This window comes from Phacochoerus africanus, chromosome 2 (genome assembly GCF_016906955.1).
Source record: "Phacochoerus africanus isolate WHEZ1 chromosome 2, ROS_Pafr_v1, whole genome shotgun sequence".
In the NCBI taxonomy this organism is placed as follows: Eukaryota; Metazoa; Chordata; class Mammalia; order Artiodactyla; family Suidae; genus Phacochoerus; species Phacochoerus africanus.
In genome coordinates this window covers 58397853-58542031 of record NC_062545.1, presented here as the reverse complement: position 1 = coordinate 58542031, position 144179 = coordinate 58397853, and the positions used below count along the sequence as shown (strand labels likewise).

Genomic DNA, 144179 nt, shown 5'->3' with positions numbered 1-144179 from the left:
CATTCACTCCCACAATCCTCGCACAGTCAGGAGTATCCAGAATGGAAACTATTATTCCTATTTACAGATTTTTTTAAAAACTGAGGTTCTTAAACATCAAGGCATTTTTCCAAAGTCATTAAGCTTATGATTAGAAAATCCAGGATTCAAACCAGAGTTTTCTAATTGTGAGGGCAGTGTGTTTCCACTGCACCAGGTAAACAAAGAGCTTGAGGACACAATAGTGTTTCTAAGCTTTTTTACAATAATGGCCACTTGTTCTTCCAAAAACTAGCATTTTGGTAGAGGGAAGGAAAATAATAGAATACTTTGCTTGGTGGCAAGGGGGTAGGGACTTTATACCTGGGCCCTGGCATTGGATTCCAGGATGACACAACCTTGGCTATTGAGATGTACTTTCTCAAGGAAAGGGAAGAATATGTTTTCCAGACACTGAAAGATTAAGACTAAAAATTTAAAAGAGAAAAAGAAAAGATCCAGATACAAGAAGTAATTATATTGAAGGATAATTATCTTTGAAAAAGAGGAAAAATAAAAAGGTAGCACTGGAATTGACCAGTAATTCACATGGAAAAATAATATGTAATTGGGCTAAAAGTAAGATTTGTATTTTCTTTGTCTAAATACCAAGGTCCAGGGTATTAAATAAGAAAGTGTTTATCAATGAGCAGTTTAAAGGCTTAGACATTTGTGGAAGACACAAAATTCAAAAGGATGGTTGCTTGACAGAACAAGATCTAAGAAGTTCTTAAAATGCTGGGACAGGATTAGCTACATATAAGAAGGAAACCTAACAGGGAAGAACATAGTATATTGGACTTATGCTCCCCCAAACTCAGCAAGTTCATGACAGGGGTATGTATCGAAGAAGTAGATTGTGTTAAAAAGAACAATGGATTTAAACTTATAACATGCTCTATGTGTATCAGCAGCACAATATGGCCACAAAAGAAGCTATCGCAGATTATATTTGCCACAGTAATTAACACTGTATGCTGCCAAAAGTCCTTGTGTTCAAAATAATAAAACTGAATTTCCACGGTCACTTCAAGCCTGGTTTTGGGTAGAATGGCCCTTCTGCACAGATCTCTACCAGGTGCTGAGTCAGGACCCAGAGTTGCTTTCACCCTGTAGCTGTGTGATCTGGAGCACATGACTCCCAGTGTGGTCATGGCACCTTCTCCAGAGTGTTCTTATGGATCAAACCTGCTGGTGCTTTACACCATTTCCATCCGTATCTGATTGGAAAGAACTAGTCACAATACCCCCTTAGATGCATGAGCTAAGGAAATGTTAATAAATATATATTTATTGAATGAACACCAACAATCTCTGCTACATAAACTAAAAATATATAGCAACATAAAGCATTTAGAATAAGAGAGGTAATTGTTACTTTTCTTTGGGACCCTGATCAGACCTCACCTGGCACTCAGGTACTCAGTTTTAGCCATGGGTCTCACACTCCAAAAAAGATATTAAAACACTGAAATATGTTCCAAGAAGGGCAACAGGAACAGTGAGGGCAATCAAAGAATTATCATATGGATCAGAGCCACAGGAATTGAATGTGCTTAACCTATGATGGGTCCAAGGAAATACAGAAGCTGTCTTCCAGTATATGAGTAACCATCATGTGAAAGAAATGTTCTTCTTCAAGTTCTTCTTCAAAGTCTTCTTCAAAGTCCCATGGGGTAGAATTTGAAAGATTTTGTAAAAGTGAGATGTGACCAGGGACAGTATAAACCGCCTCAGTTGTCATTATTCCTTCACTGAAGGTACCCAAATAGACTTTGGATCACCAGTTGCTGGTCACTGAGATAACAATTGATTCTCACTCTTCACAGATTCCGTATTTGTGACTTTTCTCACTCATTAATTTGTAACCCCACAAACCAATACTCTAGTGCTTTCATGGTCATTCACATATATGAGCAGAACAGCACAAATTTTAACTTGCCAATTGTGCATGTTTCCAGCTGAAGCCAAAGTGACCCTTGCTTTCTGTTTCAGTTCTCATGCTATAAATGTGTTCCCTTATAGTCTATTTAGTGTCATTTTTCACATTTTTGTGCTTTTTGTTGGTGATTTTGCTGTTTAAAATTGCCCCTTAGTGCTGAAATGCTGTCTGGAGTTCCTACGTACATGAATGTGCCTTAGAAAGAAAACAGGTGTGTTAATCTTCATTCAGGCATGAGTTCCAGTGCTGTTATCCAGGAGTTCATTGTTAACAAATCAGCAATATATATTAAATAGGCTATTTTTAAACAGAAACACATATAAAACAAAGTTACGTGTTGACCACTTGATGAAAGCACAGCGACCTGAGGCTCACAGGAACATAACCCTTTATTTCACCCAGGAGCATTGACTCAGGATATGCTAATTCAGTGTTTGTGGTGACTTTACAGAACTTACTACCTAGAATGGTGGGAATCAACTTACAGATTAAAAAAACAATGATAATCTTTGCTGACAATTACTGCTTATTTATTGGGAACCAAGAACTAGAGCAAGTATTCTATGGGGATAATCTTCTTTAATTTTGATAATCATCCCACGGGACCAGTAGCTTACTCCTTTTACACATGAGGAAACAGAGGTTTAGACTTATCTGAGGTTCTAGGAGTCAAACTCCTAAACCTACATTCTTAATTCCTGCACCATATGGGGTCTCACAAGTTTTCCCACCCTGAACTGGTAAATACTGTGATTTTCCCTGATCAAAACAACCCATGTCTGAATCCTTCAGTGCTTATTACCTTGTTTCCTTACCTCCTTATGCAAAACAATACAATCTCAATAATATAGTGAGAATATTATTACCTTTGCATTAGACATACATAAAAGCTGGGAGGATATATACATTGCATCGCATTCCAAGCCTCAGATGCACAATGCCCATCAGCCCTTTATTAATTCATTAGTGAGAAGACTAACTGATACTGACAAACAGCCCTCCTTGCAGGCCAAAAGAAATAGCACTCACTGCCTACTCCACAACAGTGTCTCTGTCTGCCCCCAGTTCCATTACTGTAGCCAGTAGGAAAGGGAAAGGCGAATTGGCCTTTCCTCTAAGTCCCTAGATGATCAAGGACAGTGCTCTCCCTATGTCCTATTCCCTCTTTGTTCTCAGGGCCCCGAGTTAAGGGATGGCTCTGCGGCTATGATGTTTAATAGGTAGAACTCAAAAGATATAATCAGGAAGGATCTTTATTTATTTATTTTTTCGGCTGGGCCCGTAGCACTTGGAAGTTCCCCGGCCAGGGATCAAACCTATGCCACAAGCAGTGACCCAAGCCACTACAATGACAACACCAGATCCTTAGCCCACAGCGCCAAAAGAGAACCCCTGGTATCTTTACTTTTGCCTCCAACTATACTACTAAAACATTATTATTATTATTATTATTATTATTATTATTATTATTAGTGGAGGAAATACCATACTTTTGGGCAATACCATACTTTTCAGTTCACTGTCAGAATACAACATGCCTCCAGGCACACTGGGTCACAAACACAGGCTCACTTTGGTAATCAGATCATCTTCCCTTAGCTTTCCTTTCTTGTCTCTGTTGTATACTTCCAAAACTTCATCCCCATCTTATTGTCCTGCCATGGATATAGTGGGGAAAGGTCAGAGAAGGAAGGGAAGAAGAAAAGCTTTATATTCTCTGGGCCTGTCAAGTGCTTAAAGCTCTTCTTTTTGAGGCACATTTGAGAGCTCCTTGGAGATTCTCAAGCATCCCCATCCTCTGTCGCTAATTCTTTGACTCAATCTGGCTGGTCATCTGATTTCTCCTGCAACTGCTGGGACTCCATCAGTGACCTAAGGGTTGCTCTGTCTGCTGGGGTGCCACTATCTCTCCAATCAGCACTATCCAACAGGACCAAAGACAACCACCGCATCAGCTCTCTCTCTCATGTATGATTGATATCTCTCATGGAAAATACCCACAAATTCTTTACCTGAACAAAAGCAGGAGATATAGGCTAAACCCAGCACATCAGAAGCAATTCATTCTTCCAGTGCCAATTCAGCTAGGCAGCCCATCCCTCATGGTCTACATTTCCCATGCAGAAGGCCTGTCCATGGTACTTACAGGTGCAAATTTCAAAATCTCCAAGTAGTCTTGTTAAGGGCCAGAAGCAGGCGGCAAGTACCTGACCCTTGCCCTGGACCATAGAGAGGGCAAAATTCGCACAACTCAATAAGCACCTACCTCCAAAGAAATCTTTTACAGAAATTCCCTGTCCATAAATATGAAAATTCTCAACTCTTTTCTATACACAAAGTGAGTAAAGAATTTAAGAGTCAGAAAACCAGGTTTTAAGCGCCTACTTTGAAATTCCAAACAGATGCTCTGTCTCACAACTCATTCTGGTGTCTGATATCGATCATATCTTGGTACCTTGGGTAAGATTCCAATTTAACATTTTGTATATCTAAATATTCCTTCTCCTAAGACATGAAATGTATTTTCCAACCACTCAAGGATTTGGAAAGCATAGTTCTATGTGGATGCCATGCTGTAAGCCATTTGCAGTTACACAGAGTAGTTTTTAAATTTTTTAATTTATTTTGTCTTCTAAGTTCACACAATTACAGTAATTGGAAAAATTATGAAATGAAGCAATAGACTTTTTACATAATTGTTTCCTAAAGAGATAATGAAAATTCTTCTCTCAAAAGTAAACCTACAGGCTTAACAAGGGATGAAGTCCCTCATGAACTGGGTACATGGTCTGCAAAATAAACCAGCACAGCGCTTTTATCCAAAATGGCTATTAAATTTTGCCTAGGTAGGTATTGTTTTGACAACTTCTATTTCTCAGGGACCAAGTTCATTTTTTTCTCTCCTTGTTTCAAGGTCAGTGGTTGGTTCTTTATCTTCATATGCTTATATTAAAGAAAAAACACAAGAATTTTTCATTAAAGCTTAAAAAGGGCATAACTCCTCAAGCAACTCTTAACCTAGAGTCATTTCTCATTTTTTTAATTCTCCTTCCTCCTCTTTTAATATGGAGTCAGAGCTAATAATTCTTCCTCTTAAATCTTCAGTTTTAATAGGGTCACAAAAAGCATTTGCCCTGACTCTTGCAGAACACAACTATTCTTCTTTTCACACTGAGGTGCTTAAGTCACCTCAGTCATCTCCTTGTACCCAAAGCATGTTATTCTCCAATCTAGAGGGCAAACCCCCTGTACGTATCAAGAAAATTCAAGTGGCAGCGAGATACTAATGAGGCTAGACAAGCCTTCAAGAGACTCGGAATGGCCACCTATTCTGAAAGATGTTTGGATAATATTATTTAAAGCCAGCTAAAATATTTATTTGAATATGTACACAGGAAAAACCTTAGGGAACTATTTAAAGTGTCTAGACACAAAGCCACAAAATATAATCCCAAAGACAAATTGATCCCAATCACATCACCCACCTCCCATTTAATAACTTGTGGTTTGCTTTCAGAGCAGCAGTCTCTGAAACAAGGTGTGGGCACCCAGAGGATCAACAAGGTGAGCCACTAGGGTGCAGAGGCTAAATGTTAAAACTTACATTTTCAGATACCCAAAACATAAGAAAGTAGTTAAGGATTTCTAATATTTAAGGTATACATTGACCTCAAGAATATGACAATGGAGCCCTCGGTCATTCAGTTATTTGAGCACAACATAGGTCAGTTTCCATGTTCCAGGCCAGTCAGAACTATAGGATAATACATAGAATACTTTCAACTAGACTGTCATAAAAGGACAAGTGGCTTACAGAGATCTTTCAAAGAAGCTATAGATTAAATAAAATGCTAATGAAACTAATGAATAATAAGAAAACGGCCAAATATTTCTCCCATTCCCAGCTTGAATTCTCAGTCAGCCGCAAGAGGAGGTAAATGCAACAGTGAGATAATCAGACCTATCCCTGAGATATATTTATGTAAAAAAAAAAAAATCTATTCCTTCTATGTAAACATGACAGCGTAAGGAAAGAGGAAATAACCTCTTTCCTGGAGAGACCCATGAGAGGGCATTTCAAAATAAAATGTTTAGAAATATTTTTTTATTATATGATTTTTTCCATTTTTTAAAATTATAGTTGATTTACAATGTTGTGCCGCTGTTATATGATTTTTTTGTTGCTGGAAATGGTATGAATTATCTCTAAGAACTTCCAAATCTAGAGACTAAAACTTCCAATTTCCTAACCTGTTTAAAAATTTCCAGGTGAACAGTTTCAGTGGATTGAACATATTGTAAACACATCGTATAAAATATGAAAACAAAGCACTTTCAAATTCATTTGCATATTGACAAGGAATTGACAGCAGGGAAGGTGTAAACAGAGCCGATGAATTAAAACAAAAACTCTTGCAAAATTGGTGCACAGTTTTGAAAAATAATTATCATAATTTATAAGTTAAAACCAACAATGTATTTATTTCACTTGAACCCAAGTATATTTGTGAGTTATCATTTTTGGCTGTGGTACCATTAAAACCACATATTAAAGAAAAATAATCTTGAAATAATAGCTTCAAAAAGCTGTATCAGAATTAAGCCAAGATTTTTCAAATATAATTTAGCATATTCATGAACATCACTCTCATAAAGCATTGTCAACATTATAAGGCAGCCAAAAAGTATTATAAGCCATTAATAACCAAAATAAAAATTATTTTAAATATTCATTTTACCTTTAGTTTATCTTTTAAAATTTCTATATTTGAACATTTTATAATGTGTACAGTATAGGACTATTACAATGTTCGATGTAGATAATTTATGGAAAATATATTTAGAACAAATGCTCAAGTTATTTTACAGAGAAAAGATGTACAAGAAGAAACACCATTCAGAAGCTAAAGTTCAGGTTCCCTGGCCTAGTACAGTTTTCTCTCATTCTCCTAAACATACCAAGCTCTCTTACTTCTGTTTCTCAGCCTAGACTGTCATGCCCTCTGTTGTCTGTTGCAGAATTCCAACGTTTCCTTTAAGATCTAGATCAAATATCATGTCCCCTTTGGAAATTTGTTGTCCTCCCCTAAACATATGTCAGTAAGGAGATCTGGTTTGTGGGAAAAGACTATAAAAGGGGGCATGGTGACTCTGAGTCTCAGTTACGCCACTTGAAATCTACATAGATTGTAGTTGCTCTCCAGTTTCCTCACCTATGAAACAGAGATTCTGTATTACCGTATACACAGCAAGGGTCAGCAGACTTTTTCTGTAAAAGGCCAGAGACTAATTATTTTCAGCTTTGCAGGCAAGGGTCCCTCTGTAATCACTCAATTTTGCCTTCATAGCACAAAAAGTTGCCACAGACAACACTGTCATGCCTATGTAAAAGGAACAGATTTTGTGCTTATTTTTTTAAATAACTGTATCTCATGACAGGTCTGATATATTATTGACGCTTTTGCCTCCTCTTGTGTTCTAATAACACCTTATTGACAAAAGTGATTGATGTGCAAGATTTGGCCCATGGACCATAGTTTGCAAACTTCTGCCTATAGAATTGTGATGAAGATTGAAGTAACCGCATAACCTAAGTAAGGCATCTGGCATAGAGTTGGCATTTTATGCCGTGCTAGGAGCATACATGATCCCTGCAGTAATGTAGTAGGGGAAACAGATATTAAACAATCACAAATTGTATAAATAAACACTCCCACCCAACATCACACACTCAAGAGTTAAACAATCACTGTCATGAACGGTCTGTGAAGGTCTCTTCTCATGCCTTCTTTGGTTTGCTATGCTTCTATGAAGAAAATATAGATGGTGTTATGAGAGAGCATTTCCCATGCTCTGTGGAAATGACACCTCAACCTGAGGAATGAGTTAACAGTGGGAGGGAAGGGAAGAGAGAGGAAGTGTGGTCCAGGCAGGGACCAACACATGCAAAGGCCTTGAGGAAGGAAACGGTTTGGCCCACTTGTGAAATAAAAGGAAGCAGAGTTTGGGGTTGAGGAAGAGTCTAAATATCAGGCTGTATAAGTAGGGAGGAGTTGGGGCCCTCATAAGACACATAAAGTATTTGGGATTTGATTCTAAATCTCAAAAGAAAACCTTCTTTCTCTCAAAAGAAAATATTCTTTAATGATCTCATTTGTATACTCAACATACAGAAGAAGTTAGTGTTAATATCATTAATACATATTACTGATAAGGTAGAAAAAATATGTTGTGAACAATTAATAACTAATAACACCAAAAAAAATAATCCCTCCTTCGAACTGTTCCCAGAAGCCCTTCAATTGTGCCCTCTGTTTCCTTATGGGACTGTCTGATGCAGGCCACTAGGAAAGTTGCCCCCGCCCTGGGATGAAAGGTGGGGCTGAGACATTCTCCCCACTTGTGAGGAGGACGTGACACAGCTGCAGCCATTGGGAGTCACCCAGGCACATGAGGCCGTGGCCTCCAGGGCACAAGAAGCCTGACCCCTGCACAGGGGTCATTGCGGCCATCGGTGGGTCGGGCAGCATTGGTGGCGGTGTCTTGCTCCAGGTGACTTCACAAGCAAAGAGTGGATCTCGGCGGGGGTGGGGGGGAGCACCATCATCTAGTAACCTAGTAGGTAAGATGTTCTCTGGTTCCTAGGAGTCACTCTAACAAATTAATCAAACCTGAGGAGGAGGTGACTGGGACCTCCAACTTTCTATGTGTGGGTCAGAAGCACGAGTGACAACCTGGGCTTGGATTGGCATCCGAAGTGGAGGGAGCAGTCTTGTGGGACTGAGCCCTTAACTTATGGAACCAGAAGCTCTCTCTCCAAGTGGATGATGTCAGGATGGAGTCAAATGGTGGGACCCCCAGCTGGTGTCAGACAGTTGGTGGTAGGGTGGCAAAACCCCCACATGGTGGAATTAGATGCAGAACCCCCTCAACCAGACAGCAACGCAGAATACCCAGAAACAAAATCCAAGATGGGGCAGAAGCAGAAACTGAAAGGGGCAGATGAAGATGGACAGACAGAGCCCGAGGGAGACAGAATAAGCTCAGTAGATTTCTATAGTGCATTTATCAAGGTAAATTGCTTTTGTCACATCCTGCTGTTTGTGAACATGAATAAGTTGTTGCCTGTTATCACTGACCTTTACGATTCTGATTAGCTACTCAACAATTAACTAGCATTCCCCAGACAGTCTTAACTCTGCACTAGAGGAGAGAGCCACAACAGGTCCCTGGGGTGGAGGAGGAGGGGAGAGAGCCTGCTGAGGAGGAAATTACTGCACCACCTGCCGAAGAGTGAGCCTCATAGGTTTCTTGGCTGTGGTTCTAAAAAAGAATAATCATACCATGCATTTATTAAATTTAAAAATACTTTCTATCACTGACAACACAGCAAAGCTTTCCTCCACTTGCTGTACCACAAACTGGCCTAAGGTCAAGCTGGGTTAGTTACACATCAAATATGGCACAGACTATGGGGCCACACAGGTGGGGGTTGCACACAGACTGGCCCTGAGCCCCAGGTGCGTTCTCATCTGCCTCATCTCCTCAGTAACCCAGTAGAAAGCCAGACTCCTTGCTGGACATCAGCCTGGAAATGTTTGTTCTTCTTCTGAACCTTCATTTCAGAGCACCTTCTTTGACTCTGGTTTCAGGCAATAAGATTAGCGGATGGTTTCTCCAACACAAAGCTAAGATCTTGGCAACCCTTTCAAGCACTATTTTTAGGTTCTCCCCACACACAAGAGCAAGAGGAATCTAAGGCAGGGAGTGTAGACTTACACAAAAAGCTTCAACCCAGGGGCTAACACAGAGATCTTCAGTCACTCAGCACACCTCCTCTGGCTCTACCATATGTAAAATATCCAACATTGAGCCCACAGTCCATCCTGCTCCTCAACCTTCAGAGAGGAAAGTTTCACTACAATGAGGAAGATGTAATTCCAGGGTAAAAACATATGTGTCCTAAGTATGGAGTCATCACATAATTATCCTAATTATAACCTGAGACAAAGTATATATTTACCTATCAGTACAAGGGACACTTGCATTTTTGTCTTTATCCATGTAAAATGCACCACAGTGCCATTTTTATAAGTTTCCTTAAGGAAGAACAGAAATTAAGGCCATAGGCAATATTTGTTCCTGTCAAGCAATGATGATAATGCAATAGCTCTGAAACTGGGATGTCTCCAGGATGAAATTCATGGAACTGCAGTAGAAAATGTGAATGGACTGAGGGCCCAAGTGAGAGGCATGTGGATGTAAGATGATACCAGAGCATCAGATTGGGTTTCTGCCCCTCTTTACAGACAACATTCTGAAACAGCTGGGCCAACTGTGGTTTTATTACTAAGTCCTCTGGAATGCAGCTCTGATCAGCATTAATCTAGAAGAGAAGACTCAAAAAAAAAAAAAAAAAACCCAGAAACAAAACAAAACAAGTTATTGGTTACTATGTAACATTCCTGAAAAGTGATTGAAATCTTGTTCCTGCCTTTGTTTCCATGGGAGTGGGAATGCAAATGAATTCATGTGAATGAAAACTGTAGTCAGCAAAGCCAGACAGCCAGGAGGCTGAATCATTGACCTTCAACGCCAGGTGCCAAAGCCACCACCCAGCAAACACAGGGAGCAGAGACACCCAACAGATATTTTCCTAGCTGCCTCAACCAGTTCCCCAGGTGGGGATGAGACTGGTGTTGAAAGGTAAGAGATGAAAACTGATGGAAAACATAATAAGATCCTTGATACACAACAAGGAAGGGGTATACAAATATCTGGAAGAGGTGGATATATATATATATATATATGGAAGAGGTGGAGGCAACTTAGTTCTTACATGTCTGTTAACTTCAACACAATATGAGGAGACTATGCCCAGCTTTCTGGAGCAAAACCTGGCCAGGTAAATTGTTCTCTCCTGGGCCTGGTCATGAGCAGAAGAGAGATTACAGAAATGAGCGATGGAACCTCTCGCCTCTCCTGCTTCAGAGCCTTGAGATTTTACACAGTAGCTCAGTTATTCCTCACGACAACCATAGGAGGTTAAGCACTAATAATGGCCCCACTGTACAGAATGGCAAACTTGTGCATTCAGAGACATCCTTTACCCAAGTTGTTCAGCTAGTATGTGGCAGGTAGTGGGCCAAAATGCAAATTGTCTGATTCCAGAACCATGTTTCTCAGCTTCTGGCTCTACTGCCACACAGAAGCTCTTCTCCAAGTGGGGAGCAGCAATGACAACACATTTGGTCACTGAGTTTGCTGAGTATGAAACCCAGTGTGTTCTCTGATTACAGAGACATGGTTAGATTCTCTTTTAACATTGGATTGTTTTTGTTTGCTTCTAAAAGGGAAAACTCTCCTATTTTCTTCTACTTACTTCACCACTTCTGACACCAAAATGTGTGAGTTTCCCATACCTAGCACTTGAACCCTAACTACCTGGAGAGAGCAGACCCCAGAGGTTAAGGGCTCAGTCCCACAAGACTGCTCTCTTCCACCTCAAACAGTAGTCACAGTCCAGATTATCACCTGTGCTTCTGATCCACCCACTATAAATCGGAGGTACACACAACCCCCTCTTCAGCTTTGATAATTTTCTAGAATAGCTCATAAAACTCAGGGAAGCACATTTCTTACTATTATCTGTTTATTATAAAATCAGAAACAGTCAGTGAAAAAGATGCACAGAGCAGAGTATTGGGGGTGGGGGTGCACAGACCTCCCACACCCTCTGAGTCTGCTCTGAGTCTAGCACTTCCATGTGCTCCCCAATCCAGAATCTCTTTGAATGCTTTCAGTTAGGATTTTTTTTTATTATTTTCTAGCCACATCTATGACCTAGGGAAGTTATCAGGCCAGGGATTCAATCTGAGCCACAGCTGTGACCTACACTACAGCTGTGGCAACAATGGCTCCTTAACCCACTACACCACAGCAAGAACTTCTTGGTTAGGATTTTTGTGGAGACTTCATTTATTAAATCACTGGACATTGATGATTGACTCAACCTTCAGGTCCCTTCCCTCCCCAGAGGTCAGGGGGTGAGGCTGGAAGTCCAACTTCTAATCCTAGGGTTGGCTTCCCTAGCAACTGGCCTCCATCAGAGGTTATCCAGGAGCTCCTCTCTCCCCTTTCCCCCCAACCAATCATCTCAAGGGTTTTAGAAGCTGCAGGCCAGGAAATAGGAGCAGAAATCAAATATATCTCTTACTGTGTGACATTTTCCTGTTTCTTCTATAGAAAATCCACAGTGTTCTGCTAAGTTAATGCATATTAAAGTATTTTTTTAAATCAGGTCCTTGATCTGGAAGAACCTCATGTTAATACACAGTTGATTTGGGCTAGGAGTTGTGCTCAAGATTAAGAATCCCTTTGCAAGACCCTAAGCCTGAACACAGAAGTTGCTGTTACTGAAAGTCACATTGTCAACAGTTTTACAAGGCCTCTGAAAATGATCAAGTTGACTTAGAAGGTAAAGATTTTCCAGACTGATGTCCTTGGCAATGCACAGCATCTTGTCTTAAATGAGACATAACAGAAAATATGAAATGCAAAGCTCATGAGGATATAATTTATCTAATGGACAATATCAACTTATTTGGGACAACAAAGTTAAAAGAATGTGTTTTCAGAGAGCAGCTCTCTGTTATATATTCTATTATTGGAGCCAATTGCTACAGTTACCAGACAAACCTAAAAGAGTCAGTATGTACCTCCAGAATCATTGACATAACCTTAGCTCTAACAGCCCAAGTATATTGCTTCAATTCACAATTACAGACTCTCAGAGACACCCATGTACTCCACATCTATGTCTCTGGAAGAAAAAAAAAACCTCTTCTTAAATTGATTTGCCCTTTGTCACTGTCACAGATATGTTTTCCCTGTTTTGACAGGTAGTTGTAATTCTATTAGCAGCCCATCGACTTCCCTGTGAAATCGATCTGTGTTGGGCTAGCTGGGTCTTCTTAAACTGGCTGATTTATTGCTTCTGCATGTTTTTAGAAAGAGAAGAGCACGTGCACGCTCACAAGTGAGCTAAAGAGTCAAAGGGTGGGAGAGGAAGAGGGCAAGGAAAAGAGACACTCTTCTGTCACCACCAAGGATAAAGTATCTAAACAATGTTTGAAAACAAGTCATTTCTAGTCTCACTGTTGGCTGTCTCTATGGCAGGTGAGTAGTGACCTTTTGTTGGCACCCTAGTTGAGATGCCTGCTGATGCCAGCCAGTAGAAATGACTGTCAATTTCCCTTATTAATTTATCTTACTGCTTCATGTATAAACTAGGAGAACTTGCTCACCTCAGGTGTCCTCTATGTCAATCTATCATGTTTGTCTAAATTTTCTCCCATCTCACAATAACCAGAACATGAGTAGCTGCCTCCACGTGCCCCTGTCTCTGCTTGCACTGTTGTCCATTGAAAGAAAAGCACCCAGGCCAATGTGCAGGAGATCACAGCTCGCCAGAGGTCAGGGACAGAAATCACCACAGTATTTTGTATATCCCCTATATGTTTAGGGGCTTCCGCCAAGACACTCAATTCATTCTTACCTTCTAGGACCATGTTGGAGATTTCTCAATCTTTTCTACTCAAACCTTCTCAGATGTTAGGCCAGCAAACTAATAAAGGCATGTTTATATAAATGATTAACAAGATTTACTGTACTAACTCTCCCAGGAAGATTTTGCATTTTAACTGGGAATTTTTAGAGATATAATACTTTAACCCAAAATAGAGATTAATGGGAATATCGGTGAGTGGAGCTACTGGTCAGCAGGTTTACCTTTCTACATCCTTCAAATGACACTCCTAGGATGGTGCTGGTTCTGAACCACAAACAATTATTCTTCTGTCCTACAGAGCCCTGTTGCAACTGATAGTTTTGTGCTGTGCTGTGCTTTGTCCACTTGGGAAAACTGCAAACCCTGAAGTTTCCAGATGAAAGTTGGCCAAAAGAGAAACTTGTGTAAGATTTGGAAGACAGAAACGAAGCAGCAGCCTTTACTTTTGGAAGGTGGTCACAGTCCCATGTGGTAGCAAACAGATGCTGAGGAGCCTGGCAAGTGCCAGCTTGTTCTCACTCTGCTCTGCTCTGCATCCAACTCTTTTTGCCAACTGATGGCCCTGCTGGCCAACAGTGGCCCCAGGCACACCACCAGATGCTCAACTGTAGAGCCTCAGAGGTAGTAGCCACACAAAGGCAACAGTTTTCCGAAGACTTTTCCATGATTCCATTTTGGCAGCTGGGTGAGCTTGGCTTCCCACCACAGGCAACTCACATGCCCTGCAAGCTCTGACTTGTCCATCCTGGCCAGCTCTTCAGGCAAATTGGTTAGGAACTTCTTGGATCCTCCAACTCCTCTTCAGGACCTTACTTCCAAGTTCCTTCCACATTTTTTTCAAGTCTAATTCCTATAAGAAATCTCCTACTCCCATAATACTCACAGTGGCCCTTCTGTGAACAAAACTCTGAATGATATGGTCCCCTCTAGCAGATCTTTACAGAGGCCATACCCTACACACACAAGGCCATGCGCATGTGTGTGACTCACAGCCACTAGCCTGTCACCAAGGACCATAATCAAATCTAAACCTACATTGTCTTTCTGAGCCTCTAGTTTGTGTTTTTGAGATATAATTTACAATTCATTTTTTGAATTGTTTATTTCATCATTTTTAAAATTTACTTTTTATTAAAGTATAGTTGATTTACAATGTTGTGCCAATTTCTTCTGTACAGCAAAATGACCCAGTTATACATACATACACATTCTTTTTCTTATATTATCTTCCATCATGGTCTATCCCAAGAGATTGGATATAGTTCCCTGTACTGTACAGTAGGACCCCATTGCTTATCCACTCTAAATGTAATGGTTTGCATCTACTAACCCCACACTCCAGTTCATCCCACTCCCTCTCCCCTCCCCTTGGCAACCACAAGTCTGTTCTCTATGTGAGTCTGTTTCTGTTTTGTAGATTGCCTCATTTGTGCCATATTTTAGATTCCATATAAGTGATATCATATGGTATTTGTCTTTCTCTGACTTACTTCACTTAGTATGAGAATCTCCAGTTGCATCCATGTTGCTGCAAATGGCTGAGTAGTATTCCATTGTGTATATGTACCACATCTTCTTAATCCATTCATCTGTTATGGATATTTAGGTTGTTTCCATGTCTTGGCTACTGTGAATAGTGCTGCAATAAACCAGGGGGGAATGTATCTTTTTGAATTACAGTTTTGTCCAGATATATGCCCAGGAGTGGGATTGCTGGATCATATGGTAGTTCTATATTTAGTTTTCTGAGGAAACTCCATACTGTTTACCATGGAGACTGCATCAATTTACATTCCCATCAACATGGAATGAGGGTTCCCTTTTCTCCACACCCCCTCTCGCATTTGTCATTTATAGTCTTATTAGTGATGGTCATTCTCTCTCTCTTTTTTTTTGTCTTTTTATGGCTGCACCCACAGCATAAGGAGGTTCCCAGGCTATGGGTCGAATCGGAGCTATAGCCGCTGGCCTACGCTACAGCCACAGCAACACGGGATCCCAGCCACGTCTGCAACCTACACCACATCTCAGGGCAATGCCAGATCCTTAACCCACTGAGCAAGGCCAGGGATTGAACCCACAACCTCATGTTTCCTAGTCGGATTCATTAACCACTGCACCATGACAGTAACACCAGTGATGGTCATTCTGGCCAATGTGAGTTGGCACCTCACTGTAGTCTTGATTTGCATTTTTCCAATAATTAGTGATGTTGAGCATTTTTCATGTGCCTCCAGGCCATCCATATCTCGTCTATGGAGAAATGTCTATTAAGATCTTCTGCCCATTTTTCAATTGGGGTGTTTCTTTTTTGTTGTTGAGCTGTATGAGTTGGTTGTATATTTTCGAGATTAAGTCCTTGTCAGCTGCATTGTTTACAACTATTTTTTCCCATTCCATAGGTTGTCTTTCCAGCTTGTTTGGTTTTTGTTTGTTTGTTTGTTTTTTATGGTTTCCTTTGCTGTGCAAAAGCTTGCGAGTTTGATTAGGTCCCATTTGTTTATTTTTATTTTTGTTTGTATTTCTATTACCTTGGGACACTGACCTAAGAAAACATTTGTACTGTTGATGTCAGCGAATGATTTGCGTATGTTCTCTCCTAGAAACCTTATGGTCTCATGTCTTATGTTTAAGTCTTTAAGCCATTTTGAGTTTATTTTTGTGCATGGGATGAGGGTGTGTTCTAGTTTCATTGATTTACATGCAGTTGTCCAGTTTCCCCAGCACAACTTGCTGAAGAAACTGTCTTTTTCCCATTTTATATACTTGCTTCCTTTGTCAAAGATTAATTGACCGGAGTTCCCGTCATGGCTCAGTGGTTAACGAATCCAAGTAGGAACCATGGGGTTGCGGGTTCGATCCCTGGCCTTGCTCAGTGGGTTAAGGATCTGGCATTGCCATGAGCTGTGGTATAGGTTGCAGATGCAGCTGGGATCCCGTGTTGCTGTGGCTGTGGTGTAGGCCGGCAGCTACGGCTCCAATTCGACCCCTAGCCTGGGAATCTCCATATGTTGCAGGATCAGCCCAAGAAATGGCGAAAATACAAAAACAAAACAAACAAACAAACAAAAAAAGATTAAAAGGTGTCTGGGTTTATTTCTGGGCTCTCATCGTGTTTTATTGATACATATGTCTGTTTTTGTGCCAGTACCACACTGTCTTGATTACTGTAGCTTTGTAATATTGTCTGAAGTCTGGTAGAGTTATGCCTCCTGCTTTTTTTCCTTGGGATTGCTTTGGTATTTCTGGGTCTTTATAGTTCCATACAAATTTTTGGATTATTTGTTCTAGTTCTATGAAAATGTCATGGGTAATTTGATAGGGATCAGATTAAATTTGTAGATTGCTTTGGTATGGCAATTTTAACAATATTAATTCTTCCAATCCAGGAGCATCTTCCCATTTCTTTGAATCCTCTTTAATTTCCTTGATTAATGTTTTATAGTTCTCAGTATATAAGTCTTTCACCTCCTTGGCCAGGTTTATTCCTAGGTATTTTATTATTTTTGGTATGATTTTAAAAGGCATTGTTTTTTTATATTACTTTTTAAATATTTCATTGTTGGTATACAGAAATGCAACCAATTTCTGAATGTTAATCTTGTATCCTGCACTTTGTTGAATTTGTTGATGAGATCAAATAGTTTCTGTTCATTTTTAAAATTGAACCTGATTTTTAATATATACTGCCTAGGCATCATCTACATTAAGAGGTTACAGACTCAAGTTTCAAAAACAAATTACGATGGAGTGATCAACAACCATCTTGAAACCCCAAGCTACACAGATTGTTTTTGCACACATGTGTACATACACTGATTGCAAAGCATAATGTCCAGGGGAATTGGGAGCTAAACATTGGAAGGGATAGACTGGTCAACCTATAATTGCTGCCCTTTGCTCTGATGTTCACAACTGGGCCAATCAGATTTGGTCAGGCCAGATCCATTGGTTGCAATGAAAAAGGTGGCCATTCACAAGAAAGCTGTGAAGGTGACAGGTGCTCTAGGACCTCTCTTAGAGCAACACATGTTCCTGGCACTTAACTTGCATGATAAAAAAATTGGGACTTCGGAAGGGAAAAAACACAAACTTCTTCCATGAATGTTACCCCATTTACTCTATAGACTGAAGGAAAAAAATAGCAAAGAAATGCATCAATATATATACTGCAGTCAGAAATCTCCCAGCTACAGCTTTTTCTTCAGAGTGGACTAATTTTTAAAATCCCATCTTTAAAATCTTTGAAGCTAGAAAAATAAGTATAATATACAGAGCTTTTCTTGTTTGCCATTAATATCAAGTGCTGTCAAAGTGCTCAAAATTGCACAAGCCATACAGACAAGCCCAATATCTGCCTTTGTAAACACAAAAGCATTTTTCAGAACAGAACTAAATAGCACAAATAAAAGAAGCCAACTTCTCTGAAGTTGCTCAGGTGTCAGATTATATCTGCAAAATCAAAATTATATCACAATATTCTTGTCTGATTTTTAATTTGCTTTAAGTCAAATAAACATGAATAATGAGAAAGAAATCTCAGCCTAGGAGCTGATAACATCATAAACCATATAAAGGACACTTGGTTAGTTTCTGTCATAAAATTCCATCATAAAATCACACCTGCATGAAGAAAGTTTTTGCCAGTTTCAGTCTTTTCCCCTCAAAATAGCCATCCCTGCCAAAGGACATTCAGTTCAATGCCTGGGACTATCAGTTATTAGGGCTTGTCAGCAGTCAGAAATCATTCAAATATATTTCCTGCACCCTTCCAAAGCGATAAATAAAAAGTGTACACTAGCACCTACTGAACAAAGGGATTTAGGCCTAAATGACAGCAGTCAGAATTTAGGTTAGATAGAAATAAATATTTTATGATGAGGGAAGTTAAGATATTGGGAAGGGTCATATTGAGAGAGACTAGAGCTCCCTCCACCCAAAACTATTTGCAAATGAGATGTATTTTTCTCCAGGATCCCATAAATCAAGAACTCAGATAACTGTAGGGCTTTGTATATAATAACAAAATTATTTTATCAATTCATTACTCTATTGATTATCAACTCCTACAATCTACAATTCAATCAGAAAATCAATTCAATCAGTCCTCATCCTCATTTTCCATGAAATATGAATCATTTCACATTTTTATCACCATTTTCCCCTTAATCAGTCACCCATGAATATGAAAATTAACAGGCTTGATAATGGAAATACAAGAATAATAGAAGGATTTAGGTCAAGAAACCTGGGTTCCAGTTCCAACACCATTCTTTCAGCTGTGTGATCTTGGAAAAAATCAATTAACTGCTCTGAGCTTCAAATTATTCATGAGCAGAATAACTTCTGCCCTACCTACCTCACACACTTGTCAAAGCATCCAATGCAATAATGTCTATGAAAGAGATTTGTGAAACTGTAAAACAAATAATGAGATGGTGTCATTATCATTATATAATGAGTGGCTATATGATCACATCCAAATTACAGAAAAACATATTTCTCTCAGTTAAAAAGAATATACAATGCAGATGCAGTGAATAATAAGTAAATATCCACCAGGATGGGGGCAGGGAATGGAAACCAACTGAAATATTTACCCAAGTGATCTTCGAACAGATGGAAACCATGAGGTCTATGCAATACTTCATATTCTCTGGGTCTCCTGAGTTTTGGGAGGCAGCTCTGTCCCCTTCAGCTTTTCAATCCTTGATGTGATTTTCCACAACTCCTGCTAAACTGAGAAACACTGTGGTAGAGCCTGCTGACACCTGCTCTCGGGAGTCTAGACACTTGTTTAACCTTAGAGAACATAGAATATGAATCATAACTCTCTTTAGAATCCTGCCTTCAGCCCATGAAGGTTTACATTTAAATTCTGAATGAAGGTTGGCCTGTCTGTTCTGTGGTACATAGTTAATCTGGGAGACTAAACTTTCAAAGCAGTAGCATGGCAAAATAAACTTTCTTATAAATAGGAGATAGCCAAAAACCTGGAGATAGAAGAGAAAGTCATACAGAAATTCATATTAAATCATACAGTATTTCTGCAACATGTTTGTCATAATAATTAAAATTTCTTCAAGGTGCCTTGAAAAATATTAAAAGTTCTAAATAATAATTTAAAAAGTGTTTGATGACAGATCTGGAAAAAAGATGAGGTATGACAGATAAGTTCTCTTCTCTTTTGAAATCTAATGTAATAGAAATAAATCCTTAAGTTCAAAGAGGCATTCAAATTTCAAAAATCAACTAAAATATTACTTTGGGGCATAATCAAGTACCTTATGGCATATTTTATGGCTGCTTCCTTCAAGAAATTCATGGAATCTACTTGAAACCTTGACCTGTTAAAACAATATATAACCTGAAATTGCACTAAATATTTCCAGTAGTTAAAAGCAGCATCCTTAAAACCAAAACATTTTTATCATAGCATCGACGACTCCTTTCATAAATGCACAACTTCTAATGACAATCCTTGGTCCACAAAGCCCAAATTAGCAACCGCATATAAATACGACCCAAAAAAATAACTCAAGAGGTAACTTTCTATTTAATGGACTATTTAGGCTCTTCAATTATCCTTGTCCATTCTAGTGTATGATTTTTTAATCATCTTACAGATGATTACCTCTCCAACAGAGCTCTGGCCTTGTTATCTTGTTCTGCTATTTCAAACATGAAAGTTATAGTCTGTTCTTTATTTTGAGAAATGTGTGCACTCCTCACAGCTAATAAACCAACACATATTTATGGTGAGTTAGGCTTTGTGCTCTAAGAAGCTGTGACAGATACAAAAGGTAGTCTCCACACAGGAATCAGCCAAAAATTAAGCCTATGGATTTTTAAGTGCCAAATTGAGCCACAAAATAGAACTGTTCTTGGAAATCAGAGAAAAGGAGAACATTATGTAACAAAATGGATCAGTATAACCTCCCTGGAGGAGGACTTGAGTTGATCTTTGAAAAATAATTTAGGATTCAGAGGGTACTAGATTTTCAAAGAGAGAAAAGCTTGTGATCACATTATTTGAAGAAATCAGTCAGAAATCTAGACTGACTAGAATAAGGGATGATGTTAAAAGATAATGAAGGATAAGCTAGATAGAAATCATTTTACAGAATCTTAATAACTTGACAAAGAAGTCAGACTTTATGCAATAGGTAAAGGGGAGCTATCTTTTCAAAAAAGGATATAACATGAAAGATCAGTATTTAAGGAAGCTTCTGGTGACAATTATATGCATGGGATTGGGTAGGAACGACACTGAAAGTTGAAACACCAGTTTTGAGGCAGTTTTATAAACCTAGATAGTAGTATCAATTTAGAAAGAAAAGATACAGAACTGAGTACTTGGAAGAGAATTCAATGACCATCTAGTCAGTCAAAGCTCTCCTTTTTTCAGATGTGAAAACTAGGAATTAGGAAGGTTGTGTGGCTTGTACAAGTTGACTATCTTCCCAGTTAGTAGCTGAGTCAGCACCAAAACCTAGGTTTCTGGGCATCTAGAAAATTCTATTAGAGAAATTTCAAAGAAATAAATTGTAGGACTTCATAAAAGAGAAGTTTGGCAATAATAATAAATTTGAAAAGCATAAGGCTTAGATCTGTGGCTTAGAGTCTAGAGGTGAGGGATTTAAGTTAGCCATGAGGGAGTTAAGAAGACTAGCTTGGGAGAAAAGCTGATGAGTTAAAATTTGATTATGTTGAATTTCAGGTGATAGTGGAATTTTAGGTAGACATGTCCTACAAAAATTGGAAATAAGGAACTGTTCAGGACAGACAGTACAGCCTAAAGCTCCTGCCCAGACCTTTCTCCAGACTCCCAGTGTCATCATATCCACCCTATTATCTGACACTAGCATTTCCAATTTAGATTGGCCAAAATTGAACTTGTTATCTTAACTCTCAAGCTTAGTTAATATTGTTATCCATGCTGTTCATCCATTAGACAAATATTTATTGTCATTGAAGTCAAGAACCTGGGGCTCCTCTTTATCTCCTTTTACCTCACTGACTGCAACCAATTAGTGACCAAATCCTGATTGGTTTACCCTCTTTCTTATTTGTCCATTCTTATTACTGCCGCCCTTATCATCTCACACCAAATTATGGCAATTGTCTCCTAACTGGTTCCATTGTCTCTACCCTGGATCCCATTTTAGCCTTTCTGCCTATAATTATCAGAATGAACTTCCAAAATGAAAATCAAATCATCATGTTACTCTTGTACTTATAATTCTTTACTTAGTAGTCTCACAGTCTGTATAGAGTTTAAGGCCCTAAAATCTTATCCTTTTTCCCTTCTTAAGAGCTACAAACAATGAAAATATATGGAACTGTCTATCTGGTTTGCATCTCAATATCTTTTATTGGGTAACTCTCTCTTCTTGGAATGTCATTCTCTCCATATCTCCCCTACTCATACTTTCCACCCCTTCCAGCTACTAAACAACTATTCCTATTTCAAAATTCCCTAATGAGCTGATTCAGAGATCTAGATGGCAGTCAAGGCTAAAGAGGCCATTTAAAAAAAAAAAAGACAGAGGAGTAATGACAAGTACTTTCTAAAATGCCTAGGAAGAAAAGAATTTTAATTAGGAATGGGAGGAAATCATTCAAAGGGAGTTAAAAAATATATTTAAAAGATATTTATAATGCCATTATTATAGCAGTGAAAACCTGAAGACAATCCAAATCTCCAAAATAGGTCACACTCTAACATACCAATTTGATAGACTACATCAAGCCAATAAGAGTTAATTATGAAACACATACAGATAAATTCTCATATAAAATAATGCTAAATTAAAAAGTAGAAGAAAATGTGGCATAACTCATTGACCTCAACCATATAAAGATACACGAGCTTAAATAAAAAATTGAAGATGAATAAACATAGTTACTATACTACAACAAAGGTATTAAATAAATTTCTTCTGAAATATTTGTATGCTTCATTTAAATGTTTAGTTTTTAAAACAGTGGATATTACCAGTATTAAATTCAGTTTTTTAAAAGGCCAAATGGTTATTTATAAATAAAATCATGACTTACCTAGGCTTGATAGTTACTACTTAAAGATATATATCACTGATTTCTTTTATAAAGGAACTAAACAATGCACAGCAAAGTTATTAGTCATAGTCTCTTTGCTTTATAAGTTCAAATTCTTATAATTTGTGTTGTTTTTTTTAAGTCATACCTGCACTAACATAGTATTATTTTATGCTTATGATGGCCCTCTCTTTAAAACACTGATAATTGAGATTTGCCTTTTTTCATTTCATTTCCTGGATTAAAGTTTCCTAAAGTTCTTTATAAGTCAGTTACATTCGGAGTCAACCAATAAGTGTAAATGGAAGACCTAATTGTTAGGAGTAAATGTGTTCGGGATACCAAATCCCTTTATTCCTAATAAGACACCTACTCAGACCATCATTCTTTCATTGGAATACCACGAGATAAGGTAAGGTTTGGGTGTAGATAACAGGTTGAAATAGGAGAGCAGTAGCTACTCAAATCCATCACAATTTGCTCTAAAGAAATGCTAACTCAATGCTGCCAAATGAAGGAAAAAAATCTAGACTTATCTATGGAATCTACCAATTTTAAATGTCCCTTGAGTAAATGATAAAACTAGAGAGTAATTGGGGCCCACAGCCCTAGTTGGGCCTGATTACAGTAGGTTGTACGTCGAAGGTCATAGTTTGGAGACAGGTTTTATTTCACTTGTGCAGTATTTTTGAAAATGCTGACCTTCTGCTGCACTCCAGGCACAGAGCTAGACAAACAATTAGTAGGAGTAATTAAGGCTACATCCCTCTAATCACTCCCCTGAATAAAGTCCAGAAGGAAAACCAGGGAGGCCCACTCAAAACCAAAAGGAGGACTAGTGTGTGCCACGGTATAGAAACCAAGGAACTAAGAATTCCAGTTACATAAATGTTAGAATCAAAAATTAAGAAGCTATCAGTAACATGAGGAAAGAATTTAAGAATTTTTAAGAATAATAGAAGATTGAGCAAGTTTTCAGTCTAAAGAACAGTAGTCATTACAGACAAGGGGTTGACATGACGTGGATGTTTAAGATTCCTGTGAAAGAATAGAAGACTGAAAAAGGAATATTCTGGGGTGGGGTGGGGGGTCAGGAAGGGCTGCATATGGATCCAGCCAGAAAGAATTGGCCTTGAGCAGATGAGGGAATACTTATCATATGAAAATAGAGGAAAGAGATGAAGATGGAGGTAAGTGACACAGAGGTGGGGGGAGGTGGGGAGCAAGAAAAGAGTCTCAATTTTCCTCAAAATAGACCTCTTCTCTAGAGAGAAGTGATGGACCACATAGGACCTCGGACATCTCTTTGCATTTATCCAAAAACCTGTGCATCCAGGTTCATGCTCGCTTTCCCCTGAGCTCACACCTTGAGGTCGACATCATAGATCTTACCATTTTGATGGCAGAAGAAGAAAGAAACAAAGAACAATTTTTCATTTCTTCTGAACTGAAAGTAGAATTGATCGACAACTAAGCTGGCTTCCTTTTCTAACTGGACATCCAAGAATACCAATATCTGTACAAGTCATTCTCAGACCCCATCTGTGGAGTTCAAAAAAGGAGAGTACCTCTCAAAGAAATTCCTCAAAGAGAACCAAGAGAAGAAGAAATACTGTCCACTTGAGGTACTTTCCACATCCTCTATATTGTTTCTACTAAATAAAGCTCAACCTTTTACTGGGAGAGTCTTGGTGAAATTTCATTTTGTTCCTAGTCCATCAGAATATCTTTTCCCTGGCAAAGGGGCAGGACATGATTTACCCTTTTGAAATAGTTCATTTCAAAATGTCTTCTGAGATAATGATTTCAAGTTCTGAGGGATAAGGAAAGTCACCTGAATCCAAGCCTATCCACAATGCTCTCTAAAAAAACAGCATAAAATCAAAAAACTTACATAACTCAACAGCAAAAAAGCCAACAACCCAATGGAAAAATGGGCAAAAGACCTGAATAGACATTTCTCCAAGGAAGATAAACAGATGGCCAGCAAGCACATGAAAAAATGCTCAACATCCCTGATTATTAGAGAAATGCAAATCAAAACTACCATGAGATACCACCTCCCACCAGTCGGAATGGCCACCATTAATAAGTCCACAAATAACTAGTGCTGGAGGGGTTGTGGAGAAAAGGGAACCCTCCTGAACTGTTGGTAGGAAGGTAAGCTGGTACAGCCACTATGGAGAACAGTTTGGAGGTACCTTAGAAAACTATACATAGAACTACCATGTGACCCAGCAATCCCACTCCTGGGCATATATCCCGACAAAACTTTCCTGAAAAAAGACACATGCACCCACATGTTCATTGCAGCACTATTCACAATAGCCAAGACATGGAAACAACCTAAATGCCATCGACAGATGATTGGATTCGGAAGATGTGGTGTATATACACAATGGAATACTACTCAGCCATAAAAAAGAATGAAATAATGCCATTTGCAGCAACATGGATGGAACTGGAGACTCTCATACTGAGTGAATTGAGTCAGAAAGAGAAAGATAAATACCATATGATATCATTTATATCTGGAATTTAATATATGGCACAAATGAACCTTTCCACAGAAAAGAAAATCATGGACTTGGAGAATAGACTTGTAGTTGTCAAGGGAGAGGGGGAGGGAGTGGGATGGATGGAGTGCTTGGGGTTAATAGATACAAACTATTATCTTTGGAATGGATTAGCAATGAGATCCTGCTGTGTAGCACTTGGAACTATGTCTAGTCACTTATGATGGCACATGATAATGTGCAAAAATAGAATGTGTACATGTATGTGTAACTGGGTCACTATGCTGTACAGTAGAAAAAAAAATGTATTGGGGAAATAGCTATTTTTAAAAAATAATAAAATAAAATAAAATAAAAATAATAATAAAGTAGAATTCAGGCCAAAAAGCAATATTCAAGAAAAATAAAAGCACTGTAATGATACAAGACAGAATTCACCAAGAGGATAGGATAATTATGAATACCTATGCCCTAAGTAACACAGAAAGTACATTTGCAAATCAAAATTATTGATAATACAAGGAGAGAGAGAAACTCATTCTCAGTGCAAAACCAAAGAAATAAATGAGGAAACAGAAGATTGAAACAATGTAATCATTAAATATATCTTTAAAATATATACAAAATACAGCACTAACTCTGAAAATGAAAAATATATTCTTTCAGAATGCACATGGAAAATTCACCAAAATTGTTAATATTTTAGGTAACAAAGAAAACATCATAAAGTTGTATAAAGTAGAAACATTACAAACAACACACACCTGATCAGAATGCAAAAAATTATAAATAAAAAATGCAGTTAAAAATCACAAAGGCCTTCCAACTTGGGAGTTTTTTAGATTTTATTAAACTATTATTTGAAAAAGTGAAAGAAAATATAAATAAAAATTACCAAACTTCTGATTAATATTAAAAATGAAAATGCTACCTGGAAGAGACTCTGCTGGTTTTATGTAAGGCAGTGGTCAAAAGAAAACACATGGCCTTGAACATTTATATTAATTAAAATTAAAAAATAAAAGTAAATAAAATTTCCAATTTAAAGAACTACAAAAAGCAACAAATAAGCCAGAAGTAAGCACTAAAAAGGAAGATAAAGGAGTTTTAACCATGGCGCAGTGGGTTAAGAATCCAACTGCAGCAACTCAGGTCGTTGTGGAGTCATGCAAGGACTTTGATCCTCTGGCCCAGTTCTGATCCCTTGGCAGGAACTTTCATATGCTGCAGGTGCAGGCCATAAAATAAAAATAAATAAAAATTTTAAAAATAAAAAAAATTAGGAGTTCCTTTTGTGGTTCAGCAGTAATGAATCTGACTAGTATCCATGAGGATATGGGTTTGATCCCTGGCCTCGCTCAGTGGGTTAACGATCTGGCATTGCCCTGAACTATAGTTTAGGATCCAGTGTTCCTGTGGCTGTTGTGTAGGCTGGCAGCAACAGTTCAGATTCAACCCCTAGCCTGGGAATTTTCATATGCCACAGGTGTGGCCTTAAGAAGCAAAAAAAAAATTAAAAAGGAAGCTAAAGATAAAAGTATAAATTAAGATACAGAGAATTGTTTAAAAAAATCAAAACTTAAAAATCCAAGTTCTAGATCTTTTATAAAAGTTGACAAATTAGACAAACTACTAATTAGGAAAATCAAGGGGCATTTTGCTATTGTATTATATAAGTTCTTTATATATTTTGGATATTTAATCAATCATTAGATATATGATTTGCAAATATTTCTTCCCATTATAGAGACTCTTTTCATTTTGTCGATGATTTATTTTGTTGTGCAGAAACCTTATAGTTTGATGTACTCCCACTTACTTATTTTTGTTTTTGTTGCTTTTGTTTTGGTGCTAAATGTAAAAAATCATTGCCAAAAAATATGTCAGCAGGCTTATCTTCTATGTTTTCTTCTAGGAGTTTAATTATTTCACGTCTTATGTTCAAGTCTTTGATCCATTTTGAGTTGATTTTTGTGTGTGATGTAATAATATAGGGATCCAGGTTCATTCTTTTGCATGTGGCCATCCAGTTTTCCAAGCATTCTTTATTGAAAAGTCTATCCTTTCTCTATTGTGTGTTCTTGGCACCTTTGTCAAAAATTAATTTACTGTGTATACATTGGTTTATGTCTGGGGTCTCTATTCTGTTCCATTGATCTATGTGTCTGTTTTTATGATACAGCCATTGGTTTTGATTTCTATAGCTTTGTAATAAAGTTCAAACCCCTTTATTGAATTTTTCAGGTGAATTATTTTATTCAGCTCTGTAATTTCTGTTTGGTATTTTCTTACATTTCCTATCTCTGCTGAAATTCTCACTTTGTTCATGCATTCTTCTCCTACTCCCAGTGAGCATTTTTATGACCATTATTTTGAATTTTTTATCAAGTAAATTACTTATCTTCATTTCATTAAGATCTGTCCCTGGAGTTTTATCTTGTTCTTTTGTTCCGAACATATTCCTGTGATTCTTCATTCTCAACTCTCTGTGTTGGTTTCTATGTATTAGATAAAATAACCACCTCTCCATCTTGACACAGTGATCTTGTCTAGGAGAGGAAACTTACATCCTGGCCCTAGCTCTTGATTGCCTCTCAAACCTTTGTGATCATCTAAGTTGCCTTCTTTGTTCTTAGGACTCCCAGAAGTTGAGGCACTGATAAGACCTGTCAGTGTCCCAAAGGGGACTTGCTTGACTTGGAATATCACAGGCAAGATCCAAAGACAAATGACAAATCGAGGGGGAAATGTATAACATATATCACGAATAAAGGGCTACTATCTCTAATATAAAAAGAAATGAGGAAAACAATGAACAAAAATCCTACAAAAAATAGGCAAGAGATGTGAGCAGTCAATTCACCCAAAAAATAAACATTGTAAAATAACTCTAAACATACGAAAAGATGTTCAACTTTACTCATAATAAATAAGTGAAAATTAAAATTACACTGAGCTACCATTTTACCATCAAATTGGCAAAAATTCTAAAGCTGGACAGTATACTATGCTCATGAAGTTATGGAAGAGAAGCACTCTCATACAATTCCCATAGGAATGCAAAATGATACAATCCTCATGGAGAGGAATTTAATAATATCTAACAAAACTGCAAACACATTTACCTTTCAAACCATTGACCCCATTTCTGGTTTTTTTTACCCAGAAGTTATACCTCAACAATATGAGGCTATTCATTGCCACATTGTTTGCAACTTAAAAATCCAAGAGCCCACACCTAAGAAAGTGAATGAATTAACTGATACAAACGTGCATTGAAATTTCAAGCAGCAGTGAAAAAGAATAAGGAGACTATCTATGAACTGATAAGCAGTGGTTTTCATATCAGTGTAAAAATGTATATACAGTATACTGCCTTTGTCTAAGAAAGAAAGTAGGAAACAAAAAAGAACATACTTGTTTTGGAGAAACTATAGAAAAGATAAAATAGAAAGCAATGAAATGAGTTACCTACAAAGGGGCTAGGAGAATAAAATGAAAGGAATAGAAGGTAGATTGAGTACACCTGATTATACCTTTTTGGATACATTTGGAAGCACGTTAATGTTCTGTATATTTTAAAAAGATTTTTTTAAAAAATGAGTCAATCAACAAATATGGGGAAAACCACAAAATTAAATGTAAACAGAAATAAGGGATCCAAACTGTATCTTAAATAATCTGTATTTTAAATATTATGGGAGAAATAATAAACTAACCAAAATTACTTCTGAACACCAGCTATAGAGTAAAAGAATTTCAAACAAATCTGGGTCTCACCTTAGCAGGTTTGTTTTTGTGGTAGCAAGGGTGTGTGAATTCTTCAATCATTTTATGTGCATTGAAGGGATAAGCTAACGAGTAAATGTGCTGATGTTCCCAGAAGCCAGAATTCTCACTGCAGAAGAGACAAGCAAATACGGAATGAAGAAAGGCAAGTAAAGAACTTCGTGAATTTGGATGAAAATGAGAGGAACCATCACGAGTTCAGGGTTTTTCTAACACACAAACACACGCACAAGGAGTTCTGCAAGACTTCCTTGCAGAAATACTAACTGCAGGTCTGTGGTAGGAAAAGTTTAACATCAGCCTTAAACATCTTCTTTATGCCAGAAAATAAGAAAGCACTCCAAAAAAATAATGGAAATCTGTCAAAAAGCACACAAGAGTCAGCCTGAAGGATCTCCCACTGACCAAATCTGGATCAATTTGAGCATGAAAATGACTACAGTAAGAATTATAATCTATTGAATAAAATACGAATCCCTGAGTCCATATTGATCCTAGATGACAATGATGATGATGATGGATAATACATACCTAGATATATACATAAACTTTTGCAATATATCTTGTTTAAATATAAATTTCTTTTATTAGTAGTAACTGGATTTTAGATCCCTCTACTTGTTTGAAATATCAGTCCATGTCACTTCCCCTTATTCTGATTAGAATTTATTTTTAAAAACTCCCCCTGACAGTAAATGCACATTAAGAAAAATACTTATCATGTTAGATTCCTTCAAACATATTCCTTAAGTCTTGCTTACAAAAATAAAACAAATGTTCCCCAAATCCCTAGAAGGCACCACTAATACTAAAATGGAAGAGGAAAGGAAAGAGACAGAAAAGGGAGCCAAACTGTGAGGGTTAATGAGAGAGGAGTCGTATTCCCTCTGTTGTGCCTTAAACCATTCAATTGCATTAAGGAAGGACATCAGAAGAGAAAAATGTGATCCTCTTCCACAGAGAAATTAATTACTTTCTTAGATTTGAAGCCTTTCCAATGAAAAATTTCCTGTTGCCCAGAAGCACCTTTCTAATTAATGATCTTTAGTTTCTCAGGTAAGCTCATGCTGTACAAATCCCTTCTCAGCTTATAAGGGAAGAGGCATTTAAGGCATGAACTGCAGGCTGAAAGAACAGGCAACTTACACAGAGAAAATGAATTGACAGCTGCAGTCCGGGTGTCCCCACTCTTATGCTTGGAGCTCATGAGGATCTTTGCCCCCCACCCCCAGCCCACCCCACCCCCGCTGCCCCAGACTCAGTGGCAAGGAGTGTGTGCTGACTTAAGGCTTCAGCGCGTTCTTGAAAAATCACTGCACAGTTAACTTCTAAATTACTGAAAACAATTGTAGAGATCAATAGAAAACACCAACCTCTAAAGACATTTCCTACAGCATAATTTGAAAAAGTAGAATACACGAAGCAGTGAGCCACAGAAAATCAGGTCCTGGCACTAATTAGAAAATTTTAGAAGCTTTCTCTCTCTAGAAAATCCGTTCATTGGTTAAAGGACCAATGTGAAGAACATGGTTTACAAATTTTCATTTGGGCTGAAAAAAATTACAGCCGGATATTTGAACCAACATTCTAAATAAAATTGTGAAACTGATTAATTACTTACTGTTAATAAAATTGTAACAGAAAATTGATTATTCGCTAGTAGTTAAAAGCTGTTTTCCACATGTCAGAATGAAGACAGCTTATGAAGCCAAAGAAAATAAAACCCCACTGGAGTATCTTGTTTAATCAGAAAGGGAAGAAAGGAGCTTAATACTGTGTCCCCAGAAACATAACTTCCTCCCTTAAAATTGGATTTTACAACATTTACTTCCAATGACTTAATAAATGCTCACCTCGTGATTAGCGATTAATCCCACCTAGCAAGACAATGTTTTATTTTACAGTTTGAAATTGTTTGACCTAGAGTAGAGATGCCACAAAGGAGCACTATAATCTCTCTCTCTCTCTCTCTCTCTCTCTCTCTCTCTCTCTCTCTCTCTCTCTCTCTCTCTCTCTCTCTCTCTGTGGTTTCTGGAAGTAAATAGTTTAGAGGTCAGTAGATATTCCTGCTTAACCTCCACTCAAATCTACTCATCTCATTTGATTTTTGCTTGTGTGGTTGAACCATTCACACTGCTGTGAACAGTGCCCCAAGAATACACCTTACCAAAGTTATTCTTCTTTTTAAAGGAAATAAGAAGATAAACTCTCCTTGAGCAGAACAATTGGACCATGTTTCCTCCTCACTCAAAGGGATACAGCCTCATGGAAGTAGGCAGCCACAGTATTAGTTGACCCATCATCTTTCTTTAAAGGAAAGTCACAATTTCTGTCCTGAATGATTGGTCTGACCAATCACTAACAGCATAGGTCTATAATCCTCCTCAGGTGCAGACTCAGAATAGGGTGTAATTTGGATCTATTTTCTCTCATTTCATTCTCTTGTACCCCCACATCATATCCTATAGCTAATTCCTTCATACTTTCTTAAATATTCACTTCTATATTTGCAAACTAAAATTCAGATCCTTTGTTCAACTGCCCTTTTTTTCTATTCCAAATCCACTGTATTTTCTCATTTGTATGAGACAAATTAGATATTGTCTGTTATATTTTGCTAACTTTTTAATACTTGTTATAATAAAATATGTAAACATAAAAGCACGACAAAATAATAAATAGGAATTGTAAATATATGTTAGGACCAACCACATATCTGACAGAGTACACAGGACTATTTTAAAGTCATATGAAGATTTTCCTGCTAATATTAGGCAGACTGGAATACTAAGACATCCTGTTTATTACCAAATTAAATATATTGCCTCAGAAAATTAAGAGAATAACTGTATGCCTAACAAAAGTGAAAATCTCCCATAATTCCACTGCCTGAGATAACCACTGTTAACATTTGGCATATAGCTTTTCTGATTTTTCCCATTCTTATATAGGTTGTTTCTTCTTACAGTGGAGGATCTCATATTGGATAGCCTGTTTTGTAATGTGTTTTCTATATTAATAAATATACATCTAAAATACCATTCTTTATGGATGAATTATATGAATTTTAAGAATGCTCTAATTTGGTTATCTAAACCGTAAAAGATTTTAAGATGCTATATCTGGATCTATATTTTGCATTTAATTTTGACTTGATGCTTTACAATACTTAATGCACACTGACCAGGCTCCACTTTAAAGCCTAGTATTATATCAAAACATCACTAATAATGTTTAACTTTTACAGGAAACTATGCATTATAATGTAAAATCCAGCTAAGTACATTTTTTTATTGAACTACATTTAGTTCCTCAGGCTCATCTGCTATCAATTAGGGTGATAGGCAGGCACTCAAAAGCTATTTTTTCAATTATGTTTTCTACCTTTCAACCAAAAAGTTTCTGTCATTGCATATCGTGTAGTATTTTTGAAAAGGCTTCATCTTAGCCACCAAGTGATAACTTTAAAATCAAGAATCTGAACCAATTAATTCTGAACATTAATTACTTCTTTTAAAACAAAAGGCACTTTAAAGTGATTGCAAATATACTTTTTATCCCACTAACAGTCCTTATCTCTTTTTCCCCCAGCTCACAATTCTGTTGACAACTCATGCTCAGACTCAAATCATCATTCAAATCATAATTGAAGCATAATTCTCAGCTCTCTTTGTACATGCTAATTCCACAACCACCAGATGTAAAAGCCACACAGAAATTCCTATAGAGTATTATTAGCTTGCAAGGAGCAGAATTAAGATGCATAAAAGTATCTTCTATAGCAAGTAAATATTTTGGTTTTAATTACATTATTACCTTGTTTTATGCTACTAATTACCACAATTTATTGTATAATTGACTCTCAGAAAAAATATTATCAGAGCAGTTCTGCAGTCTTAAACCAAAGGTAGCATATACTGATGATTTTGCCTAACACCTCTGTTCCCTTAAAAATATAACATAAAATCTTTTTGTGATAGGTTTGATAAATCTCTTTTCTGTTTTCGCACAAATATGTAAAGTTATCATATGCTAGTTATTTGTTGATTTATTTCTCATAAATCACAGGACAATTAAAAAAACTATATTCTCAAGCGAGGGACAATGTATTAAGCTCTCTTTATTCTCTAGCACCCAGGTCAGAACTTGAAACTTAGTAGGTGCTCGATTAATTTTATTAACTAAATTAATGAATTAATCATTTAAAGCATTCCTTTTACTTAATGTCATGAAAGTATTATTGTTAAATACTACCTAGCATCTATTGCATCCTTTACAGATTAAAAACCTGCAGCCTTGGAGCAAAAGACTGAACATTAGAAATAATAACAGTTTGCTGTAGACTGAAAACAAATGAACTCATTCTGAGACTCGGCAGTCATTCATAAGCCACTTGAGGGGCCTGCCCTCTTGCAGTTTATGACCCCAGTCAAGCCTTTCTAGTGAAATAAAGCCTTGTGTTCACTCTGGGGCCATCCATTGTTCTCTCTGTAATTTGTACCAAATTGTAAAGGTTATAAATACTTGCGGTGAAGCATAGTTGCTGAGCTACATTCACTCACGCTTAGGTGCTTTTTCTTCTTTAATAACTACGAGACCAGGGACTAGCATTTACTTACTTCATAATAACCTAATCGTACATACCTTTGAACTCAGGATGTTCTTCAAATGCCATGATTTATTATGTCCTTCTTGGTCACATAATAGTCAGTCTCGTCAAATTCAACTAGGCCAATCTCATTCTCCTAGGGGTAGTAGCTAGCAATAAAAAGTGAAGAGTTATTTCTTATGTGAAACTATATACACTTGAATTCTTTACAGATTTTTTTAAAAAACTAATAAATTATGTTACAAATGACAATGAAATGAGTGAAAATAAGCATAAATTTTCTCTGCCTACCACTTCTAAGCCTATTTTCGTCTTGTTGCTATACTTTTTAATTTTTCTTGAACTAATGTGCCCTCTAATGGTTAAAATAAAAATATAATCAGAACCATGAAAGAAGTGCCAACATATTAACAGCCAAAAATAGTTCTAATCCAAAAAATACGTCTTTGACTTGAACCTATGCCTTCAAGATTAAAATGGATATGTCTTCAAAAAATAACAAGAAGAATATGCATTTTATTTATTCTGCCTGATAGAAAATGCAAACAAGGTACCCCAAACAGACCTTGTCAAGTAGATTTAAATGTTTGTTTCTATAGAAAAGCATCAAATATTTTAATGATATCTATAATTAAGTCGTGTGTGCTGAAAATTAAATATAGGTTGGGATTATGCCTATTCTAATATTATAATTTAAGCATTTAATAAAAGGAAGATATTACTCCAAAACAGATTGCTTTAATTCTTCTTTCATTTTTATTTCTCTAGCCTGAAATGAAAATCTACCCCGATCACTCAAAAATATAAATATATGTACACACAAAAAAGTTAAATGGCTATGCTATTTGTTCACAATTTACCTTCAGTGTTCATGCTCTCTTACTTTTGGTTCAGCTGTAATATCAGAAAGTAATGGAAATTTAGTAATTGCCCAGTTAAAGTGACCAGTGGCAATAGTCCACTGACTATTAGAAACTGCTTGAATGATTCAGCTTCGCTTACTCAACTCAGGAAAGTTATTGTAGTTTCATAACACAATTTATTTCTAACAAGGATTTGATCAAGACAGAAAAACATATACACAGAAAATTTATTTAATTCTGTCTATCTAGAAGGATAGAATTGAAATCAAAGGCATAAACAGAGACTACCATGTTTAAAGATTTTCTGCCTTGCTTAACCATTATTGTCAGTACTTTAGACAATCTGCATCTTATCAAAATTGGTAGTATGCTCACAACATGGAATTTTCAAGTCCCTTCCAACTGTTAATACATTTTTTATATACAATGATTTTTATTTTTGCCATTAGAGCTGGTTTACAGTGTTCTTCAATTTTCTACTGTACAGCATGGTGACCCAGTTACACATACATGTACACATTCTTTTTTCTCCACATTATCATGCTCCATCATAAGTGACCATACATAGTTCCCAGTGTTAATACATTTTTTAAAAAGAGAAGCTTTTCCCTTCCTCAGGAAGTAAAGACATTATTTTTACTGTTATAAACATGGGGTAACAGTCATTGAGGCAAAATGACCTACCAAATACTGCACGAAGACAGTGGCAGAAGCAAGATTAGAATTTAGAATTATTTCTGCAGTTTGCTGACTTTGGCTGGTGCTTTGTATGCAAACAGTAATGTGTTATTTTGTTACAGAAAAAAAATTACATCTTCCTGAATTATATTTCTGCTGTCATCTTTCAGCACCAGTTTTATAGAGAACATTCTGTATTCTATATATGTAGTACTAATTTTTCTTATTTTAAGTGAATACAAAACTACTGAAAGGGCTGCAGTCTGAGGGACAGGAAACCTCAAGACCAGTTGTTTGTGCTCCCAAGCAAACAAACAAGACATGAAAGAGTCTGATCCTGGATTGTTCACCCTACAAAGAAGGATACTGAATTAAATAACCTCCGACCTCTCTTCTAATTTAAAACTGAAGGGTTCTTTTTTATAATAGTAACACGGAAAAATTATAGGGTTTTTTTTCTTTCTTAAAAATTATTAAAAGACTAAGTAATTTTAGATTATATTTACAAGATGCCTATTCAAGACCTGCTTCCACAACCATGGATGTCAGACTCATGAGAGGCAGAATAAAGATGATTAAGACATGGACTCTGGAGATAAAATACCTGGGTTTGAATCACAGCTCTCTTGGTTACTAGCTTTGTGACCTCAGACAAGTAATTTAACATCTCGAGACTTTAGTTTCCTCATCTATAAAATAGGGAAGAAAGTAGCAACCTCATAGAGTTATTGTGAGGATATATCACATTTTTATAAATAAAATGCTCAGAATAATGCTGGGCACATAATAAGTGATCAAAAAATTTTAGCTATTTTTAGAATGGCCAGTTTAACTTTCTCCCTCAGTCATAATGACAGAATACTAAAAAGGCAATTAAATTAATCTTAATGACTCAACCATCTGGCAATCTTAGTTTCTATTTTTTTATAATCGAGGTGCTCATAAATCCTAGTTTCCCAGTTATACTTGTTGTCCTGGGGTAATTATGAATAGCAAACTTTTTATTCTCAGTGTCCGGATTTGGATAGTAAAGTATGTAACCACCTGATTATAATGTAGAGTACTCAGTTCTTTTCCTATACAATTAAAAATAATGAATTAGATGGCTTCTGAAGTCACACAAAACATATGTTAAAATATATAGGTTACAAATGGAAATAAATATTTGGCTGTTTTGTAAAAAAAGTCAAATGTTATAAAGAGCTATTAGCTTTGGCTAAGATGACATAATTTGATGACTTTATTTTTTTGTTTCTTTATTTTTTCTTTTTTTAATTACTCAATGAATTTATTACATTTATAGTTGTACAATGATCATCACAATCCAGTTTTATAGTATTTCCATGATGACTTTTTATTTTTAAATCAAGAGTTTGAACTTACATGTGGAGGGCTACTTTTATTTCACTTATTCCAAATGCATGAGAATCTCTCTGGAACTGACCCTCACTCTCCTTCAGCTCTTCCTCTCTTCTTCCTACATGCTTTCACTCCCTCTTCTCTTCACTAAATGTGAGGTGGGTGGGAATGGGCAGGAAGAAAGAGCTTCTCCCCCTTTCCATAAACTCAGCCATTAGATTAAGCTTCCGCCCAAAAGCTGACCAGTCTCCAGTCTTAGCCTGGTGAGCAATCACTCCTAAACAAATATTAACTGAACTCCTTAAACATAGGGAAGAAAAAAATGGATTTGCAAGAGTCCTCTATCACTGCATGATATCTACAGACTGATAATATCAAACGTGAGACGTAATAACATCTTCATTTAGGGCATTACTAACATTTTAAAGTATTTATCCAACAGTATGCCCACTCTGTATCTCTGCCTTATTATAATTACATTTAACATGAAAAGTAATATCACCCTAAACCACAAGTAGAATTTACTAAGCCCTCAAGTAAAGCTAGCTTGGCCTATTTACCAGAAATAGTGTAAAGAAGGATGCATTCCTTGTTTAAAGTTTTATCTAAAAGAAGTCTTGTGTTAAGCAGGTTTTGGTTCTGGTGAAAGCCGATGTTCTCAAGGTATCTGCCCCAACAGCAATGCCAGTTAATGAGGATGGCAGCTTGAAAAAGGACAGTTTCATGACCTGGGTTTAACCAACGAAAAAGGGGCGGGTGGGGGCACTTAACAATATGGAGCTTAAAACAGTATTATAGTATTAATACTGAAAAGAGGCAAGAAAAGAAGGTGAAAATGTACACACCATGATTAAAAGGAGATATCAAGAATTATATGACCTAGGGTATTCCCCTTGTGGCTCAGCAGTAATGAACTTGACTAGTATCCATGAGAACATGAGTTCAATCCCTGGCCTCGTTCAGTGGGTTAAGGATCAGGCATTGCCATGAGCTGTGGGTAGGTTGCAGATATGGCTCAGCTCCCACGTTGCTATAGCTATGGTGTAGGTGGGCAGCCACAGCTCCCATTCGATCCCTAGACTAGGAACTTCTATATGCTGTGGATGTGGCCCTAAAAAGACAAAAATAAATAAATAAATAGATATCTTGGAATGCTAAATTTGGGGGAGGGAAGCATTTGTCTCAGGCTAATTTCAATGATCCATTCCATTTGCTTTTCCTATAAAGAAATCTCAGCTATAATATGACAACATTCTCTTCAATCCACATCATAGAAAATGTTTATTTGATGTCTATTAAGTGTCATTCAATCAGTAACACCAACACAGAAAGTGTAAGAGAGCATATTAGAGACAATGATATTTAAAGACCCATATACTGATTCACAAAGTGAACTTCCCCATTATGAAATTAATTACCTCAAGTAACTTGATGTTTTGATTGGTTTCACTAAGACTATTTCTGTTTTTCCTGGATGATCTGTGCTTATGTAAAACTATTTAGAAGGATATCAATGCAGTCCTGGGCAGTAAGCTGAGTCCTGGTTCCCACTTCATCAGTCCCTGCAGGGAAGGAGTCCTTCTGTGCCCCCAAACAGTTCCTCCTGCTGCTGGCCCTACACCCCACTGGCCATGAACAAAAATATGTCACAATTTTAGAGATATTAAAAGGCTCCCAAAATACCTCCCATGAAATTCAGTACTGATAAAGGCCCAGTCTTATGGGCTCTCCTGTACTTCAAAGGATTGATTCCAGAAAGCCTTCATTAAAATACAAATATGTTACTAAAAGAATTAACACTTTATCATCCACTATGATAGCAACACCAACTTTGTAATTTCAAAAGCTCTTTGTTAGAAAAGACATTGAAAAAATGAGGTTAGTTTTCATTTATTTAAATATACATGGTCAATCTACCACAGCTGGGCTAAAACAGTGTCCCTACCTTTGGGAAACTGACTGTCCAATGGGGAAAATGGACACATACACAGTCATTTTATATAGTACATGATGAGTCTTAAGGAATCATTTGATAACAAGGAATAGAAACTCAGTTCGGCAAGTTTAATAAAGATATTGGTGGAATTCCTGTTGTGGCTCAGTGGTTAACGAACCCAACTAGGATCCATGAGGATGCCGGTTCAATCGCTGGCCCTGCTCAGTGGGTTAAGGATCTGGTGTTGCCGTGAGCTGTGGTGTAAGGTCGCAGACACGGCTCAGATCCCACATTGCTGTAGCTGTGGCGTAGACTGGGCAGCTGTAGCTCCTATTCCACCCCTAGCCTGGGAACCTCCATATGCTATGGGTGCCATCCTAAAAAGACAAAGTGACAACAAAAAAGATATTAGCATAAAGAGTTAAGATTATCTAAAAAGCAACTGCAAGCCCCAAGAGGGACTCCAGTAAGAATTGACAAGCCAATGAATACTAACTCCTGACTCATTCTCTGTCCTAGCACATTGCTCATATGTACTTTTTCCTGCAATTTGCCCCATGTTACCTTTTCCTACAGAGCAGTTCTCTTGGCTTGTACATATGATCACATCAACCTTCGAGACCATAAGACCTTACTCATCCAACACCCACAGCTAACTAATTCCCTCTCTCTCTCTCTCCATCCCCATATCAATTCCTTAGAAAGAGAATGTGACCTAATCCTACTAATCCAAAGACAAATTCTCTTTTTAAAAAATATGGGGATGAGGAGGTAATAATCACCATTTCCAATACAACAAGGTAATTTCAAGGTGAGCCTTGAAGGAAAGGTAGGCATCTTCCAGAGAAACAAAGAGAAAAATGCAATCCAAGCAGACAGAACGTCATGTTCTAAGGTATGGATGGAGCAAAGCAGCCCATTTAAAGACCATGTATAAAGACCCATGGCCAGGAAGCTATTTATTGATGCTGCAAAGATAGCCAGGGACCAGATAACAAAGTACTTTTTATGCTCTGCCAAAGAGTATGATTTTTATCCAATAGCTGATGGAGATGGGGTGTCAAAAAAATTTTTTTTGGCCTTTTTCTAGGGCCGCTTCCCTCGGCATATGGAGGTTCCCAGGCTAGGGGTCTAATAGAATCTGCAGCCACCGGCCTATGCCAGAGCCACAGCAACGCGGGATCTGAGCGCATCTGCGACCTACACCACAGCTCACAGCAACACCAGATCCTTAACCCACTGAGCAAGGCCAGGGATCAAACCCGCAACCTCATGGTTCCTAGTCGGATTCATTAACTACTGCTCCACAACGGGAACTCCGGGGTGTCAAAATTTTTAACTGGAGAAGAGACTAAAGCAGACCTGTGTTTTAGGAAACAAGCAAAAAAAACCCTAACAGCAGGGTGAAGAATGGACTACAAGGAGATTAGGCTGCATGCACCACTCCAGAAGCTATTTCAGCGATTCACATGAGAGATGGTACAGTCTTGCAACTGGACCATGGCCAAGAGAATACAGAGGAGAAGAAGGATCAAGACTATTATGAAAGCAGAATATAAAATGGAATGGGATCAATCCAGAAAAGTGAAGAATCCTATGCTTTGATACGTGGAGAAGGAAAGGAAACCAAACCCAAGGCTGGTGCTAAGGAATGCACAGACATAGGAAAAAGGACACACTAGAAGACGGGATGGTGAGCACACAAGACATACATTGTACTCTTTCCAATCTTCCCTTAGGGTAGCCTTTCTTATGGTCTCTAAACATTTTAACCCACATAAATTAAGGCAGGCTCCAAATCTGTATATAAGCACAAGGGGCATCAAAATAATTGGTAATCAAATGTTAATCAAAGGCATACTTGAGGTATCCTGTCATTTTGTTAAAATGAAGGTGGATTCAGCCTATCACATAAAAGCACAAGAATTTATTCCTGGGGAAGCCTTAATTTGCGGGTACCAAGCCTTGTTTCATTATGTATTTAATTAGAAGTTTTCATGGTGGTGTTTTCCTTTCAATTCCAAGAATAAAAAGTAAAATATGGGAAATGTGAACTTCTCAGATGATCCTATGACTTTGAAGCCACGTATCTGAATATACTATCTCTTGCTTTTGCATTTAGAAGCCCTGGGGAGCAACATTATCAGACTGATTATGAATGCGTATATTTTCATAAGACTATGCAATCTTGGCCAGCTCAGCACAGGACACTGAAGTGACTAAGTACCAAATTAAAGATTATTCTTTTTTGTGTGGAATTCACTCCAGCAAGAAATTGAACAAGGGGATTTAAAATCCAAAAACAGTGGGACCACCTCCTGAGACATTATTAATTATTAGTGGGCCCCAGTTTTCCAGTTTCTTATCTCCCTATACACCCAATGCTCCCATTGCTTTAAATTATTATCATTATTTGTTAAATGCTTTCAATGTGCTTGGTACCCTGGCAGGCACATAAAAAAGGTACCATACCTGCCCAGAGGCTTTTTACCTAAATTGCGCAGATATAAATTAAGTTTGAAAATGGGTTGTAGTTGTCAGTTACAGCCTTTTCTAAAACCTTAGAAACAATAGAACGAAACTAAAAGTATACAAGTATATAAGTTCTCTCCCCCCTTGGGTCATCTTTATATTCTGCAGCCTGGTCCACTAACCCAGAAAATGATATCACAGAAATATGCCAAAGGTCAGTAACAAGAGGCCATCAAGAGCACAGAGAAAATTATCAACACTTAGAAACAATCCTGCATGTCTGACTTCTCATCCTGCTCCCTGCTGTCCTAGGAGCTAAGCCTATGGTTTAGGAGCAATAGGAAGTGAGGAGAGTTGAATGGAGGGAAAAATCCTAGAGCTGCTTCTTCTTCCCTGTCCCTTCCCCACCCAGGCCAAGCAGTGACATCACCAGCAGTGCCCACACCACTGTCCAAATGCTCACCCTCCTCCCAGAAGTCTGTTCTTCCCAGACGCTACTCCAACACCCATGACAAATCTCTAGAGAAGTGAAGTCTAAAACTTAGCCTCTGATTTAGATCCATCTATATACATTTGTATTTCCATAGAAATCTAAGTATATAAAAGAAAGGAAAAATGGAGGTATGCTTTCAACCTCTATTTGTCCCCTCCATCATCTTTATGCCCATTATCAATAGAAATCTTGTTTAAAAATCAAAAATACTTGGTTTGCCTCAAGATCAGCTGGGAGAGGGAGCAAATGCAATAAAAAGGAGCTCTATTTAACCATCAAATGAAGGAAACTCAGACAAAAACCACTTGAGACAGACATGGAAAAGGAAAGCAGGAAGACCAATCCTTGAACCAGTGAAGAAAACAACATTAGGCACTGGTGAAAGGGAAAGGATATTAGGAAATAGCCTGAGACTCCAGAGAATGACTGGGGCTTTACAATACGAGAAAGTTCCTCACACTATAACCCCACTACCATTTCAGCCACCACCAAACCAGACCCCAGTGAAGCCTCTGCTAGTGCAGCCTCAGGACCCACCACCAATGATTCATCATTAGGGTCTTCCCTGCTCCCTCCGTTCTGCAGAGAAGAAAGGAAGGAGCTCTTCTAGACTGCACAGAGGGGAACAGTGAGGTACACCCAGTTCAATCCCTGAAAGTCATTTCCCAACAAAATATTATTACACATTGTGAATTACCTAACTTTGAACACATATCTTTTTTTCTTTGAAATGCATATTCCTTGAAGGCAAAGCTCTTACCTGAGCATGAATAGAATGAACAGTGCATATGAATACATTTCCAATGGGTACATACTCATATATCCACTTCATTATTATTTACTGCCTTTACCCTCTGCCTTAATTCCCACAGAGTCAGCTCCTCAGTCACTGTGGAAAAGCACCACCAACTATGCCCACTTCTACAGCTAACAAAGCCTGACTCTGCCACCTCCTCTGACCTTCTCTTTTCTGTTTCCTATCTGTATTCATCCTGTTCTACATTCCCTCCCCCATGCAGGTGTTACACTCTCTCGCTCTCTCTCTCTCTCTCTCTCTCACACACACACACACACACACACACATTCATTATTGATGTAAAGATTATTTACTGAGAGCCCACTGTGTCTAAGACTTTGTACTGAGTACTAGGCATTGTTAAGTTTGGAGCCCCTGGAGTTTTAGCATTCCATTCATGTCTGCTCTAACCCACCAATTTCTAAAATGTCAACTAGGTCTTAGTCCACTGATGCAATATGAACCTAAGTTCTTACTCCTCACACTCCTGGCATTTGTCTGGAGCTTCTTGAATGCATGCATAGTTCTTTTCTTACTGATCCTTTGCAGTCTTATTGTTTGGACCACCAAAACACTGGCCTATTTTCTCTGAATAAACTTCGGTTGTTCAATCATTTGAACAAATGAAACCACCTTCAATTTAAAAAACTAGAAAAACTGTGCTTTACAGGGAATGTATGAAAGTAACTTTAAAATATTTATGTCCAAAGATAACTATGTGAGATGAATGGAGCAAAAGGAAATCAAAACCGCACTAAAATTAAATTAAAATAAAAATAAACAAAAATCCTGGGAGTAAGAGGTACAAAGTGTGCCATATTTACTTGAAAAAATAAAAATAAATTGTCAGGGAAAAAAACGAAGCAAAGGTGATTTTTCACTTGGCAAAATGATTTACAGTATCAATTTGAAATCTGGATAAAGTACGGTCCAATTAGTAAAAACAGAATATACATAATTCTTTTCTGGTATATATGGATATAGCAAGTTTGTAGTATTTGTACACTAATCACTCAATATGTTTGTTAAATAAGCGATGCCCATTTCTCAATTTTTAGCTCCCATTCCATCTTCAAAACCTTGACAAATGTCTATGAAAATAAGAATAACCTGGTGGGAAGCATATTTTAAGAATAGGTTAAATGATTTAAGACTGGATCAGTCCTCTGCTTTCTCTTAGCTGTCCAGACAAAGGCTAATATATGATTGTCAGATCTGGAATCCATAAATGTCATAAGCACAAAGCTGGATAAGCCATATCAACATATGGGGGGGCAGGTACAGAAGACAGGGAAGAGAGGCAGAGATATTACATTTAAAGAAAACACTTTATAATCATAGTTTTCTAAATGTTGGTTAAAGCAATGTTTTGCTCTTATTGTAATGTATTTTTTCCTAGTTTTTCTACTGCCTAAATTCTTTCTATCCAAATTACTGCCCAGATGTTATTCTTCCTTGCCCGTAAATTCCCTTTTTTCTCCATCTCTTATAAGATCTTTTACTTGTTTTCTCATCCTTGCCTCTTTTCCCCTTTTATTAGTCTATGTAATCTACTCTTTTCTCAACCATTTTTATTTATTTTTTTCTTATCTTAAATCTGGTTTGTATACAATCAGGTCTATAGACAACAACAGAAGCAAATATAAGATACTAAAAACAGGACTAGGAACAATCATCGTCCTACTTTGAAAAATTTTTTTTTAAATCAGCTTTTTGTTTTACTCAGGGAGGATTCTACCTTACTTTCTCTTTATTGTTATAACCATCTTTACTCAGTTTAAGGTAAAAATGTGAATCAACAACTTTCAACAAGAGCCCAAACTAGAAGCCCAAATAATTTAGGGTCTGTAGAAAACTTGCAGGTGCTTCCACTTTTTGATGAGAATAGATTTGGGTCTGGATAAAGTCACCGATGTGCCTCTGAAGAAACAAATGTCAGCGCGACCTATTAAAGTCAACCCTGAGCTAGGTAGCAACAATGAGCTGGGGATTAGCATTGACAGCTCCCTTAATGTGATTCTTTTGGACAGGGATTAATTTAATGTGTTGCTGTCAAATGAAACAAAAAACGAGATGGATTTACAAATGACTCTATTCTATACCACACACTTTTCCACCCCTGATCTATGTCAGAATGAATCTGACAGCAAAGGAAAATAATTTTCAAAATGAAAAGGAAGAAGACATTGTATTCTCGACAAACTTCCAAGAAGGGAGTTTTTACTGGGCTCCCATAGAGTGCGGGACCACGTGAAGGGAGACTTCGGGAGCCGTCAGGCCACCACTCCAATCACGACGAGGAGCGCTAGGGCGGGACCTGCTGTCCCGTCCTAAGCTTTGGTACAAACCTACAAGATGGCTTTAACTTCGCCAGGCCTCATCTACCTTCCTTGTGAAAATAAAAGGTTGCATTACGGGGCTTCTAAATTTCCTCAACTTTAAATTGCTAATCTCTAAAAGAGGGGGGCCCCAAACCTACCAGAGCATTAGCCTTGTTGCAAAGACAACTCTGCAGAGAGACAGTGACAGAGAGGGGGCGAGTCAAAGAGCGAAGGTTATCTTTAGCAAAACGGTTTGCCAAGTCAAAAATGCTAAAGCCTCCTTAAAATAATTTGGATTCTTCTTTGTTCTCCCTAACAAAGAAACTTTAATTCGCAGTTCTCTGAGAAGAAAGACAATGCAGACAAGCCACTTTGAGGTGAAAGGTGTCTCGTCAATTAATAATCATTGAATAATCACTAAGGATAGGCATGAGCTTTTCATCGAAAGGGGTGCTCAAAACACGAAACCTCATCGATTTACAATACAGATCGTTTGGATATTATTCTTCCTTCCAACTGTTTTGTTTTTACCTCCTATGAGGTACATACGTCCCTAGTCTTGTGTTTGTGTATATTCCTGTAAGTTACCCTTAGGTTGGTAAATTCCTGCGACCTCCTCCGGTCTGGGTCAGGTCTCATTGACAGGGACTCTCCACCGCGGAGCTTAAGCCACGGCACTGGGAAACGTCCTCCCCACTGGATTCCGGAGCTCTGAGGCGTAAGGTTAACTGGGCACCCACCCCTTGCAGCCCCAGCCCGCAGCCCCATCGGTGCTGTTGGCGCCGAGAAGGGGGCACCCCGCCACGGCCTGACAAGGGGACCTCGAGCGCGGTGCAGGAAGAGCCTGGGCACAATCGGGAGCCGAGGGATGCAGCACCTCTCCGCTCGCCGGAGCCCAGCGCCTCTAGCCTTGCGCTCCTCTGCCCAAACTGCAGCTGGGAGAGGCCCCCAGGTCGCGCCCCTGAAACGTGTTCTTGCTTAAGGAGGTAATGACCGCTCTCCGCCCAGCCGCCTCCGCCGCGCGCTGCTGGCTCCAGCCGCCCCTGCTTGTCTTTTTCCCGGGCGGCCGGCAGGATCCAGCCAAAGCCCAGATCCTGGTCGAGAAGCGGTGAGAATCTTGGTTCTGGTACTTAGCTCGGTGACCTTGAGCAGTTACCCCACCTTTTAAGGTCGATGTTTTCCCACCCATTAAGCGAGACCGATACCGAAGATGCCGTCTCCGCGGGCTCCCTGTGGGATAAAATAAGAGGACGGATGCCCAGCCTCGAGCTCCTAGTGCCCTGCTCCGTCACCGTTTGATTCCGCTTCTTGTATTCTGTCTTCTGCCTTCTCTCTTCCCTGGCTTTTGCTGTCATTTTTGACCGTGTGTTTTTCCCTCTGTTTTGTCTCCCCAGTCTCTCGCAGAATCCTTTTTCTTCTCTTCTTTCAGTTCTGCCTTTCCTCCCATGCTTATTATTGTAGCCAACAAAGTCATCAGATTTGTTTCTATTTCCTAGACCCTGGGTTCCTTAAGACAAATTCCCGTAATCTCCATCGGCCCCCCTCCCTGGGCCACCCCAAATAATTGGGCAGTCAAGGAAGAACTCTGCTTACTGTATAAATACGATCTCAAGACACAAGTCCCCTAGCCCTACTTCCAATCATTGAATGTCTACTCTGCGGGAACCCTGAGACCACCGCTGCCATGAGGGCCGGGGCCGCCTCGGTTTGTCACTGCGTCCCCGACGCCGGGCCCAGAAATCTATGCAAGGGCTCAGCAACTATCCCCAAGCCACCAGAGAGCGGAACCGGGAAGCTGAAACCGAAACCTAGTTTGAATTATTTGTCTTGATTTCTTACTAAGGAAAAAGCAAATTTATATATGATATTCCATACATATATATGAACATATTTTTTAATCTTCAAATAAGCTGAAAGATACAGTGAAAAAGAAAGAGCACAAGATACACTCCAGTTTTTTCTTAAGCAAGTTCCGTAATTTTTAATCTATAGAATTGAGGTTTAGATCAAGTTCTTAATTATTGAGAGTGGTTAGAAGAGGAAACTGAACTGCCTAAAACTTGAATTTCCTAAAAATGAGCTGCATTTATGCACATTTATCAAAACATTTTAAAGATGGCTGAAAATGTTCTTTATAATAAAAGACCACTCCTATCTACACTATCGTAGTATATATAGTATAAAGAGTATAAATAAAACATCGTAAACTATAACCAAAGTTTGTATAAGAACTTTTTAAAAAGAAGACAGAAGCTAAGGCTAGAGAATTTTTAATTACTTGCCAGTTACCTCAAACCTAAAAGTATCAAGTTCCCTTTGAAATTATTTCTCATTTTTATTAGAATCTAATTGAAGATCACCTGTAAAATGTTGGGGGTAGGAAGACAAGTGGAGAAATATCAATTCTATGCTTAGATTTTTTGAAAGAGTAAAAGAGCCACAGTACCACCTTGTGGGGAAGAGAGTTGGTTTTTTTTTTCATCTTTTCCATTATGCTTATTGTATTTCCCTCTACTACAGTCACACCACACACACACACACACACACACACACACACACAAATAAGTAAAGTTATTTAAAGCACAGGATAAAAACTTGGGTCTATGTGAATAAAATGTGATAATATGCTTTCTCTATTATTTTAAACACATGTACTAAAATAACTTTTTAGTTTTACTAAGTTAAACATAACAATATATAATATTAAGAAACTATGCTTCTACTTTGCTGTGCAGCAGAAATTGGCACAACATTGTAAGTCAACTATACTTTAAAAAAGAGAGAGAAATTGTGGCAGTTAGCTCAAACCTAAATCTATCATTTCTAATACTATAAATAATTCCAGAAATCAAATGTTAGGCATGAGCAATAAATATAAAATTATGTGTACATCCTAAAAGAAGAATATTTTTTTTAAATTGGTTTAAATTTCACTAGTAAATATATTTGTAGGTTTTAAAAATGTGGTTCTTTGTTTAGTTGCTTGGACCAGGAAAAGCCATATTCTTAGGTAAATACAAAGCAATGTTTTATTTTTTAAACTTGTCTCATTACATTTAAGATTGGCAGAGCAGCCAGACATTTATAGAACCTGTATTTGTTGGTTTAACAAAAGTGTTCTAGTCACTTTGAGAATGTAAAAAGGCCATAGATCATAAAGCTTGGAATTTAAGTAGTAAGATTATAAGACTCTGAAGCCAAGAAATGCAAAATAAAAACTGTTTTTCTTCTAGCGTACATCTGGAAATAGCATACATGACACAAATGTTTCCTGCTCAAAATGTGTTTTCTGTAAAGCAAGAGAGAATTCCGGGGTTACCTGTAGGCATTCTTTATTCTCTGTGCTTTAGAATCACAGAGCTGGTATATCCCTCTGACCTTCAAGAAGGACTAAATCAAAAGCATCCCGGGAAGAGACCAGTGTATTTCAAACTGTGTTCAGCAGAGCCCTAGGGGCTGTCAAAAGATTGTAAGGGGAGGGAAAATGGAGAGAAGCCCCTCACTCCCAGCTTCCACCAACTAACTTTGCTTTCATCGTTTTCACAAGCAGGAATTCTGCCTAGGATTGAGGTTAAACAACAAGCTCTCTGTCTTTAGAAATGTTAGAAAATCACTAATCTAATTTAACCTATTTTGTAAGTCCAATAAAGAATTAATTGCTGTAAGAAATGTTCTGATGCTCGCTGCACATTTAACAAATGCACTTAAGAGCAGCCCACCATGCTTCCATTCTTTTACTCTAAAAAAATTAGTTTCATTACAAAATGTAAAGTTTGACTGTTTTACAAAAAACTCAATTAAAACGATATATTAAATTAAAATCTCTATATCTCAGCCCCAAACCACTCACTTCCCAGGAATGACACAGTTAACATTTTGGTTTGTACCCTCCCAGACACTTTTTTCTGTGGGCACAGATACAAGCGTATATGGGCAAATAAACACTGAGTGTTCCATTTATTTCAAGAAAACAGGATCATATCACCCATGCTTTGTCCCTCAATAATATAATAAGAATACTTTTCGGCATTAGTACCTATAGAACCACCTCGTTCATTACCCAAAGTATGGATTACACAATTTACTTAATCTCATCTCTATTGTTGAATATTTGGACTTTTGCTTTTATATTGTATATTTGCACTTGCTCTTCCTTCTATCTAAAATACATTTCCTACACTCCACCTCGCCAACATCTAGACCTCCGAGTAACAACATTACTAACCTATGAGAAGTCACAAGCTCAAAATTTTAAAACAATTTCCCAATACAATTCTCTACCCCAACATTTTAAACACAATAAAATGGGGAGCTCTCTTTAGTCTATTAATTTCTTCACAGAAAAACAAACCTATATCCTTTTTAGATTTTACCAATACCTCAAGAGTGGAATTTATGCTTTTTGAAGAGCAATTTTGTTGTGCCTATCAATATTTAAAATGTGCATATTATTTCAATCCATTGCCAGAGTAGCTTTTCTTAGGCATATTCACACAAATTGATCAATTCATTCAACATAATTACTGAACCCATCTAAGCGTTGGTAATTTTGCTAGGTTCTTGTGGAAGTACAGTTGAAAGGAAAGAAAAACTCAGGGAGATTATAGTATACTGGGATAAATCTACACCGCATAAATAATCACGGAGCATGTTTGTCATTTATAAATTGTGATAAATAGTAGCAGGAAAATTACATTATAATAACTATTCTAACACTGAGTTTTCATTTCAAAGAGCTTCAAAATGTTATAAAATCTCATTATATTTACCTTTTAGACTCAATCTTTGATGTTCTATTTCTAAGGCATCCCAATATGTTCTTTCTTTTTAAAAAAATATACCTCAACATACAGACAAGCTACTTAAGTCTAATGAACCTCTGAGATTGACAAATTACTGCCTTCATCTTATTTAATAATCTTAGTCTTTGTCCCAAATTTATTACTAAGATAGTAGGTCTTTGTTTCTTACCAGCCCTTTCACTTTTCTATTGTGAATTCATTTTTTAAATAAGGATAAAATATAATAGGATATTCAAATATTAAATACTGCTGCTTGGATAAGGCCAAGAAAATAGGTGAAGCTAAATTTGTGGGTGAAGGTCAGAGCCAGCCCTTCACTATTTTGAAATCATTGTTGATAAGATGGTTTATAACAGCCCAAATTCAGTGTACAGAAGGTTGTGTGGGTATATCGATGTTTAAGGTATAAAAGCCTGCACTTTAACACATGAAAAGGGATGTATGGAATCTAAAAACCAACATTAAAAAAAGTGTTTCCCACTGTATTGGAGGAGTAAAGTCTAGAAAAAAGGTGTGGCCCTTACCAATGGTTTAGTTTTGAAGGATATCATTTATAATAGTAGCAAGAGACACTAAGATGAAGCTGAGCCATGAATGCATAAGCAATTCAGACATGTCTAAGAATATCTAGAGGACAAGTGAGATTTGGCCACCAAAGTTATCTTTCTGAAAAAGACCAAGGATGTTTCTGGGAAAAAAATCATCTCTAGGTTGGCAGAAACTTTAGGAGTACCAGTTTTACTCCAGTAAGTGTAGCAAGCTAGTGTCACCACGGAGAGATGATTCGAACCATGTTAGGAAGCCTATGTGAGACATATCTGGAGAATTCTTGAAAGCACTAGTAAGAATTTAAGAGGCCAGAATGACCTCAGAATGGGCCAGGGAGAATGTAGGGGAGGGGATAACCAGAGAAATAATGTTTTGTTTCTGTTAATGAGAACTTTTGACCTTTGAACCTATTTTTATTCTGTCTCTGCACTGAGGAAAGGTGAGTTAGAAGATAACATAACTCTAGGCCTAATTGCAGAAAGTCATTACAGAGCTGACACTGTGGTTGATTTTGAATTTTGGAAGCAGAATTCTATCCAAATCATGAGAAGAACAGGCAACAACTGAAGAATGATTAGATGAGGGCTCATTAATGATACTAAGTGGTACAAATGAACATCTTGAAATTATGATTTAAAAAAACCAAAAATCAAAACAGAGCAGCCCTGGCCTCTAGGGATTGGGGCAGGAATGGACTGGGAGAGGGCATGAGAGAACTTACTGGGATGTTTCATATCTTGATAGGGTTTAGATTATATAGGTGTATTTATCAGTCAAAACTCAACAGCTGTACACTAAAGACTTGTGCATTTATCATATATAAAATTTACCTCGAGAAAAAAATGTAAAAAACATTGAAGTCTTGTTAATGAGTGCTGAAGCATTTACAAGAAAATGTACCAATGTCTGCAATTTCTTTTCATCAGTGAATATCAAAAATTAAGGAGTTCCTGCTGTGGTGCAGCAGTTTAAAGATCTGGCATTGCCTCAGCTGTAGCATTGGTTGCATCTGCGTCTCAGATTCGATCCCTGGCCTGGCATGGAAACTTTCATATGATGCAGGTGTGGCAAAAAACAAAAAAAATTAATATGAATTAATGTGTGGATAAAGGACTAAACAGATGTACAGAGATGTGATAAAATACTAAAAGTATAATGTTGATACAGTCTAGGTGATAAAGTGCTTAGATGTTCACAATAAGATTATTATTTGCTCTTTTTGAAAACTTTCACAATAAAATGTCAGTGAGAAAAATTAATTCCTTTCATCTAAGAAAGTTTGAAGTCTTAAAGGGCCCAGAATAGACCAAGATAGGATCTGTCTACATTGCATTTAAAACCAACAAAGAACCAGAATGGGATGGGAATAAGCAAGATCAGTATATCAGATCATCACATGTTCCTGCCTCTGACTCTCAGTAGCCCCCAGAGACACAGGTTATATTGATTCTCCAACCCTTTCCTGGTTATCCAGGCTTCTATATAACCACCCTGACTCATACATACATCATACTCCAAAAAACAAGCTTAGAAGCTGACACACTTGCCCATATTCCCAGTCTCTTCACTGGCTTCCATGTTGCTGCCTGACCTCTGCCCACAGTCATGCTTGGGATATAGTGCCCCTGTGATGACGAGTGGGCTTCTGGGATTACCCTTCCCCTTTCAAATGCAGCTCTAGGAAGCTCTATTTATAAGGGTGGAGTTTCTGTTTTGGTCTCTGTTATCTCATCAGGTTTCTGTGGTCACTCTCCCAGTTTGGTGCCTGAGGCCCAGCCTATCACAAAAATAGATGATGACTGCTATACCAGAATGACCCCTAGAATAGACAGCTAAAGGAGAGGGCTGCAAAGGGTCCTTGATTTGGAAGGCATGAGGCTCAAAACAGGGTTGAGACAGTAGGAGCTACATCTCAAGACCTGAGGTCAAGCCACAGAGTTATGCAACAAATATATTTAAGTCCCTACAATGTGCTAGGCATTATGCCAAGCCCTGGGTAATTCAGTGGTGAACAAAATAAATATAGTCCCTGATCTTACAAAGTGTAGTGGTGGGAGAGGTAGTAAATAATCACTAAGAAACAAATACCTGTACATATATCTACTAGAATTTATTACAAATACTATGAAAAATAGTCTTTGATAGGACTATTAAGGAGATTCACTTTAGGTGGGGATAAAATGTCCTCTGAGAAAATATCATTTAAGATGCAACTATGCGAATTATCAGGGGCAGAGACAGTCAAGATGGAGAGAGAAGACGTGAAAGTTTGGAAAACAAAGAAATACTAGAGGGAAAGGAAGAAAGCCTGTTTAACTGGAGCAGCATGAATAAAGAGGTATAAGCTCTTGGATAAGATTTCAGACAAGTGAGCATGGGCCAGATCCACAGAGGCCTGATGAGTGTGTCAAGGCCTTTGGATTTTATTGAAATACAATGAGAAACTCTGGATTCACAGCAGAGGAATGAAGTCTTCCTGAATGCCACCTGCCCCAGAAATGGCTCCAGTTCTGGGTACCAAGTCTTCTGGGATAATACAAGAATGTCAGTTCCAAGAGGTCAGGGATTTTTATCTGTATTGCTCACTGCTCTATTCCCATACTATTTTAGAATAGCAGAAACTTGGAAAACATTTGTTACATCAACAATGTGTCTCTAAGCAGGCCTTCTTTATGATTGTAGATTTTGTTTCAATGGTTCCGTTCTCCTTTAAGGAACTATGGTTTCAACACCAGAGGCACTTACTGCTTCACAGCAAAGAAAAGCTTAACTCTTTAGCACATGCCACAAAAGCCAAAAGGCTTTTAAAATAAAAGTCCATTTATTTGGTGTTTTGATCACAAAAGTCTTGTTGACAGAGGGAGAACCATGGTTTCATATAGTCTACATAGTAAGTACTAGGAAACCTACAGCTGTGAAAAAAAAAATGCAAACTGTGAAGGAGTGACAGAGTATATTTGTGGAACAGTTGGAACTTAATGGTTCATGTAAGTAAGAGTTCAGGGATAGGTCTCCTGGCACCACTGAACCCAGATGCTCTGGCACTGTCATTAGGATTATCTCTCCATCCATGCTCCAATTCCATTTATAGGATTTGTTCTCAAGCAAGATCTTCCCAAATGGTCACAAAGATAGCTACTAGTAGCTTCAGGCATATAGCCTACTAATCTAACAACCCTAGCAGAAAGAGAATGCTTCTTTCCCAGTTCTACCCAAAGCCTATTGGCTCTGATTGGCCTGACTTGGTTTACATATCCACTCCTAAACCAATCACTGTGGCCAAAAGGATATACAACTCTTTGTGGCCACACCTAGACAGTGTTCCTACCACTGAATGGCAGAGCAGTCAACCCACCTGAAACCTAAGGACAGAGAGTGGTCATTCTCCAAAAGTTAACCAAGATGCTGATGCCAGAAGAATGCTAGGGAAGCAAATGTTAGGGGGAGAAATAAAAGGCAACTAAGAATGTTAAGAATCATTTCTATGTTCAAAGAAAATTAAAGGCAGAAAATGACTAGTTATTATTTTTTTAAGTGAACGCACATATTATATGAGTACAAACCTGAAAATAACAGACTATGCACATAAACTTTCTATAATGTTTCCTCAAGTTTCAGCTGAATGCAAGTTTCAGGTGAATATTCCAATCAATGCATAACCATGAAAAAAATTATAGTTTTTAACTTATATATATTTACCCTGATGTGACAGGAAAGCAATAACCACAACAGGAATTTTATACATTTATAAGAAAGTCTTAATTTTTTTGGCCACACCCACAGCTTGTGGAATTTCTTGGGTCAGGTATCGAACCTGCACCACAGCAGTGACCTAAGCTGCTGCAGTGACAACACCAGATCCTTAACTCACTGCACCACAAGAGAACTCCCCTTAATATTTTTAAACTAAGCTGAAAATTGCTATAATGTGCAAAGCTAAATGTGGCACTTATTTCAAACTGTTATATACTATTAGTATAGTATTAAGAATTATTTGTGTTTTGAACCACTTATTTGCTTAATCAAAAATGTCTTCAGTTTTGAGTATTTTAATGCTTAAAAACTTGAAAAATCTTAAGTATAAATATGACTGAACCATATACAAGAACATTAAAAAATGCTGACCTCAAAGAGATATTAGTTAAATAATAAAATATATATTGAAACAAATATAATCTACAATAATGCAAAGTCATTCTTAAAAGAGAACAACTAAAATTGAAGATGAAAACAACTAGTTAAACAGACCTACCAAATATGCAAAATAAGTAAGCAGCAATCAATATAGAAAGGTATGCCAGAAGAAACATATTACAACTCTGAGTCTTGCAATGCAAATACAAGGATAAAAAAATTAAACACACTGGGAGTTCCTGTCATGGCTCAGTGGTTAACGAATCCGACCAGGAACCATGAGGTTGCGGGTTCCATTCCTGGCCTTGCTCAATGGGTTAAGGATCCAGCGTTGCTGTGAGCTGTGGTGTAGGCTGGCGGCTATAGCTCTGATTAGACCCCTAGCCTGGAAACCTCCATCACGGAAGCGGCCCAAGAAATGCCAAAAAGACAAAAAAAAAAAAAATTAAACACACTGAATAAAACCAGTAATAGCCTATTAACAACTATTAAGATTTGCAAGAACAGCACGCATTTGCAAATAAACATAGCTGGAGACAACAAAATAAGCTCAACTTTAAGCTTTCATAAGGACAAAGAGTTGGAGCTCCCATCGTGGTGCAGCAGAAGTGAATCCAACTAGGAACCATGAGGTCAGGTTCAATCCCTGGCCTATATTAGTGGGTTAAGAATTCAGCTTTGCAGTGAGCTGTGGTGTAGATCGCAGATGAGGCTCAGATCTCGCATTGCTATGGCTGTGGCTATGGCTGGCAGCTGTAGCTCTGATTCAACCCCTAGCTGGGAACCTCCATATGCAGCACTAAATAGCAAAAAAATAAAAATAAAAATAAGGGCAGAGAGTTAAGACTAAATAATCATTAGTCTTATTCATTGTTATATCTCTAAAGCCTGGAATAGCACCTGGCACATAGAGGATGTTCAATAAATTTTGTTCAGTTTAAAAATGACGTAACATAATTTATCTAGTTATTTCCACTATTGAAAGTGAACAACTTGGTGGATCATTTGGTGATCTCAAAACGAAACCAGCTAATCCAATACAGTATTTATGTGAACGTGAATCTACAATCAGATATATACAGAAGAATTCTGCCAGTCATATGTTGGGGTATATAAGTTTCCAGGCCTGAAAAAGATACAAAAATCCTATGCACTATTTGTATTTTGTAGACTTGCATTGCCACAACCAAGATTCTACCTGGATTGTCTGGACAATACCAAGTTCTTTATTGGATTTCCCCTTGAAGCAAATCCTGAGACAAGGAATGAATGCACATAGCCTATTTAGAACAACGACCTTGACAGGGAAATTAGAAGATGAAAGGAAAGAAAAGGAAAGGCAGCCAATAGAGGGTGTATTATTAAACAAACTACCCCAGTGGACACCACAGGGAAGCTCTAGAATTACTCAGCAAAGGGGTAAAGAGGCTGAGAATTTACCTATATACCATAGGTCCACTGGGTTAAGGCCCATAACCTAGAGGACATTAATTTCCACTCACTTTCAGCCTATGCAAGCATGTGGACAAAGTGGGTTTGGCAACCCAAGGCTAGCCCCCGCTGCCCCCCAACAAAGATGTAGCTACTGTCCCCTGGAAGTCAACCTGGCATGTGTGGAAACAGTAAGAGAATCAGGGAGTTCCCCATTGTGGTGCGGCAGAAATGAATCTGACTAGGAACCATGAGGTTTCGGGTTCAATCCCTGGCCTCACTCAGTGGGTTAAGGATCTGGCATTGCCATGAGCCATGGTGTAGGTTGCAGACATGGCTCAGATCTGCCATTGCTGTGGCTGTGGCCAGCAGGTGAAGCTCTGATTTGACCCCTAGCCTGGGAACCTCCATATGCCACAGGCGCAGCTCTAAAAAGCAAAAAAAAAAAAAAAAAAATTTAAGAGAATCTGAGGAGATATGGGTGAAACACTCATAGTATTACATAAGGCAAGTAATGGCAATTGGTATGTAAGCAGAAGAGGCCCTAGAATAAAAAGAGAGGACATGAACTTAAAACATAACTTCTTAGCGCTACACTAAACAGGCTTTAAAGGCACCACAGCACAATGGCTACTACTGTTTAGGCTCAATAAATCACTACTGTTGAAGAGGAAGTGAAAAACAATTTAGGAATGAACTATCTAGAAACATACACACCAGGAAGTTTCCATTGTGGCTCATCAATAATGAGCCCAAACAGTGGTCTGACTCAGTGGATTAAGGATCTGGCATAGGTCAGATGGCTCGGATCCCACGTTGCTGTGCAGCCTACACAGTAGGTTCTGGCTGCAGCTCCAATTCAACCCCCAGCCTAAGAACTTCCATATGCCACAGGTGAGGCCCTAAAAAGCAAAAAAGAAAGAAAGAAACATATACACCAGAGTACCACACACAGCCATAGCAGCCCACTTACACTGAGCTTTGAATATTAACTTATGTTTCAAATTTCACTTTTTTTTTTTGCGTTTTAGGGCTACACCCACACATATGGAAGTTTCCATGTTAGGGGCTGAATCAGAGCTACTGCTGCTGGCCACAGCCACAGTAATGTGGGATCTGAGCCATGTCTGCAACCTACAGCACAGCTCACAGCAACACTGGATTCTTGACTTATTGAGTGAGGCCAGGGATGGAACCCACATCCTCATGAATACTAGGCAGGTTCCTTTCCACTAGGCCACAACGCGAACTCATCAAATTTCACTTTTGACAACCTAGCTAAGAGGGGGTAGCTTTTATGCAGAACTTTTCCTTCCATAACGGATTGTTTTAGCCATAAAGTATCAAGTATCAAAAATAAGAGATTGAACCTTAATAGTTTCCCCTAATATGAACACAATTATATAGTCAATCAAAAATCGAAAGTAAAAAAGTATCTTGAAAGAAATGTAGTCATTTAACTTCTTGTTCTCTACATATACTAATCTCCCACATTCTTTCTCAAGATCTAATGGCATTTAAAGACTAAAATTTTTAATCCAATTTTCACATCTTATTATGGTCCTGCAGCTAAATTTTGTTACTTTGAGAAATCATTTGTATGCCAGTTCAATATGTTTCAAATGTAGGTGAGTTATCAATTCTGATAATGTCTTTTTTATATATAAATTAAGCTAGAGACACAGGAAATAATGTACTCTTTTTTTTCCAAAGAGGATCAATCTGAGGTTTATTAAAGTTGATAATGAGTCTTTTAGAAAAAGGTAGAAATCAATTCTGAGCCAGAAAGTTAAGGTAAGCAATATTACATGAAATTGAAACCAAAGATGACTCTATATTTGTTAGTTTAATAACCACCATATGTCAATTCAAATATGCTATTGTTTTTCTTTTAATGAAGATGGCTTATACTGATTAATAAACTTTTGAATTGTCTGGATATATGAGGAGGTATAAAACTTATTCTCATTTTGATTGATCAAGAATTGCTTAATTTGATCTCAGAAGGAAATTGGCCTTCAGGCAGTGAACTGCATCCAGTTTGGATCAGGATAATGACATACTAACCTTAAGTAACCGCCATTTATCAAGGAAACTGGAAGTATATGCTAGAAAAATTAAAGAAATTTAGAGATTTAAAAACCCTAACATAAACTGACAATATTTTTCATCATCTCGAAATTACTAATTTCAACTCAATGGCATGTAGTATAACAATATTACCTTTGATGCACTCATTATAATATGACCACATTCCTAAACATCCTTGAGGATTAACTGACCTTTCACTCTTTGAAATATTTCAATCGGTTTAAATTTCAAATTCTATTTCTTCTCCCTGAAACCAGACTCTCACCACACCATTCCCATGTTTAAGCATAACTGGCTTTAAGTCAGGAATAAATGATCAAATAAGAAAAGAAAGAGAATACTATCAGGAAAATCATAGTGATCCAATCAGTAAAGTATAATTATCTCATCAAATGAATGAATAGAAAAGGCTGTATATTTTTCCAGAGAAGGCCCATATTCTTTGAATAAATAAGATTACAATTAATCATTTGCCTTAAAAGACTCCAATATGCCCCCGACCAATTTAATTATTTGGCAGCCCAATAGAAGCCTAGATTGGATTGTCTAGCAGCTACAAAGAATAGTAGACTCTAGCTCAAGAGTTCGATAGAAGCCTAGAACTAGTAATCTTACTCTACGCTTTCAGGAAAATAAGCTTTGGTGATTTTACAAGGAACTTCCAGGACCTGTTAAAATAAGATGTCTTCCTATGGCTACAAAGCTGGTTGCTATCTTTTCAAACAGTGCTCAGGTTGATAAAATGGTACTATAGGACACTAGTGAGTTCAACACAACTATACCAATATCTTTAAACAACCACCCCATCAAACCTCCTTTAGTTAATCTACTGTATTATAATTGTCCCCTGTTTAACTATGTCCCCTGTTCTCCAGCCCCTCTGTTGGGCTAGTATGTAGTATTGGCTTTTTAATTCACATGGTCACTAGCTGTTTTGGCAATGAAGAATTAAAAGCCTAGACATCTTTTGAGTGAAGCAATAAAACTGAGTTACTGAATTTACAAATCCAGAGATTATAGCCAAGACCAAGGTGAATTATTGCCCCATGGACTCTACTGGAAACAGTCCTCAACTTCAGTTAAAAGAAATGTACTACAAATCAGAAGAGCATCACAGAAATCAACCTTCTTCTCATAAACAATAGGGAAATAGGCCCAAGATTAAAATGTTATCAATAATTTTCAGTTCTTCAAAATGAATTATTAAAATATATGCTGGTTCTCAACTCCAACTGGACAATGAATTAGAAACTCAGGCTGCCTCAGTCATATCTTAGACCTACTGGATCAGTATCTCCAAGAATAATACTCATTGACTGATCTGTAGGCTACAGTTAACTTTTATTGTCACATCATGTCATCTAATCTATGCCTTTGTACAGTATTTCATTCATATTAACATTTCTGAACACCACATATTTTCTAGGCACTGTACTATATATTTTCACATACCATTTGGCATACATTAAGATTTAGAGATGGGAGGGCACTTTACTATTTAACAACATCGATGTGATTCACATCCCTAATAACAACAGAAACAAAACATTGTAATATTGATAGGAATACAGCATAATTCATTTAGCTCAATACTGACAGCATGGCTAGCCAGGCTTCAAATATTAAAAATTTACCAGATAACTTCTTTATTTAACAATTCAAGCTAAAACTACCAGCATGGGTTTAATCCCATACTATAATTGTCTTCTCCACTTCAGGTAGATCGCCTTAAGGAATAGTTGTCAAAATTCCACTCCCTGAATGTCTTCTAATACTTTTAATATTTCTTCAAGTAACTAAGCACTAAATACTGATTTCCCAAACCTATCAAATGTGATTGAACAGGTAAACATTGAAGATCAAACTAAAATACCTCTGAGGGATGATTTTCTATTTAGCCTATTTCCCTTAACTTTCTGAATGCCTCTGCGCATAGTTGAAAGACCCTGTTACTTTTCCCTTACATGTGTTAAAGTTTAAGTGCTTACATAATTGAATTGATTAACAACTTTTAGAAGATTAATTAGCATCCTGACAGAAATTTAACAGAACTTTTCATTAATACCTTAATCCTGATAGTACCAATTTTCCTCTCAGAACACTTTGAATTCCCAGAGATGGCTTCTAAATACAGAGCCTCTATTTACTTAATAGAGCTTTGCACCCCTGAGAGGAGCTCTGTGGGGTGCTGGAGAACTCAGAGCAAAATGTAAAAGGGCTGCTTATGAATAAGAATGCAAAGTAGGTCCCATCAGCCTTGCAGGTTTCAAGCACTATATATCCCTTACCCTGATTGCAACTTCAGCAGAGTGAAGTGGTTTGTTTGTTGAAATAATGAATAGTAGATGGCATCTATTTTAGTGGAAAGTTTTAATTTGTGATTCCCTGAGGCTGTGTGAAATGAAACACCCTTATTTATTCCCATAAATGAAGCCAAATTGCTTCTGGAATTTCTTCTGAAAAAGACCATCTAGGAACACTGATTTGACATATTAGCTCATGAAATAAAATACTTAATGAATGCACTTTTGTAGTGAAGAGCACTATTTCTATGAGGATCATTTTTCATTTCTGAAGTGTGTTCTTATCTGATTAAGTTTCTGCTTTTAAAAACTTATGTTGAGGATGTTTAAGCTTGCCTTAGAAAGTCAGAAAATAAAAGTGTCTATTCTGTCTGATTTTACATCTATTTCAGTTAATAACATCAGCTACTTCTGAAAGCAATCATTAGTGCCACAGTGATACCTTATTATTAAATTTCAAAAAATAATTCAAATGGATTAAATAGTAGTGAGTATTGGGAAAAAAGAACAAAAGTTTACCTTTGCAAAATATAGAAAGAGAATCATACCAAATTAGTAATTTTAAGGCTGGAGAGAGAGGAGTTCCCAGTGCGGCTCAGTGGGTTAGGAACCAGACATAGTGCCCATGAGGATGCGGGGTCAATACCTGGCCTCACTCTGGGTTAAGGATCCAGCTTTGCCACAAGCTGCAGCATAGATTGCAGTTGCGGTTGAGATCCAGCATGGCTATGGCTGTGGCTGTGGGTGTGGCATAGGCTGGCAGCTGCAGCTCAGATTCAACCCCTAGCCTGGGAACTTTATATGCTACAGGTATGGCAGTAAAAAGAAAAAAAAAAAAAAAAAAAAAAAAGGCTGGAGAGTTAAATTGACCAGAGAACAAAGCACCTTCAAAACTCTCAAATACTTACGAAATCTCTATGATAAATAATTTGGCATGCTACTTGTACATCAACTTAGCTATTTATTAAATCTTCCTTAAATTATATTATAGAAAATACTTGGTTAACCTATCCCTTATACCTGAAACAGCATTTACTTAGAAATGCAGATACTCTTTTAAGTTTTAGAAGATTATCAAATGTCTACATTTCAGTTGCTGTTCTAAATCCTGCAGAGACAGTGGTGAACACAATGCTATGATCCCTGTCCCAGTGGAACTAACATCCAATAAGCAGGAGTAGGGAGGGGGTGAATAACAGAAAACAAATAAGGCAGAAAATAGGCAAATAAGATGATGTCAGATAGGTAAATCTAAAGAAATAAAACTGAGTAACAGATAAAAAGTGAAGGGGTACGGAAATGAATGAGAGCTGACTGAAGTGAAACCTAAGTGGTAAGATAGAGACATCTGTGGGAAATTAGAGAAACTGCAAATCCAAGCTGGAAACACCTACCTGTAGACCACTAGTACATAGGAATAGAAATCTAACACATATAAATAGCAGGCCTTCTGCTAACATTTGTGGGCCCAGGGCAAGAATACAAATAGAGGCTCACATACCATATGCTGAAATTTTTATAACTCTAACTCAAGATAACTGGTAAAGGAAAGAGATTGCATTCTCCCACCTTGACAATACTACCTCCACCAGAATGTGATGTATGAGCTCCTGACCTTTCTCCAGCTCCTCCTATTCTGGACTCCAGTCTATACTACAAGGAACATTATACCTCAACATATGGACACCCCAACCTCCCATCTGAGCCAATTCACACACCCTCCCCCTCAAAGAGATGCACCTTGATTAATCTTCAGGAGGCAAGACACAAATCCAATGGATACAGTTTAAGTTTTTCTCATGTTTAGCTTCTTGGAAGTATTCAATGATGAAATGCCATTTTATCTTGATTTCTACATGATAATTTTCAGTTTTCCACAAATTTCTTTGGCAGTTCCTCCACCTCCGCCCATGCCTTAAACATTTTACTCCTTAAGACTCTGTTTTAATTCCTATTCTTCCTCACTTTACACATCTTCCCTAGATGATCTCATTCATTTCCATGACTTAAATTATTGTCAGTAGGCCAACAGCTGTTTCTCTAGCTGCCTTTTCCCCTAATAGCTGCCGACTTGATAATTACACTTGGAAATCTCTCAGGTACCTTGAACTCAGTGTTTGAAACTGATCTCTTTATCCTCCTCTCCCCCAACCCTGTTTCAGTCTTCCCTGTCTTCTGTAAACAGCACCCTTCCTACCTGAGTTGCACAGGTGAGAGATCTGGGAATCATCCTTTATGCTGCCCTTTCCTTCCCCCACATCTCATCAATTCTGTATCCTCAGTATCTCTCAAATCCATTTATCCATAACCTCTATGGCACTATCCACATCGTTCAAACCACTATTTCTTCTTGCCTTGACTACCTCAACAGCCTCCTAACTTGGTGCTTCTCAAACTTTTTCATGTTGTGGCACATGTAGATAATAACCACATTGCAAGATACTCTGGAATGAACCAGGAAAAGATTTTAAAGAATCTATTTGGGCTTAATAAAAAAACTGCTATTTTTCTCACACAATATAATTTTGAAAAATAAATACATTGAATTTGTATAAATCTCAAATATATTTATCAAAATTTTAATAGGAACTTTTTTATAAGCTTTCCTTCATAAATATAACTTTAATATTTTATACTTGAAATGCCTACTTTCAGTCCTGATGGAGACTTTTTAAAGATGAGCTCTTCATGTTCTTTTTCTTTAGCATATTAAGAGGTGTTATTTTTTTGATTTTTATTTTTCCATTATAGTTTATTTACAGTGTTCTGTCAATTTCTACTATACAGCAAAGCAACCCAGTCATATATATACATATACATATTCTTTTTCTCACACTATCCTCCATCATGTTCCATCATAAGTGACTACATGTACTTCCTTGTGCTACACAGCAGGATCTCATTGCTTATACACTCCAAATGCAATTAATGCATTTAAATACTTTTAAAGCAATTTTAAAATTTACAACAGTTGAAATAATATTTTTTTAATATTTTTTATTTTCTTTTTACGGCCACACCCGCAGCATATGGAAGTTCCTGGGCTAGGGATAAAATCAGAGCAGCTGAGGCCTACACCACAACCACAGCAATACCAGATCCAAGCCTCATCTGTGACCTATGCCACAGTTTGTGGCAACAGGTTCCTTAACCTACTGAAGCCAGGGATAGAACCTGCATCCTCACAGAGGAGCAGGTCCTTAACCCACTGAGCCACATGGGAACTCTGATATCATATTTTAAAACTCTAACAACTCTTCTTATTTAAAGGGCAAATATAATGTTCAAATTCCTTGCAATAATATGAATGGATTTTGAAACCAGTTGAATTTATCATCAGAAGTATTTCAAAAACAATGATGGAAATTTTATCTGCAGAACACATGGGCACCATGAAAGCAGCTGCTTTGAAGCTAGCACAGTTAAGGGAGACAAAAGGGAATATTCACTGCAAACAGAAATGTCAGCTGTGTATACTGTCAGAGGATGCCTTGGAGCTGCACCTCTACTTCTCCCTTCACAGGCCCTCCTGACCAGTCACATTGTGGGGCCTGGAGCACAAACCCTCCCAGTAGCTGCATGGACTGTAAAATACCTAGAATGAAGGTGTAGGGAGCAGGATATACGGAATAAACCCAAATATAAAAGAAATACATGAATTTGCGGGAGCCGCTCACCAGCACCTTCACTGAATTGCAAAGGGGTTGGCTATCCTCTGTGTAATGCAGTTTTGAATATAATACAGCAGAAAACTGTTTCTGAACTTCCTGGAAAGAATTATATTTGATTGGGGTGGGCTAGTCTTGTTCTGGGACAGGCAGTAAAGAGAGCACTTTCTAAATATAGAGCTCAACCAGAATAAATACATGAATAATGAACATTTGTTGGTTGCATTCCCAGCAACCATTCCCTGCCTTGCCTTTCTTAAGAGTCTTCAGATTTTTCTTCTGGTTAGTAGCTCCTCCTTCTTAAAGCTCATGACCGTGAGTCCTGGATCTACAATAAACAAGACATTTGCAAACTCAAACCTCTGTCCCTATTCTTCATTCAAGTGTACAGTTGCCAAGGGCTTGAAGTTCCCTGCTCTTCTGAACTAGCTTCCAAAAGAGATGCCCTCTGTCATTGTACTGGACAGTGTGATGGGTCATATGAAAAATGAAACTGCTAGAGCATGAATTGTCAACAGGAGTGATAACATCTCCCAGGGAGTACAAACTAGGGAGAGAAAAAAAAAAATTAGCTCTATTTATGCATAAAGCATAAACATGCATACAGTACAAAAACAGATACCCAATATATATGCAGTATTAAAATTTGGGGGTTTATTAAGAAAATGTCTCAAAAGCCTCCTTAGGAAGTCAATAATAATAAAAAAAAAAGATTGAGAAACTCTGTTCTAGAGCAATGGCAAATTCTACAAAAAGCAGAAGACAATCAAAGAAAGTCAGTTATTAACACTATCATTAAGTTTACGAATCAAATGACACCTGAAGTCTGTTCTGGCTCTCAGCTTTCCACTTATCAAGGCAATAAATCCCCTTTATTTTAAGCAATGTTGCCTTGAGTTTCCCGCTACTCATAACAAAATTCCTGCTAACCAATAAAAAAATAGAACTTTTGCTCTGAAGTATTATATGTCAGTGTAACATAAAAGTGCAACTCTTTTAGTCTGTTTCTGCTAAACCTCCATGAAAATATGTGCCAGATACCCCCATATACAAAATGAGCCAAATATCAAAAGAAAGAAAGAAAGAAAGAAAGAAAGAAAGAAAGAAAGAAAGAAGTAGAAAGAAAGAAAGAAAGAAAGAAGAAGAGGAGGGAGGGAGGGAGGGAGGGAGGGAGGGAGGGAGGGAGGGAGGGAGGGAGGGAGGAAGGAAAGAAAAGAAAGAAAGAAAAGAAAGGAAAGAAAGAAAGAAAAGAAAGAAAGAAAGAAAGAAAGAAAGAAAGAAAGAAAGAAAGAAAGAAAGAAGGAAGGAAAGAAGGAAGGAAAGAAGGAAGGAAAGAAGGAAGGAAAGAAGGAAGGAAAGAAAGAAGGAAAGAAAGAAGGAAAGAAAGAAAGAAAGAAAGAAAGAAAGAAAGAAAGAAAGAAAGAAAGAAAGGGAAAAGAAAGAAAAAAAATAGGAGTTCCCGTCGTGGCGCAGTGGTTAACGAATCCGACTAAGAACCATGAGGTTGCGGGTTCGGTCCCTGCCCTTGCTCAGTGGGTTAACGATCCGGCGTTGCCGTGAGCTGTGGTGAGTGTGTTGCAGACGCGGCTCAGATCCTGCATTGCGGTGGCTCAGGCATAGGCTGGTGGCTACAGCTCCGATTAGACCCCTAGCCTGGGAACCTCCATATGCCGAGGGAGCGGCCCAAGAAATAGCAACAACAACAAAGACAATAAATAAATAAATAAATAAATAAATAAATAAATAAATAAATAAATAAATAAATAAAAAGGAGTTCCTGCTGTGGCTGAGCAGCAACAAACCCAATTAGTATCCATGAGGACTCAAGTTTGATCCCTGACCCCACTCTGTGTGTTAAGGAGCCCATGTTGCCATGAACTGTGGTGTAGGTCAAAGATGCCACTCAGATCCCACATTGCTGTGGCTGTAGTGTAGGTCAGCAGCTGCAGCTCCAATTCAACTCCTGGCCTGGGAACTTCCATATGCCACAGGTCCAGCCCCAAAAAGATTAAAAAAAAATTAAGAATCCCATTTAGAACATGCAAAGAGATGATGGGAAATGGACTTCAAAACTCTTTGCCCTCATCCCCTGGGTAATATAAGACTTAAAACTGAAGACAGAATTGAAGGTTAGACTAGTTATTAAGACACTGACATAAGGATGGGTAGTGGGGAGAGCAGAGTGCTGGGAGGGACTTGAAGGAAACCACTTAAATACTTTGATATATATCTCTGGAAATTTGTGGAGACTAAATAGACTAGCAACTGTAGCTGACATGAAATTGTGAGGTCCAAGCTTCCATCTGTAACTCATGAAAGTTAAATAAGCTTTGAGGTGAACTAAGACAAATACAGGCTCCCTCCCTCATTTCTCTGTATTCAAACTATATTACTTAGGATTCTTTGACTGCAAGTGACAAAAATACAACTTGATTCAGCTTAAATGAAAAATGGGAATTTACAAGCTCACATAATCAAATCAAAAAATGGGAGAGGTGACTGGACCTTAGGAATTACTGGATCCACAGACATATAAGCACTGCTGGGAGCTGGGACTTTATTATCAGAAGCTAGCGGAGGTGACAGGTAGGCCAAAAAAAAAAAAAAAGTCTGCAAATAGGACAAAAATTGATTTTAGATTACTGTCAATATCAGAAGTCTAAATCAATGCATAAGACACAGAAGCAGAGGTACTGGGGTAGATGTTCAAGATCATGTAGGAAATTCACTTTGAAATGCACCCAATAAGATAGATGTACGTATGAGTAGATAGACAGATATATGATAAAACAAGTATACTGAAATGATAACAAGAGCATCTTGGTGTATTAAGTATAGAGATGTTCACTATAAAATCCTTTCAACTTTTATGTTTGGTACTTTTCATAACAAAATGTTAGCAGGAAAATCAAGCAGAACAGCATCAAGTCTATAGTGATTAGTCCCATATCAGTATGATTCTAGGCCTCAACTGAAGATATAGAAAACACATCTTGCACTCCAAGGAGAGTGAAGACTGGCAAAACCTGTTCTTCCATCCAGACGTATAACAAATATTTCCTGAGTTCCCATTTCATAGCATCTACTGTATTAAGATCAAGGAGTTAGAAATTGGATATGACCTACAGAGTGACAGGGTGAGGTTAAAAGGTGACCATCCTACGGTTTGGGAATTTGAGAAAAGAAATGACAGGTAAAAATGGTTATTCCACTGACTTAATATGCTTCTATTTGGTTATTAGTGCACTAAGCACCATTTTATATGTAGAAATAAAGCTGATTTCTTACTGGGACATCTGAGTAGATGATGGGATCCTTCATGGAGACAGACAATGCACACAAAAAATGTATGTGATGGGTGATAACTTTTGAATTGGCTTTTGAAATCTTAAAGTTTAGGTGTTTATCTTACATCTAAATAGAGATGTCCACAACGGGTCGGGAAAAATCTGAACACTGGGAATAGATTGGGAGTTATCACCAGAGGAGTGGTCAAGACCCTGGGTAAGATCACCTGGAGACTGTACTGTGAGAAGAAATTATTCTTTCATTCTCTTACCCATTCACCAAACTACCACTGAATGTTACTAGAACCACAAATAAAAAAAAAAAAATGACAGAATGTTCTCCAGGAGTTCATAACTGACAAATTCAATGACTTATTTGAAATCCTGAATGTGTCAAACTTACTTCTGTACAGCCTTATTTAGTTGGCTATTCTTTAATTAATAAGCTCTCCTCCAGTGATATTCCGATCTCTATTTCCTTCACTCCGGTTTTCTGACTGTACATTTTTGGTCTCTTACTGAGACTAAGAATTTGACATTTGCCGGGTTTCATTCTTGATCTTTAAACTTTCATCTATAACTCCAATTTTCCCGGTTAGTCTTCATGTCAAACTGACTAATGTTTAACAGTAAAAAACTAAAAATTGTGTCGACAGCACAATATAGGCAATACTTTTCACCGTGGAGATATACTGACCAAGGTTCTACTAGCTTATCAGAATCTTAATTGTTTCACTCTTTCTGAGCCTATTTTCTCATGTCCTGAAATGGCAACAAAAACATTTAACCTCCAAGGCTCTTATTAACGATTATAAAACACAGTGCGTAGCACTCGACATGTACAATTAATACAATCCATAAATTCAGATGAACGATAAATTATGCCAAATTATACTTATCTACCTTACCTAATATTAACTTCTGTTCGTGAGCCTATATAGTGTTATTCGGGTTACATGCGCTGGCTCGCTGTGTATTTTCTTTACAATCTCTCAGAGCATAAGGGGTTGGCTCATAGTAACAGTAGCAACTGCTTCCTTCCAAACACACTGAGGGAATACATTTCCCAAGGCTTTCTATAGAGACAGTTCAGTATAGCTTGGGGGTGAAACTGACAAGTAAGCTTCGTCACAAAAACTAAATCCAATACTACCCTCGTCCGTCAGCAGGTCTCAGACAAAAAAGAGCAGGGCCACAATAGCTCATGAAGAATTGGAACCGAAGCTTTTATCTTTCCCGCTGGTTCCTGAAGGACCAACCACACTGATATTCCATCATGCTCCGCGCCACTTCCGTTCGCGCGTTCTGATTACGTCAACTCCTCAGCTCTCGCGGTATCAGCCGGTTGCTGAGGCCTGTTAACAAAGATCTCGCGAAATCTGTCCTAGAGGTCCAAGCTAGACTCTCACCCTCCCCCACTCCACCCCTAACCTGTCCTTCTTTGCTCTGTCACCAAATTCTCCCCTCCCCTCACTGGAGCTCACGGCCCTCCCCCGGTTCCCGATTTCAGGCCGGAACCGGAAGTTTGGTGGGCGGGGCCCGGCAGCGGAAAACGCAGCGGAGCCGGAGCCCGGACTCCGCTGTGGCCGCTGCCCCGTCCCCGCCACGCATCGCCGTGGCTCCAGGTTGAAGGTCGGTCCGGAGGCGGGTGGGCGCGGGTCTCCCCCGGACTGTCCGGGCGGCAGCCTTCCCGGGCCCCCCGGGCTCCGCGAGGGATCATGTCTACAGCCTCTGCCGCTTCCTCCTCCTCTTCGTCTTCCGCCGGTGAGATGATCGAAGCCCCCTCCCAAGTCCTCAACTTTGAAGAGATCGACTACAAGGAGATCGAGGTGGAGGAGGTGAGCGAGGCCAGTCACTGAAGCGCTGGCCCGAGCCGGGGACCTCTTCTGCCTGGTCCCAGCTCTTAAGGCGCCTCCTTGACCCTTCTGTTTCACGGAGTCCACCAGGAAGCCCCCACACCCCACAAAGATCGGGTGTAGAGCGGACTCCCTGCGTTTAGCTGCTCTGGGGTATCTCCCATTTTTCCTCCTTTCGGCACTCTTGTTTGGATATGATATTCCGGTGCCTGGCTTTGGTTCATCTCAAAGAGAAGGATGAACTGAGATCGTGAGATCTGGTGAGGTCGTGTGGTCCACCAGATCTCAATTCTGTAAGTAGTAAATCAAAGACCATGGCCGTTTTGGAGTTTTAGTTCTCTAAGACATAGTGTTCTTAAGAGCCAAGGATTGTATTATCTTCGACATCTAGTTCGGCGCCTAGTACGCAGTGAATGCTCAGTGTGTGTTTGGTAAATTAATACATCATCATGTCTAATGCAGTGTTTCCCCGAGTACCGGATGGTTCTGTTTCGTCGATTCCATAGAGCAGCGGTTGTAATATTAAATGTTATTCCATCAATTCGACTAATATAGATTAATTTCATCTTTAGTAATATAGACTGGTATATTATGAAAAGATATTTCAAGTAGATATTCTGAAGAAATAACTAATTTCGGTGACAGCCAGAATTATTTTAGAGCAAGGTAATAATATGCCTTTAATACACTGCTTCTTTTCAAATTCACAGAGATTGGTTGCAAGGACCATAAAATTTGGAAAAGTAAAATCTGTATATGTATTTTAAAGACACATTTTAGAAAGTGTTAAAACTTTGGTTGAAAATTATATCTATTATTTACCATATATTTCATATTAAAAAATACCATATGGCAAAAAAAAATTTACTAAGCACTTTGCATTACATAGGCCATAGAGAACTCTGTGTCCTAAAATTACAAACTCTCAAAGAGTTTTAATCTCTACTTTAAAAGTCCAAATTATTTTTAGGTAGTGGCAAGCTAAAAGTAGTTATCCTTCAACAAATACATTTTTGTATGTATGTTTTGGACAAATAATGGATTACTTAATCATATTTTTTACTTGCATAAGATAATCTTAAAGATTACTGAAAAGAACCTCATTTTACAAGGTGGTATAAGTGGGAAGGGTTAGATGGCCTTTGGAGTTAGATGAAGTGTGTAGTATATCAGCTATGTCACTTAATAGCTCTTTGATTGGAGCAGCTTTCCTGAACTTTTTGAGCTTTAGTTTCCTTAATTGTAAAATAGGGGTAATAATTTCTGTTTCATTTTATCTACATAACAGATCTTATTAGGCAACACATGCAAAGCAGCCAGCACAGTGCCTGATACACATTACTGGGAAACTGAGTTTCACAGCAGAATAGTGACCTTCTTTAAGGTCACATTACTAAAAGAAGGACCCATATTTTGAAAAGGAGGTGGTGGGATTTGTGTGTGTTTTCTATTGAGACTATGATAAAGTCCTTTTTCAGAATTAGATAGTTAATCCAGCTTTCATGGCTAACATTCTTTCTTTTTTAAGAATAAAAATTCAGTGAGTCAGTATAAAAGAATTGCAGTTTTTAAATAAGCATTTACGTCTACTCTGTGGAAACTGCTATGCTTGTAGACTACAAATTGTTTTATAATAATAACTTTTACTTCATGGTCTACCAAATGTTCTTACAGACTTACATCATTTGGTTTTTACAACCTTAGTTTTCACACACTGCTTTCTAAAGCATTTTATATTCCTGGTTGTTACCAAATCATAATTTATCATTTTGTGACTCTTCCCCCAGAAACATTTAACTTCTAATTGGGGTTCTGTTTCCAAAGATCTTTCCTCCAGTTTAGATGATGTTTTGACCTTTCTTTGTTATATTTAGGACATTCCTGAGGAATAAAATTTTGTTTTTAGATGAAATTTTCTAATGTTAGGCAGTCATTTAATTTTGTCCTTTTCATTTTTTATTGCCCAGTTTATTTTCATATTAAAGTTTGAATTTAGACCTTTCTAATGTTAAAACCATTACATAATTCTCATCATATTCCTTATTTTCACATATTAAAATAATGTGTTATATAATCTAGGGTGCACCATGGGCACTCAATAAATATTTTTCAACTTAGATTCTACTTCTAGCTTAAAATCATGAATAAGAGAACTGAGAAAGATGACTAGAAACAAAAAGTATCTTACATTGCTTTCAATATTTTATATGGTACCAGTATATTGCCTATAAATAAAATCATATTCTGTTTCTCAAATAACAATGTAATTAATCAAATCAGCATTATATTGGTTCAGTTAGAAACTATGTAAGAAAAATACTCCAACCGCAGACCAAATATATAGTCATTTAGTAGATGCATATTTTTAAGGCATCAGCTGATTTTAATCCTTACATTTCTGATATCGTGACTCAGTAATATCATCATGGAACTTCCTAAATTCAGTTCTGATATCAAATTATGTAATATCTCAGCATCAGAAACCTATGTAGGCACTTTTTTAAAAAGTCATTTAGCTTTTATCATTCTGGATCTGAGTGCAGAGAATGTTAGAATAAATTGTGAGGTATGTCCATTGGGGACAAGGTTGCCAGAAATGGTAAAGGCAGTGGGGTGTGGTAAAAAGTGTACTGGGCTGGGTATTTAGAAATCGTGGATGCCCTGTTGATTCTGCCGTAATATATTTCAGTAACTTTGAGCAAGTCACCTCATTTTTCTGGGCCTCCAATTTCTCACGAAGAATGAAAGATTGAAAAGATCATTTAAAGTCTCTCCCAGTTCTAAAATGAAGACACACTTACTGTTTCCAGTGTTTATGTTCTGTTTCCACAGAAAGCTTTAAGGACAGTAATCATGATCTTTTTCGGAATGCCATTTGTGACCAATTGATCCTTGTTACATTAGGGCAAATGATATATGCCATTTTACAGATATTGACAGATGGTCATAGAGTTTGATTTGCCAGAAGCCTCATGTCTATATAAATGGTAGAGCTGGAAATTGGATTTGAGATTTCTCATTCCTGAGTCCTTTGCTCTTTCCACTGGATTTATGTCACTTTGATTCTTTTTGAAGTACTCTATAGCCAAACCTTTTTGTAAGAATGGGGAAACAAAATACAGATTTCCTTTATAATTGTTGGTCTTGAGCATTTAATGAGCATTCTGTGTGCATAATACTGTTAGTGTACTATGAAAGGTAAATAGAAGGATCCTAGTTTTTTCTTTTAAAACTTTGTCTTACTGTGAGGCTAGGTTTTTAGAACCACATATTTATAACTATGAATGTAATGTAAACTGAGCACCATGATTTGAAAGTAGGGGTTATCACAGAATCCCATTGCCTATTGAGTGGAAAAGATTTTGAATAAAGTAAATGTCATAGATTGGGAAAGGTATTAAGATGAATTGTCTTTGCAGTTGTTCCTCGGTCTAGAATGCTCATTCCCCCCAGAACTTTACTTGGCTGACTCCTCACTCATTCAAGTCCCACTTCAAATGTTACTGCCTTAGAGAAGCTTTCCCTGAGCAACTGAGATCTTTTGTCACTTTTGTTATCCTTCACAGCACTTACCAGTAACCCAAATTGTGAATCCCCCAGCGGAACGTAAGCTGCATTTTTCACACTTGTAACTCTAATATCTAGCATCTAGGAGGTTATCCATAAATATTTGCTGAATGAGTAAGGAAGTTACCACAACATAACCATGAGAATTTAGTGTCCAAACTGGTTCTCTTATGTGATCTGGTTCATTTATGTGACAAAACCAGAGGTTAAGATAAGTTAGTGATTTGGCTAAGGCAGCATTTACACTAAAAATGAAATGTGATTCTCTTTCCAAGTGTTGATTCCATTACAATAGATTATACCTAGCAAATACATTTGTTTAGCCAGTAGTAAAAGATGCTGTAAAGGGTCAGGTGCTTTGAGTAAACTCTATACTGGTGAGCCTTTACCTAAATGCTAAAAGACCCTATTTGGCATGGTTGCTTTTTAAAAGAGAGACCCATAGTGTTGACATCAAGAATAGCATATGTGCAAGGCACATATTATCATTGCAACATTTATGTGTTCTTAAGCTTCATTAGAAACATGCAAAGGTTTTGTTTTAAAAGGAAATACAGAAAGAGCTTTGGCAGTGATGTACATTTTATAATTTTAGGTTATAAGGATATGGGCAATTGATGATAGAGAAAAACCTTACTATTATTATTATTTTGTCTTTTTGCCTTTTCTAGGGCCACTTCCATGGCATATGGAGGTTCCCAGGCTAGGGGTCTAATCGGAACTGTAGCTGCCAGCCTACGCCAGAGCCATAGCAACGAGGGATCCGAGCCACATCTGCGACCTACACCACAGCTCACAGCACAGCTCACAGCAATGCTAACCACTGAGCCACAACGGGAACTCTGAGAAAAACCTTACTTATAGTGGCCTGAAGAAACTAGATTTGTTAGTCAGTATTTAATTATGAATATCCAAAATTATTAAAAACTCTTCCATGTGAAAGTAGGGGCTATCAATTTTCATAGAAGTCTGTAATTGCTATCACAATGAAGAGGTAGCCACAGTGGTAATTTGTATAACCTGTATGTGTAGCTTAAAAGATGACATGGGCATGTTATTTGAAAGGAGGGCCTATTGAACTGGTCAGGTGTCTTCTGGCTAGTTTTAAAAGACTACATGAAAAATTCAAAAGCAAGTTTGAATAATCAAAGCACTACTTTTGTGTTATCAAGCCTGTCTTGTCATCAGATGGCAGTTCCATTCTGCCACAGTTTATTAATAGATAGTGAAGTTCTGAAATAGTTGGAGGCTCCAAGTTCTAACTAATAAATGTTAAGATCTATGCTTGTTCTGTCATGTTCCAAATTTCTAGCCAGAGCAATGGCAGCACAGCCAGAGTCCACCCACACAGACCACTGAACAGGGCCAAACCAAACTGACAGTTACAGTCACTGAACTAAAAATAACATGAATTTTGGGGACAATTAAGAATTACTTCATAGTAAATTAAGAGGGCAAGGGCATACCCCTTTTCCATTTAGTTTTAGTTTAGATGTTTGTTTGTTTTAATAACATGACTTAGATAAAGGAATGGAGTAGTCAGTCTTCCACCTTGAAGAGAAATTAGCATTTTAAGGAGTTGCTTTTTGGGGAGTTGGAGGGGTGCCTGTGGCCTGTGAAAGTTTCAGGCCAGAGATTGAACCTGTGCCCCTCACAGCAGCAATGCCAGATCTTTAACCCCATTAGCCACAAGGAAACTCCAGGCATTGCTTTTTTTAAACACACACACCAAATTTTGATTTGGGTTTTTGTGCCTTTTAATACTTGCATGGAAATAGCCTATAAATTATCTTTCATATTCGCCTACTGTACTTTTTATTATCAAATTAAATTTAAATCTGCTTTACTATATGAGATTAAAGTTGTGGACCCAAAACCAAGAGTGCTGAACCATATTATCATTAACAATTATTTTGAAATGACAGCTTTCCCCAAAGATCAATTTTCATCAAAGAGTATAAAAAAGGGCACACATTCCAAATCACAAGTATCTCCCCTATCACACATATCCTTCCAAAATGATCCTAGAAATAAATATTTCAGGTATTTTTCACAACCCCTCATCTGTAAAAATAGGAGAACAGAGGAATGCAAAGAGGACTTTGGTTTTAAAAGGGAAGTCAATTTAGAAATATTTCCTTCTGAATTTATGAATGTTTTCTAAATTAAAATGTTCTCAGATAATGATAATATGTATAAGAACCTTAAGTTATTCAGATATGAATGCAATCCAAAGAGCATATTTGATTTGTGAACTTGAATTAGAAATTTGGTAGAAAGTAAAAAGTGACTTCCTTTCAGTGTTTGTAGTTTGAATATTAGGTTTTTCATTGTTTACCTTAGTTGCCTATTTGTCTCAATTCATCATCTATGCCACTCTTTTCTACTGATCTACCATGTGTCAAGAAAAAAATTGGGTTGCTCAGGGAAATTCTCCTTTTCCTTTCTTCCTACCCAGGAAGTAATTTCAGTGAACTAGAAAACTTTTATTAATAATACCATCAGTGAGGAAGGGCTCTCTGGTCTATGTGATAGTTTCAAAGTATCTGGTCTCATGTTAATTATGGTTTTAATATAACTTTTTTTTTTTGTCTTTTTGCCATTTCTTGAGCCGCTCCTGTGGCATATGGAGGTTCCCAGGCTAGGGGTCGAATTGGAGCTGCAGCTGCTGGCCTATACCAGAGCCACAGCAACACGGGATCTGAGCTGCAGTCTGAAACCTACACCACAGCTCATGGCAACGCCGGATCCTTAACCCACTGAGCAAGGTCAGGGATCAAACCTGCAACCTCGTTGTTCCTAGTATTCATTAACCACTGAGCCACGACAGGAACTCCCCTGGTTTTAATATAACTTAATACTGTCATTCAAAGATCAGAATCACCTGAAGGATTAGTTAAAACAGATTGCTGCGCCTGATCCTCAGACTCAGTAATTCTTGGTGGGAACCTGAGAATTATATTTTCACAAATTCCAGGCAATGCAAATACTTTGACCCAGAGACCACACTTAGAGAGCCATCGACTTAATGCCTTTGCGGTTTTCATATCTGATTTCTTGCTTGAAACTCTTTTTGGCTTGTGGCACTTTCCTGGTTTGCCCTCTGCCTTACTGGCTGTTCCATCTCATTTTTTGCTGGTTCTTTCTCCTCTGTGTTCTAAATGTGAAATGCTTCAAAGCTCAGTTCTCGGGCCCCAGTATTTACATAGTTTTGGGGGGGTTTTTTGGGTCACTGCATCCAGTTGATTGATTAGAAATACCAGCTAAATGCTGATGACTCTCTCAAGTTTTTGTCTCCTGCTCTACTTCTCCTTGATTCATGTTTCCACTTTCCTTCTTGACATCTCCACCTGGATATCTAATAGGCATCTTAAATTTTGTATGACTAAATCAGAACTCTGTGTTGTTTAAAAAAGAAGAGGTAGAAAATCTGCTTGCTCCATTCTTTCTTATCCTTTATTGAATGGTTACCTAATCTAGACATTATCTTTGATTCATCTCTTTTCCTGTCCACCTGTCCTGCCTGCATGCAGATCATCAGCAAACTCCTTTGACTAAACCCATAAAATATATCCCAAATCTGCTCATTTTTCTGCACTACCGTCAACCTTGCCCTCAAAGCTGTTCTCTCTTGCTCAGGCTGCCTTTACAGCCTCCTTCCTGGTCTACTTATATACTCTAGATTCCCTACAATCCATTCTTCATGTTAGTGCTAGAATGATTTTTTTTTTTCTTTTTAGGGCCGCACCTGTGGCATATGGAGGTTCCTAGGCTAGGAGTTGAATCAGAGCTACAGCTGCCAGCCTGTGCCACAGCCACAGCAATGCAAGATCCAAGCCATGTCTGCAATCTACACCAGAGCTCATAGCAGCGCCAGATCCTTAACCCACTGAGCGAGACCGGGGATCGAACCCGCAACCTCATGGTTCCTAGTCGGATTTGTTTCCCCTGCACCACAGTGGAAACTCCCTAGAATGACTTTTTTTTTTTTAAATGTAAAATCAGGGAGTTCCCATCGTGGCACAGCAGAAACGAATCCAACTAGGAACCATGAGGTTGCAGGTTCGATCCCTGGCCTTGCTCAGTGGGTTGAGGATCTGTTGTAGGTCACAGACACGGCTTGGATCTGGCATTGTTGTGCCCAGCAGCTGTAGCTCCAATTAGACTCTTAGCCTGGGAACCTCCATATGCCGCAGGTGTGGCCCTAAAAAGATTAAAAAAAAAAAAGTAGGAGTTCCCGTCGTGGCGCAGTGCTTGACGACTCAACTAGGAACCATGAGGTTGGGGGTTCGGTCCCTGCCCTTGCTCAGTGGGTTAATGATCCGGTGTTGCCGTGAGCTGTAGTGTAGTTTGCAGACGTGGCTCGGATCCCGCGTTGCCCTGGCTCTGGTGTAGGCCAGCGGCTACAGTTCCAATTGGACCCCTAGCCTGGGAACCTCCATATGCCGTGGGAGCGGCCCAGGAAATAGCAAAAAGACCAAAAAAAAAAAAAGTAAAATCATATCACATTCCTCCTTAAATTCCTCTGATTGCTTCCCATCATGTTTAGACTAAAATACAAACTCCTTTTCATGGTACCAGGAGCCACTCAGGATCCAGATTCTGCCTGTTTCTCCAGCTTTATCTTGGATTACTCTTCCCTTCTCCCACTGGGCCCTGCCACACCCAACACTCCTAGTTTCTCTAGATCATCACTAAAATGTCACCTTGCTCAGTGAGGCCTGGCAGGACTGTCCTTTGTAAAATTAGGGTGGGGGAGGATGCATGCGTGTGTATACACACACACTTAAGCTCCTTTTCTTCTTAGCACACTTATTTTCCAAAACATTTTATCTATCTTAATCTCGCTTCCTCTTTGTCTCCCTCCAGGAGAATATAAGCAGTTAGAGCAAGGGTTTGGTTTAGTGTATCCACTTCTATATCTTGATTGCCTAGGATAGCACCTAGTCTATAGATGCGGTTCAAATATTGTTGAATGGGGAATGAAGGGGTCTTTTCCCCCCTTTAGGGCCTTTACATTAATTGTTTCTTCTTCAGTTGGTTCCTTGTGTCATTCAAATATCAGATTAGTAACTTGCTCAGATGGTCTTCCCATACTATCCAGCCCTAAGTTTCCACCATCTCTGCTGCCTCATTCAGTTTTTTGGTTTTTACATGGCATTTTTTTATAAGCTGGTATTTTCCTTATTCATCTTTTTGTTTATGACTGTCTTTTCTCTCTGCTCCCACCCCACCCCTTTAATTGAAAGTGCATTCCAGGTATATAATTTATGGCTTGTATCCCACATGGTAGTTATAGTAGACATTCAAGAAATAGTAGTTTAGGGAGTAAACAAATGAAGAGTTTATTGTTCTATTGGCATTAGCCTCACATCACCCCTTGAAAGCAGGAGACCTTACCCATTTCTTCCTGCTTGCTGATATTTGCTTCCCCTTTGGCTTTCATTGATCTTCCGAAATTCATCTGAACTCTGCATTTAGCTTGCTGTAGTTGAGCTGTCTAACCATCCAGCAGCCTCTTTCCTACAGTCAGAAGACTCCAATTTTCAGTTCTCTTGCTTTTCTCTTGGCAAGAGTTTTTCTATATCATTTCCATGTTCTGTTGGGACTGAGAGAACCCAGGTAGGGCCTCCCTCTGACTGTCTCCCTTGCCACACTTACTCATTTGCAGCTCCCCATGTTGGCAAAACATATCCTGGGAGGCTGCTTCCTCCTGAGGATCTCATTGAGAAGTTGTGGGGGAGGAGGCACAGGAATAAGTCTTTTCTACCCTTGAACCCCTAAATCTGTCCTGAAAGGGGAAGTGGTATTTCTTTAGCCACCATCTTGGACTCTCACCTTTGGTTCTCTTCAGCTTGCGTTTTTTTTGTTTTTCGTTTTTTTTAAATACTATTATTTTGTCATGACTTTCTTCTCTCACTTTCATGAAGTGAAGGCAGGGATCAATTATTTTTTTCTTTCACCCCTAATATCTATGCCATTTGAAAAAACGGGAAGTCACTTTTTGATACTGTGACATAGTGATTTATAAGAAGTATATATTTGGTCATTCAGATGGCCAAAATATATTTCTCACATATGTTTGGTCTTCGACTCCAATTCCCGGCTCACACCTCCCAAAACCCTCTGAATTTCCTAAGTAATGAGAACAATAAAGATGTCTTGAGGTTAATTGTGGACCATACCTAAAGATGGGGCTGGTTGCCAGGAGAACCAGCAGTGTGATTAGAAGGTTGTAACTTTGTCTCACCTCCCTGACTTCCAGGGAGGGGAAGGGAGCTGAAGGTTGAATCTGCTGGCAGTGGATTTAATGATTTAATGTCATGTCCATGTAGTGAAGCTCCGTATAAACACAGAAGGACAGGGTTCAGAGAGCTTCTGGGTTGGTGAACATGTGAAGGCTGGGGGAGAGCAGGGCCCAGAGAGGGCATGGAAGCTCTGTGCCCTTTCCATTTATCTTACCCTATGAATCTCTTCTACCTGGTTATTCCTCAGTTATATTCTTTTCTAATAAGCTGGTAATCTAGTAAGTAAAATATTTATTTGAGTCTGTGAGCCACTTGATCAAATTAATTGAAGCCAAGGCAGGGGCCCTTGGTACCTCCAGCTTGTTGATCATAAGGATACATGATAACCTGGGCTTATAACTGGCTTCTGAAATAGGGTGGGGGGAGCAGTATGGTAGAACTGAGCCCTTAACCTGTGGGATCTGATGCTTTCTCCAGGTGGATAATGTCAGAATTAAGCCTGAATGGTAGGACACTCAACAGGTATCTGAGAATTGCTTGCTGGTGTGGGGAAACCCCCCTCCGCACATTATAATTGGTGATCAGAATCATTAGATACACAGAAATTTAATTCTTTAAGCATTCTCTGAGCCTCTAACCTTTGAATTCACAGCAATCATTTTTTCTATCCTGTATTTCAGTTTATGTATACAACCTTTGGCATCTTGCACTTTCTTTATTATCATTTTAGATCTGTTGTTTCACCATACATGTGGAGTATCTTATGGCCCTAATGTGAATATAGGCTTCTTAAGTCCACAGGCTCTCATTGTGCATGTAATATGCCTGTTTTATATTTCAGAGTGTTCAAGAAAATTGCTTTCTTAAGCAAAAGGGAGAAAGTTTATCATGTCCTCATTTGCTCACATTATGTTCCCATGGTTTTAAGTTGCAAGCTCAGAGTCAGCCATCATCTCAGCACTAGGTGGCACTTGTGCATCACAGTTAGTAGTGTACACCTTATACCATTTTTGCAACAAGTGTGTGATCTACAGTATAATGTTTGGAATCCCCGTGAGGGCACCCCTGAAAATAAGAAAATGAAACAAGAGGAGACCTGTTGAGTACTAGTTGCTCTGATGTGTTTGTAAATACATAGTTGGAGGATATATTAAATTATTTTACAATCATTACTTCATAGTAATAGCAATAGGTAGGCTGGTCTCCATCTATACCTTCTTAGCTCAACATTGCTGTAAAGTTGAAATTCATTTGAGGACCTGTTTCCTATTCACTGTGGTTAATTGTGAGAGAAATGAGGAGTATAGCTCTTGAAACTGATTCATACCTAACTCCAAGCACATAGTATTCTTTTGTAGTATTTAAGAAAATGCCTGATTTTGACTTATGAACACCATAGATATCCACTGAGGAAAACGTAGCCATCTCCTTTTTGCTGTTGAGAAAATAGAAGCTCAAAGACATTAACTTGCCTACCATTGATAGCTAATAGGCAGACAGAACCTATATTAAAACTCAAGTCTTTTGGGCTCCAGATCCTAGGCATGCTCTTTCCAGTATTCTGATGGTTTCAAGTTTAGCCACTACCCATTCATGTTGAAGTAACTGTATAAGTGCAAATGACTTAACGTTGGTTCCTTTTCTCTTAGGAGAGGCGTGAAGGAGAGCCAGAGCCTAATCAGCAGGAGGTCCCTGAGCACCTAAGGGAAAGGGAAGGTGCTAAGGGAAAAAGGGAAGGACACCCAAAGAATGACTAGCTCTTAGAGATGTCGCCTGCGTTTACTTAGAGGCAGCCCAATTTCCTTTAAGTTTATAACATACAGAGGCTGAATATAGAGTGAATTGGTCACTAAATGCTCTAGGCTTCATATCCTGACTTCTCTGACCCTGTGATCTTGGGCAACTTGCAACTGTGTGACTTGGTTTACTCACCTGTAAAATGGAGGAGAGTTAAACAGGAAAAGCACATAATTAGTACCTGGCACATGGTAAACATTCAATAAATGCTAACCATTTGGATGTTTTTATACTTTAAGCAACATGAGAAATGTCCATACTGCTCTGTGTAATGTTTGAAGGGGACTTCGAACTTTGGCCTAGTTTACAACTGCTGTCTTGGTAGTTATTAGCACCCCTTTCTTCTTCTGTGAAGAGTCCCGATGAAGATAATAAATGATTTAATCACCTCAGCCAACTTTGTTCAGAAGTGTTTCTGCCCAGGTGTTTGTTCATGTAAGCTTGCCTAAAGTGAAGATTCATCCAAGAGAAGATATAACTACCTCTTTCTAATTATATAGTCCAGATACATGTGTACAGATTAGGATCTCTAACGTTCTGGTATTAGACTTCCTGACATCACACTGCACTTGCTCTTTACTAGCTGTATAGCCTTGGGCAAGTTGGTTGACTTCTTTAAACCCAGGTACTTCGTCTATAAAATTAAGATAGCTGTAGTACCTGTCACCTAGGGTTGTGTAAATGATGTAATGATGTAAAGCACTTATCTCAGTGCCTGCCACAAAGAAAGTACATCATAAATGAGAGCCTACAGGGAGGAAGATTTTCCATTTAAGAGTACTTAGATCCGTTGAAAGCTTGGCATAGATGACGTCTAACTAAGGTCTTTTACAATGATAAAAATGAAAGATTTTGTTCCAGTAAATATAGGTCATTATTTTGTTGTTGTTTTAGTATTATGGCAATTTCAAACATTTATAAAAGTAGAATGGCGTGAGAGAGGAATGAATCATGGAGATACACATCAGCTTCAACAATAATACAATATGTGGTCAATTTTTATTTTATAACAAAAAAATCAACTTTAATGAAATATGTTTTACATGAAATTTATCCATTTGAAGTGTATAGTGATTTGTACACATTTACTGAGTTGTACAACCATTACCAAAAATCAGTTTTCACATATTTTCATCACCTTGATAGGAATCTTCTTACCCATTTATAGTTAACCCCAATTTCTACTGTCTGCCCCAGACAACCATTGATCTACTTTCTATCTCTATAGATTTTCCTTTTTTGGACATTTCATGTAAATGGAATCATACAATATGTATGTTGTGTCTGGCACTTGCCAGACAAATTCATCCATGTTGTACCATGTTTCAGTAGTTCATTCCTTTTTCTTGATGAAAAATATTTCATTGTACATATGATACCATGCTTTGTCTTTCACAGTGGCCAGTCTTCTGTCATTTGTATTTTTATCCTTTAACCTATACTCCCCACCCTTACTGAATTATTCAAAAGGTATTTTTAATGTCATAAATACGATAGCTTAAAACATTGGTTACATGTTTCTGCTTTTTATTTTATTTTTCTAGACCGTCTTCTCTATCCTCGTTCGTCTTGTCTGTTTTTGTTTTCTGTCTCTAAGAGTCTCTTTTTGTTTGTTGTTTTTAGTTTTACTTGAGACTGAAGAGGTGTCTAGACCATAAACTTTCAAAGGTAGAGACAGTGCATTTTATTATCTCTTCACTTCAGTAAACATTCATACTTGCTCAGTGGCAAATCCAGATGTGGTGGTTTCTAAAATCTTTAATAAGTTTTTCAGATTGGCATCAGCATTATATGTTGGGCTGGATCTGTTTGTTTCTGATTCTCATTTTTTTTAAATTCAGGTTGTTGGAAGAGGAGCCTTTGGAGTAGTGTGCAAGGCAAAGTGGAGAGCAAAAGATGTTGCTATTAAACAAATAGAAAGTGAATCTGAGAGGAAAGCTTTTATTGTAGAGGTAAGTTGAGATGTCATTTATGCTCTGTAGTTCTTTACCTAAGAAGCTGCATGAATTTAATATTATGAGAAAAATATTTCTCAGTTGTCATTTCTCTGTTTACTTGAACATCAGCAATTTGGTTGAACCAAAGAGAATGCCACAGGAACATTTTTTTCATTCATACTCTTAATTTTGATTAAAAATTAGGGTAAAAAAGACTTAGCAGCATAAATGAATTCATCCCTAAATTAAAATGTAATCTCTTCCATGTAATTCAGATGTATTTCAAGGCGTAGAATTTAAATTTTAAAATAGGAAAGAATTGGTATTCTCTCCCACTATCTAAAATTAAGAAGGGAAGTTTTATGCATTCATTTTTGACTGAACATTTTTAGAAATTCGAATGAGATTATTTTAAGGGAAAATAATTTCAAATTTGGTTTTTCTCATTTAGCATGAAAATTTACAACTCTATTCTCTTACAGATTTGGTGATGAAGGAGAATTCAATAATTATGAGATTATTGTAGCATTAAGTTCATTCTTTTTGTGCTGTTTTATGTATTAGATCACAGTGTTTCATTAAATGAGTGGCTTTATCATTTTTTAACTTCATTGGCCAACAAATAGGTGGTATTTACCATATGAACCTTCTGAATTTGTATCTGTGATTTTGTTTAATTATCTCTTCAAAATACACTTCATGATATTTTTAAATGTATAACATGGAGAAATGAGAATTTGGTTGTGATATGACATCATGAAGAAAGATGAGTTCCTACTGTGGCTCAGCGTGTTAAGGACCTGACACTGTCTCCTTGAGGATGTGGGTTCAATCCCTGGCCTGGCTCAATGGATTAAAGGTCCAGCCTTGCCATAAGCTGTAGTATAGGCTGCAGATGTGGCTCAGATGTGGTGTTGATCTAGTTGTGGTGTAGGCTGTTGCTGCAGCTCTGATTCAACCCTGGCCCTGAAACTTACATATGCCACAGGTGCAGCTATAAAAAGGGGGCAAGAAAAGGAGGAAGAAGATGATCTCTAGTAGTATGCTCCAGGACTCTGGCTTTATCTTGCCTTATTCACAATTTTTGTTTGTGTTTCAGATGAGGTTATTGATTGCATACTGTTATATTGACAGTTTCCTAAAACTGGGTAAAAGTACATGTGTTAAATGCTAGGAATCAGGAGTCAAAAAGATCATAATAGCTTGGAGAAAAAAAGTTTATCATCAAAGTTATAGATAGATGTAATTTAAATTTTCAAATGATTTTCCATGTATTCTTGCTAAAAAAAACTTTAATCCCATATACTTCCTCCCATCAAGTTTTCTGCTTCTCATAGGCAACTTCTTTGAGCTCATCCCTTAGTTTTGTTTGGTGCCCCCCAATCCAGAGACTTATACCTTCTCTAAAGGTATTATTATGTTTCTGGCTCTGTATTTGTCTCTATATGTCTATATTCACTACGTATCTCTGTATTTAGAGAATACCTTCTTATACTTTCTGTAAAGAATCAACCTCCAATATTTGGGACAATAAAGAGGCAGTCACTAAGTTGTTTAAAGTCAGGGAGAGAAGGAAACTTTGGTCTAACTTCTAAGCAATCTCTGCCCTTTCAGTAGCTTACATGAATAGATCCCTGGTACTGACACCACTCCCCTACATTTTGGTTGAGATGAATCTGGTTGCTTCTCACTTTTCTTCATTTCTTTTAGGTCTGCTCTGTCAGTTATTGCTAGTCATTTGCTTTCCAGCTTCCAAAAATGAACTATTTTTTCAGTTCATATTCTCTTCATCCTTCTCCATTTATGCCTTGAAAATAGTGCCTTTACCATCATAGTGATATTTGAAGAGGGAATAGGAATAAATTCTTGAGTAATCTGCTGTCTAAACCTCAGTACTGAATCTTTACAAGATGAAATATAATAAATAGTGATTATTCTTCTTTTAGGACTGAAAATTTACAATTGTTGGTTGTAGAAAAATACAGCTTTCTAGTAGCATGTAGTAAAAAGATTTACTTTAGTGGACTTCATATGAGACAGCAGTATAATGTAGGTAATGGAGAAGAAGAGGAAGAAGGAAGAGGAAAAGGAATAGACGAAGGGAGAGCAAGGAGCAGTTTGGGGGGATATATTAATAGAAATTTGAGATGTAGAGCAAGACAAATGAGTATAGATAGCTAAAGCTCTCACTGACTTTCTCAGTGTGAACCATTGGATTGGATTGGATTGGATTGGATTGGATTGGATTGGATTGGATTGGATTGGATTGGATAAAACTGGAGGAAGGGGGACCAGTTAAGAGAAGGCTATAGTAATTACTACAGTGGTTCAGGTTAGAACTGCTAAGGCAGTGGTAGTGGGAATGGAGAACAGGGAATTAACTCAAGAGATAGGAGACGGAGGAAAGAATGAAGGGAAGAAAATACAAGAATGCAGATTTTAAGTCAAGTAGACCAAAGTTCAAACCCTGGCTGTACTACTTTCTAGGTCTAAGGTATTTAGCAGCTCACTAACCTTCTCTTAAGCCTTATCTTAAAGGTACCTCATCTTTAAAATGAAAGTGATAATATCTTCCTTGCAAAGTTTTGAGGATTATGCAATATCTGTACAGTGCCTACCAGTACAGCATGGAGTAGGTAGACTAACCATAGCTATGAAGATGGTGATGAGGAGGAGGAGGAAGAGGAGAAAGTGGAGGAGGCTTCTTCCAGCTTGGGTAATTCAGTTCAGTGCCATCTCTGAGATGGCATCCTAACATTTTTTGGCAAAGTTAATTTCTTCTTATTTATACTTACGCTTTGTTCACAACTCCTGTTATAGCACTTGGCACATTGCTTTAAGTATTTGTTTACATGTCCCTTCCCCAGCTAAACTGAGAGAGCTCTAGAGCAGGGATTCTGTGACAATCTGGGCAGGAACTTATGACCACAATGCCTGCTACACAGTAAATAGTGATTGTTTAATGTTTCAATTAATAATTTGTACAACCTTAAATTTTAATGATGCTGTGAAATCACTTCCTCAAAAGCTAGCACTTTTTTAAAAGAAACCTTAATTTGTTACAGCTTCGGCAGTTATCTCGTGTGAACCATCCTAACATTGTAAAGCTATATGGAGCCTGCTTGAATCCAGTAAGTTTGTCACTTTTTCATTATAACCTGTCAGTGAGAAATGATGTAGCAAATGTGTGCAGCTGTGTACTTTATGAAGCTATTTTTATTGTTATATTATTTCTTAAAAAATTTTGTACATATGTTTCTAATCTATTAACACACAGTATAAGGAAATAGCTGTCTTAGGTGGTCTTATCCAGTAACTTCATCTTCTTGGAAAGTTTACGATATCCAGTGACAGCATCCATTCGTTAGCACTGGAGAAAGTCCCCAAAGATCCTGTGATTATGTTTTTAGATACATCCCCACTCTTAGACAATGGACCCTAGAAGACAAGGTCTTAGATCTTTTTTTTCTCTTCTAGTGCTGTTCACATAGTAGGGAACAAAAGAATAATTTTTAATTTATAAAATCAAAGATTCTCTCTCAAGTTCCTTAGGCTATAACTTTGTGGTTAATTATTGTGGTATATGTTTTCTTTAGGTTTGTCTTGTGATGGAATATGCTGAAGGGGGCTCTTTATATAATGGTGAGTGTCTTTAGTCCTGTCTCTAGTAGAGTAAAATAATTGAAAAGCTTTTAATATAAACTGTAAGTTACTTAATGTTCTTCGCAATTTACCCTCAGAGTCCCAAAAGGTGGTAATAAAAAAAGAAATCTGCTAAAAATTAAAAATGTAAAGACAAGATGCTGCAACATTAGGATGTGAAACTTAGAAGTCTGAGTATATCAGGCTTTTAAATTGATGGTACACTTCATAATGTTAAAAGCATTTAAGTAAAGTAAAACTTGCTTTTTAAATAGGTTTTAAAATATCTTCATGCTTTAATTTTTTTCTTTTTGCCCCCTCTTAGCTTAGAGCCTCTCATTTTAGAAACTTTCTAAACATATGTCCTCATTGTGCTTTATATTGCTTTTTTTTCCCAAAAATAAAATTGTGAAAACTCACTTCACAGAATATTTTAATGACAGTGAAAGAAAATTGTCATTTAGTTACCTTTATAGAACAGAACTAACTCTTTTCACTCTAAGAAAACAACAGCTATGTATATAAACTATCTCTTATCACACCATTTATATACAATAAATTGTACCATTATACTTTTAAAATTAACATTATTTTTTGAGAGTTGCTGCTGCAGTGGGTTAAGGATATGCCATTATCTCTGGCACTACAGGTTTGAGCCCTGGCCCAACACAGGGGGTTAAGGTATGACATAGGTCACAGCTGCAGCTTGGATTCAGTCCCTGGCCCGGGAACTTCCATATGCCATGGGTGCAGTCATTTAAAAAAAAAAAAAAGGATTAACATTATTTTATATAAACGTTTACTTATATTTACTGCTCATGTGCTCATCATTGTTAACGGCTATCTAATACTCAAGTGTTTTATTTGGTTGAACTATTTCTAGTTTTTAGCTGTTATAGAAAGCATAATTGTAAACATCTTGATGTACATTATTTTGTTTCCCTCCGTACTATTTCTCTGTATCTCTCTTAAAGTAATATGCCATCACATGGTTTATAATTTATATTATTCTGTGAAAGACTGCATCTGTCAATGAGAAAAAGGTGTGGTAATGTGTATCAGTTTTATTGAATGTAGGTACAACATTTAATGGAAATACTATTAAATGTAAGGTACATATGTGGTAGTTATCCATCTGAAGTTATTAGACAGGGCCATCTTTTTATTTAGAAAAGAATGAAAAGTGGGACTGATAGGAGCATGTGTAGGAAAATACCCACTCCTGTGTTCTGACAGTTAGTGCTTGCATTCACCTTATGTCTTTTGTTATATGCAATAAAGTTCTTTTTAGTTTGTACCTTTCTTTTGCAGTGCTGCATGGTGCTGAACCATTGCCATATTACACTGCTGCCCATGCAATGAGTTGGTGTTTACAGTGTTCCCAAGGAGTGGCTTATCTTCACAGCATGCAACCCAAAGCTTTAATTCACAGGGACCTGAAACCACCAAAGTAAGTGCTAGTAATGTGGCGTCTCTCTCGCCACCCTCCCCCCCAAAACCCACTCCCTAATTTAAGTTCCTTTTTTTTTTTTTTGGTATTTCTTTGGGCTGCTCCTGCGGCATATGGAGGTTCCCAGGCTACGGGTCGAATCAGAGCTGTAGCCGCCAGCCTACGCCAGAGCCACAGCAACATGGGATCCGAGCCATGTCTGCAACCTACACCACAGCTCACGGCAACGCCGGATTGTTAACCCACTGAGCAAGGCCAGGGACTGAACCCGCAACCTCATGGTTCCTAGTCGGATTCGTTAACCACTGCACCACGACGGGAACTCCCCACTCCCTAATTTAAGCTAATTGTTGCACATTTCCCTTTTGGCTTGCTCAGGAATGTTTATTTTTTGTTTTTTTGAGATGATTTTTAAGCTGGCCTTTTAAAATGTTGTCTTTAGGGGGGTTTTTTTATTTTAGTTGAATTTTTATATTTAACAACATCTATCTTAGATTAGCATACTTCTAGAGTCCGTTATCCTATAAATCCTATTTTTTGCCCCCACAGTATACAGTATATATTGTTCCCCCTAAACAGTTAGTTGCATGAGAGTAGAGACAAGTCTGTCTTGTTCCCTGCTGTATCCCTAATAACTTGCACAGTGTCCCCACAGAGTAGACATTCCACAAAAATATACAGAGTGGTTATTATTTGCCTTTTCAGAGGAAGGCAGAGGGTATTTCTGTCATCTAGAAATTGAAAATACTCAGGATTTCTCCATATTGAAGATTCTGGGACTTTGAAAGCATGTCAAAATTCCCTAAATAAGTATTTTAAAGGCTAAAACTTTGGGGACTTTTGTGTTTCTTTGATACTCAATTAAAATATATATGTGGTATTTGTTCCCATTTCTCTCTAATTTTTTTCTTCATCCACTTATGACAAACCAAGTTTCCCATGTGTCCTTTCTCCCCCACCTCTGACCACCACATCAGTCCATAGATAAGAAGTTCCCCCTAGGAAATCAGTCTTGAGTATTCTACTCTCTTAATACTGGTTTACAGCATTAAAGCATCCCTTCTGGCTATAACCTCTCACTCTCCTATCTAATCTGATAAATTCTACATAGGTTTTAACTCTCAGAATCACTGTTCTCACTAGTATACCTATTTCTACTCCCAGGCTTAAACTGATTTCTCTCTCTCCAGGTCCCTGGTCAAATAATGTTTAAGCCCCAGATTTATGATGATTTTATTTTTTTAACTTGACTCCTGAGGTTGTCGTAACTACCGATCTTGGCTAGTAAAGAATCACTTTTTTCTCCTGTTAGGAGATTGTGTCCTCCTTTCCCCCATATTAACAGTCAGTTGAATTATCAAAGCAAGCTCATGAAAATCATAGCTCTTATCCAGCAATAAATTGACCTGATTCAAAGGATGTAGGCAAGTGTCAGGCACAGGCAAGGCATCCTTTTCCTGGAGGAGCCAGAAACCATTAGATTACAACTCCCAAAAGTGACCCTTCTGCATTAAGGCATGTTTGGCTTTGGAATAACTGATAAGTTATTAAGCAGTATACTTTAAATATCTCACAAAAGGAAGTTTTTTATTTTCTGACATCTTTTATATTCCATAATTTACACAGCTTAAACAACTACCTCTTTTCTCCATCCAATCATATCTCATAAATCCATAAATTTTAGGTTTATTTAACCAGGCTATTAGACCAGATATATCTTAACAAAATCATTTGTAAGTAGGGGCTCTCCTTTTGCTAATAAATAACTGTTAATATATTTACGAGAGGTCTGATCTAGGTCATTCATTCTTCTTAGCCATCCTTTTGGTTGGACTCATCCTATAGAAGATTGCTTGTGAGCCACCCAGTGTACAAATTGGACTTTAGAATTAGAATTGGTTTTTCAGAATGTGCTGGGGAAAAAAAAATTCTTTGGAATGGCTATGCTTATTTATATAACTGTATATCCAAATGTGCTATATCTTTTTGTCACTGGAAAACCTATGGATTCTGTGGTCAGAAAGAGTTCCTCAGAATGGCGTTAAAAAAAGCACCTGAGTTCCCTGCTGTGCTAGTGGTTAAGACTTGGTGCCTTCACCACTGTGGCCCGGGTTCAACCCCTGATCTGGAGACTGAGATCTCACATCAAGACGCTACATGCCATGGCACAAAAAAAAAAAAAATTAAATAAAAATTAAAAAGATACTTGATGTGGTGAGGTGTTTTATACAGTGGCAACTTATGCCACTATTTTAGTTACCTTTTGCAAATTCATCAGTCTTATGTGTAAAGGAGTACTGATCATAATAGCAACAATATAAAAGTCATTCAGAAAAAAATTATTTTGATATTTTGAATGTACCAGGAGAAAACAAGGAAGTCAGTTACATAATAATGTATATAGAACTGAAACTGAACTTTCACAAAACATTTAATCTTATTGGTCATGATGCTCTTTGATAGTTTCTATCTATCCTGTATTTTGCTTAAAATTTTCTATTTCCACAAATGTCTCTTCTTTTAATGTAGAATTAAATATTGGTCTTATAACCTCTTGTTCTTCTTTTTGTTTTTTTCTTAAACAGTTTGCTGCTGGTTGCAGGGGGGACAGTTTTAAAAATCTGTGATTTTGGTACAGCCTGTGACATTCAGACACACATGACCAATAATAAGGGTAGTGCTGCTTGGATGGCACCTGAAGTTTTTGAAGGTAAAATAGCAAAAATGTGATATGGCTGATAATGTTTCTTACTCCATGTAAATCCTATATGACTTTGCCCTATTTCAATGGTTTTATTTCTGCATAGTACATAAGCTATACACTAAAGTCTAAGGAGGTATTAAATAAATATAGCCTTAGATCTTGAATCTCATAGCAAGATTTAAGTTTTTAGCACCTTCTGTGCAAGTTCAAGCATATGCATGGTTGATCCTCATTCTCATGTTCAGTAATTGCAAAAACACCTACTTGTACACTAAAATCAGTACTCAGTAACTTCTTCGTAGTTGTTCACACACATGCACTGAGCAGGGAGAATTTTTGAGTCGCCCGACACACACGTTCCCAATGAGGTCAAACAAGACAACTGCTCCACCCTCTTGTTATCAGCTCTCATATAATTTTGTGATCTATTTAGTAACACATTTTTCTCCTTTCTTGTGCTTTCTCTTAGAGATTTCACTGTTTAAAATGGCCTCTAAAAGTAATATTGAAAAGCTTTCTAGTTAGCGTGGCTAAGTATAAGAAGGCTGTGATGTCTTAACAAAGAAAATATATTGCTAGCTAATATTCATTCAGGCATGAGTTATAGTGCTGTTGGCCATGAGTTCAGTATTAGTAACGCAACAATTTATATTAATTAGGATGTTTTAAACAGAAACACATGTAAAAAGCAATATTATGTGTTAATCAGTTGACAAAATGTATAGCGGTTCACAGGAACCTAACCCTTTATTTCCCCTAGGAGCAAATGATCCGGTATTCACTACTTGAACATTCACAGCAATTTTATAGAACATAATACCAGGAATAACAAGAATCACCGTGCTTTGTGTTGGTTTCCTAGAAATTAAAAATTGGCAGTCTAAAGCTTTAAATGAACATGCCTTAAAAAGAATGCAAGTAATTAGGCAGAAGATGATACCAAAGGCAAGAAGTGAAGGATAAGCTTATATTTACTTTATTTTACATCTCCATGCCTTACTCGGGTCCTGAAAGAGTAATCCATAAATTGCATATGAGGTTTCTATATAAAAAAAAATTAAGTTATCTTTTAAATGAGAAAAGCTGAACTGAAGACATGTGATTCATATGTTAGGAAGTATGAAAGCCCGTGGAATTCAGAGACATTCAATAATCAGATTCTGATTTTGACTTATTTCTTTCATTTTTGATGAATTTAAAGCTCTTTGTTCCTTGTTTTTAGCCACCAAGAGGAAGAAATTTGCTCCGCAGCTGGTCACTTGAGTGGAGCTATTTTGCTACAAAATTCAATTAAAAAAGTTAGTGGACAAGCAAATGTTAAATTATATAAAATTAAGTAATTTTTAAGTTCATGTACAGAAAATATATAATTAGGATCATTTAAAAATTATTTACTGTGCCTTTCTTTGAGTTAAAGTAACACAGTTATTACTATAGTATGAAAAGCAGAAAGATTTGTGTATACAAAATAACCCAGAAATAAAAAGTACTGTTAATTGTTTAGAGCAACAAAGCTCAGACTAGTAGGCTATATAGATTTCTTCGTTTCTGAAAGATGTTGGCACCTATAGCCCAAATCAGATTGTGATGTCACTGTAAAGCTTACAGTACACTGCCTAGTTGCTATTGCTATAATATTTGTCATTCTGATAGTGGGTTATTTATGAGTTTTTAGGGGGTTTGTTTGGCTGTTTATTGTGCTGATTCACCAGCCAACTGAGTAATCATATAAATTTTGCTGTGTAATCTTGTAATCTGCATACTCTAAATTTGTTAGTATTTCCTGCTTATGACTTATTTTTAAGTTTGCAAACTGACTATTTTATCTCACCAGATATTTTGAAAAGAAATTCTTTTTTTTTTTTTTTTTGGCTGCACCTGCAGCATATTTAAGTTCCCAGGCCAGGGAGCAAATCTGAGCCACAGCTGCAGCAACACTGGATCCTTAACCCACTGCACCACAGGGGGAACTCCTGAAAAGAAAATCTTAACACTAGATTTAGACTTTTATTCTGCTTTGATACTGTTGTTATCCGTCCAGAGAATGGGAGAAGAAAATTAAAGGTAAAGAAATTACAGAAAGGAACGTACGGATGTTTTATATTCTGCCCCAGAGAAAATATAAGCCTGAATAAATACAGTCTGTTTGTCTTGATGAAAAGGTAGAAAATGACCAGCTTTCTGAAGTGGATTTTTTAGTGCATTATTAATACTTAATTCATTTTAAAAACATATTTATTGCAAAGATTTGAGATCCTTCAAAAAGAGTAGTTTCTTAGCTCTATATGTAGCAATCTCCTGTTACTGTACATTTGATGGCTCATTCTTGAAATTAATGAAAGCACTCGTTTCTGTAAGTCATGTGGAAAAAAGTCTTGAAATTTTACTACCTTTTTTTTCTAGGTAGCAATTACAGTGAAAAATGTGACGTCTTCAGCTGGGGTATTATCCTTTGGGAAGTAATAACACGTCGGAAACCCTTTGATGAAATTGGTGGCCCAGCTTTCCGTATCATGTGGGCTGTTCATAACGGTTTGTGAAACATTTTTCTTCAATATATTTTGTATATTTCCTGTTTGAAAGTTGTTTCTCCCCCAAAGAAAACCATTTATCCCTAATATTAAAATATACGATTCCTTATTACCAGTCTCCAACCCTCCCCCACCCCAAAATTGGGTAAGGCTGGGAGCAGCGGTGGCTCTTGTACAAAGCTGAGAAGGTCTGTTGGCTATGCTCATTAGGGAAAGGCCATCAGCAGACAGCAGGAGCCACCTACCTAGACCAGCTCTCTCTAGAGGCTAGGGGAGCACTGGGCTAGACTCTGTGGAGAAAATAAAATTTAAAAATTAAATGAATAAAATATCTCACATTGTTGAGATAGTTGGGGAGGTACGTACGGCCTTTTTCTCCTGAGGAAGCAGGTGTCTCACTGAGGAGAGAAAGCAGCGAATAATAAGAGTTGTTAATTAAGGTGCTTCTAAAAGCAAGCACAGAGGGCTTCACGTTGCCTTTTTTTTTTTTAATCTTCTCATCTGTCCTTGTGAAGCGAGTACTATTATTGCCTCATTTTGCAGCTTTACATATTAGAAAACTGAGACCTAGAGTGGTTAAGTAACTTGCCCAGGGTCACAGGTGGTATTGTTGGGATGTAAGTCCAGATCTTGCTGATTCCAAAGTTAAATTGATATATGGACACAGTGTCTTTGCATCCCTCCTATTCCTTTTGTACCTTTAATGGTTATATTTCTCACAGTGTTACTAACCATTCATATTAGAATATATCATTAATCCAGTTACTTTGCAGTTGATTTGGGAGAATAAACTCTTCATGAAGGGAAATTGCTTAACTTTCTTCTAACTTTCAACATCACTCTCTTGTTTAATTTCTGTCACTTGATTATAGTTATTCTGATTAATAGCATTTTAACACACTAATCCACATGTGGTACAAACAAACATCAGCCTCACCGTTTTGGTCAGTCATGGACATGTCAAACAGCCACGTGAGTTATCTCAAGTGTGTTTACCAGTTTCCAGTACCACCTTTCATTGTACTGCCTTTCTTGTCATTATAGAGAATGCTAGAGCATGACCCAGGACACAGTTTGTTTTCTTTTTCTGTCAATCGTCAGTAAATAATTGAATGTTAGTGAAGTAAGGAATAGAAGAAATAACTTGTTAGTTGGTAAATTTATAAAGATTTCGTTGTGCATTTGAAGCCTTCTTTACGTTAGGGACCTTACTAAGGATATTACAGCCTTGTTAATTACACCAAAGTTGGCATTTTTCAGCCAATGAAATGATTGATTCACAGTGGTCCTGAGGTCTGCCTCCTGCAAAAGAACCATTTGAAGGTCAGTGAGTTTCACATCATAATTGATGATTTTTGATATATGGAAGATGATTTTTCAAGCACATTTCAAAATTTTTATAAATCTGAAAATATAGTAAATAATTATCCCAATACCATTTTATTTACCTTAAAAAGACACACACTTGGAGTTCCCGTTGTGGCGCAGTGGTTAATGAATCCGACTAGGAACCATGAGGTTGCAGGTCCGATCCCTGGCCTTGCTCAGTAGGTTAAGGATCCAGCATTGCCATGAGCTGTGGTGTAGGTCACAGATGTGGCTCGGATCCCACGTTGCTGTAGCTGTGGTATAGGCTGGCAACAACAGCGTTTAGACCCCTAGCCTGGGAACCTCCATATGCCGCGGAAGCAGCCCTAGAAAAGGTAAAAAGACAAAAAAAAAAAAAAGACACACATTAAGCCATTATTTTTTGTTAAAAGAGCATCTATAACAAATTAAACATTATTAACTCTAAGTTGTACTGCATATAAAACTTTCAATTTGGCTTTTCAAAAGGAGCAGCTTCCCCTTTATGAAAATTTAATGTTAATCTAAAGGACAGAAAAAATGTACTTTTATTCCTCCTTTTAAAAAAATCTTAAATCATAAGATCTGTAAAATAAATATTGCTTTGGAAATACATTTTTTAAAAAAAGCTTATAGCATTCTTTGGGTAAATATACATTCTTTTCTCCTCTCCTCTAATTTTCAATTATAGGTACTCGACCACCACTGATCAAAAATTTACCTAAGCCCATTGAGAGCCTGATGACTCGTTGTTGGTCTAAAGATCCTTCTCAGCGCCCTTCAATGGAGGAAATTGTGAAAATAATGACTCACTTGATGCGGGTATAATCCTTCTTTTGAGGGGCTTTGGGTTTAAGGGAATTTTGTATATACTGAGTTTTAATGCAATTTTAAAGGGGCATTATTGTCATTTTTTTGCTTATACTTTTCTGTATTTTCCACATTAGAATGAGTATTCCTGCCTGATATAGTCAGAGGAAATGTGACTTTGGAGAAAAAAAACTCTAGTTCTTTGTAACGGAAAGGTGGCTAGATTAGGCTTCTGGACTTCTTTTTCTTCCTGCTTAACTTAGTATTTAGATGTGTTTGTTTCTAGTCCTGTTGCCTTATCTGTAATGTGAGAGAAGTTGAATTAGGTGATCTCTGAAGCCTCTATAGAACTTAGGTATTTTATCACTCTAATACTTGCTAAACAAAATTTTAGATTTTCTTTAGTACAGATCCTTATCAAGCAGTCATTTATGTAGTAGGTAGAGAGGCTGCCTTCCTAGACGCATTCACCAAAGTGATTTTTACCCTTTGACTTTTCATTCCATATTTTCAGCTTTTCATTTGCCATTAAAAAGTTAAACTTTCTTATAGGATCTGTAGAATTTTGGTAGAGGAAGTGTTTTAAATGATTATCAGAATTCTCTAGTCTTTAAATCAAACACTTTTTTGTTTAGTACTTTTAGGCCTCTGGTTTTTGGTACACTAACAAAATTTCTCAAGTGGTACTTTGACTTTAAAAAGTTTATGTCCTTATGAAAGTGTCTGAATTTCAGAACAACTTGCACAGTAGAAGAATCATTCAATCTCTTTAAATATAGATTAAGAGATTTCCTAAATGGCCAAAGTTCATTCTATTGAAATTCTATTCTAAATAGAAATTCTATTCTAAATACGTCATTCTATTGAAAATAACTTAGGCAAACCACTTGAACAAATCTGATTCAAGCTTAACATAATATTGGAGACTAGCTATGTCTAGAATCCTAGGACCTAAAGATACACTTCTAAGAAAGCAGCTCAGTCTCCATAATCAGATACCTTAAAACTTTGGATTATATAAATTGTTAAAATCTTAATTGTGCCTATATGTGCTTTGTATATGGTGAAGAACACCATTTCCCCCCCCAAATTCTCATTTTAATCCAGCAAATATTTCCAATATTTTATCTCTTATTCACAGACATTCATAATCTATCTTTGATATTTAAAATATTGATTCCAACATTTACCCTATGACATACCATCTGAGTTGTCAGACTAAGTCATTTCAGCAGTTTGATTCCACATCACTGCTATGAGAACATAAATATGTTTCATGTAATTATGAGGAATGATACTATTGTATTTCGTAGGGTCCTCTAGGGAAATATTTGCTGTTTTCTTCAGGACTATCTAGACTGTGTAAAATAGATCCATAGCTAGATACATGGCATTGATCACAGTTGAAATTCAGAAGAATAGCACATTGTCATCTATGTAAAATCAAATCCTTGGGTGTCTACAAATTCAGCGTATGCCTTACTGAAAATAAAGCAGCATTTTTGCTGCATTCAAATCTCAACAAGAAAGTAATTCACATGTACTCTTCAAGTTAATTTTCACAGGATTCAATTTGTATTAAAGAAATTTTAAATTGTTATTTACTTTTTTATATATAGTACTTTCCAGGAGCAGATGAGCCATTACAATACCCCTGTCAGTATTCAGATGAAGGCCAGAGCAACTCTGCCACCAGTACAGGTAAATGGATAGATTGGAACAGTAATAACATAAAATTGTTCTGTCTCTATTCCTATGAAATTATAATCAAGAAGCAATGAATGATGTCTTCATTTGCATTTTAATTTCTTCATTTAATGTGATTGACTGCAATTTGAATTTCCAGGTGCATCATTCCTCATGCAGGTATCCAGATTAAAGAGTTACTGAAGACCTGCTTCTAAGTCTTGAAATTCTTAGTCATATATAGAAAGACTGGATATTATATTGCTGTGAATGTTGTTCTTTATTTGAAAATAGTTCTTACACAGATATTGCTAGATCAGATAGTATCAGAAATTATTGTAAATATGTATATATGTAAAACAACATTTTTTTTTTATCATGAACACCCTACCTACCTTTTGGTCCTCATAGAAGAATCTATGGAGACTCTAAAAAGCTGTGTTATAGTTCAGTGTTCCTCAGTTCCATAGTTTGTAGTCATCAAAAAAGATAGTAAAAATAATACTCTAACTTAAAAAAATTGTTCTTCTCAAAAGATATGCTATTTTAAGTATTTCGTCAATAATTTGATTAAAACTGAAAGACATAGGTGTGAATTTACTTATTCCATATTTAGAATTTTGTTTTTACTGACAAATATTTTACTGGTCCATTTCCCCCTCTTCAAAAATATTTTAAGCTAGTTTACTGTTTGGCTGGTTATTCCCAAATTACAGTTTTTTGAGTTGCTCTGAATGCTAACATGAACTTCTCTTAAAAACACCTCCTCGGAGTTCCCGTCGTGGCTCAGTGGTTAACGAATCTGACGAGAAACCATGAGGTTTCAGGTTAGATCCCTGGCCTTACTCAGTGGGTTAAGGATCCAGCGTTGCCGTGAGCTGTGGTGTAGGTTGCAGACACAGCTCGGATCCCATGTTGCTGTGGCTCTGGTGTAGGCTGGTGGCTACAGCTCTGATTCGACCCCTAGCCTGGGAACCTCCATATGCCGCAGAGCGGCCCAAGAAAATGGCAAAAAGACAAAAAAAAAAAACCTCCTCTCCACTCCTCACTCCCAGCTAATCCTCTTTGCTCTTTCTCTATAATCAGAAGATAGCTGCCACAAACCCCCCACTCCATCTGCCTACCCGCCTATATCTGCCCCTCTGCTCTGCACTCCCTTCTATTCTCCTGGCTGACCTATCCAAGCTACCAGCCAAAGGCACACCTATATCCTTGTGCATCATATCCTCTCTGCTCTTCAGCAGTTCTTCTCTGTCTCTTGCATCATCAGTTGTATCCTTTCTATTGGGATCACTCCCAGAGCATATATACAGTAGTCCCCCCCACCCCCCAACTTGTCCCTAATTTCATTTTCTGCAGTTTCAGGTACCAGCGGTCAACTACGGTCTGTACATATTAAATGGAAAATTCCAGAACTAAATAATTCATATGTTTTAACTTGCAGCCATATTGAGTGGTGTGGTGAAATCTCACCCCGTCTTGCCTCGTACTTGAATTACCCCTTTGTCCAGTATATCTTGCCTCTTGGTCACTCTGTAGCCTTGTGGTTGTCAGATCTACTGTCATGGTATCTCAGTGCTTGTATTCAAGTGACCATTATTTAATAATGGCTCCAAAGTGCAAGAGTAGTGATGCTGGCAATTCGTATATGCCAAAGAGAAGCCTTCAAGTGTTTCCTTTAAGTGAAAAGGTGAAAGGTCTCGATTTTAATAAGGAAAGAAAAAAAAATCGTATGCTGAGATCTAGGAAATTCCATCATGAATTTGTGCAGAAGGAAAAAGAAATTTCTGCTGGTTTTCTTGTCACACCTCAAACTGCAAACATTACAGCCACAGTGCAGGATAAGTGCTTAATTAGATAGAAAAGGTGTTAAGTCTATATAGTAAGACGTAATTTTGAGAGAGACCACATTCCTGCAACATTTTTTACAATGCACTCTTATAATTGTTCTATTTTATTTTTAATTACTGTTGTTAATCTCTTACTGTGCCTAATTTATGAATTAAACTTTAGCGTGGGTATATATGTATAAGAAAAAAACGGTACTATCCAAAGTTTTAGGCATCCACTGGGGTCTTGGAACTTCACCTCCACAGATAAGGGTGGGGGGGTAGTCTATATTTGCATGTCTCTATCCATTCTTTCTTGTGCCCAGTCTTTTCATGCTTCTATATTATATTAATTACGTCTCCAGAATTGCTCTTGTCAAGGTCACCATTTATCTTCACATTACTAAATCTAAGTGAGTAATTTTCAGTTCTCATGCTTTTTGATTCTCAGTAGCCTTTGACACAGCTGATTACTCTCTACTTCCTTCAGCACTTTGAGTTGGTCTCTAGGATAGTGTACTACCCTGGATTTCATCTTACATCTCTGAGCACTTGTTTTTATGGTTTCCTATGCTGGTTAATCCTCATTTTCCCAACCTATCAATGTCAGAGTGCCCAGGGTTCAGGCATTTGGCCTCTTTGTTTATTTTTGTAAACTCATTTCCTTGGTAATTTCATCCAAAGTCATGGCTTTATATACTATGTATTTGCCAATGCTTTGCTCCACCCCAGACCTAAACTCGACACTTATTATATATCCAACTACTTGCTTAATATCTAATAGGAACTCAAAATTACCATTTTCCAAATTTAGCTCCCTTCATACTCATTCGTCCATGGTTTTCCCCGTCTTGATTAATTGCCACTCCATTCTGCTAGCTCAGGCTAAGAATCTTAAAAGTCAACCTTGACTCTTAGAAGAATTTTAGACATTTTAGTTCCCTCTTAAATTTAAAGTGCTGTCCTTAAATTTCATTTAAAATGGGTTTATTTGGGTATCTTCATTAGCTTGAAAAGTTGTATTTTATTTCTGTCTGTATCTTGCTAGCTTAGAAAATAATTTAAAGTTACATTTTATTGAATGAAGCATTTGTATTATTCGTAACCTATAGTCATAAGTGTTTCTGCTTTCCTAGGCTCATTCATGGACATTGCATCTACAAATACCAGTAATAAAAGTGACACGAATATGGAGCAAGTTCCTGCCACAAACGATACTATTAAACGCTTAGAATCAAAATTGTTGAAAAACCAGGCAAAACAACAGGTTTGTTTTATTTTTAAAAGTAAGATTATGTGGTAACCTTACCAGTAGTTGTGAACATTATACTAACAAGTTAATCATTTGCCATCTTGCACTATACAAATCCTGTATCTTGTTCCTGAAGATAAACTTAAGAGTGGTGATGTATAATAAGATTCTCTTACAATTTATTACCTTGTTGTCACATTGTCAAATTGTTTTCCCTTCTGATGATTGCTGCCTTTGCTACCTGTGCAGCTCCCTCCTGTGATGATCGCTAACTTGAATGGTTGGTGGTTACAAATGTAATACGGATTTCTTGGCTACCCACTTAAAGGAGTTATTCTAAATCTATCATTTCATGTTAGCCAGATTTATTATATTTTTGCTATCATTGGTTTTAATGTATCTTAAGGGATGATTTTATTCATCTTGCCTGGGGCCTTTAGATTAGCTGATAGTTGGGGGCATTTCACTCCCAACCCTAGTGATCTCCTAAAAAGGACCCCTCAAAGCCAGTATCTGCAGCTTGTTTTCCTTATCCCTGCAGCTCCCTCTTCCTGAAAACTTTCCTTTTCTTTCAGAGCAGAACCCCTAAGAATCCTACTTGGTATCTTCCTCCTTCTCAGCTGCCTAGGATTTTTAAATATAAAGAGCTTCTATATTTCAAATCAACCTGTTATTCTTTAACAGAGTGAATCTGGACGTTTAAGCTTGGGAGCTTCCCGTGGGAGCAGCGTGGAGAGCTTGCCCCCCACTTCCGAAGGCAAGAGGATGAGTGCTGACATGTCTGAAATAGAAGCCAGGATTGCTGCAACCACAGGTAAAAAGGAAACTGAAGTCTGAGGAAGAGTGGGATTGTTAGTTTCAATTGTTTAAGTAGTGGGAATGTCAGGGGTTTTTTGTGTGTGTCCTACTTTTTGTAAACGCAGAAAGTTGGTTTCCTCAGCTTTTGGCAAAAATTTATGCATTTCTCTCCAATTCCAAATAAGGAAAGTATGCCTTGTAAAATTACTTAGGATTGTAAGATATACCTTCCTAATTACAGATTTTATCAAATGTAATTCAGCTGAAACTTGAGCTGAAAATCTAAGTGAGAAATTGAAATTTTACCAAAACCAGAATGTTTTGGAGGATTTGAGTAATGCTACTAGGATTTTGTGCTGAACTCAAGTAATAGCAAATATTTTGCTTTGAAATTAGCAGAAAGATATACTCCAGATCCAAATAGAATTTGGCCTTACTGTCTGCTGCTGCTTCTCCTTTCAGTGGCAAAAACAGCTAAGTTTGTGATTAATTTTTTTAACTGTAAAATAAAAGATCATAATAATTTTATTTGATCTTGAAAAAGTACCTTTTTTTTTTTTTTTTGCTTTTTAGGGCCACACCCGAGACATATGGAAGTTCCCAGGCTAGGGGTAGAATCCAAGCTACAGCTGCCCGCCTACACCACAGCCACAGCAATGGGGGATCCGAGCAGCGTCTGCAACCTACACCATAGCTCACAGCAATGCTGAATCCCCAACCCACTGAGCAAGGCCAGGGATCGAACCCACATCCTTATGGCTACTAGTTGGATTCATTTCTGCTGCGCCACAAAGGGAACTCCAAAGCTAGCATTTATATTCCATTTTAATCAGTACTTAAAATGATTAATTATGGAAAGACTGGTCAGTACAAAAATAATTACATGTTTTGTTACCTCAATAAACTTCTAACCTTTTTTTTCTAACCAGATTCATTTAGTAATGCTGGTTTAATTTGTTTTCTTTCTGATTCCCCAGGGATGGAGGGGAACTGATTATAAATACATTTCTATTGTGGAAAATGTGGAAATGTAAACAAACAAACAAAAAAACCAGTCTTTCAATACTTGTCCCCCTCAGAGATAAACCCAGCATTCTTATGCATTTACCTTTAGTCTTTTAATTACATATGTATATACAAGTATATCTCAAAGTGTATTAGCTTATTTTTTTAACCTAACCAGGTTTGTTCTCTTTTAGGTCTCTTTGGGTTTTTTTTCTAAATAGAATATTTTCACTTTGTGTGAAGCTCTTTTCAGAAGTTGTCCAGAGGACCATCCGAACTATGCTTGTCTTCCACTAATCTTGACCACTTGTTTTATCAATTAGCATTCGAATCAGTTAGCTATCAGAATATCCAAAATAACAATGTCTTTAACATATCAGCTTTATTTTTCACACACAAACAAATCTGGAGGTAGGCTCCGTAATCATTAGGTAATTGGATTTCTTCTGTCTCTGTGTCACAGTCTCTGTTGTATGGCTTTCATCCTGAAGGTTCTTTGTACTCCGTAATGAGTATTACAGTTCCAGGCATCACACCCAACAATCCAGGCCTCAGGAAGCAGGAATTAGAGGAAGGGCATATGCCCAAGCTTTTTTCCCTGAAGTCCCTCCTATCAGCTTCCACAGAGATGTCATTGGCCACAGTAATTGGGTCAAATGGCTACTTGCGGCTCCAAGGAAAGGAAGGATCTGTAAGCTTTTATCTGGGAGCATTGCTGTACTGAGTAAAGTCGGAGTTCTGCTACTAAGAAAGAAGGAAGAATAGAGATTGACTGGTGGCTAGCAGTCTCTGCCACAGATGGCTCTTCAGAAGCCATCAAGTTGAATAGAGGTCACCAGCCACTGTGGAACCTTCCTGGCCTCAATGAGTCACCAGTGTTTTCTCTGTGCAGTAGAGGTGTCCCAGTGCAGGGTCAGATGAACGCTGTGCACAGAAACATACCCTTACACTTTAGGAGCCAAATGGTGATTGCTACCCTAAAACAGGAAGTACTCTGTAATGTTATAATAATAATTGTATATCTGCGAGTGTCGATTTTTTAGTCAGGTACTGGTTTATAATTATTCTTTACAGAAGTGGTATTTCACTAGATTAAAGACAACCACACACATTTAAATTACCCTTTCCTCTCTGCCTAAATGTAATACAGATTTGAACATCCCTTGTGAATTGTCTCACTTTGAAAAGTTCATATCTTCCAGCCTTTCAGTACTATTCAGGTTTAGCAGGAATGTACCCTAAACTTTGGAAACTTCAATAAATATTCAGTTTACCAGAGTATGTTAAAATATTTATAAAAGCATACACGTTTTACACTTTGATTCAATAATTATCAATCACCAAATTTTACTTTATAGCACACTTCAAGAAACATTCCTATATTTGTTTAAGACAAATATGGCAGCTTGTTTCTTTTTAACTCCTCTTTTCCTTCCCAATTTCATCCTAGCCCTCCATTGCATGTCAGTGGTTTCACTTAGGTAGATTATTTCTATGAACATGTTCTAAATCTAGCTTTCTCATTTCCCTGCAGCTTTGTTTGTCCTATTTTTTTTTCCCCCGCTAATTAAAGCCAGTATGTGAAACATCTTGGTATTGGTAGCTGTTTGCTCCTTAATCACACCTTTTCTAAGCATGGATCAAAAGTTAGATAGTTCTGCATGCTATTCTGCATGAAGTATTATTAACATGACTATTTGAAAAATATTCTGTTTTTGTTCATCGTTTCCTGCGTTACTATTTGTGGTCGTTTGCATGTATACTGTATATATGTGTTTTTGCAGCCTATTCCAAGCCTAAACGGGGCCACCGTAAAACTGCTTCATTTGGCAACATTCTGGATGTCCCTGAGATCGTCATATCAGGTATCATGGACCACCTGAGTTGGTCTAATAGCTGTGAAGCTGGAATAATGATCCCTGGTACTTAAAAAATGCTTCTTGCTCCAATTTGATAGAATATGAAAATAGATACCTTGCATGCAGTCATTAGGGAGACATTAAAAACTGTCTGTGTTTATCTACACTGAAGTGGGCTTGGCAGAAAACTTCACATCTCCAAAACTGAGGACAAAATAGAAGGTAAGGTAAAACTTTTCAGGGAAGGGAGAATACCAGCCCAGATTTCTGCTAACTTCCTCTCATCTCTTTAGAGAGCAGAAGATTTGAACCTAGATCTTTTTTGCATCCAGCAGAAAGAGGAAACAATTATTTTAAAATATTTGTTGTCTTTGGCTCCTTTCCTTCCTTGGTTACTACTTTTGGGGTTCCTTCTAAGCTTTCTATCCCAGCCTCTTTCTGTTGGTAGCAAGTGAGATACGAAGTTGAGAAAAGAAAGTTGCAAAATGCCATTTCGCCTTAACAGAAAACAGAAACAGAAGTAAAACTAAATGAGATTTGCTCTTTTGCATGGTATCTTGCCAAAGGATTATGGTCAGTTCTGATTCCTGTGTATTATCAGAAGTATCTTCTTGCAAATTATGTGTTTTTAATACCTAATTCACACATGGTACTTGTATTTCATATTGGTAAATTGCTTTTATTTCTCAGAATGATCATTTCATAGATGACTTAAATCACCATTTTTGATAGAAACTTAAATGGCATACATGACCTTCAGTATTGGTTAATGCATGTTATCAAAATTATTATTTGTTTGTCCTTCCATTTTAGATTTTCCTCCACCTCTTCCCCTGAAATTTTGATAAGGAGATACACAGTTTCCCCTACACAATCATGGTTGTAATGAGGTGAATACTCTAGCACTCATACTTTGCCTGTGATTGTGCTTTTAACATAGTGTTGTATTTTATCTAAATGCCCACTGGTTCTTTTCTCCCCTGGTAAACTGAAACCTGAGGATAGAGACCATGTCTTTGTTATTTACAATTGATAGTATCAGCAGTGTCTGGCTCAGTGCCTCACACATTGTGTTTAATAAATATGTGCCTATTACATAAGTGAACAAACAGTTTTTGAGCTCCAGCGGCTAGAAAATAGGATACATGTAAAAATCTGTGGATTACAGGTGTGCATAAAATATAAAGAATGAAATTTATAGGACCCATTTCATCTATACAAAACCATTTTATTTCTAGACTAGTTAATTTTTATTCTGGTTATCAAAAGTAGTTTATTTTACAACATTTTCACCATTACCATTCAGAGAATAGCATTAACCCATTCCAGACATAGTAATTTTATTTATAGAGTCATGGGCTGCTTTCAAAGTTAGCAAAGTATTTAAGATCATTTTTACCTCCACACTGAAAGATACTAAGTTTAAGGGAATAATATTCAGACTAAAGAAGTGACAGCATTTAAACATATAAACATATTGCTGAGTTGTGATTATCTTAAATGTTTGAGGGAACCAGGAAAACATAAGCAAATGGCATTATAATCTTAATACAGGTCTTAGGAGTAAGTATTAAGAACACTCACATACAGTGGGTGAAGTAGCCGTTGGTGTACATGGATCATGAGGGAGAAAGAAGAGGAGAAAAGAGAGTGGTCTCAGTGGTTCTCAACCAGAGTGAATTTGCCACCCAGGGGACATTTAGCAACATCTGGAAACAGTTTTGATTGTCAGAACTAATAAGTGTACAGGCACACGGCCAGAAGTCAGTGATGCTACCAAACATTTTCCAGTGTACCAGGCAGCCTCCCACAGTCAGAAATTAGGCAGCCTGAAGTGTCAGCAGTGCCAAGGCTGAGAAACCCTGGTTAGAGACCTATAATGTAGTTTAAAGCACATCATCTTAATTGACCTTCGAAACAGTCTTATAACTAGATTATCATATAAAATTATAGCCATTCTGCAGATGAAAAATTTAGATCTGATGATGTTAAGTGGTTATCCCAGAGTCATGTAGCCAGGATCCCATCCTAGATCTTCTGATGCCAAATTACATCCATTTTCTCTTGTTTTGTTTGAGTTAGAGAGGTTAGAGTTATTCTGACTTGCTCCTCCTTAGAGTTCATATTAAAGCGAGCTCATTAGCCAGGAGACCCTCTTTTATGACATTGGATCCTTATGGAGTTATGAAACCTGAATTCTGCTCTTAATTGCCAGAGTAACAGTGTTGTTCAAATGGAAATAATATTCAGTAATACACTTTATTAAATATTCTTGTTGGTTTTTTCCCCAGTGTTTTTTTCAAACACTGACCTAATCAGTTTCACTTTCTTTAATAAAAGGATGCAGGAACTGGAATTCAAACAGTGGACATAAAAGCCAAACATGAATTTGTTCTTAGGTTATATTTTAAAATTAAACAAAAGATAGAACCCTTGACTACCTCAAATGTCTTACATGGCCATTCTAATTATAAAGGAGGATGAAATTTAATTCCCCAAATTTCTTAATACTTTCCAGAGTTTTTTTCCTCCAAGTTAATTTCCTACAAGTTCTGTGGTATTACCGGATACTTTGTTGTATCCAAACTGGTATTAGTTAGGACTGGAACCCAATAATAAGCATTTTTTAAATCAGCTATATTTTTTATCTTATCTCTTATGGATAAGTTGTTTGAATAATACTTTCTTTTGGCCAAGTATAATGTACCTCTTGGAATGAACTACCTTTTTTTTTTTTTTTGTCTTTTCTAGGGCCACTCCCGCAGCATATGGAGGTTCCCTGGCTAGGGGTCTAATCAGAGCTGTAGCCGCGGGCCTACACCACAGCTCACGGCAACGCCGGATCCTTAACCCACTGAGCAAGGCCAGGGATGGAACCCACAACCTCATGGTTCCTAGTCAGATTCGTTAACCACTGCACCACGATGGGAACTCCTGAACTACCTTTTTAATAGGAGTGTTCCTTTAAGCATCACATAAATTTTGATGTGTACTTATTGGTAATGTACAAATGTATCTTTTCTGAAGTGTTTGTTGATTCTTGCATTTTTAAAAACCTTAACCAAGTTTTAAAAGGTTTTAAATACACACCATTACTCTAAAGAATTTTTTTAAATACACCTTTATAATGACTAAAATGCCTAACCTGGCCATAGGTCAGCAAATTCAAATCTTGTTTCTTGTTTGCTCTTCAACATTATTGTATACTATGTCGTCATTCATATGAGGAATAACAAGCAGCCTATGGCTAACGACAATATCCATTGCTTTCATAGTCTCTCAGTCATGGCAGAATGGACCTTAAATACCTCAGGACTTCCTATAGATCAAACTCCAGAGGTTTTTTTTTACTCCTACCTTGACACTGGCTCTGGAGAGGTATTGGCAAGTTTGGTATGGATAAACCTCCTTTCTACTTCCCCTGCTCACAAAGAGTGGGTATAGATTGATCTGGCTTCTTTTTACCAAACAAGACACGTAATTAAGAGCAAATTACCAATAGAATATGACATTTTGCTAACTCTCCATTTGTGGAGAAGGTCCTGTCGAATAATGGTGTACTACTTAAGCAAAGTAAATGTAAACATAGAAGTCTCTTGCCCAGAATTTAAACCATTTGATCTACAATTTTCTAATCCATTTGTTTACTGAACATTATTAGCTAATAAATTGGAATGGACTTTGAGAAAAGGAAATAGGCTTTCTTAAATGTTTTCCATTAAAACTTGGAGTTTTAAAAGCATAATCCTTTCTCCTTTTCATCCAGTTCGTTTTAATGTGGCCCAAGAACCAATAGATAATATTTGTAAACATTCCTCTAACTGTATGATGTAAATTGTTAGTGTAATTTTTCCCCATTTTAAATGGCACAGTGCCTATATGAAGAGACCATGAGATAGAAAGAATTGCACTTTTCTAGCTCTGCAACTTCCTGCTTTGCACAGAGAGTGTCATTAACAGCTGTAAACCTTAGATTAGGGACCCTGAGACCCAAGGAACTCCACTGAGTTATACTGCACCTGCTTATGCCATGTGTAGGCACCTCACCTTCAATAAAATTCTGTTTGTGGCTGATTAAACAGGGGAGGACATCTAAAGTACAGGAAATAGGTACTCTCTTTTTACCATGTCGTAGTCTACCAAGATCACTTTTTAGTAATCTAAATAAACTCTAACCTAATAAAGCTGGCTTATTAGACAGCAGAACTCATCAATAATAATTACTTTCCTTTGCGGGGGGGGGGGTGAAAAACCCAACCTGAAAGGTCCTTTATTGCCAGGGGTCAAATCAGAGCGGCAGCTGCAACCTACACCACACCACCACCAGATCCTAGCTCCATCTGTGACCTACGCTGCAGCTTGTGCCAATGCCAGATCCTTAACCTACTGAGTGAGGCCAGGAATTAAACTCTTATCCTCACAGAGACAATGTCAGGTCCTTAACCTGCTGAGTCACAACAGAAACTCCAAAAACAGCCAGAATCATTGGAATTAGTAAAGGAATATGAAACTGTGGCAGCTTAAATGAGAACACAGACTTTTAAATTACATATTCGGTATACCATGAAGCAGTAGAATAATACTGCAGTGTATATGGTACAGTGTAGATTTTTTAAATCTTGTGTATTTTACGCAGAAGAATAGTGTCTCATAATTCTTAATATTCAAAACTTAAGGACATCAAAGTTTCCAATATTTTGCTTAAGAGGTATCAGCAACTTTGTCTCTAGAAGAATATAGTGTTGATTTTTACAAGAAAAGAGTCTTCAGGAAGTTTGGAAGATAGAACAATGTAAGTAAGTAGTTAAGGTAAGGAAACTGATAAGGAAAACCACAAAAATGACTGGGACCTAAGCCAGTAGTCTCTGGAGGGACTTTGTGATGACTTTCAAATACCAGCTCAGGAAATCAGTTGTACCTTAAAAGAGCAGCTTTTTGAAGAGATAAATGGATTCTGTATTAGTGTTGTAAAGACAATCATGCCATAAGCTTTTAGGAGGGGTAGTGGGGAGGTAGATGGGCTAGGAATATAGTGTATTCCTTTTGCTGCTGTTACTTAGGAAAGTGATTCTTAAAAATACCACTTGTTTCCTATCAGAAGTCATGAAACTTCCAAAATTCATTAAAGAATGAAATATTAGGACATCATTTACAGGTTTCATCTGCCTGGATTATGCATCTGTCTGCCATATTGTCCCTCGTTTCTACTTCTTTTTTCCTTTATACTACCATGTGTAATATAGGTATGCACATATCAAAGAACCATGAAAAAGTGTAAACTAAGTGAGTTTCTAAATTAGTTTTTAGTCACCAAAAAATTCAGAATCAATCTAAATTTACTGAGCACACACCCAGTAATTTTCATCTGTGATAATGAGGGCTTAATGTTTTTGACATTCATAGTTCTAAATTAGGACTTAAAACCTAATATTGGAGCAACAAGTATTTGTTGATTGCAATCCTTTTTTGCTTTGTCTGAACTGTTTGCCAGATGGTTTCTGCCATGGTTATGCTAATTAAAATGCATTGCCTAGTATCGCTTGCTTTTACTCATGCTGTAGCTTGAAGATTTCTCATTTTATGGCATTTGTTAACCGTCAGCTCTCCTTTACCCTCCTTAAAGTTTTTATTCCCCTTTCCTCCTACCCCCACCTAGATTGGAGCTTGTTTTTGTTTTTATTGCAATGGTGACGTAATGATTTTTAGACACATATGCTGGGTGGTTCCCCAGTTCACAAATGTTGCTAATCTGAAAAGAGAATTCCGGACACTTTTACAAGCCTGTCTCATCTAAACTAATTTTAGAATGATTGTGTTGAATGAAATGTGCCTAAAATTGCTTATTAGTCATGGTGGTGGGGATCATTTTTGTCTTCGGGAAGCAGGGATAACTAAAAGTTTTCACAAAAGTATCTTAGTGTTCCTGATTCAATAAATGTGTGCTTTGTTGTTAATTTCTGAATGAAAGTAGGAACTTGTAGTAAAATGAAATTAGAAGTAAATTTGAGTTAAGATTGTACTAAGTATTCTAGAATGTTCAAGAATGACTATAAATTTGAGTTTTTATATTCACTACACATGTTATTTGCATTAAACATTATTCTGTTGTAAGGTCCTTTTAGCTTATGTGAAAAATAATAGTGTAACATTGATTAAGATGCTAAATTATATTGCTGATTGTTTTAGAATAAGATACTGAAGGATATGGAAATATAAAATTTTAAGAATCAATTCTGTCTGCTAATCAGACCACAACTATTAGAGTGCATGTTCTAAGTGCTACCCAGTAGTTGAGAAATTACATAATATAGCTTTCAGAGTCAAAAGAATTTTGAGTATTCTGTCAGCTGTTATTCATAATACTTTGGTGTTTCCTTTTTAGACAGCTGATCTCTCATCTTAGAAGATCCTGTATGAACAGCTTTATTCCCAAATCAAAGTGCTGAGCGCAGCTATTGTTTCTTTCCATTTTGCTGAAGACTTGCATTTGTAGAGTTCTTTCATAAACCAATTTTTTAATTAAATTACTTTTAGCATAGAAGTTCCTAGAGCAGCATTAACATACTTAGCCCATTTCAGCAAGCTGTATATTTGAGAACAGAATGAGAATCATTCATCTCCAGGAGGAAATTGAGTTGTTGTTCACAAATAATAAATTACTAGTTTCTGACAAAGACTAATGGGATTAGGTAAGTGTGACTTAATATAATAAATTCAAACCTAAGCATCCTTTTGGCCCTGAAACAAACAAGGCCCTGTTGGTTAAAGTCAGTCATGGCTTACAACCTGCTGGCTGACTTGCTGTAGAAACTGTAACGTAAGGCCCTTGAAATAGATGCCGTCATCAGCCCCAGCCCCCAAGCCTTCATCTATTTAAACACATGACAGAAGATGGTGGAAGAGAGTTCAGCAGCTCTTCGTGTGGTAGCAGTGGTTATTGTATTAGGACATACTTTCTTGAAGGCCAGCAGCTTTTGAGTTAAAACACTCTAGCTGTTTCTCTTCCTTTCCTTACGTCTTTCTATTTTGCCTTTTTTTTTTAACAATAAGCTCACTTATTCTTTTTCCCCACATTTTGTGTAGATCCAAGGAGCAAGAAATTTCACCTTCCTACTGTAGCAGTTAAACCCTTATTGTCTGTTTGAATAGATTTCAGTATTTTACTTTTTTATTTTTTAAAAGGCAACGGGCAGTCAAGACGTAGATCCATCCAGGACTTGACTGTTACTGGAACAGAGCCTGGTCAGGTAAGACTTACCTTTCAAATTCTCTGTCTTTGAATAGTAGTGGGTAGAAATCAACAATTAACTATTCTATGTATATACTCTGCAAAATTAATTTTATGAATTTACCTAAAATTATGATAGAGAGGTTCATTAGCACTTGAACTTCAGTATATAAGGGGGGAAAAGTACAGATGCCATTACTGATTTAACTTAAAGGATAACTTATGAAAGTAGGTTGATTAATTCCATAGTGCTCTGTGTATGTTGCGTGGTTTTTATACATGCTTTAATAAGGAAGTATTCATTTTGTAATTTAAGTTTGTCATTAACATTTCCCGCTAAAATGAATCTCCTTTTTACTAAGGAGGGGAATAAGTATTTCCCCAATGAGATGTCACTCCTCTGGGATCACACCAGGCGCAGACATGCTTGGAGGACTCTAACATCTTTTAATTTGCTGTAGCCCCTAGATTTATATTTTTGTGAAACATCCTTAAGACAGTATTAACTAAGCAGTGGGATAAACTCTAGAAAGAGCTGTATCCCAGTAGTTAGGGTTAAGGTTCTGTCCCAGGGGTTAAAGATAATAAAAAGGCTTCTATCCCTGTGGTTAAGGTTCACCTTTATATTTCTGGATGGTCTTCTAAATTCCCCTTATCTCTTTATAGATAACCCAGATAGTGCTGTAATTTAAGTCATCACAAGTATAGCAATTTAACTAACCAAGTAAATAAAAGTTGCAATCATTGCTTTTTCTGTTACTCAAAGCAATAGACCTAACATATGTAATTTATATCACATTGTTTGAATGAGAACTAGTTACAAGGTTTTGTTGATTTGTTTTCAGTTGTGCTGAAATTGATTTTAAGAGTATAATATGCATCTGAAGTAATTAAAATAGCACATTATGGTACATAGTCTTATAAAATTATAGGATTTTATGTTATAAACAATATGATGTAATTTATGGTAAATGCATTAGTACTTTTCACCCTAAAAAAGATGTTTTATTTTATTTTTATAACATACTTGGAGTTTTAGAAATTCTTTATAGTCATTATAAATTCTTTATAGTCATTATAAATTCTTTATAGTCTTCCAATAAAGATTGGAAGGCCTTTTCTAGCCATCAACTAATTTAACTAACAAAAACCACTTGAGATATTCAGATGATAAATATCCTTGATATTCATTTATATACAGAAATATTTTTATTTCTCACAGTGCCCATTTACATACTCAAATGCATATATACAAACATGCATACATTATATGTAATACATATTAATTTATTACATATTTTATGGTATTATGTGACCCTGAATCTTGATCTCATGTATTTAATAGCAGCTTTTTCAGGATTATCTGCTTTTGTAAGATTCCCAGAACTTTTGAATGATGTTTCCAACTGTCTCCCTTTCAAATACTTCAAGTAGTAGTTAGGTTATTTAGTAACAGCTAGCTTGACATCTGGTATTTGCTTTGATTCCTTAGAGACTTGATGAGCTCAGCCTTTTTAACACTTCTTACTATTGCTATTGATATTTCAGTTACGAGAAATTCTAGTCAAGTAGTCTCCCTTTGACTAGGAATGAGAGTCTTGCTCTAAGACAGTTGAGGAGTATTTGCTAGTGTGAGTGCTTTTCTCTATATTCTGTAACAAAGGCATTGCTATATTTCAGGACTGACCTCACCATATCAAGCCCTACTTATTTCTCACAAATTCTGCTTTACTTGAGACTGTGATTGTTACCATTTTCAGTACCTTCAGGTATTAAAACATTGGAACTGAAGCAGACTTTGGTTCTGGCACAGTTGCCTTCCTGAATTGTCGTGGACTATTCCAAAAGATTTAGAGTAAAGAGGAGTTTGATATGGTGGTAAAACCTGTTGTAAAACAGGTGATATATAGCTATTGTCCAACTAGTTTTTAAATTTGATCCACTCTTAAAAATCACACTTAAGATGCCTGCATCCAGTGGGATGAGAATGACAAATAGAAATCCTAATACATTTTGAAAACATTTTCCCTTGAAAATGTTATGATAAGTGACTATTAAATCTTTTTAATTACTCATGAAAATATCATTCATTATTTGAAGAAGAGAGGTATACATAATCTGGATTTTTAAAATTGAAGGATTAATTCTTTTTAAAGTCTGGCTAAGCAGTGATTAAATAGATACATTGGGGGGTGGGTATCTATTGGCCATGGAAATTGATAAAGAATATGCCCAGCCAGTACAATCATCAGAGGAAAAGAGAGAGGTTACTAATAAAGTTTAATATTGCATCTCATAGAGAAAAGTGACCTGATGAGAGTTTCTACTTTGGCCCTTGATTCAAGATTGATCTTCATAAAATCTTTTAAACTTTAAATCTGTCAACTAAAATTAAATTGCTTTTATACTGTTTCTATTTAGGGAATAGTGAACATAGCAAGCTTCTTTTCTTTTTTTTTTTTTTCCTTGGTCTTTTTGCCTTTTCTAGAGCCGCTTCTGCGGCATATGGAGGTTCCCAGGCTAGGGATCCAATTGGAGCTGTTGCCGCTGGCCTATGCCACAGCCGCAGCAGCAGGGGATCTGAGCCGCGTCTGAAACCTACACCACAGCTCACGGCAACACCAGATCCTTAACCCACTGAGGGAGGTCAGGGATCGAACCTACAACCTCATGGTTCCTAGTCTGATTTGTTAACCACTGAGCCATGACAGGAACTCCAGCAGGCTTCTTAATTAAAAGTAGTTGTATAAGTTTTCATGTAAAAGATTGCATCCACACAACATACAACTCATTTTTAAATTAATTGATTGAGGTTTTTATTAATTCAAGAAGCTCATTAAGCACATGTAATGGATCTGGCCTCCATTTGAAAAGATACTAAGAAAGATAAAAGCCAAACTTTTATCATCCAGGAACTGATCTTACATGAAGGCTTCAGTGTCATTAGAAGCTGGATGTAAACAATAGCTCAGAACACCAGTAGATAAAGTTATTCTAAGACCAAGATAAAATGAGACAAAAGAAGACCGGTTGTAGGTTCGATCCCTGACCTCCCTCAGTGGGTTAAGGATCTGGTGTTGCCGTGAGCTGTGGTGTAGGTTTCAGACGCGGCTCAGATCCCCTGCTGCTGCGGCTGTGGCATAGGCCAGCGGCAACAGCTCCAATTGGATCCCTAGCCTGGGAACCTCCATATGCCGCAGAAGCGGCTCTAGAAAAGGCAAAAAGACCAAGGAAAAAAAAAAGAAAAGAAAAGCACAGACAAAACCAAGATCACTGTGCCACCCACAAAAGTACCAAACATTGTCCTCTCCTGGCGGATATGAGTGACTATTGCTTCTTTACCAGTTGCAGCTTTATCCTCACTGTGGTCTCCCTTCCTGTAGAATTGCCACTGCTTTCTGTTAGTAGCCAACTAGTATGAACCCCTCTTTCCTTGGAGCCTCCTCAGAATCACTCAACAAAAGCCAAATCCTCTAGTAAGCTCTTTCTAAAACTCTCTCACTGAGACTCCCCAAAGTGCCTCATGGTGAGTATTTTGTTTCACTGCAACAAATATCAAGCACAACTCAATAAAGATGTGTTATTGACAATACCAAGAAGACTTAGTTTCCCAGAAGTGTATTTGGGCAGATTAGACTTATGCCTAGATCAATTAGAGAAGTTTGGTAATGATAGCTGCTGTTTATTTACTGTGCACCAACTTTGTGCCAGTCAGGTCTTTTAATGTGTTATTTAAATCTTAACCCTATAAATTTGATACTTTTTACTTTCTCCATTTTGCAGATGGCTAAACTGAAGGTTAAAGAAATTTACCTAAGTCTCTACTCCCCTTACACTCCCAGTAATTCAGATCAGATTCCAAAAACACAAACTCTGTACTCCATCTTGCACATAAAACTAAATGCACGGTAAAGTAATCCTAGACCTCTTCAGTTTCAAGTATTTTGGCTTCTGATAGTCTGCATCATTGTTAATTATTTACTGATTTTCAATGCTGCATTTTAGCTGTATCATATTGTTAAGCAAAGCTAATCCACCTTAATAATAATAGATGACTACATAAACTTACTTTTTATAGATCTGAGTGAGTCTTTCCTTGTTTCACTAAAATTATGCATTCTCATGTATGCCTGCATATCCCTCCTGGAATTGTATTTGATATAGATCTGTTTTCAGGATTTCTACAGTCTATGAAAGTTACAACTGCAAGATGATGCTGTTATGATTAGAGAACTGGACATACTAGATTTCTATATGGACTTTAGAGTCTACTTTTACTAGTCATATATGTGGCTTTAGGCAAGGCCTTAATTTCTTTGAGCTTCAGCAACTCTCTCTGCTAGTGGGGACCATAACATCTACTCCTAGCCACCCAGCGTTTTTATAACGTGTGAAAGTCCCAGACACATAATAGATGTTTAATACATATTTGTATGCCTGTCTCCCCATAGTGTGCTTCCCAGGGCTCTTACCACTTCCTTATTCTCACTATAGTGTATTACTCTTGAGAAATAAAACAAAAATAGCATTTGGAAAGAAGTAAAACCCAGAGCATCCATTGTGGCTCAGCAGTTTACAAATCGGCCTAGTATCCACAAGGATGTAAGTTCAATCCCTGGCCTCACTCAGTGGTTTAAGAATCCAGCATTGCTGTGGACTGTGGTGTAGGTCACAGACACAGCTCAGATCATTCATTGCTGTGGCAGTGGTGTAGGCTGGCAGCTGCAGCTCTGACTCGACCCCTAGCTTAGGAACTTCCATATGCTGCAGGTGCAGCCCTGAAAAAGCAAAAAAAAAAAAGTAAAATCTACTAGCATTCTATTCCTTTGGTATCATCAGGGGAGCCGGGATCATGGAAAGTATTTGCTTTAAAGGACTTTTATCACATGTCAGGAAATATATTATCATACTTTTTATTGTTTATTTAAGGAATATAATTTATCATACTACTTATTTTGTCCATTCTGTACCTCCTTTAGTATAAAAATTTTCTGTTTAAAGCTCTAAATCAGAATCTTACATGATAGTCTTCAATAGTTGCTGGTTCATAATATACCTGTTAGAGAATTTAAAGACCATGTAAGAAAAACAAAAGTCTAAAATTTCCTTTTAATGAAATATAATGAATCCAGAATTGGATTGAGCCCATAATTTAAGATTAGAAAGAATGTTTTTTAGTACATCCTGTCATGTATGGACTTAATTAATTTGTGGTTATTAATTATAAATTAATTATAAATCTGCATTATCTACTGATACCCATTTCTGTTTAATATTCATGTTTTTTAAATATTACTTCACCAAAGTACTATATAAATCGAATTTAATCTGTCTTTTGTACTTTATAATTTTAGCAACCAAGATTTCTGAGGTTTTTAAATAGCTTTCAAATGTCAGTTTAAATGGTAGCCCTGGCCATAGATTCTTTACTTATGAAAATATTTTCCCAGTTTTTCAGGTAAGACATAAAAAGCAAAGCTTTACTTTTGTTTGTAAATAACTCCCAATTCCTTGTTATAAATATAAAGTTTTGGTCTAAGTCCAGTTCTGGTTCATGTCTACCAATGGTATTTTGCCCTGCAGTTTAAATTTGAGTTAGTATTCTTTTGCTGCATTAAACTTCTTTATGGCATTTCTGTACTCTCCTAACCACTTTCATATCCTGTCCTTGTAGTAAGTCAAGTTTCTTTGTATCTCTTATACCTTTCAGTTTCTTTGAAAGTAGAATAAAGTAATTGTAAATGTCTTGAAGGAAGGAGGAACCTAAATGAGTTTTAATAGTTTCAGAGCATTTATGGCCATCAGAATTTTACCAGTGATTTAAAAAAAAAAATAGCCACTGGAAAAATAAGACTTCTTTAATAGTAGGTTGATAGCAGTAATACATAAATTTAACCTACAAACCTGTTTGATATTTTTAAAAAATTATCAAGTATTACTTGTTCTTTTTTATGCTTTGTATTATTCAAGTATTCAAAAAATCCTGTTATGGCTTGTTTTTAAATATTTCTTTAAATGCAGACATATTAGCATATTCTGTTATTCACTGAAATAGTCATTCCTTGAAATATGAAGACTTAATTAATAGATTTAAATTTAACTCATTGCTATTCTTGTAGCTTTAAAAAAGACCCATTTTGGGACTTGACCTAAAAACATTAGCCTTATTTCTTAGTTGTATAGCTTAGAGGAAATCTGAAGTAGAACAAATGAATGTACACATGAGGTGCTAAGAGTTTCTTAGAAAGAGGGAAATAAGTAGCAAAAAACTCTCTTGAGAAAGATTTTTAAGTTTAAAGAATATGATAATTCATACAAGTAGAATTATTTGTTTTAATATCACAAATGTTCAGTGACTTTTTTAATACACAAAATTCATTCTTATATTTTGTAAACCTAATTATTGATTATACTGTATCTTGTTTTAATTTCTCATAACTGATATTGGTTCTTACATGCCACAAATATTCATACTTATTTCTCCCTTTTAAGAAAATATTAAAGTAAGAATATTAGTATAAAATCAGACTGACTGAAACCCTCCTCTACCAGCACTTTGAAGAAAAATTGCTCTTGATTTACAGTAGAAATTATAGCTATGGTCATATCAGTGTACTCTTATTAAATCATCAAGACTTAGCTATCAGACATAGAAGGTTAAAGCACTCAGGAATAATGTCGTATCTATTTTGGGGGGTGGGGTTGGGGGCCATGCCCACAGCCAGGGATCGTGTCATATCTGTATTTGCTTTACCAAGGTGAACAGCATTCTAAAAATAAGAGTTATATGGGAGTTCCTGTTGTGGCTCACAAGGTTACAAACCTGACTGGTATCCATAAGGATGGATGCCTGTTCAGTGGGTTAAGGATCTGGCATTGCCATGAGCTGCAATTAAGGGAGCAGCTGCTGCTCAGATCCTGTGTGGCTGTGGCTGTGCCATAGGCTGACAGCTTCGGTTCGACCTCCAGCCCAGGAACTTCCATATGCTGCAGGTGTGGCCCTAAAAAGGCAAAAAAAAAAAAAAAAGTTATGTATTTCATCACTGGTTCTCTGTGGTGTATATTCTTACTCTTACTATATATCAAAGCTAAATAAACCTAAGCACCAATCTTAACATCTAAGTGCCAAAAGCGTATACTGTCATCTTATTTAATGTGTATCTATTATATGGTTGTTTACTATATTACATAGTTTTTACTTATACATTGTATTCGGCAATTTCTTAAATCCTGGTGGGTATGGTATAAAAAATATGCATGATCTCTGCCCTTAGGAGATTTTAATGATTTTGAGGAATCAGAGACTTAGAGAATAATATAAAACATTTCAGGCTCAAGTTGAAGGTTATATATGAAGAGATTATAAATACACTCAAAAAGAAAAATTTCTTTGTGACAGGGTCTAGTCACTGAATTTTTTTATTTATTTTTTTATTTTTATTTTTTATTTATTTTTTATTTATTTGTCTTTTTGCCTTTTCTTGAGCCACTCCCACGGCATATGGAGGTTCCCAGGCTAGGGGTCTAATCGGAGCTGTAGCCACCAGCCTACGCCAGAGCCACAGCAACGCGGGATCCGAGCCATGTCTGTGACCCACACCACAGCTCATGGCAACGCCGGATCCTTAACCCACTGAGCAAGGCCAGGGATCGAACCTGCAACCTCATGGTTCCTAGTCGGATTTGTTAACTACTGCGCCATGACAGGAACTCCACTGAATGTTTTTAAAAGAATTGTAATTTTGAACTAGAAAAGGAATTGTTAGATGCTACACATCTATTCATGTATTGCCATTTTATATTTCAACAACCTAATTATCTGCCATTCAATGAGCATTTTTATTGTGTCAAGACTCCTCATGTACATTATTTCATTTAATTTTTGCAACCTGATATAGGTAATACTGTCCTCATTTTACTATTGAGTCTTAGAGGTTAAATAATCTAGATTATCTAAAGCCACACTCTTAATAAATGGCTGACCAGAGACTCAGACTTTAGGTTGTATTATCTCCAAGGCCTGACTTCTCACCTATTACTACTACTTCTCATTCACCTTTGATAAATGAGGAGCCTGTAGCTCAGAGAGGCTGAGTTATTTGTTAAAGTTTACACAGGTGTAAATGGCTGAACAGATTTAAACTAGGATCTCCAAGGTATTAGACTAAACCATGTGAATTTGCAAATATTTGACTGTTTCTGACCTACAAAAATGGCAGTTTTAGATTGCTCCATTTCATACATGCTATTTGCCCTATACCATATTATCCTGGAATGAATATAGGGTCAGGATTAAAAGTGGGGTGGTAAAGGATGGCATAGGGAATTGTTAGAGGAGAGCAGTCTAGGGGAAGGGAAGGTAACTTGCCAGTGGAAGGTTGGGAATGCCAGGGTCAGAGTGAGAACTGACACAACCAGTAAATCACACTGCAGGGCATTCCTCTTCCTCAAAGGCCGGATCTGGCTTTGTTTGGCCCAAAGGATGACCACATAATGTGAAAGGGAGCCTGAGCAGAATCTTACATGAGAGAGGGGAATAGCAAGGAGGAAAGAAGAAAATGAGCATTGCAGTAACAGAGGGCACCTGTAGAAATGTGGCATGAATGAACCACGGTTTTGGAAAGGCCAATCTGTTATGGAGTTTAAAATTATTTATGGTATAGAAAAGCTTTTTGAAATTTCTGAAACAATTTCAATAGGTACCCAAGGTGAAAGAAATCAGTTTTCCTTCAAAATTACTTGATTTTATCTGAAATTTTATAAAAGTATCTTTCACTAAATTTCTCAATCCATTTTGAGTTTTCAGAGCTTAAAATGATAGAATTTTAACATTTGATGGAACATTAAACATAACCACAACTTTAACCCAGCCCCAGCCCCTCTTCAGATAAAGAAAACAAAACTTCTTAAACTAAATTATATATGATACCAGATTAGAACTCTCACATCTGTTGATTTCTATTCACAGGTACTTTCCACTACTGTATCACCTCTCATTTTACTTGATGCAGTCTTGAATTTGAATGTTTCTGTGTTTGCATATTGAAACTGTACATTATGTTCCTTAGGAATTTATTTACTTAGGGTTTACTTTATTTAACCCCATATTCTTTTATTAGTCTCCTTTTGGTTATTTAATAACACTTCAACAAAAAGCTACTGTTAAAAAAATTGTTATGAAATCCATTTTAGTATATAATATGCTTTGAGAGTTTTTAGTGTATGTAATACATATACAAGAATATGTGTATATATGTGTAAGTTATGAAACCTGATAATAAAATGAATACTCATGAACCTACCACCCAACTTAAGAAATGGAACGTTATTAATTCCCATGAGTCTCTCTGTATATTCCTTGCCTGTGGCTTCTGTCATCCTCCCACCAGCTTATAATACCATTTCCTTTCTTATGTCACATTTCTAGACTTTTTATAAAGATATCTAGTTAAGAAATTCTCCTGAAATTTGTTTGTTAAATGTATTTTAAATAAATGTATGTTAGGTTTTGTCAAATATATTTTATGCAATTGTTATGGTTTTTCTCTTTTAATCTGTTAATGTGACAAATTGGATTAATAGATTTCATAATGTCTTGTAGGATAATCTCAATTTTTAAAGATTTTCATAAGCTAGATTGGCTAGTAGTTTTTCTTATACTGTCCTTGTTTATTAATCAGATTTTACTGCCTTCACAGAGTGAGTCAGGAAGTGTTTCTTCTCTTTCCTAGAATAGTTTTTTTTAAGATTAAAAATATCTTTTTCTTGAATATTTGATAGAATCCACCCGCAACACCCTCTGGGCTTAGTGTTTGTTATAATGTATAGAAATTTGGGTAATTTATATATTTTTTGGAATTTGTCTATTTCAGTTTAAGGTTTATTTGTTTTTTTAGAAGAGAATAACTACAAAAATTTTATAGTATTCTCTCATTCTTACTTTCTTTTTAAGAAGCTCATAGCCTTGTTCTTTTTCTAACTATATAAATTAGATCCCTAGCTTGTAAATTGCCACTGCTTTCTACTTTTTCATATAGTTAGAATTAAATCTCTTTTTTTTTTGGTCTTTTTGCCATTTCTAGGGCCGCTCCCGTGGCTTATGGAGGTTCCCAGGCTAGGGGTCTAATCGGAGCTGTAGCCACCAGCCTATGCCAGAGCCACAGCAATGCGGGATCCGAGCTGTGTCTGCAACCTACACCACAGCTCACAGCAATGCTGGATCCTTAACCCACTGAGCTAGGCCAGGGATCGAACCTGCAACCTCATGGTTCCTAGTCAGATTCTTTAACCACTGAGCCACAACGGGAACTCCCTAAATCTTTTTCTTTAAGTGCCTCTTTGGGTGCATCTCATAGGTTTTGGCATATAGTTCATGTTAAAATTCAATTGAAATATTTTCTAATTTCCATTCTGTTTTCTCTGACCAATGAGTTATTTAGAAGTGTTTTTAAATTTCTAAACACATGAAATTGTTAATGTTAATTTTGAATCAGTACAAAAAGATACGGTTTATAATGATACTAAATTTTTTTAATTTTTTGAGGTTGGCTTTTGGCTTACTTTTCCTAAGTGTTACATGGGTGCTTGAAAAGAATGTAAGATCTCCATTTGTTAGACACAAGTTTCATAAATATGTTTAGATCAAGTCTGATTTTTGTGGAGGTCAGGTTTTACTACATGCATGTTTTGGTTTTTGGTTGCTTTTATATATCACAGAGTATCAAAATATCTCACTGCGATGGTGATTGCATCCATTTCTCCTTGTAGTTTTTTTGCCTTCTCTATTTCAAAGTTCTGTATAGGTTCGGCATATACATTTTTTATTGTTATAGTCTTAGTTGAACCACTGATCGTCATATCTTTCCTTAGTATTTTTTTTGCCCTAAAATATATTCTCTGATAGTAATATAGCTACATAACTTTATTTTGAATAGATTTTGCCTGGTTATCTTATTAAACCTTCTGTTTTCTCTGTCTCTGTGAATTAGATATATCTTATAAACAGCATTTAATCCAGCCTGACAATCTGAATTTTTTAAATAACTAGAGAGTTTATCCCATTTACACTTGTTATGGTTACTGATAAATTTGCTCCCTCTTATCTCTTATTTCTCTTTTTTCTCCTTTCTTGACTTTTTTTAAATTGAATAAATATATTTCTCATTCCACTATTTTTCTCTCTGGTTTGAGAATTATCTGTTACTACTTTTAGTAATTACTAAAAATTTTTAAATTTTAACACTCATGCCCAACCTAAAGTATCTTTATCCTCATCCTGAACATTACAAGGATTTTTAAATCTCTGGTCTTTTTTATGCTATTGCTGTTCAGATTTTTGTGCCATCTTACATATTTGGTAATTCTATAAATTAGTCATTGGTCCATTGTTTCATATTTTCAGTGTATAGATTCCTCCTTGTGTTTACCAGTGTTTCTGATTGTAACCTGGCCCTTCCATCAGGGAAAAAAACTTTTTTCTCCCTAACACACATGCTTTGGAAGTTCTTATGGTAAGAGTCTATGGATGGTAAACTCAGTTTTGTTCATCTGAGAATGTTGTTGACCTCATTCATTGTTGACTAAACAGTTCTAGATTGACAATAATTTTCTTTGCACAGTTTGAAGATACTCTACTTTCTTCTGGTTTCCCTTGTTGCTTTTGAGAATCTAACTGGTGTTCTTTTATGGACAACTATCTTTCCTCTCTGGCTGCTTTTCATTGTCTTCTGTTTGTCTTTGTTTTCTAGAATATGACTGTAACATGCCCTATGTTTTACTCCGTTATGTAGATTTTCTTTTATTTTTTTCTACTTGGGATTTTTTGTATCTTCCATGAATCTTGGAAACTTTTTTTTTATAGATTCACAGTGGATACATTTTCTCCCCTCCACCTAGAGCCACTACCCAAGACAGACAGATTTACTTACTGTTGCTCTTGTAACATAGTTTTTTTTTTCTTCCCTAGTTTATATTTTCCCTGAAAGTGAAGCCTTTCTTGCATTTTAGCCTTAAACAGAGGGTTCTTCAGTCTCACTCTCATCCTGCAGAGGCCTAAGACGTTATACCTTTTCCTCTGAGTGCAGCTGGCAATCAGAACAAAAGCTCCAGGCCCTTGGTGTTCACTTGAAATTCCCAGGGCTAGCACTTAATTTAACACAAATTCCCACTTGCTAGACTTAATTTCTGGTCTTAGAGAATTTCCCTTAACTTTCTTGAAAATTTGTCAGTTTTTATGTATGAGAGCATATAAATTTCTTTACCATATGTGTATTAATCTAAAATTCTTAGAGGATTTGTTTTTTGCAAGTGTTTTGGGACCTCTTCTGATACAAATGGAAGTCTGTCCTTTGCCTCATAATGGAAATATTCTCTTGTTATATTACTCTTTATATCAGAATTACATTTTGTCCCTCCTGTTACTTCTTCCTGCAGGTGAGCAGTAGGTCATCCAGTCCTAGCATCAGAATGATCACTACCTCAGGACCAACCTCAGAAAAGCCAGCTCGAAGTCATCCATGGACCCCTGATGATTCCACAGGTGACCAGCTCGTTTCCTCATTGTAATTATAAAGTTGAACTTATCATGTTTATGTTCATTTAATTGTCATTACTCTGATGTTTACAAAGGGAGACATTAGACAAAAGTTTAGATTTTCCCATTACTAAATCAAATATTTAGCAATAAATGTTAAAATGTCTTTGAGTACTGAGACAGAGACTACCTTGCCCCTTGTGTTTTTTCCCACAGAAACTTTTGAAGATGGTTGGTTTGGGCTCTTTTTTCAAATAGGAAGGTACTCTCTTCTTGATATTTCAGTCTGACTTTCCTGTTACAATCCATCCTACTAGATTATAGTAGTAAACTTTCAACTGTTAAATAACTAAAAGTAGCAGAAAGGGAAAATAATCATCTCATCTCAGTCTTTTCAAAACAAGGTATCATGGACCTTGGTGAGGAAAAAATGGGCCATTGAACTTTTGAATCATTTTTAACTGATAAGCAGACCTCATTCCAGTTACATAAACATTCTAGTAAGTAGACTATTAAAAGCCTGGTAAGAGTTACTTAAACTCTCCAACATGAATAACTAACTGGTCTAAGTCAAAATGTTAATATTAAAATCTGCCTGTCTGAAGATAGTAATGGAATTGTTTATTATGGACAAGCAAGAAGTAATGTGCCATAATGGAATTAACTTTTCCTTAGCATTAAGGGAATACCTTGATAAATACACAGCAGTACACTGGTACAAAAATTATTTATATGTATTCTGTCATAGAGGAAAGATGATCTCTTAGACCTTGGAAAATTAAACCATTTGGGGTTTTATATAAGATCAGCTGTTATTAATAGTGGCAATTAAATTGAAATTAAAAAGTCAGCTTTCTATCTATACAAACTAAAATTCTCCTTATAAGTATTTATAAATATTTGGCATGATTTATCAAGTTCATAATTTAATTTAAAAAATTAACTGGGTGGCTTTTCTCTGTGTCATGTAACATAGAACTATGTTTAGCCTTGAGTGTACTCTCTAGTTTTAGTAAGTTCAAATTTAGTGGTGCCAAAAACTCCTAAGTTTCACCCCTCGGACAGCCCAGAACATCCACCACGACTCAGCACATGTGCAGAATTTATCATGATGTGCTTCTCAGAGGTGGAGGAGAAATGCTCTTGATAGATTTGGTCATTAATGCTCAGATAGCATTGGTTTTTTTTGTTTTTTTGCAGGGGCGGGGGGGGTCCTATACCCTTCAGTGAGGGAGTGCTTGCTCTGACATTACAGCATTTGCTGGGTCTCCTCACTTCTACCTGGACTAATCTAGACACAGCAGTAGCGTGTGGCAAATTGTGAATTTGTGAGGGTGAAATCAAATTTCTCTTAAGCCCTTCTCACTTAACCAGTGTTTCTATTTCACATATTCTTCCGCCCTTCCAACTCCTGTCTCATTTTTTTCTTTTCTGAAACCTAAAATACCACGGAACATTAGTAGCTAGACATCGTATATAGATCCAGGTTGCAATATCAACTAAATTTTGTCATTGCCTTGAAATATACTGCAAATGCATGGTTATCATTTTTAAGTAATTTCGTTTGTTTGTTTGTTTTTGTCTTTTTAGGGCCACACCCACAGCATAAGTAAGTTCCCAGGCCAGGGGTTGAATTGGAGCTGCAGCTGCCGGCCTGTGTCACAGCCACAGCAACACGGGACCGAGCTGCATCTTCGACCTACACCACAGCTCATGATAACACGGGATCCTTAACCCCCTGAGTGAGGCCAGGGATCAAACCTTTGTCCTCATGGATAATAGTCAGGTGCATTACTGCTGAGCCACGACAGAAACTCCATTTTTAAATAGTTTTGAGTACAATTTTAGAAGTTGAGAATCTGGTTTAAGGTTATAATTAATAAAGTTCAGCTTTGCATTATTTCTAGCAAAAAAATTGATAGTCAAGCTGTCAGAATAAATTGTAGAGAAGAGACAGATGAAATCTCCTTTGTCAAAAGCTCATTGCCCCAGGGGAAAAAAAAATTAGAAGTACATAAATAAATCAAAACAACCTAAATAATTAGATTTTTTAATTTAAAAAGGGGAGAGGTTTGTGTAATTTCAGAGAAAAAGTGTGCAGTGATTCAATAATCATAACACAAAGTGCTGTTAGGTTTCTACTTAAAGTATATTGAGGATAAAGAAAGACAGACATACTCAAGAACAGCTAGTTGAGAGAGAAAGCTACACCAATAGAGAGCACCATAGTGGGGGGAAAACTCACTGAAGAAGTTCTTCTGGGTTTAGTACTTTGCAAAGATAGAAATCTAAGATAGGGCCATTCCTTGCAGTCTGATTAGAATCACAATACTGACAAAAACAAACTCCTCAGAGTTCCCATTGTGACTCAGCGGGTTATGAATCCCACTAGTATCCATGAGGATGCAAATTTGATCCCTGGCCTTGTGCAGTGGATTAAGGATCTGGCATTGCTGTGAACTGTGGTATAGGTTGCAGACGTGGCGTGGCTTGGCTCTCGTGTCACTGTGGCTGTGGTGTAGGCTGGCAGCTAAAGTGCTGCAATTCGACCCCTAACCTGGGAATTTCCATATACCACAGGTGCAGCCATAAAAAGCAAATTAAATAAATAAATAAATAATTAAAAATAAACTCCTCATGCTGTATATTAAACTATTGTATTTACAGTGCAAGTGGAGAGTTTTAATAGTTACAGATAAGACCTAGCATAGTCAGCAACTTTTTCATAAAATAGTAAAATCTGTTTTTTAGTCATAAAGCATAAAGGAAAAAACAGCATTCCGCATGAAGGGAACACATACTTAGATAATATGAACTAGTTATAGGTATTGTGTTGAAGGCACTAAAAAAGAGATTTTACCAGACTAAACCAAATCAGTGTGAATCTCAACAAATAGGAAGAGATTTGATCAGCAATTGAAACATTAAAAGGTAAGTTTTCTTGAAATAAACTTGCTGTCTTGTGACCAGAGACTGAAAGCTAAATTTCAGTTCAAGTGAGAAAGTAAAATCTCACTTCTTGGTCTTGGAAAACAGATGAAATTCAATAAACGACCTTAAGTTCCTCACCATCAACAGGCTTTAAAATTGTTTGAATATCTCAATCCTTGCACTTTTTTTTACCCCCAGAATTCTGTAAACTTTGATATATTTAATCCTGAAATACATGTTGGATATAGGGGACTGGTTTAATAAGATGTATCAAGTATCAAAGATTTAAGAAAGAATGATAGGAGTGGAAATACTAAATTGAAGAAACTTTCAAGACACTTAATTTTTCCAGAAAGATAGGGGGAAATCATTTTTGATCAGCTTAATTTTGTAGAAAGCATTATTCAGTTGAAAGCATTATTTGAAACTATTGTGAAAGGTGAGGAGAGGATTCATCAGAGAAGTAAAATATGTGTCTTATTTAGCCATTTCAGAAAAATCCTTATGTTAGTATGTGATTTAAGGTAAAGGCTCTGCTAGGCAATACTCTGTTATTCCTTCTTATTGCACTCCAGTATTTAACTAACATTACTTTTTTTATCTGAAATGTAAGCATGACTATTTAAAATTACTCTCCTTTCCCAATTCTTCATTTAGTATCAGTAACAATAAATTTAAAAATAATCACAATAACCACCATCAGTACCATGTGTTGAGTGCTTACCAGATGCCAGCTGGCACTGCATGGTATTCGTTACAGGCATCATCTCATTTGTTCTGATTTAGCTTAGCCTTTGGAGGTATTTGCAAGCACACTCTCAATGGCTTTCTAAATAAATAAATAAATAAAACTCAATATCAGTCAGCAATAAATTAGGAGTTTTCTGAACCAGCAAACTGTCATAGTTTTTATTGCGTTCGAGTCAGTGCCTTGCTATCATCCTGACTTTACCTTTATCTGTACCACTCTTTCAAGTAGTGCTTGTCAGGAAAACAGCTGAACAGCTCACTCATTTAGCTCATTTATCCTCTATTAAAGATGGGAAAGCAGCTACTTCTGAAATAGGAAAGTCTGTGTCACTCACTCTTCAGTTACCCTGCCTGCTTTTGGAGCTGTTGTACATAAATGTTAATGTTGGAAAGAGACAGTCCCATGCTTCTCTTGCAAGTCGTTATGGCAATTTTATTCTCTTTTGAAATATGAACAAAACCTAAATAGTTGGATAAAATTGGCAGGTTGTTTGAATTAACCCATTTAACTCTTTTGACATGAAATTGAGTCACAGGTTCCATATTATCCATGTGTGTCATATACTCCCATCAATAACATCTCTAATTTTCTTCAGTGATTCTTATTGGGAGGGGTGGGATGGGCAGCTCACATTTGAACCCACACTAATTGAAGATGATCCACTGAAAGAAAATGTGTCTCTTGCTTTCACCCTTTCCCTTTTAGGGAACACTGGTGTTGCTGGAATCTACACAGCCTTAAGTAAACTTAATATGATCCAGGAAAGAAAGAGATGGGTTTGATTAGGTAGAGGCAGTTAAGACTGAATTTAAAATAGAAATATTCTAAAGGTCCCACATCACTGTTTGTTTTTAATTAAATAAGGCTTACATGCTTTAGTACATTACGTTCTAGTCCCATTTATAGCCAATGTAAATTGTAGGTATGAGAGTATGGTTGTATTCTAATTATTTGTATTTGAATGTCCTCTTTTTTTTACCTTTTAAATTCAAAAATTGCCAGTAAGAATAACTTTTCTTTTACTTTGGGGAAAATAGTACCAGCACCTCATGCATGCTTTCTTGCTTTTCGTTTGTAACTGTTTATGACAAAAAATAAATAAAATACATGCTGTAATTCCAGATACCAATGGATCAGATAATTCCATCCCAATGGCTTATCTTACACTGGATCACCAACTACAGGTAAAGGAGTACTTTCTTAGCGAAGTTTACTTTTTCCTTTTTAGAGAAGTTTACCTTTAAAGCTGATGGTTGTGTTCCTATCTGTCACTTTATATCCATTTATTTATGCTTTTAGTTGGCCTCTTTATTTTAAAATCAAGTTAAAATAAGTGATTCTTAGTTAAGTTAATCAAATTTAAAATTGCCAAATCAGATGTTCCTATTCTAGCAATCATCTTAAAATATCCATATATTTGTTCAGGACTGCCAAGAATAATGTTTTTGCTCTTTATTTTTAGCACATTATAATATAAAACTCATATAAGCTCATTTCTGCTTAATAGATTTTGTGGTAATTTGGCATGTTCATGGTGACTGAAAATATAAATAATATACTTCAGTGTCTCTCAAATGAGAGCTATAAACATCTTTCAGTATAATAAAGTTTGACAGTCTGAAACATAAAACCACAGTCCAAGAGTACTCTAGTTGTGGCTCTCTGTAACAATGAAAGTGTTAGAACAGCAAGTGTAAATTTAAGATCTGAGTTAATGCTAACAAAAGGACACAGATTTTCTAGGCCTACTTTAACACATATTTTTAAATGATCATTGCTTTAGTGCTATAAAAAAAAAATCACAGTCTCTGTCTTAACTGTCAGCTAGATAATTGAGATTTGATCTAATTATGTTTTAACATTTCTTGATTTATTTTCAGCCTCTAGCACCATGCCCAAACTCCAAAGAATCTATGGCAGTGTTTGAACAGCATTGTAAAATGGCACAAGAATATATGAAAGTCCAAACAGAAATTGCATTGTTATTACAGAGAAAGTAAGTTGTCTTTATGAATAAAAATAAAACATCAGTATTTGGAGTTTAAATTAAAGTGCATCATTGCTTAGGACATGAAAACTGTAAGTTTTAAGCAACCATTGGCTAATTGTTCATGCAAAAATTCAACTCTTTTGACTATATCTTATATTAGGAAAACATAACTAAGGAAAATAAACTGGTACTTATGACCATTGTTTTATGTTTTCAGCATTTTTAAGTTAAAAGCTGCTTAGATTTATTGTTTAGGAAGATTTATTGTTTCCTTGGACACAGATAAAACAATTTGATATATAATGTTCAGTTGTGATTTATCTTAGAAGCATTTTTGTAGATAATATATTCTTTCCAGGTGTATGTTGAAGAGAGTAGAATTACTTACTAGTGGCTTTATTTCATACTTGTGAGTGTTTTTCTGGGAGATAGACTGCCTTCCTCCCCTTTTCAATGCAGTCCCATTTCCATACTTCTCTACTGAGATTCTTAAAAACAATATTTCAGTCTTTTTAAGCATGATCTTTATGAAATTTTATACCTATGAAGCTGATTTATGGTGGTACTTCCAAAGGGAACGAAAATAGTTTTTTCACAATTTACTAATAAAATGATTTTAGATAAATTTACCTTAATATTTTAAAGGTAAGGCTGATAGGAAATTAGAGACTGCAAACTGTAGTACTAATTATAGAACTGTCATTTTATATTAAGATTTTTTAAAAACTCTGTCATCACATATTTAATCTTTATTCTTTCACACTTTAAATCATTTGAGAGAAGAGTTTTATGCTGGAAAAAAAATGGTGTAATGGGGGCACTGTGAAAACTATGACAGTTTTAATTGATTTTAAATACTATGGATAAGAAACATTACTAGTAAATTTTTATTTGAGGACTTTTCATTAATTATTCAGTTATATCCAGTGGTCTCACTTAATGAGAGAAATATCCCCCAAACAAAGAAATTTATCAGGCTGTAAAAGACTCTGAGGATCTTTCCTGAAAATATTTGCAAAAATGAGTGTTTTAAGAGTGGTACTTTGTATTCTTCTGTTTTTTTTTGTCTTTTTGCCTTTTCTAGGGCCACTTCCTGCGGCATATGGAGGTTCCCAGGCTAGGTGTCTAATTGGAGCTGTAGCCACCGGCCTACACCAGAGCCACAGCAACGCGGGATCCGAGCTGTGTCTGTGACCTACACCACAGCTCACGGCAATGCCGGATCCTTAACCCTCTGAGCAAGGCCAGGGATCAAACCCGCAACCTCATGGTTCCTAGTCGGATTCGTTGACCGCTGCACCACGACGGGAACTCCTCATTATTTTAAAGTAGGAAAGAGATTTCAGTTGGATAGCACCTATTTTATTTATTTATTTATTTATTTTGTCTTTTTAGGGCCACACCCGAGGAATATGGAGGTTCCCAGGCTGGGGGTTGAATCAGAATTGTAGCCGCGGGCCTATGCCACAGCCACAGCAACATGCCAGATCCAAGCCACATCTGCAACCTACACCACAGCTCATGGCAATGCCAGATCCTTGCTTGACCCGCTGAGCGAGGCCAGGGATTGAACCTGAAACCTCATGGTTCCTAGTTGGATTCATATCCGCTGCGCCATGATGGGAACTCCTGATAGCATCTATTTTAATTAGCTTGCAGATGTTCTGTTAACTACTATTTGGCACTGTAGTTAAATAGGATTGTGACTTTGGAATATGAATACATGAGTATAGAAGTAGAATGTGCATGATAGAAACTTCAAGTGTTATATCCCTGTAGCTAGTTAAAGCCCTTCCCAGCCTTTTTTCTTCCCTCCTACACAAAAGGGATACCAAATGAAATTTTCTGCAACTTTTATTATACCATTTTATCCATTTTCAGTACTTACCTAAATACAGTTGCCTGTTAAAAGGATTATGATATTTGTATGGTTACAGCAGAAGAGTGGATGATAGTTTCCATTCCAGCTCATAATTATATTTGAGTAGTGTAACTAAGGTTCATAATGATAAACGCAGAATAAAAGCTCTAATTAATTGAGATTCCATCATCAGTTATTAAGGTATGAATTTTTCCATCATGTGTAATATGCGGTATTTGTTTTTAGGCAAGAACTAGTTGCAGAACTGGACCAGGATGAAAAGGACCAGCAAAATACATCTCGGCTGGTACAGGAACACAAAAAGCTTTTAGATGAAAACAAAAGCCTTTCTACTTACTATCAGCAATGCAAAAAGCAACTAGAGGTCATCAGAAGTCAGCAGCAAAAACGACAAGGCACTTCATGATTCTCTGGGACCGTTAAATTTTAAAATATGCAAAGAAAGACTCTTTTTTAAGGAAAGAAAGACCCTTATAATGACAATTCATGAGTGTTAGCTTTTTGGCGTGTTCTGAATGCCAGCTGCCTGTATTTGCTGCATTTGTTTCATCGTTTATTTTCCTTTTCTCATGGTGGACATGCAGTTCACCTGTCTCCTTGCATAACACGGGGGCATCTGTACTTGAATAAGCAGCAGTTCTCAACTTCACAACAGATGCAGTGAACCGTGGCTGTATACGCATGCTCGTTGTGTGAAGGCTAGCCTAACAGAAACAGGGGTATCAAACTAGCTGCTATGTGCAAACATCGTCTTTTTTTCCGAGGTGGAACCTCAAGAATGATTTTGTTCTTGTATCTCATCTCAAAAAAAAAAAAAAACAATATTTTTTTTTTCCAAAAGATGGCATATACCAAGTTAAAGACAGGGTATTATAAATCTAGAATAATTGGTGGTACATTATTGAAATACAGAACTTTAGTGATAGTTGGGAGTAAGGGCTTTGATGCCAGCATCCTTGGATCAGTAATGAACTTTATCCATAAAATATTTAAAGGTAAGTGGCGGCTGCTGTATTTAATAGAAGCATATTTCATTAGACTAAAATTTGACTATGATACATTGAACAAAATGGAACTTTTTTTTAAAGTATAAAGATTTTTAATTCTGTGATTGCGTGTATGTGTGCTGAAACTGTAAAGTTTTTATGATTCTAATATTAATATCCCTGAAATGAAATTAAAAGGTTAATGAACATGATCCAGCTTAAATGATCATTCCTTCCTGCGATGATTATTGGACTATTTTACTGTATATTTTAAAAACTAAAGAGAAATAATGGAAAATGGAAAGAATTGCTCCAGCTAAAAGGCTTAGGCTAAGATTTCTTTTACAATACCAAATGAGTAAGAACCTGGCAAATAAGGACAAGTTAGTGAGGAAGTTAAAGGAGTAAATCTAAATTCATCAAGTATCGTATTTATCAATACTGGAATAATTGATTTTCCTTGCAAGCCCATCGTAGGAAACCTGCTGCCTTTCAACACTTTTAAAGGAATTTCACTTATAAAGAGAAAATTTATATTGTTAACAGTAACTTTGCTACCAACTTTGAAAATAAAAGTAATAATAAAACTTGAGTGAAATAATAGACTATATAAGCTCTATTTTTCAGTTGGTATGAAAATAAATTACATTTTGATACCAGTACAAGATGTCTTTTAAATAGGGATGTCATCAACCTCATTTTTATAGCATTAATGTTTTATGAAAAAGAAAGTAAAAGCATAATTGCTGTGATTATTAGGATTATATCGCAATTGTATCGTAGTTTTGCTCTATTTCAGATAAGCAAGTTGATCTAAGAAGTTATCAAAACTATTCTTAAAAATGCTAAAGCAGGTAACTTTTTCTTCCATTATTTTTTCCTCTTCCCACTGAGTTTTATAATGTATTCCTTATGTATACAAGCAATAAAGGTAAAGGACAGTTTGTACTAAACTGTGTCATTTTTAGCTTCTTCAAAATCTGCAGTTAGAAAGTTTCTGGTAAATAAATATCTGCTTATCATTTCATTTAAATAAAAGGAGGATTACTCCCAAATAATTTAATTTCCTAGCTAAAAGTGATATTAGGCTTAACATAGTAATCATAAAATAAAATTGGCACAGAAAATAACTTTAAAGTTTCACTCTTGCATAGTATTGCTGCTTGTGTGTACATCTGTCACTCCACCAAAAGGGACCTAGTCAGTGTTTTTGAGACTTTTCTAATTATCTCAGAGCATGAGATGGCCAAGTGTGGATGCTAAGGCTTAAGTTTTTCATTAGGATTCAGCAATGTAGGTTTCAAATTTTATTTCTTGTCATTAGATTGTTTTTGCCATACTTTACACACTTAAAGGGAAAATTTATTATTGTTATTAATACATGCATCAATCACTACATAAAAATATCCCAGATAGGTAAATGGGAGAAAATAGTGGTTTTAAGACGTGGTGCCAAATGCAGAAAAAGCTATAGAACACTTGCTTGTTTGTTTACAGTATGTTCCTGGGGATATCCAGGACTGTCATTCTGGACACTGAGTGCAGTTCAGCCTTATTTGGTTGTGTTTTGTTTGTTTGTTTTTGAGTACTTGTATTGCCAAACTCGTACTTTTTAAGTCCTGATTATCCTTGATCATGAAAGGAAAGGAGTCACAGGGATAATTAAAATCCACAGCCAGTTTCATCAGTATCCTCACCCATCAGCCCTTCAAACAGAAGAGCGAAATTTGTTGTTCTGGTTTTATCATTTATTCTAATCATCATTTTTTTGGGGGGGGTGGGTGGGTGTTAGAAATAGCAGACAGACAAGCAAGTGTCTAAAAGGCCCCAGTCTGAAAAATTTACAAACAATCCTTGAATAAGCCCTATTTACATTTTATTCTTGCCTCCAGGGAAAGGAAACAAAGCTTTTATCTAGAGGGAAAAACTCCTCAGAACTAAAAATAGCTTTTTTGAGTCAAATAAAAATCAGTTAAAAGTATTTACCTGATAGCAACATAGCATATTGAAAAGATCTGTTTAAAAGTTGTTTACAAATGTTTGACTATTTTTGCTGAAGTATTTTAGAGTATTGAATGTCTTTTTTTCTCCAAGTTTCTTTTATGTTCCTAGTTTCAGCTCCTGCCTGTAGCCGGAGATCACGGGTCTTCCCTGTGAAACTTTTGTTTCTTTCTGTAAGTGTGTGTGGTTTTCAGTGGTCAAAACTCCTCTCTTCAAATGGTAGGAAGTTCTACTTCTGTCATTTAGAATATTTTATGTAAAATGATGTAATGCAGAAATCCTTGTGCATACTGTATAATTGAAGGAAGCTTTTTAGATTTATTTTTGTTTGTAATAAAATTCAGATTGTTATTCTCAACTTGGTCATAAAAATGGTGAATGATTTATATCAGCAAATGAGCTGTGAGGTGTTCTGCTCCAGCAGCATGTTTACCTTATACAAAATCAAATAAAAACTGAAAAGTCAGTAATCTTATAATACTCGATGCCATTATAACATAATCATGATTTATGAGCGGCTTGGGGATTGGCCAGCTAACACATCATTTCCTCCAGTTCATATTTTTAGTTAAATGGATTCTCTGCACAATTTCAATGAATCCTGATTTGTACGAAGTACTGCATGACATACATCCCTACACTTCTCATTAGAAACCTGAGTTCTTGTAGTATATCTAAGTTACAGTAAGTATTTCATTTCTTTATCAACCTAGTGGCCCTTTAACGTGCACATAGGTGCACACACACATTCTTATAAAGTCTACCTTCACTGCAGTAAATACATCCATTCACTCACTTCCCAACAAATATTTCTTGGGCACCTTTGATAAGCCAAACCACTGTGCCTAATGCCAAGTTACATGTCCATTTCAGTCACATAGTAGTTAGATTTTGTTCCCATTTACAGATGGGAAAATAGGCTCCTAAAAGTTAAAGCTTGTTCCTGCCTGTGCTTTTCCATCATCATGTGCTTTAAGCAGAATTACATGCCTGGAGACTCTCTGGCCACTCTCAGCCCACGTGAAGGACAACTGAATGGCAAACAGAGGAAGGAAGGAGAACGTGAGGTAACTTTGAATTTGCAGACACAGCGATTTTGTGACCACTCTGGATAGCAACAAAGCCAACACTGAGAGCAACATATATCTGTGACCTAAACACTTTGCTGTGCTATAATTTACAATGCTCACTGAGTTCCGACATACTTCAACTTTTTCATTCACTTATTTGATGAATGGGGTGTCTTCATTCTGCTGCTCTCACCCCCGCACCTGAAAGATGTGCTGAAAATGAAAATACAGACCATGGTATTGTGAGGCTCGGTCTTTAGACTTTTTCTTAACAGAAACATGAAATTTAACCCATGTTTTTCATTTTTAGTTTGTTTTTTGTTTTGCAGGGGATTTTGCCCTTTGCAGGATATAATTGGGATATGATTTTTATATAATAAACTGCATCCATTTAAATTTTGAGAGTTATTGAATTTTGACATATGTATATCCGTGTAAACCTACCCAGCAACCAAGATCCTGATGATATCCATCAGCTCCAAAGGTTTTCTTGTCTCTTGCAATCTGTCCCTCCCTTCCCCAAGCTCCAGACACTGATCTGCCTGCTCTCTAACAATATAAAACAATTTGCATTTTCTAGAATTTTAAGTAAATGAAATCATACAATATGTACTCTTTATGTTTTAAGCTTTTTTTCTCCTTTTTAAGAGATGTTTGAATTCCTTTGAGAGGATTTTTTTTTTTTAATGTCATTTAATAGACTGGTTTTATTTATTTATTTTTCTTTCACACTGACACACTGTGGCGTATGGAAGTTTCCCGGCTAGGGGGTCAAATTGGAGCTGCAGCTGCCAGCCCACACCACAGCCACAGCAACGCCAGATCTGAGTCGCATCTGTGACCTACACAGCTTGTGGCAATGCAAGATCCTTATTAACCCACAGAGCAAGGCCAGGGCTCAAACCCAAATCCTCACAGACACTATGTCGAGTTCTTAACCAGCTGAGCCACAACAGGAACTCCTGAGAGGAATTTTTCATTAAGCCATTTTGAATGATAGTTGGAAACCTTTCCATATCAATCCTGGAGGGAAAAATGTAGATTTAAGGAGGCTGTAATTATGTCCAGTATGACCTGCATGATTGTGAAATCTTACCATCTTCTGAAACGTTTAAGATCACTGCATTTGTATTTTTTTACAGAACCTTAATACTCTGCTCACAAAATCCCTTGTGTTTGTTATAGTAAGTATATTTATATCTGTATTGCTTTAAGTATTAGAAATGTGATTGGTCACGGTAAGTAACATTAGTAAGTTCTTGGTAGTTTTCAGCAAATATGGTTGATAAATGTAATTTTTTTTGTCTTAAAGTTTTTTTTTTTTGGCCACACCTGTGGCATGTAGAAGGTTCCTGGGCCAAGGATCAAACCCATGCCACAGCAGTGACAATGCTGGATCCTTTAGCTGCTAGGTCACTAGGGAACTATAAATTGTAGCTGCTTTTGGCTTGCACAAAAAAGAGAAGATTGGGTTGATTACACCACAGAGCCAAATACAAAACAATATTTTAAATAACAATGACAACAATCTTTAAAAAGTTGATAAAGTGAGATTGCATTGGCAGAATGTGTACTTCTTACCACTAGGTCCTGTGCTCCTGTACATCAGCAACTAATCACTGCTCTCAGTGCCCTGCTATGCCCCTGCTATGAGAGCCCACTAAAACGGAATTTCTGTTTAAATGACCTACCTCTTCATGTCAGTGTTTTCAGTGAAGCTTTTCTGAGAAGCCAATGGTTATTTAACTTATCTGAGCTTCATGGTGCTTTTACATTTCCAAGTAGTGAAATGCATTCTTTGTCCTGTAATTTAAAGGTCAGTAGTATCTCATAGATGTCATACGGCAGCAGGATAATTGCTTTGAAACACCAGAAATTACTGACTGAACACATGCTGAATATTTATCTTCTGAAAAGCAAAAGTAATTCACAAAATGCAATTACCTTTCATACTTACTTATTATTTCTCTTTGTAGCTACCTCTTCTTTAGTTATTAAAGGAATGACTACATTAATCATTGATTGATACATTTGCTGAATTCAAATTAGAGACTGAAGAAACCCAAAAATGAATGTAACTTTTTTTTAATAGTTGCAGGAAAAATGGCGATATTTTCTCATCACACTCTAGAACCCTTCAGACTTTTAATCAGTTTCCTACAAAAATGCTTAACGAAATATCCATTTAAAATGTGATGAGCATGACAAGAGACCAGAGTAAAAACTAGAAAGAATACCTTAGTTTTAAAGCTACTTTTGGAGTTCCCGTTGTGGCGAAGCAAAAACGAATCCGACTAGGAACCACAAGGTTGTGGGTTCGATCTCTGGCCTCACTCAGTGGGTTAAGGATCTGGTGTTGCCGTGAGCTGTGGTGTAGGTCGCAGATGCAGCTCGGATCTGGTGTTGCTGTGGCTCTGGCATAGGCCAGCAGCTACAGCTCTGATTGGACCCTGAGCCTGGGAACCTCCACATGCTGCAAGTGCAGACCTAAAAAGGAAAAAAAAAAAGAAGAAGAAGGCTACTTTTGCCTATCCTCACATTCACCAAGGCATTAGATGAGTTTACTTTTTTCAATATTAGCCATGCCAGCTATTACAGTTAAAACTAACTACATGATACTAGTGTTCCCTCATGACTCAGCAGGTTAAGGGAAAGGCATTGTCACTGCTGTGGCTCAGGTCACTGCTGTGGTGCAAGTTCGATCCCTGGCCCAAGAACTTCCACATGCCACAGGCACAGCCAAAACAAACAAATAAACTCTACATGATCCTAGCTTATGTGACTATCTTAAAATCAACAGAAATCATGTATAGCAGTCCCCCCTTTTCCAAAGGGGGTGCATCCCAAGAACCCCAGTGGATGCCCAAAACTGCAGATAGTACCAAACCCAGTACACACCTGTGATAGAGTTTCACTTAAAATTCCACACAGTAAGGTACTAGCAACAGTAACAGAAGTTCCCAAGTGGCTCAGTGGGTTAAGGATCTGGCATGGTCACTGCAGCATCTCTGGTCACAGATGTGGTGCAGGTTCTATCCCTGGCCCGGGAACTTCCACATGCAGCAGATGTGGCCAAAAATTTAAAAAAAAAAAAATTTAATTTAAATAATGATAAAATAGAACAATTATAATAATATACTATAATGAAAAGTAAATGAATGTGGTCTCTCAAAATACCTTATTGTACAAATTTAGTGCTTTTTCATCTTAACTATGCATTTATCATGCCAGCATGAATTTCTTTTTCCTTCTTTATAATTTCACAGAAGATTTGTTCCTACCACAGATCTTAGCAACCTCAGCATACAATGTTTTTTTCCCCTTATTAAGTTGAGAATGTTCACCCTTCAACTTAGAGGAAGCACTCTACAGCTTCTCTTTGGCATATCTGCATTGCCAGCATCACTACTCCTCTACTTTGAGGCCATTATTAAGTAAAATAAGGGTCGTTTAAGGAATAAAAGCTCTGAGGTACCTTGAGCATCAGTCTGACAAATGTCACAGTTGGTGCACTGGACAAATGATTCAAGACCAGGGCGGGGGTGGGGGGGAGACAGTGCAAAATTTCATCACACTTCTCAGAATGGCTCAAAGTTTAAAACTTACGAATTGTTTATTTCTGAAATTTTCTATTTAATGTTTGGGGGCTATTGTTGAGTTTGGATAACTGAAACCATGGAAGGCAACACCATGGGTAAGCAGGGAGTGCAGGGCAGGTCTGTAAATCAAAGAGTACAAGAAGTCTGCATTTTCCTTCCTTGCCTAAACTAGTACCTGAGCCAGTTTTGCTGCCTGAAATGTTTAAACTCTGCGATAATTGTTCCTTAGAACTTCATTTAGGATCCAGACAACCTGCCGTTCCCCTTAAATAACCACCTGTCACAGTGAAAAAGGTGGAGGTAATTGGTCCATGATGTGAGCCGGCTGTTTGAGCGGACTATTCCAGGCAAGAGCCAGAGGCACATTCACTGAAATGAAACAGTCAAATGTGCCCCCAACCACAGTACTTTGGCCATTTGAGGGGGGAAAATGTCTTATTTTACACTTAAAAATAGCCAAATGGGACTTAAATATTTGTTACTTAAAAAAAATTTCCTTTACCATCTTTGTCCCAGATACTCTTACTCGACTGGCTGTTGGGAATGCGGTATCTTATTATCCATTAAAACCTGACATTTCATCCCATGAGACTGTCCTCTATGAAATGGCTTTAAAAACATGTGGGTACGCCCCTTTCACTTTTCCTTGGTGAATAGCCAGCTATTTGTAGGTGATTTTTTTTTTTTTTAAATGTTAAAGAAAAGGAGGAACAAGTAAAGAGTTGTAGTAATGGAGACAAAGTCAGACTCTTCACTGAGGGGACAGTCTCCAGTCTGGATTACTCCTAATTCCAAGGTAAGCATGCCAGCTGTAGATGTAGCAGTAACAAGTACATTCCGGCTTTCTCTTACGTCAGCATTCATCCGATTGCTCCTGGGATGCAGGGAAGGTGACGCAGTCATCAAATGAGATTTGCTTTGGAGCCTAAAAATGGAATGGCTGTAGCTGACTATGAAGGAGTGGCCAAGACCTGAGAGGCAGGCGGGCTCTGGTCCTGGCTGGATGCCTCCTCGCCCTTCAGATGCTCTTTGGAGAGTCAGGAGACTGGGCCCCAGTTTCCCTATTGGTAAACACAGGAATGGCCTAAATCCAATTCTAGATGCCTGAGATCAATCAGCATCATAAATGCTACCTTGCCCATTCTCCCCTAGGGCTAATTCATTTCTTCTCCCTCATATACCTCAGTGTGTTGATTAGAAGAGAATGATTCAAAATACTGGGGAGAAAAATAGTTGAATGTGTATTTGTTGATTCCTCCTTTCAGAATAGATTTTAAATCCTCCCTTTTACAGTAACACCAGTGTTAACATAAATCCTTCACAGTCGTTTTAAAAAATGTTAACCTTGATTTAGGGGTCAGTAAGCAAGCATCCTGGGAACAAAGGTAAAAGTTAAGATCCCCATGGAAGATCTCTCTAGGACAGTAGGGAGAGTCCTGGCTTGGGGCCAAATTACTGCTGCTCACTCAAATGTGTTTGCAAGATCAGCACAATGGAAAGAGCCTCTTGGATAAAATGGCAGCGTAGCATTCCCAGATACAACTTATGACCCATTGTGAGTCTTGCTCTATGAAACTAGAGGGACGTTGAGAGAAACAGCTGCCTTCAAACATAAGTGGAAATTGAACTTCATACTCTAATTACTATAAATTGTAGTGATTATTTGTGTAAAACCATAACTGTACACTATGACTAAACGAGTCATTTATAGGATATCCTTTCAGTTATTAACTTGGCATAAAAACTAATCCCTGAAGATGAAGTCGGAACACTAATCACCTGGAACATTCAAGGACCTTTTGTGATCTGAGTATCGTATTTACATATGGTAATTTCCCCCTTGGTCGCTGAGTCGGGTGGCTGATTGCTCTGTAAGCATTAAGGTATGACTAGGAGAGCTGTAACTTGGAACAGGATTTTCTTCTCCTGTCCCAGCCCCTCCCACTTCATTCCCAATTAGAGCTTAATTAAAACTCCTCAGAATTTGGCTCTGTTTAACCAGAGGGCGCCAAACTGGCCCTGAAATGCTGACACCTCCTCCGCTTCTGCCTGCTGGGTCAGCTCATCAAGGGTCACGTCAGTAAAGCACATCCATGGCGGCCTGGCCACAGGCCCAAAGAAGGCAGAAAACCTCAACAGAGGAGAAAATACACCTCAGCAAGTAATTTAACAATTTGGCCGACTTTTAAAATGCATTTTAAAGAGGAACTTTAATTTTTAAGGTAATACATGGACAGACCTTTAAATCAAATTTTATCCTCTGCACCATGAGCAGCTGCGGCATCACCCCTTGCTCTCAACCCATTCTGTTTGCCCCATATTTGTAAGTAATAAGTTATACTGCTACTTCTTGATTTATCAAATTTGCATACCCAAATTCTGACTTCATGTTATGGTGGCGGAGAATTTAGCTAGTTTACACATGTTCCAATTTCCCCTACTGTTTCAGCCCAATATAGGTCACAATTTTAAATTAAATCAGCCAATAGTACATTATCCTGACTAGTGTTTATTGCTGCTGAGCTAAGTAAAGTGTGACTATAAGTACATTGCCTTTTACGGAAAACCATGTTTCTCCTAGTGCTTTTTTTAATTTGCCTGTAGATTTATCACCTTTTTAAATAAATGCTTCAAACAGATGTATCACCCACACCTAGCCATAATTTCTCATCTTCCCCAACACAGTTACAGACCCCTGTCCCCTGTGGAGCCATCATTCTCCCTGCCCAGCACAGCCCCTGCAGCCTCCACGCAGACTTAGTGCCCTCCAGGCCCATGCCAAGCTGTCATCCTGTGACCTCCCTTCACTGCTGTCCTGGACTGGACCCCTGGGCTTCACCTCTGTCTGTTTCATGGTTTGTTCTCTCATTTTGTTGAAGTATATCATCCAAGAGTTTCATCAGAAAGGGCACAATTGAGGTAAACGTTTTGAGTCATTATGTCTGAAAGTGCCCAGTGGCCCCTTTACTTCCCCCCGCGAGGTGCCCCCCCATTCTGTACTCTCTGTATCCCCCGAAGACTGGGGACCTCCAGTCAGAGGAACCTAAAATGGCCCTCTTGCTGTTAGCTGGACCGTTGTAGGCCAAAAGAACTGATCTTTTCAGCATTCAAGGCTCCAGCTCGAAGCCTATAAGGATATTTTTCCTGCCTTATAATTACATATTTTATTATATCCTTAGGCTTTTTCTGTCCAAGGACATGGATTGGGGTGAGGGGAGGGAGAGGTGAAAGTAAAGAACTGCCTGAAATGGACTCTCCTCGGCCTGTGAGGGCGTGGCAGTTTTCAAAGACAGCAAGCATAGGGTAGTATTCTCTTGACTGCCATTTGTCCAGCCTCTGGCGCCTCACCTCAACATGGGCCACAAGTTGTGGTGCTGGCTCACATGCAAAACACCTGACCCTGAAGAGTCAGGATTGGCCACTATCAGAGAAAGGAGAAAACCTATGAGAAACTCAATACCATTTTTCCCTGAAGGAGCCTAACAATTCAAGGTACTTCTGATAAGAAAGAGGGGAAATGGACTTCTAAGGTACTGCTCAAATTAAGTAAGGGGAAAGGGAAAGGAAAAAAAGATATAAAAAGATTTCCAGCAACCACTGTCTCCACCATGCTTCTCCCTTACCTGTCTCCTATAGAAGCTGAAAACATGAGATTTGCATTTCAAGCTCCTATTACTGTTTAGAGTGGCTGAGACCTACATATGGCCAATGGGCAGTGGTGGGGAGACTACTGGGGTCTCTGGAAAAGCCTTCTCTTTCCAGGCAGATGGAGGCTTGGAAGGAAGAAGTCTTTTGTTCCAATTTGTTCTTCCTGCATAAGACCCAATCTGAGGCCCTAATACACAGAACCATCTTGTAACCATGGTGACAAAAAGCCGACACGTCAGGATGATGGACCTGAGGATGGGAATGACCTTCATGAGTTGCCTCACCACCCCTAAGACCACACTCTCCAGACAGAAACAATAAATGCCCCTCTGCACTAAGCCACAGTGACTATAGGCTTGCCTGACCCCTGCACCACTTTCCTGCCACACTCTTTCATGTGGCTCGGCTCCATCCTCTCCACAGATTGAGTGCAGGCCACTCAAACTCAACATCAGGGCCGCCTGTGCTTATCTGGCTCTGAGCTTATGCCCTGCTAGGATGACAGCGTCCCTTAGGGCTGGAGTCCTGCCTTGATCTTGTCCACTGCAGGCCCAAATCCCACCAACCTCTCCCTGTGGAGCCTGGACCCTGTTAGCAGCTGACCCAAGCTTCTCAGGCTGGACAATTCCTGCTGATCTGACAACATCCACATATGATCTGTTCCCAAGTGCCCTGTCCTATAGCTTGTAACACCCTGTCTTTTCTTGCTGGAACTTTCCAAGGTCAGCTACACAGCTGTCTTCTACTGGGCACCTCACCTTGCTCTCTGTGTACACTGGGCTCCACCTACCTGGATAAACTGTCTTGCTGACCTTCATTGAATTTAATGACCTTTCCTCTCCCAACCCGGAGGAAGTGTCTGGCCCTGTGTCCTGACCCCTGAATAAAATCATGTTGTGTTGAATAGATGGCATCTAAGCCATCTGCTTCCCTCTGCAGTTGCTAGTCTACATTTAATCCTGAATTCTATTATCCATTAGAGGGAAATTATAGACTGCTTCTACATTTTGAAGCAAGCAGGGTATAAAACCTCAATAAAGGTTAATCAAAGTTAACATAGATAAAACTTAGCAATGGCTCAGTCACCTCCAGTTTTTTTGACTTAAGAAAAAAAAATCATCCAAAAAGGAGTTTTTTCCATTTCTAAGTATTCCTAATAACTGCCAAATTTTAGCTTTCTCATATCAATTAAGTCTTTGATGTGAAAATCAAGTTGAAACTATAACATCAGGGAATGTTCTTTGTTTTCATTTATTTCAGTACGTGATGATTTTTTCAAAACTGTCTAGGCCTTCAAGAAAATATTTTTATCACTTCGATCAATGAGAAGCACCAGGACAATCAGACCAAGGTCCTAAGGCTACGGTGGCTCAAAAAGATGTATTTTGCCATCAGGTGTGTTGCTGGAGCCCACTCCCCAGATGGAGCACCGTTTTCCCAAGTCAGATGTTGGCCGGCCTGCCCTTACTCTGCACACAGAGCAGGTGACTCCGTACACACAGGAGGTCCCCTTGGCCTCAGCCCACACAGCTCCTCCTTTCTCTTTCCCTTCCTCAGAAGACAGTAGTCGCTCCTGCAGACAGCAGCCCTGTCCTGAATGTGTTAACAAGTATCAACTTACTCAGTGCTCATAAGCTTCCTGAGGCAAGTACCATTACCATCCCCTGAGGACGGAAGGCACAATATGTTTTAAAAATCAGATCCTAAAGAGAAATAAAAACAGGTGAGCACTTGCAGCATAAGCATTTTATGTCCTTTAGAACTATGGTGTTATTTTAAAAATCAGTGAGTTCTGGAGTTCCATGGTAGCTCAGCAGGTTAAGGATCCTGAAGTTGGAGCAGGATGTTCCCAGGCCTGAAGCAGAAGAGACTGTGTTACCTCTTAAACTACAAGTACTGAGGGCCCTTCCTTGTGGCGGGAGCAGAAGCAGGGGGAGAGGCGATCCCGGAGAACCGGGAAGGTTTATGAGGTGCTTTCGTGTCACTGGAGGGGTGGGGACCAAAGTAACAGCCCCAGGGAGCCTTAGGCCAAATCACTGTCACCCCTCCCTTGAGCAACTATGGCTGCATCCTTCCCACATCCCTGCTCTGTTTCCGTTCCCCTGTAGTCCATTCTCACAGAGCCGTATGCGTGAGACTGTATTTGACTGCCCCTGGCTTAGCCCATCAGTGCGGGGATAGGCTCTGAGACACATCACATGCCTGCACATCCTCACCTCCTCTGGCCTCTGTCTTCCCCTTCAGCTCCATCCACACCCCTTACCAGGAACTTGTTCAAAGACTTTTCCCCACTAACGCCTGCTCAGCCTTTAGGCCGCAGTGTAGGCAGTGCTTCCTCAGCAAATCCTTCCTTGCTCCCAATCGAAAATAGGCTCCTTGATTATGCTTTTTCTTTTTTTTTTTTTTGAGGCGAAATTCATAAAACAGAAAATCATTCTACATATACAGTTCAGTTACTTTAACAATGCTATGCAACCACCAACTCTAATTCCAAAATATTTTCATCCTCTCCCCAAAAGAGAGCCCTGTACCCATGAAGCAGTCACTCACAATTCTT

At 37.3% G+C, this 144179-nt stretch overlaps 1 protein-coding gene across 2 annotated transcripts; it reads left to right on the top strand.

Moving 5' to 3' along the window:
• Positions 1-68101: 68101 nt before the first annotated feature.
• MAP3K7 (mitogen-activated protein kinase kinase kinase 7) lies at positions 68102-133663 on the top strand. 2 transcript variants are annotated; one of them, XM_047761224.1, is made up of 17 exons: positions 68102-68524; positions 81996-82106; positions 85157-85222; positions 85688-85733; positions 87045-87183; positions 89769-89893; positions 92291-92419; positions 94457-94587; positions 96195-96276; positions 99227-99357; positions 100027-100156; positions 102930-103010; positions 110187-110251; positions 122665-122770; positions 127569-127630; positions 128327-128442; positions 130544-133663. In XM_047761224.1, the coding sequence occupies exons 1-17, from the start codon at positions 68405-68407 to the stop codon at positions 130722-130724; spliced, it is 1821 nt and encodes a 606-aa protein (XP_047617180.1). In that variant the 5' UTR covers positions 68102-68404; the 3' UTR covers positions 130725-133663. The 2 variants fall into 2 exon arrangements, with proteins under 2 accessions (XP_047617180.1, XP_047617188.1); XM_047761232.1 differs by lacking the exon at positions 102930-103010 and having other exon boundaries at positions 68103-68524.
• The last annotated feature ends 10516 nt before the right edge of the window (positions 133664-144179 follow it).

Bases quoted from the DNA above. Each gene is read 5' to 3' on its own strand.
- MAP3K7 (XM_047761224.1), top strand. From the start codon at position 68,405: ATGTCTACAGCCTCTGCCGCTTCCTCCTCCTCTTCGTCTTCCGCCGGT. The intron at 92,420-94,456 runs GTTTGTGAAACA...TTTCAATTATAG, and splicing joins CATGTGGGCTGTTCATAACG to GTACTCGACCACCACTGATC. The intron at 110,252-122,664 runs GTAAGACTTACC...TTCTTCCTGCAG, and splicing joins CTGGAACAGAGCCTGGTCAG to GTGAGCAGTAGGTCATCCAG.